The sequence below is a fragment of the Nycticebus coucang genome, chromosome 8, assembly GCF_027406575.1.
Source record: "Nycticebus coucang isolate mNycCou1 chromosome 8, mNycCou1.pri, whole genome shotgun sequence".
Taxonomy (NCBI): Eukaryota; Metazoa; Chordata; class Mammalia; order Primates; family Lorisidae; genus Nycticebus; species Nycticebus coucang.
Window position 1 is genome coordinate 48,738,121 of NC_069787.1, and position 131,617 is coordinate 48,869,737.

The 131,617-nt window shown below is 42.0% G+C and overlaps 1 long non-coding RNA gene across 1 annotated transcript; it reads right to left on the reverse strand.

The window, feature by feature from the left end:
• Positions 1-79,009: 79,009 nt before the first annotated feature.
• LOC128592559 (uncharacterized) lies at positions 79,010-121,473 on the reverse strand. Its single transcript, XR_008381924.1, has 6 exons — positions 121,356-121,473; positions 115,400-115,498; positions 114,672-114,792; positions 82,284-82,428; positions 80,278-80,507; positions 79,010-79,326 (listed from the first exon to the last, which is right to left on the reverse strand). It is a non-coding gene; the product is annotated as an uncharacterized LOC128592559 (long non-coding RNA).
• Between the last annotated feature and the right edge of the window lie 10,144 nt (positions 121,474-131,617).

The following is a 131,617-nucleotide window of genomic DNA, read 5'->3' on the forward strand; positions in this document are numbered from 1 at the left end:
TGCAAATCAAAACTACTTTGAGATATCATCTAACTCCAGTGAGACTAGCCTATATCACAAAATCTCAAGAACAGAAATGTTGGCATGGATGTGGAGAAAAGGGAACACTTTTGCACAGCTGGTGGGAATGCAAATTAATACATTCCTTTTGGAAAGAGATATGGAGAACACTTAGAGATCTAAAAATAGATCTGCCATTCAATCCTGTAATTCCTCTACTGGGCATTTACCCAGAAGACCAAAAATCACGTCATAACAAAGATATTTGCACCAGAATGTTTATTGCAGCCCAATTCATAATTGCTAAGTCATGGAAGAAGCCCAGGTTCTTCCATCGATTCACGAATGGATTAATAAATTGTGGTATATCTACACCATGGAATATTATGCAGCCTTAAAGAAAGATGGAGACTTTACCTCTTTCATGTTTACATGGATGGAGCTGGAACATATTCTTCTTAGTAAAGTATCTCAAGAATGCAAGAGAATGTGCCCAATGTACTCAGCCCTACTATGAGACTAATTTAGGGTTTTCACATGAAAGCTATAACCCAGTTACAACCTAAGAATAGGGGGAAGGGGGAAAGGGATGGGAGGGAGGGGGGAGATGGGTAAAGGGAAGGGGATTGGTGGGATTACACCAGCGGTGCATCTTACAAGAGTATATGTGAAACATGGTAAACGGTCTGTGAAGCTAGTGAATGATGCCCCATGATCATATCAATGTACACAGCTATGATTCAATAAAAAAAAAAAGAAAGAAATATAAATTCGGTGATTTGTTTTCTTCTTTTTACCACTTTGTATTCTCCAATTTTAAAAATCATTAAAAAAATTATTACTTTCATGATAATAAAAAGCCATAAAGTCATTAAAAGAATGAATCCGTTTTATTCCATTGAGCCTCTAGAGCTAGGACAATGGAAGTGGTGTCAGAAACCAGATTTGTGCAAGTGTGAGGAAGGCTGGGTTGTGCAGGTGTTAGTAGCTGGGAGTGAGTGTTCACATGACCTGCAAGACAGAGGTAAGTAAAAAGGGTTTTCTGTGTTCTGTTGCCAGCCTGCCAGCTTAGTGCATACATTGAAACTTTAAACATACATGCGCGCACGCGCACACACACACACACACACACACAGAATCCCTGAGAGAATGACACAATTAGTATTGAGAGCTGCATGGCTGAGAGGTCGCAACTGAAAAGAAATCCTGGAAGGACAAGGATTTAGACCACCGAGGAGTTTAAAAGATAAGTAAGTCATGTGAGTAGAGTGCAGGCAGGCCTGTCACTAGTGCGTGGGGTTGGAGGAGAGTAGGACACAGACGGGAGCTGTCCCATAGTGGAGTGCTTCAGTCAGATTTCATACACTGCTGCTGAGTGAGCGTATGCTGCCCCCCCGCAAAACCTCTGACTGGTTCCAATTTTTTTTCCTGGATTTCCATGGACTTGGAATGTTGAGGACTCAGCTTTAGTCTGTGGTTTAATCAGCATTGTGCTGTAGCCTAGAATCTGTTACCAACTGATTATATGACCTGTTATATTTACCTTTTTTGACTTTTAGTTGCATCATTTGTTAAATTAGAATATTAGGTTAGGTAACTATTAAAATTATCCCCAACTCTGCAAGTATTCATCAACCCTGCCACAACATCCAGAGATAACTAGTCTGAGTGACACACTACTGAGTGATTCTAGGACGGTCCCAGAGCCTAGCTACCCACCCCAGGTGATCTATTCCCAAATGTGCCCAGGCTCCTGGAGAGCAGGGTCTCAGTTCTAGATGGTGAAGACTGAAGGAGCCTTGAGATGCTGGCTTATTTCATCTTGAATGAAGTTTCCCAGTAAGACTTCATACTCAGACTGTACATTTCATGAGGGCAGGGGCCCTATCTCTTTCAGTATCACTCTATCCCTAGAACGTGGTCATTGGGTAGGACCCAGTAAATATTTGTTAAATAATGAATGAACCGAAGTATAAATGAGATAATACATGTGAAATACTGTGAGACTTGTAAAACTCAGCACAAATTATAGCTATTCACCCCAATATGGATGTAAATTAGGTTTTTTGTTTGTTTCTTTTTGGGACAGTCTCACTTAGTTGCCCTGGGGTTGAGTGCAGTGGCGTTATGGCTCACAGCAACCTCAAACTCTTGGGCTCAAGTGATCATCTTGCCTCAGCCTCCTGAGTAGCTGGGATGATAGGTGCCCTCCACAACACTCGGCTATTTTGTTTTAGAGACAGGGGTCTCACCCTTGCTCAGGCTGGTCTTGAACTCCTGAGCTCAAGTTATCCGCCCACTTTGGCCTCTCAAAGTGCTAGGATTATAGACATGAGTCACCACACCTGGCATGCAAATTCTTTTTGTGTTTTTGCAGTTTACCCAGAAGAGAGACTGATGGCTGTAAAACAGTTATGCATTAGAATTTCATTCTAATGGATGAATGAATTCTAATAGAATTTCATTCTAGGATGGCATCAGGAAACCCAAACACAAATCTCTCTCCCTCCCAAATCTTACTGAGATGACTAAAGAAATATAAAGTTTGGTATTACTTGAAAAGCTCACATGCTACATATCACCATGCCTGAACTAGGTTCATCTGAATTCTGAAGAAGGCAAAAGAGGAGCCATGGGAGACCCAAGGAAGCCCAATTTGTGAAACTTTGTTGCAGACTTCAGTCAGAAGAGACTATCAGTGTTCCAAAATCTGTCACTGAATCTTAGAATCACTTCATCTAGCTCAGTGATTCTCAATCTTCCTAAGGCTGTGGGCCTTTAATACACAGTTCCTGTGGGTCATGACCCACAGGTTGAGAACCACTGATCTAGCTCATTGTCTTAACACTGTAACTTCCCTGTTACCAGTTTAATTTCCCTGTTATCAGTTTAGGCTCTCTGATGGAAAACAGTTGTGTTATGGAAAGTAGTTTAACCAAACTGGTTTAAGGAAATAGACTGATTGTCATGATTGAAAAATTCAGTGGTGGTAATAGTTTCAGGCATAGCTGGAACCAGGGGCTAAAAAACAAACAAAAAAAAAAACACACAAAAAAACACCAGGAATCAATCCTTCCCTTTTGGCTCTTTGTTTTCCCCTGTTTTGATTTTATTTTCAAGTGGGTTCTTTTTCTATTGTGGCTCCTAGTCCCTTAGAAACAACATAAAAGGAGAAAAACATTTCTTTCTCTCTTTTTTTTAGAGACAGGGTCTCTCTTTGTCGCCCTCGGTAGAGTGCCCCGTGGTGTCACACAGCTCACAGCAACCTCTAATTCCTGGGCTTAGGCGATTCTCTTGCCTCAGCCTCCCGAGTAGCTGGGACTATAGGCGCTGCCACAATGCCCGGCTATTTTTTTGTTTCAGTTTGGCGGGGGGCTGGGTTTGAACTCACCACCTCCGGCATATGCGGCCGGCGCCCTACTCCTTTGAGCCAGAGGCGCTGCCCAGGAAAAGCATTTCTTACACTAATAATTTAAGTGAAAGTCTCAGGATTTAATCTGACAGGACCAACTTGGATCACGTGTTTACCCTGGAACCATCTCTGTGGCCACATGGATGAAATGACCTCAACAGCCCCACCTGAATTATCCCTTAATTCCATCTTCCAGGGAGCAGTTCCACCTTAACTTTAAGGACAGAGAGCAGGGGAAGTGTGGTTCCCCGAAAGAAAATAAAGGTGTGTGGCTGGAAAGAGAACAAGTGCTTTGAAGACAAAACCAACCATCTCTAGCTCTCCCAGCCAGGTCTAATACATGGTGTCTCTCCAGCGTCTGAGGCAGTTAGCCCCAGCGAGATCAGCTGGGATTGTTAGAGTTTGCCCTTATGCCAATCCGGTATCTACCTCCTGCTGCGTTGACCTCTGCCACTCTCAGTAATTTCTTCAGTCCATCTGACTAAAAAAGATGCATTTGTCACCTCTTCCTGGAAACTAATAAACTGACAGTGGATTGCTTTCCATCCAACCCACGGAGTGATTACCACTCCTAACGAGTCTTCTCTAGATGTAATGAATCTTCCCCAGTCCTCAACACAGAGAGCCCTGTGCTGAATTGGCCTGAGGCTTTCACCTTGCTGGGGGGGAAATGAGAGGGGAGCCCCTAACAGATGCATAGGGTGGGAATGGGCTGAAGGTTTTGCATCTTGGGAAAGTCAGCAGCCTGGGCTAGGAGTACAGCAGGATCCTGGCTGTTCTGGCCCGGCCCCTGGAGGAAACAGCCTGCCAATACGTGCAGCTGGTGGAGGAGAAGATAAAGAGAATAAAGGGAGCAGCAGCATTGTTTCTCAACCTGGCAAGAAGGGACTTACAGCTAGAATTTAAAACTGATAAAACCTTTCTTGCAGGTGAGTGACATGGATGGGATTCATCACTTCATATTAGGCCATCATAAATCAAAATTATTAGTGTTTACTGAGGTTAAGTTCAGCATTTTATTAATAAGGCTGGTAGACATAGGATGATTTGACTTCTACTCTGTGAGATACCAGGAATTCCTACTAGTTTTAGAAAGGATGCATAGTTATCCACATAGCATCAGTGTGGAAGGGAGTTTTCCATGGTTTTCAACTGCCAATATTCTAGCTTTTTAGTTACAAATTACTGTTAGTTTTGCTTCATCCTTATCAATTTAGTTTGTTATGGTTGGTTCACTTAACCCTGTGGTGTGTGATAATGAATGTTTTCATCAGTAGAGTTTTGCTGTATAATTTCCTGATAGAAAATAGATTTTTAGACATATATAGAAATAGCTTGAATATCAAACATCCATTTCCTATTGCTTATATAATCATCTGTCCCCACTTACCCACATCAGCTTTGAAACTGGTATTTTATTATGAGTAGCAATTTTTTTTTTCTGAAACTTTTTTTTTTAGAAATTTGGAATGAGTGGGGTAGATGGACTAAAGGATCCTCTACTTAGCTAAGTGGGCCTCAAACATATGTTTGGGAATTGCATCTCACCCAGAGAGCATACCATCTCTGTAGTCTGTAAGGCCAATGGCTTCCTCCTGCTTATTCTTTTCTTTGCCTTCTAACCTTACAAGTTCCCCAGAAATAAGAGATAAAATTCTAATTTATCAGTTTCAGTATTAGAACCATATATTTTGCAGATATCACATAAAGATATGAAATAATGCTAAGTTATTTAGATAAACTAAAAAAAGTCCTGATCTTTGATAAGTCAACAGCTAAAATACTAAAAATTATTCTTGATGATAACTTATATAAAATTTAATCTCTACAAGTGACCTGTTTCCTAGCATTCATGTTAAATTTGATTTGGGGGTAATATTTTAAAATTAGTAAAAAAAAAATTACATTTAATACTTAAAAATTCAGAAAATAATGTTATAAATGTCACTGGACCCACCACTCATGATAAATAAATGCTAGCATTTTATAATCCTGTCATTTATATGTTTAAAATGAAAATATTACTAATCCAACTGGAGCCTCTTTGTACCTGGTGCTACGTCCACAAACGTGCTCATGGTTATGGCATGTGTCTAACTTCCAGTATGGATGTCTGTACTTTCACTACTTAAGTATGTCAATCTAAATAAGTGTTGCTCTTTTATATTTTTAAACTTATTTAAATGGCACCATAATGTACACATCATTCTGTAACTTTGTTTTTCATTCAGTATCATTTTCTTGAGATTTATCTTTACATACAGAGGTAGTTCATTCATTATATAATAAAGTTGTATTGGAGTGTTTCCTTTTACACATATACACATTTTATATATCCATTCTTCTATTGATGGATGAATTAAAACATACAGTATCTTGTCATTTTAGTTATCACCTCTTGCTAGGTTTGTCCACCCCTCCCTTCTTCCCACTATTAGAATGTATTACACGCTCTTCCACTTCCCCTGTGGTCACCTGTACCATAGACTCCATCACATATTGCTGAAATATGTCCCACTTTGCCTTAGACTATGGACTCCTCAATATCAGGACCTGTTCATAGTGCTCACAGTATAGTCTCCAGGCCAGTGTTGTTCATGGTACATGGTTGCCACTTTTTAATAAACAGGTAAATAGATGATTCCATGCCACGAGCAACTTATGCCAATGATTTACTTATGTAACTTAAAATCAAAGTCCCCAACTAAACACTCCTTGAGCCACGCTGTCCTCTGGCTGGACCTAATTGTCCCCTCCTGTTGAACAATGACAGTCTTTTATAATTTGAGGTTACAACAAATCAAGCTCATGAATATAATATTCTCAGTATATACATATTTGTAAGTTTCGGATTAAAATGAGGGTGCGTATGATTAGTTTACACAGTTTGCTTTTGTAATGTTAAAGTCTGAATTGTAGTTGTGTCCTTCACCTAGGACAATGCTCCATAGACCTGGGCAATGTACGTGTTGGGTGGGAAATTGCCCCCTTATTCCCTACCCCCACCCCCTACTTGAATTTAATTCAATTTTTCTCTCACGTGAGCACTTAGTTGTTAATCTACTAGTTTCAATTTAATACCAAGTACATGTGATGCTTTTTTTTCCATTATTCTCAATGTATTATTTGTTAAAGCTTTGTCACGTGGTACCACTTGCTTATATTCAAACCTAATATTAAACAGTATCTGCTTTAGTTCAACATTATATATTTATTTCAAATTAAATAAGTCACAATTTTCTGATGTTTCATAATAAGCACCTTGCAGTGCCCAGTGCTGTGGCACTTGAATAAATAGGAGAACCACTGTATCAACTACATAAAAAAAGGAGGCTCTTAAGCTGCCCACCTCTTTCATAAATAATACTTTTTGAAAATGTGTTTCAAAATAGTAAATTTCCAAAGGCTTAAAACTAGTCTTACATGTTACAAAGGGGCATTTCCTTTCTAGAGAGCAAAATCTTATAAAACTGGAAAGAATTATTATTGTACATTCCGGGTGCTTTAGCCCTGACAACCTGGTTGTTGCAAGAGTTCCTTCAGAGGCTTACTGGGAAGGAGGCAGCTATGGGCATAGCCCACAGTCATCCCTCTGTTGCCGTGGAGACTGGCCAAGTCACGATAGTCTTAGAGGTTTCACCCCGTTCTTCATTCCTCCCCTGGGAGCTTGGAAGGCCCAAACTTTAAAACTTCAGGAGTGATACTTCCCCTAGCACAGTGAACATGTTCTGACCCACAACTGTAGGTCTGACCCTTGTTCAGGTTCTGGCCTTCCAGTTACTCCCCTCCAACTTTCCAATCATGTATTGCTCTGTCTCTCATCTTTTCAGGAAGGACTGGGGCAGGAAAGGGGACTGTAAACTCTATGAGGTTGTGGAGGACCTCTCATAGAGGGTGTTGGACTTTATAAAGCACTTGAACAGAGCTTCAAGCCAATTGGCTTTAATCTCATGGGGCAGAGTGACCCCAGATGGCATGTGAGTTACACATACATTAGTTTTTCTACTTGATAGATAGGGAAAGTGAAGTCTGGACAATTGAAGTAATTCGCCCAAATTACAAAGCTAGTTAGGGATGGAGTTGGGATTCAAACTAGGGTTGATTCGAGAGCCCAAATGTTTACCCATGACAGCATACAGACTCTCTATAGGCACACATTTTCATTTTTTAGCAAGATCTTATTTGCACACAAAGTATTCCTACAGTGAATTTGTTAGAGGGTATCAACCCATGTGAAAGAGTTACAGAAAATGTTGTGAGTTTTCCTTCTATGGTTCATCTGTTAATTCATGTTCCAAAATTACTGAACATTGCCCAGTGTCCCAATGTGGTGGTGCATGCCTGTAGTTTCAGCTACTTGGGAAACGGAGGCATGAGGATCACTTGAGCCTTGGAGATCTGGGCTGGAGTGGTCTAGGCCAACTGGGTGTCTGCACTAAGTTCAGCATCAAATGATGACTTTCCAGGAGCCACCAGGTTGCCTAAGGAGGGTCAACCTAGACCAACCTCTGTTGGAAACAGAGCCAGTCAAAACTCCTGTGTTGATCAGTGGTAGTATGATCACACCTGTGAATAGCCACTGTACTCCATCCTGGACAACGTAGTGAGACACTGTCTCTTAAAAAAAATAACATTTAACTTTTTTAAATTATGGAAGTTTTTTTCTAAGCATTGATGAAAAAAAAAAGAAGACATGGTTTCTTGCCACTGAGTTGTTTAAACTCTATGGTCAAATCTTATGATTCAGTCTTATTAGGTCTTATTCAGTCTTATTAGCTCTAGAAAGGGAATGTGAATGTGTATGTGAGTCAGAGGAGTGGATGACAGCTTTGGAGAGTTGTACAAGTCTTCATAGAAGACTTAATCTATGAAATTGTGTAGAATAGAGGAATCAGAGAGACCTGGCTCAGAAATCCTTGTTCTATATCCAGGATGATTTTGGGCAACTATCTTAATATTTCTGAGCCTTAATTTTCTAATGATTGAGCCAAAAACACACTTTTCATGAGGGTTAAGGGAAAGATGAAATAAAATAAACCATGTATAGTCTACACATTGATGAGAGTGATTATTGTTACCATTATCTTTGTTGTAGATGGTAGAGAAGGGTTTCATAAGCTGAGAGGCTCCCATCCCTCGTAGATCACCAATGAGAACCTTAGTGATGCTACATATTTATAACTGGTTGTTGTTTTCAATTGTACTAGATCATAGGATATTGATTTTTTTTTTACTTATATATGCAAATGACTGGCCTCCAAGTTCCTATCCAAAGTTATTCCTAGGTGGATAGCTGGAGAAATTGAATCATGGCCTCTAGTCTGGGGAGTCCTGTGCTGCTTTGGGGACAAGATGAGTGTCAATGACTTAGGGAGGGAGGCAGCAGGTGGAGAACAAAGAGGTGGGATCAACAGACCTGAGACTCCAGGCCTGTATCTCTGTTTTTTCTCCTACCCATCACCACCCATCAGATAACTTCACATAGATCTCCCAGTTTTATTCCTTTGGGTTTTTTCTTGTATCTGACATTATTATTATTATTATTATTTTTACTTTTCTCCTTAACATTTCACATAGCATTTCCCCCAACAATGAAAACTGTTATTAACACAGTGTCTTCTGGCTGCACAATTTTCATGAAAATGCGTGTGTCTATGACTTGCACACAATTTTTCCCTAATCTGTTTCTGACTAGTTGGAACCCAGTAACAGTGCTGCTTCTACGCTGGGCACCATTCTAGTTCTATCAGCCTATTCACTTATTTAATCCCAATGCCCTCCTTGCAAGGTTAGCAGTATCATCACCCCAGCTTTGCTAGTCGGGAAACTAAAGAACAACACAAATTAATGTGTCTGAAGTCCTGCTTATGGTCAGTGGCAGAGCTGAGTTTGGACACTGCAATGTAGCAACAAAGTGTGTGCTCCTAACGCATTCTCAATGCTATCCCGAATAGCATTCTCAATGTTATAGAGAATAGTCAACTGGTACCTGTGTATGTCGTTTAAGGAAAGGAACTAAATTTTATGTTGGCCAAAAAGCAATCTTTTGACCTATGCTATAGAATAAAGGGTTTTAGCTATTTTCTGAATCTGTTAATTGGTGCCCAGAGAATAAAAATAACAAAAAATATTGTAAGTAGGTCAAGATGTGATTGGCTTGTTTTGATTTCTCTGTAGCTCTCAGTTTTCTAAGATGATTCCTTGGCTTCGGCAATTTCCTGCAACGTTGTAAGGCAGTGTGAGGGCATTTACTCCATCCAGCAACTTGAGAGAGAGAGAGAGGCAATGAGAACCTGGAGATGAAAACAAATATCAAATGAAGTGAAAGTTGCAGGAAAAAAGTGATCAGACCTTAAAGTGTGTAATAGAGATAGAATTTATATGCCCTTTGAAATCATGTGTTAGAAATTTAGCAGTAATACAAGTACAGACCTGAAGAAAAACTTAAAAAATGAGTGGTAAGCAGAGTAGGGGAGGTTTCTGATGACTACCATTGCATCAACAATGTTTCTTGAAGTCTCCCATGCCTTGCTTGATCATTTAACTAATATCTTCACATTTCTTTTCCAAATAGCTGCTCTGAACACATTAATACTGATATCAGTCGGGCCTAGCTGATTCAAACTCTATATATTATGGAGCAAGATGTTTCATTAACGTAACCAATAAGAAATCAATTTTTGAAAACTATTTTAGTTACCTGCAAAAATAAGTGATTTTAGGTTTTAGGTATCAGTTTTTAAACATACATGTGTTTTTATGAAATGGAATTTTGTCCTGAGGAATTTTAAAATAAAATCTACAAAGCTAGAATTATCCAATGGCAAGAGAATCCATTAAAGCAGGGAAAGGGAAAAGCAAATCATGTCCTCTCAATATCTGGCCTGTTAGGTTGCCGCTTATTGATTTAGTCTGGGATACAGTAGCATTAAATCTTCCTCATTATACAAGTCCTGTATATCTTTTTAGCTTCTCTATCTATGCTTTAATCTCTGGACCCAAAATGAATCACAACATGCATAAACCATTTTAATATGACCTGCGTCACTGGAGTATTCAGCATATTCATGTATTCAGAAAGTTCTTTCCAGCATTATGAGTTTGTTTGGTTTGGCAGAGTCTTCCTGATAATTAACACACCCACCATTCACCCCACCTGGTGACCTTCATAACCTAAGCTGGCAGCCATTCTAGAGCATGATGGTGGTGCTTGGGATGTTCTCTTTGGAACACTAGCCTTCATCTTTGAAATGCTAACTGTGAATTAGGCATAATAACCCGGATCAGATTGATTCCTTCAAGTTATCTAGGGCCTTGCTACTCAAAAAATGATCCCTGGACCAACAGCATCAGAAATGTAGTATCAGCTGTGCACAGTGGCTCACACCTATAATTCTAGCACCCTGGGAGGCTAAGGCAGGAAGATCCCTTGAGGTCAGGAGTTTGAGACCACTCTGAGCAAGAACCCATCTCTACCAAAAATGGAAAAACTTAGCCATGCAAGGTGGCCTGCACCTATAGTCCCAGCTACTTGGAAGGCTGAGGCATGAGGATTATTTGAGCTCAGGAGTTTGGGGTTAAGGTGAGCTGTGATGACATTACTACCTGGGGAAACCGAGTAAGACTCTGTCTTAAAAAATAAAAAAGAAGGCTTGGTGCCCATAGGTTCAGTGGTTAGGGCACCAGCCACATACACTGGGGCTGGGAGGTTGAACCTGGCCTGCACCTGCTAAAACAACAATGACAACTACAACAAAAAAATAGCCGGGCGTTGTGGTGGGCACCTGTGGTCCCTGCTACTTGGGAGGTTGAGGCAAGAGAATCACTTGAGCCCAAGAGTTTGAGGTTGCTGTGAACCGTGACGCCACGACATACCGAGGGCGACATAGTGAGACTCTGTCTAAATAAATAAATAAATAAGAAAAATAAAAAAATAAATGCCCTATCCTCTGCAGATCTACCTTCCTTTTAACCATCTCCAAGTGACTGGTATGTACATTAAAGTCTGAGAAGTTCTGCTCTAGTAAATGGGTACAGAGGATAAGATCAATAATGCAGAGGTGATGCAACTGGACAGAGAATATGTGTCTTTCTTCACCTTTCTATAAAAGTAAAAGAATTTTTCTTAAGCAATGCTTATGGAAGTCAGCAGTTCGCAAACAAATTGCATTCTTGAGTTGTTATTGTGTTTATTTCTGGACAGAATAGCATGAATAAAGGTGTTACGGGGGATGAAATGATAGTGGGTTAATTTGATTGGAGGAGGTTCAATCTGACCAGGTGTGAGGATAAAATCAAGTCATATCTTTACCACGCTGATTTACTGGCTTTGTTCTTTATCTGTCACTTTTATTCATCATTTTCTTAACTGCCATTGACAACTCACAGATCACCAGAAATGATTAGCTGTTAATTGCTTTGGCAAGACGCTTGATATTACCACTTTGACTGTTAGTAGCATTGATCCAGGAATGATTTTTATTTCTTCTTAAAACATTTCTTTTTCATTTTGTATGCTTTCTTTGTCCAGGTTATCATAATATAGAATAAGGCAAGAGAAAGACATATATGAATAATCTGCTTTTTTGTAAATATGCTATATAGACTATATGCGGGCATTCACTTGAAAATATTTCAGAAAAGTCATTTAAGTTGCTGGATTTATGATCATTAATATTCATAATTCTGGCCATTGGGCTACAAGGATAATATAATTCTAGGGACTATATTTTCTGGACTCCAAATTAGAATAGTATATGACCAAGAGTTAAATATTTAAAATTAGAAGTATTCTGGGAAATTTAATGGGTGGGTAGGTTAATTATTATTCACAAATATAAAGCCTAGTCTATAAAAATTTACAAAAAGGCTCATAGTGGAGTTAAATGAAGCTCATTATTTTGAGGTTAAGGCCCTTTTCTTTCTGAGGACCCTATAATATTTGTTTATGGCTTATATTTTTAAGCCTTTAAATTGCAGTATAATATAAATGTACATAGAGAAAGTTGCAGATTGTCCTCAGAGTATCACTTGGTACATTTTCATAGAACTAACACACTCTTCTAAAACCAGAAGAAAACCAGAGCCAGAGAAGTCCCCCCCACCCATGTAACCACTACCCTGTCTTTTAACAGCATAGTTTAGTTTTGACTATTTTTGTGCTTTTGTATAAGTCAAATCATACAGCATAGCCTCCCTTGTAATCTAGCTTTCCTTTTTCAACCTTGTTTTTGAAATATATATAAATTATTGTGTGTTGTTTTAGTTCATTCATTCTAGTTACTATATAGAATTTCAGTGTGAATATGTCACATTTTATCACTTCTGCTTGTGGCCAAAATAGGGCAGTTGTATCAGTTTGGGGATATCACAATCTGTGCTGTTCTGAACATTCTAGTATGTATTTTTGGGTGAACATAGACAGGAGTTTGTGTTAGGTGTCTCTCTGAGGGTGAAATTCCTGGCTATGTAGCTTTTCTCTTTAGTAGATTCTTCCAACTAAAACAATTGTACCTGTTTGCACATCAGGTAGGAGAAATCAAGTCTTTCTAAATCCTCTTCAGCAGTTGTTATTGTCTGCCTACAAAATTTTTAGCCATTCTGGATATACTATAGTGATGTCACATGTAGATTTTAATTCATATTTTGGTATGGCTTACATTTAACTAAAGTCCAAGGAGAATCGTTTATTGAATTTGTATTGTAAGTAGTCAGACCTCTCTAAGCAATGGTTGAGTAGGGTAAAACTAGGCATAATGTAAGTTTCATTTGTTTTTTGTTTTTTGGGTTTTTTTGCAAGAAAAATGTCAACTCCATGAGGGTTTTTTTTTTTTTGCCGGGGCTGGGTTATGAGCCCACCACCTCCGGCATATGGGGCTGGCACCTTACTCCTTTGAGCCACGGACACCACCCTCCATGAGGTTTTACTTGAAGTTTTCATTATTGGTATTTACCTTTTTAGAGTCTTAATGAACTATGGATGTCTCACCTGAGGTAGAGAATCATGTAGACTGTAAAAATTATGTACGTAATAACTGAATATGTTTAATCTGATTAATGTATGGTCATTATTTGTCACCTCATGGTGGGAGGATCTTTGAAAAATAGAACACATGATTTTATGAAAGAATGTTAGTGAATGGAAGAGGGAGGTTAGGGGAATGAGTGGGCAATGAGGCCGAGGAGTACAGAAGTATCAAGCTCCTGGCACTGAATAAATATGTGGGAACCCCTGGGAGGCCTATGCCCAGGGGACCTCTTATTATGGGGAACAACAAGTAACCCAAGAGGGCATTATTACTTTATGAGTCTAGACTATAAACAAATTAGTTTAGAATTTTACCCACTATTGGCCCTGATTGCAATAGACAGGTACACTTTCTTTTGCATAAAGAGAAAATAGCCTTATACTCCTAGATAGCAAATGTTCATCAACTTCAAATTACACCTCAAATGCTGCTGGTGTCTGGACCATTGATGGATGAGCGAGGTCTTTCCAGGTCTAATGCTGAGTAATGCAAATTAGATTCTCCTGAGTTATGCCTAGTGCAGCTGGAGGGCACAAAATAGTTGTCAGGGACATATCTCCACACCAAATTCTTGCCAATGTTGTTAATAGTATTGTACCCTGTACATGTATAGGCACTCTTAGTTTTATTAATCATGATACTGTGCTTTTGCCCTTTCTTTCGCCTTTTATTTTTTGAATAGGGAATAACTGTGGTTTTATCCTGTGTCAGAAAGCAAATGCTAAACTGAAAGGCATGGATGCAGCCCCATTCTCCTACCAAGCAAGTGGCAAGTGGGATCAGCTCGGGAAAAACTACGCTATTTATTTTGAGTTTCCCAAAGCATGCTATGGGGAATGGATCATGTGAAGAAGAGAGGGAAATTCTTCGATTTTCTAGCAAGAGAAGATGATAGACTTGTGAACAGGAATTCCATTTTTGCATTTCTTAGGATTTATGACTGGCCATCCATCCCATTCTGCTCTTGTGTCCAATTCAGAAACATCTCTGCAACTCCTCTCTGGGGGTCATGTGGAGAGAAGGGATGTCACAAAAGCCATGCTATCACTGGTTATGACTGAGCATATAGTGGAAAGAAGAGAGACAATTTTTCACCCTTCTATAGTAAGAACAAAGAAAAAGAAAGTAAAGATGGCTCTAGATTGAGCTGCTCTCATGCTATGACAATGTTAATTTACAAGCTATGTAGACTCAGTATCAAATTTGCTAGATTTTGAAGCTCTGATAGATTTTTAAAGTGTCCTTATCACGTGCCTCAGAAACTTTTTATTTAACATTAATCTTGTCCAATTAGTCTTTGCCCAAAATATGGGATTACTGGCAAAAAGCTTATTAAAACATGATGATATTACAAAGATGAAACCAATTTGCTTCCCTAAAATTATTGTTCTACGTACATTAATTAGGTTTCTGTTATGGTCTCACGAGGACATTGCCTCATCAAAAAATTTCTCAGCAGGTTGCAATATACACATTGTAAGAAATAGTACTCCAGTAGAAACTCAGTGGAACCTACAGGACCAAGAACCATCTAGGCATGCTACCCACTAGAGGGCGATATTGGCCATACACTTAGGGCTCTAACTCTCCTGAGAAGAGTAGCGCAGCTATGAATGGGTGAATGGATCTCTACACATACAATCAAATAATTTTTGTTGAACACCCAATGTGTACTAGAATATTAGCTTGTGATGTCCATGCACGTGAATAAGATCTCTTGTTTAATTTGAGGAGCATGCCAGAGTTCTGCAGGAAGTATCCAGCCATGTAACACGAAAAGTAGTATTAACAATGAATGGATACTTTCTGGACAGCCCTTGTATATTCAAATAAAGAGATTATAACCACATGTCCATTATGATAAACCATGAAGTGTATTTCAGTTTGTATTTTGATACATAATATACTAATTGATAGATAATAGACTAATTTGATGTTAATAGCATTGAATAGACATATAAATAACTACTAGCACTTAAAAAATACCCAAAGCATAAATGGAATTAATTTAGAAGATTGTTCGGCATAAATGAGTGTTGGAGGACAGACTAAACTATTTTTATTTTGTCTTGACTATATTCTAATATCTTAATTAGATAACATTCTAATCTAAATAAAGACTTCTTGCTAATTTTTTAGTAGGTCAATGATTTCTCATGTAATGTAGATTGACTATCCATTTTCCCTTAGTAGGGCTCTAAATATACCAGTAAAAAGATGACAGTAAATTCTTACTGAATAATTTATTGTTCATCTTTGGCATTAAAAATTATTTTTTAATTCAAATGCAATATGAGCTTAATTGTCTATTTCTTAAGTTTAATGAGCGCTAAAGTCATTTTAGGATAAATCCATAATTTTATTACTTTATTGACTTTTTCCATTAGCATAAAAGATATGTCGGGAATATCAGTTAATATTTATTAAGCACTTTCTAGATACTTTGTAAAATCCCATCAAGCATAAATTCTCATTTTTAACAAATAGCAGACACAATCTTGGTGTACTTAATGCGATGCCAGAAAATCCAACTATTTCAGATTAAGACAACATTTGGTTCTTATGTATCTTAAATATCAAAGATAAAAAGATATAGTACCATTAAAACTGACAGCTTTTCAGCCAACATTGATTAAAGAAAGCTCAGCTTGGAGAATAGGAAATGAAGAAACTAGACTAAAGCAAATAAAAAAGTCTTAATTAACGACATTACAGTTGTGACATGTGGACAGAAGCCAGATTAAGCAGATGCTATCATCAATTCATTTGTTGTCATGTTTGCAGTGTGGCAACTGGCTCCAGAGACAGAAGATATTCCGGAAGTAGTACATCCTGGGATGCTGTTTTTTGTTTACTCCACAAATGATCATCAGTCATAATGATGCAGTGATATGGGTCTTCACATCAGGAACTGTCAAAGCAGAAATCAAGGGAGACCACAGCATTAGTTTCTAGTCCTTTTAAAAAAATCATTAATATTGCTTATCCTTTCTTCAACTTTTTTAGATTTTCACAAGAAGGAAATAAACTCTCCTTTCCCCCCTAAAACATAATCTACAAGCATTTTAAATATATTTGGAAACTTATTTATGACAATACATACCTTAGGTAGCTCAAGAGACCAGAATTCCATCAAGTGAAGAGATAAGCATGAATTACATGGCTGCTTTATTTGATTACGAAGTACAAAAGCCCATCAGCAGAATGGCCTGTTATCCTGGAGAGAGCATGCTGGCCTGCCATGTGGAGGACCTGCAGTTTTTTCTCCTGCTCGGGTTTGCCAAGCTGGCAGGGGTTTGGAGAGCAGTCACTGTGCACACAGTCGACCTCAAGAAGGAAATGTATAATGATGCCGAACTCTGACTACTTCTTTGTCTGTGCATTAGGGTAATATACATAAGAAATTCCTGTGAACTATGGCTATAAAAGGCATTTTTTCAAATGTTTTATTTACAATTTGGATTTGAACAAAATATCTTTGGGGGGAAAAAAGTATGAAGTTTTGATATAAACATGTATTCTAAGTTAGGATTTTGCTATCAGTTGTGTGATGGGGGAGAAATCACTTTAAATCACTTAAAATGTCTGCTTTTCCTATTTGTAACTGGCCGAACCTAGCTGTAGGAAGTTTATATGGATTAGTGAGACTGTATGTGAACAACACCACATGCCTTGGAAAGCAGAGGTCCTTATTCTGGCACCCACAGCTGGTTTTAGGGCCTTCCCTGAAAATAATTCAACACTGGATGCGATTGTCCTTCCATACATTTACTTGGAGAGCTTACATCTACTTCTCAAAAGTCATTTTGATCCCAAAAAAGATTTAAAGAAAAATCACTGCTGTAAAATGTGAAATATGTTATCTTACTTTCATTATTATTCTGTTAAATGATTCATCTTAAATTATTTAAAGTCTGTTGTTATTTCACAGATGTTCACCACTGATAATTTATTTTCCAGCTTACACATATGTATTCCTCTCTATGCAAAGAGAAGACTAATCAATGCTCTTGATGGAAGACTAGCTCTCTTCCCCAAATTGAGAAGTTCTTATATGTAGTGTGAAAAGCTTGTCATACCAAACATCCACTGGATAAGGGACGAAGTGCCTGGGAGTAGGGAGAAGTGTCTAAGAGAGTGGGGACAGGCCTCTCCAAAGAGCATTTCACAAGGACAGAGGAAGGGGATCCCCACTGGCTTTCCGGGCTTTCTTTTATTCTGTAATCCTGTTCCATTTATTTGAAACAAAACTTATTGTTTCTAAATGATAAAATAGCAGCTGTTTGCAGAATTTTCCCAGATAAACAGTAAACTTGCAGAGAGTCAAAAAATCCTTCTTCATCACCCAATCTTCAACTCACCAAATAGTAACTATTATTAAATGCAACACATTTTGTAACATTCTAGAATAATAACCTAGAGTCATTTTGGATAGTATTTGTCAACTATTTATGAAGTAAATAGTATTTATGAAGTGTTAACTCTGCATCTGTTCCTCAGGGATAGAAAAAGTGATTAAGGTGGGTTCAACAACTAAACAATGATGTAGGGGGCATAGAAAAGCAAATCAGCAATGATTATGCTATTAAGGGATATTCAGGAAATTACAGGAGGACCATCTGAGTCAGGGAAGTAAATCCAAGCTGGGACTTAGAGCAAGAGTAAGTTGGCCAATTGTGGAAGGGGGTGCAGTGGTCATGTGTTATTATAGTGCATGTATATAAGTCATTCATTTAATCAATTTTAGCAAATCTTGTTTTGGAGTCTTTCTGTAAACATCTTATCTGCTCTATTCAATCATTGGCTGATACAATGGTTATTTTATAAAATTTTCTCCACTTATACAGAATCCAAATTCTATTTACTTTTACCAGCACTAACCACAGTACCAACTCATCTCTCAAAGCAAGCTCCCTAATCATTAAAACCCACATCCCTATTCACTATGTAAAACAGAATTGAATTAGATATGGTCATAGAATTGTTATTTAAGTGTTTTATGTACACAAGTTTTATTCTTTTCCAGTAGATTTCAGACATATTAGAAATGAGAAATGTGTGTTCTTTTATACCCTCTAGCACAGTATTACTCCAAATTTATACCGGAAACCATAGGAAAAAAAATACACACTACATTACGATCCAGTGTGGACATATATAATACACTTTATATTTTTGATTTCATTCGATTTCATTTTCCTTTTTAAAAATGCTAGTTATAACCCCACCAAATTGATTTTATGAGCCTAAATTGATTTCCTTATGAGTTTTAACCCACAATTTGAAAAAATGCTTTTCTAGAATTTATGGTAAATGTTGGACACAGTTTTAGGGGTCAATTAAAAAATAAAACCAGTTTCTAATTGATCTGTTTAATCAGAATGTTACCTTTAGCCATACAGTCAGGAAGGCCTTTGAACTCACAAGTTACATTGCCTGGTATATTAGGAAGAGAGGAAAATTAAAAGATACAGGAGTATTTTCACCAGTATTACGATTTTTGTCAGTCTAAGATCCAACTCTTTTTATCCCTAATATGGAGTGGGAAACAAAGAGCAACATGAAAAGTGAAACAGTTGTGTATGGTCATGAGTCAAATCTTCAGAGCAACTTTTTTTTGCATTTCTTGAATTGTTTTGGTGAATAACAGAGTCAAACGTAGATAATGTGGGCCTTACCAGTTATTCTGAATTCTGCACATTTTCTCTGTGTTATGAGTTTATAATAATATCTGGAACTTGAAGAACATAAAAAGAAAATGATTAATTCAGCAGGGGATGGGTGTGGGTGCTGAAGAATAAGAGTGGTGGGTGATTGAGAAAGCTTCACGGAATAAATAAGTGAGGAACTTGAGGAATGATTTGAGTGTTGCTGATGAAGCCACTCCCAGGTGCTGCATAGACAACAGCACTAACAAAATCACCCTTTAGGGTGGTACAAGGAGGATAAGATGCAGTGACTGATAGAATAGTAGCCAAAAAAGAGCAGAATCAAAGATAATGTCCCATTCAATTAGGTGACTGGTGATGACAAAAAAAGGAACTCAGAGAAGGCAGGTCTAAGAGGTTTGAGGAAGAAGATAATGTATTTGGCTTTAGACATGGCAGGGTTCATTCAAAGTAAACCATTGTGGGAAAAAATTTTATAAAATCAGTGGAAAATGGAATACAGTGAAAATTATATGATGTTACAAAATTGTGCTACACTAAATTATGTTATATACTATCCTCATGAGATTAACTTATGAAACTGATTCAAGTTGGCTGGAACAAGACTACTGTCACCGCATTAGAGATTGGCTCCAGGAATGTAAGTATCAGTAATGATGAATGGCAATGTATTAGATATAGGGAGTTATCTAAAGGAATAGTTGGTACAAAGGCTAGCCTTGCTTAACAGCATTATTAATGAGCTAGAAGAGGAATTTAACAGATGATACATAAGAAAGATTAGAAGAATAATACAAATGCCTGAGTGGGGATACATTTAAATTGTATTTGGAAGAAGAATATATTTGTGGTAAAAACACAAACATTCAAAAGCTAGGGGGAAAATCTGGAAACTACAAGGACAAGAGAGATATAGGGTGCGAATAGGTGTCGCATTAAATTTATTTTACAATAAGAATTAAAAATCTTAGATTAATATTTTACAAAGAGGTAATTTGTCCAAAACTGTGTCGTAACAGATTTCCCCTGCAGCCCTTGGGAGTCTTATCCTATTTTATGCAGAACATTAGTAATAATTGGGGTAGGATATAAGATAACAGGTGACAAAAAACCTGGGCAACCAGGCTGATTAGTAGATTGTATGTCTTTGAAAACTCATATAAAATGCACTGTTTAACATCATAAATGTAGGTCTAAAAATAAAATAAAATAAAGTGGAATTTTAAGAATTATGGCTCTTACTTTTCCTCCAGCATTTTAGATAGCTGTATGTATCTGCTGAAGTGTTGCTAAAGATGACAGATATTGTGAAAATAAATTTTCCTCTGAACATGTACAAGGGAATTATTTCTAGAAGTACTTTAAAGAAATCTGTTTTGTTTAAAATGAATCTTGTGGTGTAAACTAAATGGATAGCCCTTTTTTCCATCTTTGCTGTATTTTTCTTTTTATGCGTATCTTTTTCTGATTACAAAGTAGTGTTTATTGTAAAAAATGATAACATAAGAAAGCACAAATAAATAATTTAAATTATTCATAATATCCATCATAATATCATTTAGGGCCACCCAGAGTTAACCTTTTAGTGTTTACTCATCCAATCTATTCTCTATACCCATAGAAACAAAATAAAATTGGGAAAACATTTCAAATATTATTTTATAAGATTCTTTTTCATTTGATAATAAATGATGAAAAATGCCTATGCTATTAAATTGTCTTCCATAACATGGTTTTAATGGCTACATAGTGTTTTATCACACAAATTGCCATATTTTATTTAACAGCATTTTATTTTGCATATGAGTTGCTTATGATTTTTAGCTGTGATAAATAACAGTGATGAACATCCTCTCACATAAACCTTTGTTAACCTGATTTATTATAATCTAAAGGACATAATTTGTAGGAGTGGAACTGTTGGATTAAAAAACATTAATGCTTTTTATGGCATTGAATATGTAATTCTAATATTTCTTCCATAAAAGTTGTACCAGGACGTGAAAGGCCTATTTACTCCTCCCTTGTCTGGATGGTTACTCAGCAAGGATGCCTTTACACACAAATAACATAGCAGTACTGTCTTGTATGTGTTCAGTTAGTGTTTACCTTTTTCCAAACTTTCGAAACTCACACAGAGAATATCATACATCATAGCTAATCCTGAAAGGCTAATTAATGTTTTCACAGGGAGTAACAATATTTAAATGAAAGAAATTTCCATATTTGACATACCTAAAAACAATCTATTCATCTGAGCCAAGGACACATATTATTTAATATCAGGGTTACAAATTTAAGATAGAGTGAAGCCCAAGGATACCAAGTCATAATAAGAGAAATCAAGGGTCTGGTCTGAATTGGATTGATGGGTCAGACCATTGGCACAGACCTGGCACAGGTCAAGGTGATGCAGGGAGCTATAACCTAAGCAGTTAAGTAGAAATCAGAATATATATGGGAGGAAATAACCAGAAAGCATAGCATAGAATGACAGAGTGAACTGAACATTTCAGCATCAGATCCTGAAGGAACCAAGAAAAAGATTTCTGGAACTGGAACATGTAGGTTTGAGTCCTTGGTTGGCGCCTTATTTGTTAAGTGACCTTGGATTTCTATAAGCCTAATCTTTCTCATCTGCCAAATGGGCATAATAATAACAATAAGAATATAAACTGCAAATATCACTCAAAGGATTCAGTGAGATAAAGCTTTGGGTGATACTTTGTAAATTCTGAATCACTGTAGAAAGGTTAGTTATTATTGGGGTGAAGGAAAATGCTGTGAGGTGATGAGCAGGTAAAAAAAATCTGGATGTCAGAGAGAAGTTAGAAGATTCACAGGATAGAATATAAGCAACTTCATAGAGTATAAATGTCTGAACACAATAACTAAGAAAATGCAGTGAAGAATATAAGCAACTTCAAAGGCAAGAAATTGTTATGTGATAATTTCTACCTTTTTAAAATTTTAATAGTGGGTCTCTCTGTTGCCCAGGCTAGAGTGCGGTGGTGTCATCATAACTCTCTCCAACCTCTAACTCCTCAGCTCAAACTATCCTCCTGCTTCAGTCTCCTAAGTAGCTGTCAGTACAGGTGAGGCTGGCTAGTCTTTCTATTGCTTTTTCTTTTATTATTATTGTTAAATCATAGCTGTGTACATTAGTGCAATCACCTGTACCCATTCTAAGATGCACCATAGATGTGGCCCCACCCATTACCCTCCCTCCACCATAACCTCTCCCCTCCCTTCCCCTTCCTTGGCCCTTTCCCCATAGTCTTGTGCTATAGTTGGGTTATAGTCTTCATGTGAAAGCTATAATTTAGCTTCATAGCAGGGCTGAGTACATTGGATACTTTTTCTTCCATTCCTGAGATACTTTGCTAAGAAGAATATGTTCCAGCTCCATCCGTGTAAACATGAAAGAGGTAAAGTCTCCATCTTTCTTTAAGGCTGCATAGTATTCCATGGTATACATGTACCACAATTTGCTAGTCCATTCGTGGGTCGATGGGCACTTGGGCTTCTTCCATGACTTAGCAATTATGAATTGGGCTGCGAGAAACATTCTGGTACAGATGTCTTTGTTATATTGTGACTTTTGGTCTTCTGGGTATAAACCTAGTAAAGGAATTATAGGATCGAATGGCAGGTCTATTTTTAGGTCTCTAAGTATTCTCCAAACATCCTTCCAGAAGGAACGTATTAGTGGCATTCCCACCAGCAGTGTACAAGTGTGCCCTTTCCTCCACATCCACACCAACATTTCTGGTTTTGGGATTTTGTTATGTGGGCTACTCTTACTGGGGTTAGGTGATATCTCAGAGTAGTTTTGATTTGCATTTCTCTGATGATTAAGGATGATGAGCTTTTTTTCATGTGTTTGTAGATTGTGCATCGGTCTTCTTTAGAGAAGTTTCTCTTCAAGTCCCTTGCCCACCCTGAGATGGGGTCACGTGTTCTTTTCTTGTTAATACGTTTTTCTCTGTGGATTCTGGTTATTAGATGTTTATCGGAGGTATAACCTGTAAATATTTTCTCCCATTCTGAGGGCTGTCTGCTTGCTTTTCTCACTATGCTCTTGGCTGTGCAGAAGCTTTTTATTTTGATCAGGTCCCAGTAGTGTATTTTTGATACTGCTTCAACAGCCTGGGGAGTCCTCCTCATAAAATATTCACCCAGGCCGATTCTTTCAAGAGTTTTCCCTGCACTTTCTTCAAGTATTTTTATAGTTTCATGTCTTAAGTTTAAATTTTTTATCCAGTGAGAGTCTATCTTAGTTAATGGTGAAAGGTGTGGGTCCAGTTTCAATCTTCTACAGGTTGCCAGCCAGTTTACCCAGCACCATTTGTTAAATAGGGAATCTTTTCCCCACTGAATGTTTTTAATTGGCTTGTCAAAGATCAAATAATGGTAAGTAGCTGGATCCATCTCTTGGTTCTCTATTCTGTCCCAGACATCTACTTCTCTGCTTTTGTGCCAGTACCATGCTGTTTTGATCACTATGGATTTATAGTACAGTCTCAGGTCTGGTAGCGTGATTCCTCCTGCTTTGTTTTTATTGCTCAGTAATGTTTTGGCTATTCGAGGTTTTTTTCTGATTCCATATAAAATGAAGTATTATTTTTTCAAGATCTTAAAAGTATGACAATGGAGCTTTAATAGGAATTGCATTAAAATTATATATTGCTTTGGGCAGTATGGACATTTTAACAATGTTGAGTCTTCCCAGCCATGAGCATGGTATGTTTTTCCATCTGTTGACATCTTCGGCTATTTCTTTTCTTAGAGTTTCATAGTTCTCTTTGTAGAGATATTTCACGTCCTTTGTTAGGTATACTTCCAAATATTTCATCTTCTTTGGCACTACTGTGAAAGGAATAGAGTCCTTGACTGTTTGTTCGGCTTGCTTATTGTTGGTATATATAAAGGCTACAGATTTATGGGTGTTGATTTTGTAGCCTGAGACATTGCTGTATTCCTTGATCACTTCTAAAAGTTTTGTAGTAGAATCCCTAGTGTTTTCCAGATATACGATCATATCATCTGCGAAGAGTGAAAGTTTGATCTCTTCTGACCCTATGTGGATACCCTTGATTGCCTTTTCTTCCCTAATTGCAATGGCTAAAACTTCCATTACAATGTTAAAGAGCAATGGAGACAATGGGCAACCTTGCCTGGTTCCTGATCTAAGTGGAAATGATTTCAATTTAACTCCATTCAATACAATATTGGCTATGGGTTTGCTGTAGATGGCCTCTATTAGTTTAAGAAATGTCCCTTCTATACCAATTTTCTTAAGTGCTCTGATCATGAAGGGATGCTGGATATTACCAAAAGCTTTTTCTGCATCAATTGAAAGAATCATATGGTCTTTATTTTTAAGTTTGTTTATGTGTTGAATTACATTTATAGATTTACGTATATTGAACCAGCCTTGAGACCCTGGGATAAATCTGACTTGGTCATGGTGTATAATTTTTTTGATGTGTTGTTGGATTCTGTTTGTTAGGATCTTATTGAGTATTTTAGCATCTATATTCATTAGTGATATTGGTCTATAATTTTCTTTTCTTGTTGGGTCTTTCCCTGGTTTGGGGATCAAGGTGATGTTTGCTTCGTAGAATGTGCTGGGTAATATTCCTTCTTTTTCTATATTTTGGAAGAGGTTTAGTAGTATAGGTACTAGTTCTTCTTTAAATGTTTGGTAGAATTCTGACGTAAAGCCATCTGGTCCTGGGCTCTTCTTTTTAGGGAGATTTTGTATAGTTGATGCTATTTCAGAATTTGATATAGGCCTGTTCAACATTTCCACTTCATTCTGGCTAAGTCTTGGTAGGTGGCATGCTTCCAGGTATTAGTCAATTTCTTTCAGATTTTCATATTTGTGAGAGTAGAGTTTCTTGTAGTATTCATTAAGGATTTTTTGAATTTCTGAGGGGTCTGTTGTTATTTCATCATTACCATTTCTGATTGATGAAATTAGAGATTTTACTTTTTTTCCTGGTTATGTTTGCCAAAGGTTTATCTATTTTATTGATCTTTTCAAAAAACCAGCTTTTGGATTTATTGATCTGTTGTATAATTCTTTTGTTTTCAATTTCATTTAATTATGCTCTGATTTTGGTTATTTCTTTTATTCTGCTGCATTTGGGGTAGAAGTGTTCTTCTTTCTCCAGTTCCTTGAGATGTTCCATTAAGTTATTGACTTCCTCTCTTTCTGTTTTCTTGAGGAAGGCTTGCAGTGCTACAAATTTCCCTCTTAGGACTGCCTTTGCAGTATCCCAGAGATTCTGGTAAGTCGTGTCTTGATTGTTGTTTTGTTCCAAAAATATGATGATTTCCTTCTTAATCTCGTCTATAACCCGTGTATCCTTCAGCATAAGGTTGTTTAGCTTCCATGTTTTTGTATGGGTATGCAGGTTCCTGTTGTTATTTAGTTCAACTTTTATTCCATGATGGTCTGAGAAGATGCAAGGAATAATTTCTATTTTTTTAAATTTGCTGAGGTTAGATTTGTGGCCTAGGATGTGGTCGATTTTGGAGTATGTTCTGTGGGCTGATGAGAAGAATGTGTATTCAGTTTTTTTGGGATGAAATGTTCTGTAGATGTCTGTTAAGTCCAGATGTTGAATGGTTGAGTTTAAATCTAAAATTTTTTTGCTTAGCTTCTTTTTGGAGAATCTATCCAGGACTGCTAAAGGGGTGTTAAAATCTCCGACTACTATGGAATTGGAGGAAATCAAGTTGCTCATGTCTGTTAGAGTTTCTCTTATAAATTGAGGTGTGTTGTGGTTGGGTCATAAATATTAATAATTGAGATCTCATCATATTAAGTATTACCTTTAACAAATATGAAGTGTCCATCCTTATCCTTAATTATTTTGGTTGGTTTAAAGCCTATTGCGTCTGCAAACAGGATTGCAACACCTATTTTTTTCTGCTTTCCATTTGCCTGGAATATAGATGACCATCCCTTCACCTTGAGTCTATATCTGTCCTTTAATGTAAGATGCGATGCAGCAGATAATCTGGCTTGATTTTTGTATCCAGTCCACCAACCTATGCCTCTTTAGAGGACAATTTAAACCATTCACATTAATTGAGAGTATTGATAAGCCTTTCGAGAGACCGGTGGACATTTTTAATCCTTTTGCGACTGTGGAAGTTGGAATTTGATCAAAAATTTTTGGGGTGGGTTTACTTTTGTGGTGGAGAATTATGGTGGTCTTTATGGAGGATAGGTCTAAGAATGTCCTGGAGAGCTGGTTTAGTTGTGGCAAATTTCTTCAACATGTGAATGTCGTTGAAGTATTTAATTTCTCCATCATAAATGAACCTCAGTTTAGCTGGGTACAGGATCCTGGGTTGAAAAAGTTATTTTGTTTTAGGAGATTAAAACTCGATGACCATCCTCTTCTAGCTTGAAAGGTTTCAGCAGAGAGATCTACAGTTATTATGATATTCTTCTCCTTGTAGGTAATGGTTTTCTTTTGTCTGGCAGTTTTCATAATTTTCTCCTTCATATTAACTTTAGTGAAATTGATTATGATGTGTCTGGGGGATGTCTTATTTGGGTTGAGTCGTGCTGGAGTTCTGAAACTGTCTGCTATCTGAATTTTGGAATCTCTTGGCATGTCTGGAAAGTTCTCCTTCATAATCTCATGGAGAAGAGACTCTGTGCCTTGTGAAGCCACTTCATCACTTTCAGGTATCCCTATAAGACAAATATTAGTTTTCTTCAAATTATCCGAGAGCTCTCTGAGAGAATGGTCTGTTTTTGCTCTCCATTTCTCTTCTTCTTTGAGGGTTTGGGAGCATTGGAAAGCTTTGTCTTCAATGTCAGAAATCCTTTCTTCTGCTTGCTCCATTCTGTTACTGAGGGATTTCTACTGCGTTTCTCAGATCTTTAAGGGATGCAACTTCTTGTCTCAATGTGTCAAAATTTTTGGTCATTTGGTCTTTGAATCCATTGAATTCTTGAGATAACTTTTGGAATTCTAATTCGATCTTATTTGCTATCCAGATCTTGAATTCAATTTCTGACATCTCAGCTATTTGTTTGTGCATGGGGTCTTGTGCTGTTTCTGCCCCATTAATCCTTGGGGGAGTTGATCTACTCTGATTATTCATATTGCCAGAGTTTTTCTGTTGATTTCGCCTCATGATTGTTTTTCACCATTGCCTCTGGCTGTCCTCAGAGTTGGGGAGGTGTCTCTCCAAGATTAGACCTCAGCGGGATCACTCTATTGTTGCTGGATCTTTGTAGGGAATGACCCTGTGTAGTTCCTCTGGGGCTGCTCTAGCTAGGGAGTTCTGGTTGTGGAAGCAGCTCTGGTTTTGTGACACACCCAGACCCAGCAACAGGGCTGGGGGTGGTGTGCACGGTTCTGGGAGTGCCAGGCACCCAGTGACTTTGGTACAGAGAGCCCAAGGCTCCAGCAGTCTCTGGCCAGAAGAAGAGCTCTGCGCAGAGGCAGGTAGGGCTCCAAAGGGCACACAGCTACCAGAGTCCCTATCCAGATGAGCGGGCTAGTGTGGAAGCTGGGAGGACACAGGAAGGAGGACGCAGGGTTGCGTGGCTCCCGCAGTTCCTGATCAGGGAATGTGGAGGCCCCGTGGGTGTGGGTCACTGGTCGGGGGTCGCTGCACAGCTGTTATGGAGGTCTGGGCGGTGCCAAGCCCAGGAGTTTGAGGTTGCTATGAGCTGTGACGTCACGACACTCTACCCAGGGCAACAGCCCAAGGCTCCAGTGTGCCAAAACTGTCTCACTCTGCCCCTAAGGATTAAGGCTGTAAGGCAGCTCAGTCCCCGCCTTTAGGCTGCTCAGTCAGTAGGTTACTTTGACCCGCCCAATGCTTGCTCTGAGACCCTGAAGGCGGACCTTGCTGGGGCAGTTCTTTCACAATGGCTTCTTGCGCCCAGCTCAGTGGCTCAGTCTGGGGCCCCAGACAATGCCCAAAGTTCTCCACACTCCTGCTCAAGCTCTCCCCAAGGCAGTTCAACTGAGTGCCAAGTCCAAGAACACCGAAACAGTTCACAGGTAAGGCCTTTCCGGTTTGCAGTCTCACTGCTGCTTGTACTTACGGTTGCCGGCGTGATTAGGTCGATGGAACACACGCAACCACTTGCCAGTTTTCCACTGTTTTTGTCCTCCTCTTGGGGTCCAGAAGTCCCTTGCTGGCTCCCTGTATCCTCAAAGGGATGATTATAGGCAGATCCCACCAGCCAGAGATACCTGGAGTCTTGTCTCCCCAGACTCGCTGTTCCCAGTTGCAAGGAAGCTGTTACTCCATCTTAATCTCTCCCTTTTCTTTGTTCTTTTTGCTTCCTTTTCAACACAGGGGAGGTGAGAACAGATGAGATGATATTAATATCTGCAAGGAAAAGGGTGGAAATCCAGCATAGCACAAGACTGGCTCCAAGTTGATCACTGAGGAAGCTTCTCAATTTCATTTTTGAGGGGACAGCTCCCGAATACATGTATCCAAGGGGTTCATGCTGAAACAAGGTCATGATTGTCTGGGTCTCCAGGTGAAACATTTACCATGTCTCCATAGTACTCTGTGTCTTTCTCTCACACACACATCCTTATCTGACACTCTGGACTTAATGGGGAACTCAAAGCTGGGCAGCAATGGGGAATCTTCACAAGACTGAAAAAAGCAGGCACCACCAGCCCTCAACAACTGTTCCTGGTAGGATAAGTTGTGAAATTAGGACTTGGCATTGAGCCATAAAGAAACCTGGCAAGAGGTAAAGTGAGAGACCTCCCCGTCTCTCAGCCCTCCACCTGGAGCGACTCTTTCTATTGTTTGTAGAGACAGAATATCACTCTTACTCAGACTAGTCTCAGACTCCTGGCCTAGTGATCTGCTTGCCTTCCCAAAGTGCAAGGATTATAGGCATGAGCCTGTGCCCAGCCTACATTTTATTTATTTTATTTATTTATTTTTTTAATTTCAGGTTAATGTGAATGTATAAACAACAAGATCAAAATATTTGATTTTGTTAGGTAAAGTCCCTCTTGTGGTTATGTCCACTCAAAAGTTGTGCCAAAACACCCGCGCCATGCCCATTCAGTGGAAGCGCCCCCCACTTCTTCTCCCCTCAACTTGAATTGAAATGAGTTTTTCTCCTATGTGGGAATGCATGAGATTGTCTATTGGCTTCATATTAGCATTGAGTACATTGAATAATTGCTTTTCCATTCTTATGATACTTCACTAGGAAGAATGTGTTTCAGCTCCATCCAGGATAATACAAAAGATGTGAAGTCATCTTTTTTATGGCTGAATAGTATTCCGTGGTGTACATGTACCACAATTTGTTCATCTGTTCCTGAGCTGATGGGCATTTAGGTTGTTTCCATATCTTGCAGATTACAAATTGAGCTACAATAAATAATTTAGTACTGATGTCCTTAAGATAAAATTATATTTTTTCCTTCTGGGTAGATGTATGTTTTTATTTTTTAAGTCATGTCTATGACATGTGTAATTTCCTGATTGCATGTCCTGCATGTCCACTATATAACATTTAGGAAATACAGAAAAGCACAAAAAAGAAAAAAAAAACACCTTTACTTTTACCACCCATAGAGAACTGTATTAAATGCTTAGACAAATTCCAATTCTGTCCTTCTCTAACAATAAGACCTTGGGTAAATTACATACTCTTTTTCCTCATATATAGAGGGAGATAATGAAAGTAATAATAGTAAAAATGGCTCACACTTACTGCAGACTATCATTGACAGTTCTCTAATCATGGATTAATTCATTTAATACTTCCATCAGCTCTATGAAGTAGAATCTGTAATTATCCCCATTCTATAGAAGAGAAAGCTGAGGCATAGGAAGGTTCAGTAGTTTCTCCAAAGTTATATAACTAGTAGAATCATCAGCAAATAACATTGGAGCATAATTATTCGACCTTAACAATCGTGTGCAACCGTGGTGCATGGACAGGACATAAATATGAAAATACACATAACCATGGTGTGACCATAGCTAAGAAAACTTTTTGGAAGTGTGAAAACAGTAGACTTCAGAAAATGTGATCTGTAAACAATGCCACAGTCTTTCCTGATGATCTAAAGTGTAGTAAATACATAGTAAGTGTGCAGGGTGTATCTCTGCATACATGGTAAAAATCCCTAATTGAAAGCAACACAGTTTTCCAGGGACTTGTATTAGTCAGGATGCTCCAGGGAAACAAAACCAGTAAGAGACTCCTTATCATATTCTCATTCTCTCGCTCTCTCTCCCTCTCCCTCATGCGATTATGAAGGCCGAGAAGTCCCATGATCTACCTCTGCCAGCTGGAGACCCAGTAAAGACAGTGGTGTAGTTTGAAGTCCTGAGAGCTGGAGAGCAGAGCATATAGGTCCCAGTCTAAATCCGAAGGCCTGAGAGAGCCAGGAGCACCAAGAGCAGGAGCTCAATGCTCCAGCTCACGCAGTTAGGCAGAGAGCCAATGAATCCTCCCTTTCTCCACACTTTTGTCCTATTGAGGTCCTCCAGGGATTAGGTCCGTGATTTTCAAGTGGTGTGCTGTGGAACACTGGTGTGCCTTGAAAATTTTAAGGACCATTAATTAAATTATTTTCAAAAGATGTTCAAAGCACAGTAAGTATATACATATATATATATATATATATATATTTACTATTTTTTTGATCAACATAATTTAAGTGTACTGTGGAAGTTTAACTGTAGGTTCAAGTGTGCCATGAGATTAAAAAAAGGTTGAAAAGCACTGGATTAAGTAATGCCTATGCACTTGAGGGAGGGTAATCAATCTGCTTTATTCATTCTACCAGTTTAAATGTGAACCTATTCTAGAAACGCTCTCACAGACCAAAATTATGTTTAACCAGATATCTGGGCATCTTGTGATCCAGTCAAATTCACAGATAGAATTAACTATCATACCTCCCCAACAGAGTGAGCCACAGGGGCCACTTCTCAAATGATTAGAATTAAAGGATGAGATAAAACTTACTTGCCTTCCTGGTCAAAATACTACGCATTATAACATCTCAACTTATTAGGGTAAGAACTGGCTAATGTTTACTGTGAGGGGCCAGACAATGGGTCTTAATAGGACTTTGTTCTGGTCTCTTCTACTTTACATGTTATAACATGTTCCATCTCTCCCATTAAGCTGATTATTCTGCTGTGTTTCCTAGAGATATTGTTGTGTACTTTTTGTCACATAGATGGTGCCCCTTTCTTTCTCTCTACAGCTGACATATATCAAGGGTGTTTTCCTGTTACCATATTCCTTCAATGACTTCTCTGTGATTCTGGGGAGTAGCAGGGGGTTGAATGCAGTTTAACAGTTGTGCTTAGTCTATTTCTCTGGAATCTGAAGAACGCTTTTAAGCTTGAAGCTGGGTGCACTACTAGCAGAGTCTGTCCAGGAATCCCTGGTATCAGTCTTTCTTCAGCTCCTGCTTAAAAGAAACCACCTGATTTCCCAGTGGGTGGTTAAATTAAGATCAAGGCTAATCTGGACAAAGCACAGGATTAGGAGTTGAGACACAATTTCTAGTCTCAAATCTGTCACCAATTATTTATATGACCTCAGACAAGTCACAATCTCTCTAGGCCAGGTTCCTTATCTATATTAAGGAGTTTGGTCTAGACTGATGGTTTTCAAACATGAGCCTTTATGAGTGTGGGTGCTACTTTTAGACATGGAAATGGGGTAATGCCCTGGCTTTTCCTAATTCTCAAAAAAAAAAAAAATGACATTGAACAGACATCTTTTTCTCAATTTAAGGTTCTTTACCTGTAAAATTTTCTTTAGTCTTTTTTTTTTTTTCATCTTATGGCTATTTGGACTAGGAGAATAAAATCACATATGAAAAATAGTAGGTGATTCTCATTTGAAATATTTGAAAACAATCCATTATTTCAGTTTTGAGAATATGTGTGCTCACAGTAGTGTTTCTATGTTGTACTCATATAGTCATATTATGTTTGAATAAAACTGTTTTCAGTTCACATGGTATTAAAATATATCAATATGTCTGGTATTCTGAAAAGATGCTTCCCATGTGAGCAAGTTTGAGAACCACCGTTGATATGTGTTTGTGGTTTGAACTTCACGTTGCGTACTTAGAATATAGCTATATTTTCTTCTGGCTAAATTGTTCTCAATTCATATGAAATTAGGTATGCCAGCATTTCACAATATATTGTGAGGAATACCATGAATTTCCAGGTGCTTTCCATCTGGGCAAGTTTGAGGATGAAGAGAGGTGTTCTATGAGGTTTCTCTCAGCTTTTATTGAACTTCTTCATTTTTAGAAGTGTCTCCTTAAGTGCTCCTTCAGCTCACCACCCTCCCTGGTCATGTTTTTAAACCAAAACTTCAGCTGCTTTAGTATCCTGCCACTATTTGTTCTCTACACATCCTGCCCAGGAAGGCTGCTTTGCTATGACCACTGCACCGACGGGAAGGGATGGCTGATCTCCAGATCCTCGGTGCTGTTGTGCCTTCTTTCCTTTAGCTCTGGGCTCCGTACTTACAATTTGATTGAAGACCCCAAACAAGGTCAGTCTAACTTTTAAACATACATGTTGACAGTCAATCTATAATACGATTATTTTTCTTTTGAGGTCTAAATGGGAGACAAGGCTGGAGGCCTATCTCTCTCGGCCGTGTGAGCTTTGACAGCACTTAGAGACCACCTTGTGGTGGTGATTTGTACCCTATCAATCTAGCTAGGGTGCAACTATTCCCCCCTGAATCGCCCTGCCTGTGTGTCCTGGGTTAGAGTTGGGGGCAAGAGAAATTTGCAGAAGATTTGGAAGACAGCTGTTACATTCCAAAGGCTAGGCAGGGCACCAGGAGCCACCGCAGTGTGTGTCTGTTGTCGCCGATCCGCTGACTCCCATTTGTCCTCCCAGGTTTCTGTTTGCCTTCCTTCTTCCCTGTGTTACATATGCTATATCTTCCTGACTGCTGGTCCAATTTGAGAACCACTGTTCTGTCTCTGACGTGACTTTGGGCAGATACAGAGGCAAAATCCTTCCAAAATCCTTCATCAGCTCCCAGAATTGTGTAAGGTCTCATTCCTGCAATAAATTCCTCCTTCCACAGTGATTCTGCTCCCTGATGGAATTCTGTGTGGTACACTTACCAACGCACTGGCTGCTTTTTCAACTTTGCTTTACATGAAGAGGTGTGGCATGAAGGAGGCTACACACACATGCCTTTCCTTTCTCCAGAGCAGACCCACAGGGACATGAGTTGAGCCTGCCTCTCTGCAGAACACTGCTGGCTGATCATGACCCAGGGCAGCACTATTTGAAGGAGAAATGGATTGGATGAAATGGATAAGAAGTTGAAAAGAAGACAAGTCCACCTTGGCTCACCTCCATTCACTTTCAAAATGTTGCTTCAGTTGGTTTTATAATTCCTATGGTCATTTGAATCTCAGCAGCTCAGTAGGGTTTTCTTTCTTTCTTTCTTTTTAGAGATGGGGTCTCACTGTTTTGCCTAGGCCGGAGTGCAGTGGCTATTCACAGGTGCAATCCCATTACTGATCAGTACAGGAGCTTTGACCTGCTCCGTTTCTGACCTGGGCCAATTCACCCCTCCTTAGGCAACCTGGTGTTCCCCACCTCCCAGGAGGTCACCATATTAATGTTGAACTTAGTGTGGACACCTGATTGCTATAGCGCATCACAACCCAGAACCCTTGGACTCAAGCGATCCTCCTGTCTCAGCACCCCAAGTAGCTGGAACTATAGGCACACACCACTGCGCCCAGCAGTAGGGTTTTCTATTTCGGGTCTCTCACTTGGCGTGAAGTATGCGAACTCCTATCTAGACTCTGGGCAAAATTTTGCTTTCAAGCTCATTGAAATCTTTGGCAGTACCTACTTCCTTGTGATGAAATCTTTGGCAGTACTTAATTCCTTGTGACTTTAGGACTGAATTCCCTATTTTCTCCTGGCTGTTGGCTGAGAATTGAGCTCAGGCCCTAAAGGCCTCTCCTTCTCTGATCCCCCCTGTCCCCTCCACCTTCAAAGCTAGCAATGGCACGTTGAAGTCTTAGGCTTTGGATTTCTCTGGTATCTTGTTCTGCTACTCATCAGAAAACTCTGCTTTTAAAGGACTCATACTTTATCAAGATTTTTTTTTTTTTGAGGTTCTCACCAAGTATGTTTTATTTTTTTGTTTTCAACTTTTTATTTTTATTTATTTATTTATTTTTTTATTAAGTCATATATACATAGATCATGAATACATTTATGCTTTTGTGGGATTCAATGTGTTGATTGTACAAATTGGAGTGCTTACATCCTACTAATTAACATAGCTTTCATCTCATTTACTTAATCACAGTGTTAAGACATTTGTGTTCTATACTTGATAGATTTGACTTGTACCCATTGATCAAGATTTTTATCTGCAGAATCCTTTTAGATAGTACAATATTAACTGGATTAGTGTTTGAATAACCAGGGACAGGAATCTTGGTGGGCCATCTTTAGAATTCTGCCAACCACAATTGTCCTCCAGAAGCAAGCCTGATTGTACAAATATGAAGACCCTTGAGAAATTTCAGTAGTATTTTGCGTAGAATTAAAGGACTTCAAACTAAAGTCTGTCTTCTAGTAGAAGTTACAGAAAGTCTCCAGATTAAATCACCAGCTATAACCAGAAGAGTTAGTTAAACTTCTATTTATTTTTATTTGAACACAACCTATTTCACAGTAATTCCTAAGTGAATTTCGCTTAGAAATAACAGTTTAACAAAAGTATAGAATGTCTAAACCTGTAAACCAGGGGTTCTCAACCTTCCTAATGCTGAGACCCTTTAATACAGTTCCTGGGGGTCGCAACCCACAGGCTGAGAACCACTACATTGAGATACCCCTGGACACCAATATGGATTTTATTTATTTAATTTTCTTGCTAAATCTTAAACTAGGGATAATTTTCATAATCAAGTTCATTGTCTTACTCTTTTAAAACCAATTTGTTGGTTGAAAATACTGATATCTAAGTTGTGAACCACATACACACGTGTGCATTCATCTGATTCTGTTTAAGAGCTACAATCTTCCCCAGCTGACTCCCACTTTATTATTCAGAACTCAGTCACCGTAGGAACACAGATAAGTTCAAAGATACAACAGGATTCTGAAGCCAAAATACACTCATTTCATCCTACCGAAAGGAGACAGTTGTGTCCCACTGAGATGATGGAGTTCGGGGTGGGAGGAAAGTTCAGGAAGGCGGGCTGTGGCACCTCCCTGCTCTGTAGTGTAGTGTGCAGCTTCTATCTGGCGCTTCTGGGAGCTGGGAATTTACTATAAACACCGCCTTGGGGAACGGGGTTAGCAGCTGAGAAACTGCAGAAACAAGCTGCTTCTCAGCGACTCCCAGATACTATCAGAATGCAAGAAAATAATTAAAATCCTAATTAAGTAGTTTCTCATCTGGCTCATTTGAAGACGCTCCAAAACGGTCAGATTTAAGGCATGGTAAACAGCTGAAGTGTTAAATCTGCTTCGTAGTTAAAACCTTTTTTAGGGGTCAGGTTGACATAAGGAATGTAAAATGGAGAGTTGAGACAATATCTGCACAATTCAAAGGCAAGACAATTTTGCTTGTGTTATTTCCATCTCTGAAGTAAAAACCTGTTTTTTTTTACTCTTTTTGGTGTGCCAAAACTGATTTCTTTTTGTTTTTAGCATAGTATTATGTGATGAATAGTTTTCATATTCAATCAATGACATGGAGAATATGGGAGACAGGTTGAAAAAAATCCTATGAATACACTGATGATTTAAATAATAATTAAATTTGTGAAAATGTTTCTAATTTGGGCATTTTCACTCATAAAATTATTAAGTAATATATGTTTTACTACTTTGTATTAGTTTAATGCTAAATAGCCAAAATACAAAATACATGACATCTATTGACATTTATTAATCAACTCTAATCTCGGCTTTATGATTTTGAGGATGGTTTTCTTCTGGCCACCTTCTCCCAGTTTCACTTTACTTCTTTTCTTGTATGCTCCAATAAGAGTCAAACATTACTGTGTTTTCTGGAGATGTAGTTTTTCAGGAGTCATCTGTTCAAATTATAGGACAAAAAAATCTAAGCATTCTAAGCCATAACCTTTGATCTCTGTGTAGGGATGGGTGTGCAAATACTACGCAGATTACTCAGTAGTGATTTGTCATGTTATTATTTTGAAATTGCTATTTAGAGGTGACATGTCTATACTGCTATTTAAATGTTTAAGTATTACTAATGTCATAATTAATGTTAGCACCCACAAGATTTTTCACGAGGAGTATGTATCTCCTGTGATTCATTTTCAGAATTCAGACCCACCCTTTTGGCTTCTGCAAAACTTTTCCTCTGGGACTCTTTTCATTGCTTCCTTTCCTCCCCTTTTCCTCCCTCTCTTCCTTTCTTTTCCGAAACTTTCCATTGGAGAAAAGTATATGCTCACAATTGTAGACTTTGGGGCAGGCATGGTGCCTCATGCCTATAATCCTCATTCTTTGGGAGGCTGAGGCCGGAGGATCATTTGAACCCTGGAGTTTGAGGCTGTAGGGAGCTATGAAGATGTCACTGCACTCTAGCCCAGAGTGAGATCTCGTCTCAGAAAACAAAAACAAGAACAGTAAACAATAAACAAACAAAAAATGTGTGGACTTAGGAACTGGACTGCCTGGTTTGAATCCCAGCTGTGTCACTTATAGCAATGCTGTATTATATTGGGTTAGTCATTTCTTTTTTTAATTTCAGATTGAGATAAGAGTACAATGTTTAGGTTACATTGTTTTCATTTCTAAGGTAAGGTTAAAATTGTAGTTGAGCTTTTTACCTGGGAGTGTGCTGAACACCCTCACATTGTGCACATTAGGTGAGAACCAACCAATCACCCTCCTTTCCCCCCTCCCCTCTGCCTCCTCCTCCATCCCCCTCGTAAACTATACTTGTGTTTTCTTTTGTGTGGGCTATTAGTTGCTTATGTATTGGTTTCATACTAGTACTAAGTTCATATTAGTATTAAGTACATTGGGTTAGTCATTGAATCTATTGTACCCATGACCTCAACTGGCAAATGGGGATAATATTAGCATTTACTTTATAGGATTATGTGAAGATTGAATGAATTTAGCATATGGGATACACTTTTTAAATGTTAGCTAACATTTTTTTCTATTAGTTTATTATTTCTCAAACTCTAGTTTACATTTTTTTTTTTTTTTGAGACAGTCTACCTCGGTCACCCTTGGTAGAGTGTTGTGGCATCTTAACTCTTAGGTTCAAGCAATCCTCTTGCCTCAGCCTCCCAAGTAGCTGGGACTACATGCACCTGCCATAACACCCGGCTATTTTTTAGAGAAGGGGGTCTCACTCTTGCTCAGGCTGGTCTCAAACTCGTGACCTCTGCCTCCCAAGTACTGGGATTATAGGTGTGAGCCACCACACCAGGCCTACTCAGGTCTACATTAAACATAACCCCCTACATCCTTTGCCTTGCACATCTTTCACCTCCTGGCCCCATCTAAAACTTCGATATTTTTCTAAGGACAACTTAAACAACTCAAGTGATGCTCCAATCTTGCACAATAAGCAAAAATTCCTCCTCTTTCAAAGTTTCAGTCAGTATTTGTTTTCATCTACCTCCCTTCTACTTAGGTTTCCACATTTATTGAGACTTTGACACCTGGTTTGTGGTTTTCTTCTTAGGGTGGCGCCTGTGGCTCAGTCGGTAGGGCGCCGGCCCCATATACTGAGGGTGGTGGGTTCAAACCCGGCCCCGGCTGAACTGCAACCAAAAAATAGCTGGGCGTTGTGGCAAGCGCTTGTAGTCCCAGCTACTCCTGAGGCTGAGGCAAGAGAATCGCTTAAGCCCAGGAGTTGGAGGTTGCTGTGAGCTGCGTGATGCCATGGCACTCTACCCAGGGCCATAAAGTGAGACTCTGTCTCTACAAAAAAAAACAAAAAAACACTCCTTAGTATTTGTTCTTTAAAAAAAAAATAAAAATTTCAACAGGCCAGGCCCTATGGCTCATGCCTGTAATGTCAGCATTTTGGGAGGCCAAGGCAGGAGGATCACTTGAGGCCAGAAGTTCAAGACCAGCCTAGGCAACACAGGGAGATACCATTTTTCATAAAAAAAAATTAAAAATTAGCTGGATGTCCTAGGGTACCACTGTGGTCCCAGCTACTATGGAGGGTGAGGCAGAAGGATCCTGTGAGTCCAGGCATTCAAGGATACAGTAAGCTATGATCATGATACTATACTATATGGGAAACAGAGGGAAACCCTGTCCCTAGAAAATAAAGAAAAATAATCAAAAATAAAAGAAAAAAATCAACCTTTTCAAACTATTTTGTTTTTTTTTTTTTTAGAGACAGAGTCTCACTTTGTCACCTTCGATAGAGCACCGTAGTGTCACAGCTCACAGCAACCTACAGCTCTTGGGCTTAGACGATTCTCTTGCCTCAGCCTCCTGAATAGCTAGGACTACAGGTGCCCGCCACAATGCCAGGCTACTTTTTTATTGCAATTTGGCTGGGGTCGGGTTTGAACCCACCACCCTCGGTATATGGGGCTAGTGTCCTACTAAGTGAGCCATGGATGCTGCCCTTTTCAAACTATTTGTATAGTATTTATTTTTTTCACTTTTTATTTTTTTTTTATTAAATCATAACTGTATACAATGATATGATTATGGGGCATCATACACTCACTTCATAAACCATTTGACACATTTTTATCACAGTGGTTAACATAGCCTTTCCGGCGTTATCTCAGTTACTGTGCCAAAACATTTACATTCTACATTTACCAAGTTTCGCAAATACCCCTATAATATGCACCACAGGTGTGATCCCACCGATTCCCCTCCCTCTACCCACCCACCCCCTTTCCCACTTCCCCCTATTGTTAAGTTGTAGCTGGGTTATAGCTTTCATGTGAGAGTCCCAAATTAGTTTCATAGTAGGGCTGTGTACATTGGGTATTTTTTTCTTCCATTCTTGGGATACTTTACTAAGAAGAATATGTTCCAGCTCCATCCATGTAAACATGAAAGAGGTAAAGTCTCCATCTTTCTTTAAGGCTGCATAGTATTCCATGGTATACATATACCACAATTTATTAATCCATTCGTGGATCGATGGGCACTTGGGCTTTTTCCATGACTTAGCTATTATGAATTGGGCTGCAATAAACATTCTGGTACAAATATCTTTGTTATGTTGTGATTTTTGGTCTTCTAGGTATATGCCCAGCAGAGGAATTACAGGATTGAATGGCAGATGTATTTTTAGATCTCTGAGTGTTCTCCATATATCTTTCCAAAAGGAATGTATTAATTTGCATTCCCACCAGCAGTGCAGAAGTGTTCCCTTTTCTCCGCATCCACGCCAACATCTCTGGTCTTGAGATTTTGTGATATAGGCTAGTCTCATTGGAGTTAGATGATATCTCAAAGTAGTTTTGATTTGCATTTCTCTGATGATTAAAGATGATGAGCATTTTTTCATATGTCTGAAGGCCGTGCGCCTGTCTTCTTCAGAGAAGTTTCTCTTCAAATCCCTTGCCCAGCCTGCGATGGGATCCCTTGTTTTTTTCTTGCTGATGCGTTTGAGTTCTCTGTGGATTCTTGTTATTAAACCTTTGTCAGAGTTATACCCTGCAAATATCTTCTCCCATTCTGAGGGCTGTCTGCTTGCTCTGCTTACTGTGTTCTTAGCTGTGCAGAAGCTTTTTAGTTTGATCAAGTCCCAGTAGTGTATTTTTGAAGCTGCTTCAATTGCCCGGGGGGTTCTCCTCATGAAATACTCACCCAGACCAATTTCTTCAAGGGTTTTCCCTGCATTCTCCTCTAGTATTTTTATAGTTTCATGTCTTAAGTTTAAATCTTTAATCCAATGAGAGTCTATCTTCGTTAATGGTGAAAGGTGTGGGTCCAATTTCAGTCTTCTGCAGGTTGCCAGCCAGTTCACCCAGCACCATTTGTTAAATAGGGAATCTTTTCCCCACTGAATGTTTTTAATTGGCTTGTCAAAAATCAAATAGCGGTAAGTAGCTGGATTCATCTCTTGGTTCTCTATTCTATTCCAGATATCTATTTCTCTGTTTTTGTGCCAATACCATGCTGTTTTGATCACTATCGATTTGTAGTAAAGTCTGAGGTCTGGTAGTGTGATTCCTCCTGTTTTGTTTTTATTTCTGAGTAATGTCTTGGCTATTCGAGGTTTTTTCTGATTCCATATAAAACGAAGTAATGTTTTTTCAAGATCTTTAAAATATGACAGTGGAGCTTTAATAGGGAGTGCGTTGAAATTATATATTGCTTTGGGTAGTATGGACATTTTGATAATGTTGATTCTTCCTAGCCATGAGCATGGTATGTTTTTCCATTTGTTAACATTTTCAGCTATTTCTTTTCTTAGAGTTTCATAGTTCTTTTTATAGAGATCTTTCACGTCTTTTGTTAGGTAAATTCCCAAATATTTCATCTTCTTTGGCACTACTGTGAATGGGATAGAGTCCTTAACTGCTTTTTCAATTTGACTGTTGTTGGTGTATATAAAGGCTACCGATTTATGAATGTTGATTTTGTAACCTGAGATGCTGCTGTATTCCTTGATCACTTCTAGGAGTTTTGTAGTAGAGTCCCTAGTGTTTTCCAGATACACAATCATATCATCTGCGAAGAGCGAGAGTTTGTTCTCTTCTGGCCCTATATGGATACCCTTGATCGCCTTTTCTTCCCTAATTGCGGTGGCTAAAACTTCCATTACAATGTTGAAAAGCAATGGAGACAATGGGCAGCCTTGTCTGGTTCCTGATCTGAGTGGAAATGATTCCAATTTAACTCCATTCAATATGATATTGGCTGTGGGTTTGCTGTAGATAGCCTCTATCAGTTTAAGAAAAGTCCCTTCTAGACCAATTTTCTTGAGTGTTCTGATCATGAAGGGATGCTGGATATTATCAAAAGCTTTTTCTGCATCAATTGAGAGAATCATATGATCTTTGTTTTTTAATTTGTTTATGTGCTGAATTACATTTATAGATTTATGTATATTGAACCAGCCTTGAGACCCTGGGATAAAACCAACTTGGTCATGATGTATAATTTGTTTGATGTGTTGTTGGATTCTGTTTGTTAGGATCTTGTTGAATATTTTTGCATCTATATTCATTAGTGATATTGGTCTATAATTTTCTTTTCTTGTTGGGTCTTTTCCTGGTTTGGGGATCAGGGTGATGTTTGCTTCATAGAACGTGTTGCGTAGTCTTCCTTCTTTTTCTACATTTTGGAACAGGTTGAGTAATATAGGTACTAATTCCTCTTTAAAGGTTTGGTAGAATTCTGACGTGAAACCATCTGGTCCCGGGCTTTTCTTTTTAGGGAGGTTTTGTATAGTTGATGCTATTTCTGAACTTGATATGGGTCTGTTCAACATTTCCACTTGATTCTGGTTAAGTCTTGGAAGGTGGCGTGCTTCCAAGTATCGGTCTATTTCCTTCAGATTTTCATATTTCTGAGAATAAAGTTTCTTGTAATATTCATTAAGGATTTTTTGGATTTCTGATGAGTCTGTGGTTATTTTGTCTTTGTTGTTTCTGATTGATGATATTAGAGATTTTACTCTTTTTTTCCTGATTAGGTTGGCCAGAGGTTTATCTATTTTATTGACCTTTTCAAAAAACCAGCTTTTTGATTTATTGATCTGTTGTATTATTCTTTTGTTTTCAATTTCATTTAATTCTGCTCTAATTTTGGTTATTTCTTTTCTTCTACTGGGTTTGGGGTTGGAATGTTCTTCCTTTTCCAGTTGCGTGAGATGTCCCATTAAGTTGTTAACTTCCTCTCTTTCCGTTCTCTTGAGGAAGGCTTGCAGTGCTATAAATTTCCCTCTTAGAACTGCCTTTGCAGTGTCCCAGAGGTTCTGATAGTTTGTGTCTTCATTGTCGTTTTGTTCCAAAAAATTGGCGATTTCTTTCTTAATCTCATCTCTGACCCAGCTATCATTCAGCATAAGGTTATTTAACTTCCATGTTTTTGTATGGGTATGCAGATTCCTGTTGTTACTCAATTCAAGTTTTATTCCATGATGGTCTGAGAAGATGCATGGAATAATTTCTATTCCTTTAAATTTACTGAGGTTAGACTTGTGACCTAAAATGTGGTCAATTTTGGAGTAAGTTCCGTGGGCTGATGAGAAGTATGTGTATTCAGTTTTGTTGGGATGAAATGTTCTGTAGATGTCTGCTAAATCTAAATATTGGATGGTTAGGTTTAAATCTAAGATTTCTTTGCTCAGCTTCTTTCTGGAGGATCGATCCAACACTGCCAAGGGAGTGTTGAAATCTCTGATGATTATGGAGCTGGAGGAAATTAAGTTACTCATGTCTGTTAGAGCTTCTCTTATAAATTGAGGTGCATTCTGGTTGGGTGCATAGATATTAATAATTGAGATCTCATCATATTGAGTATTACCCTTAACAAATATGAAGTGACCATTCTTGTCCTTCCTTACTTTTGATGGTTTAAAGCCTACTGTATCTGCAAATAAAATTGCAACACCTGCTTTTTTCTGATTACCATTTGCCTGAAATATGGATGACCATCCTTTCACCCTGAGTCTGTATTTGTCTTTTAAGTTGAGATGTGACTCTTGTATGCAACAAATATCTGGCTTGAGTTTTTGTATCCAGTCAGCTAACCTATGCCTCTTTAGAGGACAGTTTAAGCCATTCACATTGATGGAGAGTATTGATAAGTCTGGTGGAATTTTGGGTATCGAGTTTTTCAAAGGTCCAGTGGACATTTTTAATCCTTTCGCCAGTGTGGAAGTTGGAGTTTGATCCGAAGTTTCTGAGTGAGTTTACTTTTGTGGTATAGGATTGGGTTGGTCATTGTGGAGGATAGGTCTGAGAACATCCTGAAGAGCTGGTTTACTTATGGCAAATTTTTTCAACATATGAATGTCATTGAAGTATTTAATTTCTCCATCATAGATGAAACTCAGTTTAGCTGGATACAAGATCCTGGGTTGAAAGTTTTTTTGCTTTAGGAGATTAAAAGTTGATGACCAGCCTCTTCTGGCTTGAAAAGTTTCAGCAGAGAGATCTGCAGTTATTCTAATATTCTTACCTTTGTACGTCATAGTTTTCTTTCGCCGGGCTGCTTTGAGAATCTTCTCTTTCATGTTAACTTTAGTGAAGCTAATTATGATATGTCTGGGAGATGGCTTATTGGGGTTGAATCGTGCTGGGGTTCTGAAGCTGTCTGCTATCTGAATTTCAGATTCTCTAGGCATGTCTGGAAAATTTTCTTTCATAATTTCATGTAGAAGGGCCTCTGTGTCCTTGGCAGCCCCTTCATCATTCTCCGAAATTCCTATAACCCTTATGTTGTTTTTTTTCGAATTATCTGAGAGCTCTCTGAGTGAGTGATCCGTTTTTGCTCTCCATTTCTCTTCCTCTTTGAGAGATTGGGAGCGTTCGAAGACTTTATCTTCAATGTCAGAAATCCTTTCTTCTGCTTGCTCCATTCTGTTACTGAGGGATTCTACTGTATTTTTCATATCTTTGAGGGCTGTAAGTTCTTGTTTCAGTGTGTCTAAGTCTTTGGTGGTTTTGTCTTTAAATTCGTTAAATTCTTGAGACAAGTTTTGAATTTCTCCTCGAATTCCTAATTCCATTTCATTAATCTTGTCTGCAAACCAAATTCTGAATTCGACTTCTGACATCTCAGCCAGTTGTTTATGAATGGGATCTTCAATCACATCTGCCGTATCTTTTCTTGGGGGGGTTGATCTATTCTGGTTATTCATGTTACCAGAGTTTTTCCGCTGATTCCGCCCCATGGTTTACTCCCTTTGGTTTTTCCCCTGGGGTTTTATCGAGGGCCCGTACAGTGTTGTGGCCTGAGAAACTGGGGCCCTGTCTGGTGTGGTGGAGCAAAGTGGTTCTGTCTTGTTTTCAGCTGGTTTCTGTTCGATCCTATTGCAACTTCTACTCTGGCTTGAAGTCTCAGCTGTGTGGAAAAATCAGCAATTAAGTCACCCCGCCTGCCCACCTCTGGCCCCAGTTGGAAAAGGAGAATCAAACCTTCCTACAATCGCACACCCAGGGCGCCGCCTCAAGAGTCCTCAGTCTATTAGCCCAGTTCAAAACGTCCGAATCAACTGTCTCAATCGGCACTTGTCTCGGGTGGAAGGGTTCAAGAGGTCTCTGGGAACTGGATCACAGGGGCCTGGTGACTCCTCTGACACAGCTTACTCCAGTGCAGCGTGGAGTCAGGAGGAGCCACCCAGCAAACAGAGCAGTCTGGGAAGGTTGACGTCTCCTTCCCCACTTTGCCCCTCCGTCGGACCCAGTCACTGGTATCTCTGCAGATGGCTAACCCAGTTGCCTGCAGTGAACAGACACTCCAGGGGTTTGCACCTGCCTGAATCGCAAGGAAGTCTGCCAGGCCCCCGCAGACTGCCGCTATCTAGCAGGAGGAGATGGGGCCTGACATCTTTGAGTGTTTGATGCAGGTGATGGGAAGGAGGTGTTCACTCAGGCTTAGCCCCATCCCTGATGCATGCTGCTAACAGAACAGAACAGAACAGACAACTTTGTGAGGTTCTGTCTCTGTTCCTGTCGTCGCCTACAGGAGACGGGCTGTTTTGAGTTCAAACGTCTTTGCTGCTGGAGAATTGCGTCTGAACACCTCTCTGGGTCGGCCCCGCCCTGGAGGCTTCCGGATTTGTGAGCCCTGTCACCGGTGGCCTCCTCTGGTTGCCCAGGGAGACAGGGGGTGTGGCCTCAGAATATCCAGAAGTGAGCGTTCTGCCGTTAAAGAAAAAACGGCTGTTGATCTACCTCCAGGGAACTGCTGCTCTGGTGTGGGCACTCAGGCGACACTTTTCTCCTCTGTCCCGCGCCCCAGAGTCAGCACTGAGCGGCCGCAGTTTGTGCTGGGTCCACACCCCTTAAGAGATCCCCCAAGAATCAGAACTCTTGGGGGATGGGCCCCCAGACCCCGATTGGGAGTGGTGGGGGGGAAGCTAGAGTTTCATTCAGTTTTACGCAATACTACGGTCCGGGGAGGGCTCCTGCACTGCACCGCAGGGAAGTGCCGCCAAGGCTTGATTTCCCCTCAGCAGAGTGCCCTCTCCTCGCTCACGTATCCCAGAGTCAGCGCTGACCTGACGCAGCTCAGGCACTGTGCACTCCCCTCAGAAATCACCCAAGGAGCCGAACTCCTGGGGGATATGCCCTCAGACCCCGAGTGAGAGTAGGGGTTCTCAGCTCTCAGCGGGGAGGCCAGAGTCTGATTCAGTCTTGGGCTCCCTATGCCCGGGGAGGGTTGCTGCACTGCACCGCAGGGAAGTGCCGCGAGGCGTGACTCCCCCTCAGCCCGGTGCCCTCTCCTCACTCAGCGCGCCTCAGAGTCAATGCTGACCAGTCGCAACTCGGGGACTGTCCACTCCCCTTGAGAAATCACCCAAGGATCCGAAGTCCTGGGGGACAGGCCTCCAGACCTCAGTGGGCGGGAGGGGAGCGCCGGGGATTCAGGGTTGCCGGCAAAGGATTCCCAAAGTTTTATTCAGCCCTATGTCTGGCAGGAGAATGCCACGGCACCCCAGTAGGGGAGGTAGGTCCAGTTTTTAGAAGGTCTCTCCCGTGGAGTGTAGTGGGAGGGCCTTTAATTTCTGCCCGCTTGTTCAATTGTGGGGCTCATGAGCCGGTCTCATGGGGGAGGGGGACTCCCGTCCGCTTGGTGGTGGATTTTGTACCTTTTGTTTGCGTCCTTGTGATCACAACTTGCCTCAGCGGTGTTGATGTGCGTTCTTCAGCCTTCTCTCTTGGTGAGGCTCAAGTCCACCAGGATACTTACTATTCCTGTCCCTTAACTCTCCTTCTGGACGGGAGCCTTTGTTGAAAGCTGGCTTCAGTCCGCCATCTTGTCCATAGTATTTGTTTTAAAACTGTAGATTTTATATGGTATTACTAGAAAGAAAAAAGAAACCCAAAACATTCAATGACACTAATTAAATCTGAATGCATTATAGATTGTTGTGTTTATGTGAATGTTCAGTTATATAGCTGAAGTATAATTGAAAAACATAAATATTAAGAATATTAAGGTAGTAATTTTTACAGGTTCAAGGGAGAATAGAGTTCAATAGAGGATTATATTTTCATATTCTTTGTGGAGAACTTACCATTACTATGTATCTTATCATTCCTGGTCTAGTAAGTAAATCATTATAACAAAATGAGATTCTTGAGGGTATATATAATAATAATTCATTCATCCTTGTATCTCCAGTGCTTACAACATAGTAGATGCTTAAGAAACATTTATGAAATGTCTTCAGTGAATATCAGTTTGACCTTAAATATTCCTTTCTCTCTATTTCTTTCTCTGTAAGAAAATTAGAAGAGATTACAAATAACTAAAATCTATTGAAACTCTATTTTATACCAAGCATCTGACATCTGTGCTATCATTAAATATTGATAAAAATCTGTGAAATCGCTTTCTCTATTCCAATTTTGTACAAGGTGAAACTGATATTCATAGATGGAAAAAAATTATATACACAGACACAAATATAATACTTGATGTAGCTGGAATTTGAACCTAGTTCTATGTGATTCTGAAGCACATGTTTTTTTCCCCACTCATTCATTCATAAATCCAATAAATATTTTGAACATATACTATGTACCAAGCACTGTTCTAGACATCAAAAACAATAGTGAACAACAAAACAGATAGTTTTTGACCTTTTAGAGTTGACATTCTCCTGGGAGTAAAGAGAGAATAAATAAATTCACAGGGCAACATTGGTCCCTATGTAATTAAAAACTAAAATTATTTAAGCATTTCACTGAAATGGAATGAGTCCTTTTTCTAAAATTCAGAAATCAGGAGTGGTAAATGTAGTGTAGGTTAAATGGAGAAAACCAAGGAAGAAATAGTGTAGATGATTTCAGTGAGGAGGAGTCAGATATGGCCTTACTAGATTTACCAGATATGGACTTACATTTTAAGTACTTTCTTGGTCCTTAGGATAAGATGGAGAGCAGAGGAATGATAGGCCCTTGCTCATATTTAAAGATTTTTAAGAAGGGGGCCAGGGAACAAGAAAGAAGAGCACCTGGAGGCCCTTCCATTGTAACGACCCAGCTAAGAGATGATGGTGACTGTGACTAGGGTGGTAGCCGGAATGGTAGTGGGAAATTGTTAGATTCTAAACAAAATTTGCAGATGGATTGATTAGATGTGGGGGGCTTTTGGAGTCTGAGCAGTTTTCTGTATCCTCCAGGATCAGAATCAGGTTATTTTTGCAGTTTCTCCATCTGTAAAAAAAACGATTTTGAGCACCCATCTTGAAAAAATTCTTTAACATCATGCCTAGTACATAGCAAGCATTCAATAAGTATTACTTATTACTAACAATTAGCTAAGTATCGGATAGGGAACAACTGTACATGCAGCCTAGAGTGGTGGACAAGGGCAGCCCACGTTCAGGACTAGCTCAGGAACCTGTGGGCTGAGAGGGCTGGCAAGACCAGAGATGCCAAACTCTGCACCCAGTGCAGATGCTTCAGGCTGTGGGTGGGTTCAGGAGTGAGACGAGGAAGGAAAAGAGAAAGAAAGAGGGAACCTACATGAAAGACAAGATTTCTAAGAAAGGCAAAGGACCCTGGAAAAAAGAATAAGTAGTCTCTGTTCTTGACCTCAAGCACCTCTGCATGGACATGTTTACACATCCAGGAAGGGCTGAGGAAACTCCAAAACATCCCTAATTCACTCCGGGAGGGAGATATTTTCAAATTGGGATGTTTTAGATGACCAACTCATGAGGTGCTGGAAGTGAAATACTAGAGAAAAAAATTACAGAGGTATGTATCCCCTTATAAACTTCATTGTGGATATAGGACACTTTTGTGCGGATGCTTGGCACTGGCTTCATAGAGAGGGAAGTTTTTATTAATGTCTCAGGATTGTTTGGGGTGATATATGTGCTTTCTTATTCACCCTACGTGATTTCTTATTTAATAATAAAGATAATCTTCAACAAGGATTGAAAACACCTGTTGATAGAATTCGTTCTAACTTTGATTTTGATTCTAGGTTAATTACAGAATAAAATTAATTCTGTGTATTTTGTTAGCTAGATTTTTAAAACTTATAGAATATGTACTTGCATGAAAAAGTTCAAAAATTATACAAAGAAATAATGGTAACATGTAAATGTCCCCTTCTCAGTCCTGCAATCCTCGATGTTTTCCTCACCAGAGGTACTGCTACCAATAGTTTCTTTTGTGTCCTACCCCAGAAATTGTCAATATATATATACAAACATATATGTATAATTTTAAAATTTTTACCCAAGCAGAACATAATTTGGCAATCCATTCTATTCACTTAGCAAGGTTATCCAAGGATAACAGGAATTGAAAAAAAAAATTCCCTTAAAACTGAGACCAAATTATAGTTAAAAGTGAGAAAATATGTTTGTTTGGGATGTACTCCTATTTTAAAAATGAAATGAAAATCATGACAACAAATTTTTCATTTTAAACAAAACTTAGATTTTAACTGCAATCAGGTGGCATTTCTTAGAAGGAGAAAAGAAATTAAATGTAGCTGGGTAAGGGCTGGGGTCCTTTCCCAGGCCCCCAAATTGTATGATAGCTCATTATAACACTTTTCCATTCATATTTAATTTTCATAGCCTTATCTTGAGGAGAGTCATTTGTGGAAAACTATTTCTGGGCTGTATCACCTTTCCCAAGGATCTAGTTAAAAATCCTTTGACATTCAAATTATTTTCTTTTGAAGTGCCTATCTTGTCATAATCGTTAATGTTTTTGTCTTCTTTAATTGTTGGTTAAGACTAATAGACAATTGTTACTTTATGATTTGGGTTGTTTTCATCATCTGATGGGCAGAGATCATAGCAAGGAATAGTATTTGAATGGTCAGTTACTTAGCGCATAGTTTCATGATACGATGACTTTTACTTTACTTCCCACTCTGTCACTACAAGAACCCAAATGACAGATATGCAGGTAATTAACGATTAAAGAGAATTCCTTCTAGTTCTGGACATACAGAGCTAACAATCTTTTTAATAGGCTACATAAATTTCCTACTTTCCATTTGAGAGGCGTACAATTGATGGACAGAAGAAGTGTTTATAGCTTTTTGAAAGTATAAATGATGCTAAAATGAACATTCATACAATATATATATTTGTACACAGGGCAAGGAAAATAGATTTTTACAAGTGGAGTTGCCAAGTCAAAGGATACTAGGGTATTTTACATTTTAATACCTTTATAATGACTTTATCAATTTATCCTCCCACCAAAAATATATGAAAGTGAAACCACATATGGTGAAAATACGATGGAGTCTGTCAGGCGAGGGCAGACATGACCCAGACGGTCTGTTCAGTTTACGTTCTGCCTGACCTTAACCCCCTTCTCCCATTTTTACTGTTTTGTAAATTTAGCTCCCACCCTAAAGAGGCCTATCTTGAGTAGTCCAGGTGAATTGATTTAGAATATTAGCTTTTAAATTAAAATATTGTTAATTATTTATGAGTCATGGGTTCTGCCAATTATTGTTTATGATAAAGGTTAACATGGTCTTCACTTTAAACTTGAATATATAAAAGTGTAATGTTAGAAGATCAGAACTGTCTTGCAGAAGCTACTCTCACTGTTCCCCAGAATCCGGGACTCCTTTGGTGGATCTATTCCCAACTCTACACATTGGCTGACAGTGACAGGCAGCCAGACCCTCTTTCTCTGGTAACAAAAAGGCCTATTGATCACCCTCTTTCCAACACTGGGTTTTATTGTAACTTTGTAATTTTTGCCAATCTGATAGTTAAAACAAATTTTATTGTTTTCATTCCCATTTCTTGAATTATAAATAATGTTAAACCTGTTTGTTTTCTATGTTTTTCTTTTTCAACCTTTGTATTTGTTTATCTGCAAACTTTCTATTCATGTTCTTTAGCTGCTTTCAAAATTGAGTTATTCATCATTCAAATTTACTTGTAAGGTAGTTTTGCATATTAAAAATAGCCCTTTGATATATAGGATATATTTTTTTTCTCAGCTGTGTTTTGGATGTTATTACCAAATAAACATTAAATTGGGCCAGGCTCATGCCTGTAATCCTAGCACTCTGGGAGGCTGAGGTGGGTGGACTGCTTGAACTCAAGAGTTCGAGCCCACACTGAGCAAGAGCAAGATCCCGTCTCTAAAAAACAGTCAGGCGTTGTGGCAGGTGCCTATAGTCCCAGCTACTTGGGAGGCTGAGGCAAGGGGATCACTTGAGCCCAAGAATTTGAGGTTGCTGTGAGCTATGACGCCACAGCACTACTGGGAGCAAGAAAGTGAGTCTCAAAAAAATAAATAAATAAACAAACATTAAATTTTTACACAGTCAATTTTAGCAGCCTTTCATCTATGCCCTCTAGATTTTATGTGATGTTTAAGTAAGGCCTTCTCTACTGTAAAATTGTTTTTTACTTCCATTGTGTTTTCTTCTAGAACTTTTATATTTCATTTCTTGAAGCACATTAAATATACTTGGAATGAGCGATCTTCAAAAATAATAGCTTTTTGACATATATCTCATCTTTAAAAAAAAAGATTTTTTTAAAAAAGAAAGGAAAGCAATGGCTTTCATATGGCTTACAGGTTTGGTTATAACCTAAAACTAGGATGAGTCATAACTGTGTCCCCTTCTTCAAAGATAGGTGTAATAAACGATTTGAACATTTTTGATGCACTTTCCTCTGCCAACATGGAGAACATATGTGCCCACTAAACTTGTCTGATTACAAATTATGACTGAAGGAATGAAGGAAGGGGTTTTGTATATACAAGTCACCAGATGTTTTATAATGATTCTGTTAATATGAGCCTCAGGATTAGACTAGAACCAGTGTTACAGGTCAAGACTGAGGCTCATTGACCAAGTTATATGGAGAAGTTTGTGCAACGCCTGCTGGCACAATACATAAATATCCAGATTTATTACTCTCTGTCCCCAGCACCAAATTTGCCCACAGATTTATGAAAGGGAAAACATGAAATTGAGATTTGTAAATATTTGAAGTTTACTTTTGAGATCTAAAAAGGCAGTAGGAAGGCTAGTAATAAATTTAAAATAGAGGTTGGGGAATGCAGTAAGTTGCAATTATAGGAATATAACTTAAGGAAGGAATCACAAACAATAAAATTTAATAATTTCACCCTTGGTTCATAAAACACTGAGCTCCAACTGACATAAATTATTAACCTGAGGAAAAAATGGAGGTAAGTGAGTCTAGATTGTCACAAAGGAAATCGTTGGTAGATTTGGCAACCACAGAATTCCTAATTCTTCTAACAAGATGATTCGCCTTGCAAGTCATCAAAGGCCGAAAGTCTTTAAGAATTTTTACCAATATTTATAATGTTTTGTATCTTTTGCCCTATTTATAACCAATGATATCTCAGAGCTCCCAAAGGTAATCATTATAACAACTGGATCAGTTTTTCATTTTTGTTGGTCAGGAATCTAGTTCCTTCAAAAATCAATTTTACGTAGCTTTTAGGATTATGAATCTGTGTCAGTTTCCATGGCTATTATCAGGCTTTTTTTTTTTTTTTAAGAAAAATAATTAGGCTAGTGATGGGACTCTAGACCTTAGAATCGAAGCTAATTTTAAAATTTTTTGTGGGTTTGCAGCTGTGCAACTTTGACAAATTATTTAATTTCCCGATGCCTTGATTTTTTTATCTTTAAAATGTTGCTATTAATAAATTTCAGTGGCAGACCCCATTGCACACCTATTAAAATGCCAAATCCCATCACTGTCTTCTTCACTAACACACCAGGACCACTCTCAGCTGATTCTGGGATTTCCTGTGATTGACAAAATGCAGCCTCATTTGAGACAAATTGCAAAGCACCACTCCTTTCTGTGGACCCACACAGCCAGGTCACACAGGTTGATGTGTGAGCTGCACAGAATTTGGGCTGGATTCCAGCCTCTGCTGGCACCTTTATGCAGGGAGGGTCTTAGATAGGCCTAGTTTTGTTTACTTCCTGGGCAGAAATTCCTTGATCAGAAAGAAGATGGCTCAGTATCTGGCTGAGGGACAAGCATGGTGGCAACAAGGAGAAATGAGATAAAACGAATTTCAGTTGAAGAGCTTCCTTGATAAGGGAAAGACTCAGGAGGAAAGTCTTGTCCTGGTTCCTACTTTCAAGTGTGGATAGCACAATGCTCTTAGGTACTGTGGTCAATGAATGGAAGACCAAGACCTGACCTAGAGCCCTGACACCACTGAGACACTAAACCAATGCTAGGACTCAACTACCTTTGGACTTTCATAGGAGAAAGATCCCATTTACTTAAGCCACAGTTAGTGGCCAGGCACAGTGGCTCACTCCTGTAACTCTAGCACTCTGGGAAGCCAAGCCTGGTGGATTGCTTGAGTTCAGGGGTTCAAGATCAGCCTGAACAGGAGGAGACCCCATCTCAACTAAAAATAGAAAAACTTGCTGGGCATTGTGGCAGGCGCCTATAGTCCCACGTACAAGGGAGGCTGCAGCAAGGGGATTGCTTAAGCCCAGGAGTTTGAGGTTTCTGTGAGCTATGATGCCATGGCACTCTACCGAGGGTGACAGAATGAGACTCTGCCTTCAATAAATAAATAAATAAATAAAAAGCAATAGTTACCTGGGTTGTATGCTACTCAAAGCTGAAAGCTTTGCTAATTGATAAAAGACCATAAAGACTATTGTAAGAATAAATGAGATAGCATAATTAACCCTCTTCTCAGTCAGGAACACAGCAAGGACTGAGTAATTAATGGCTGCCATGATGACAGGGGTGAAAATAGTAACAATTATGATGATATTAAGCACAATAATGCAAATAGCTTGGGATTGAGATAAAAACCATCCCAGATGGGCGGCGCCTGTGGCTCAGTGAGTAGGGCGCCGGTCCCATATGCCGAGGGTGGCAGTTTCAAACACAGCCCTGACCAAACTGCAACAAAAAATAGCTGGGTGTTGTGGCAGGCACCTGTAGTCCCAGATACTTGGGAGGCTGAGGCAAGAGAATCGCTTAAGCCCAGGAGTTGGAGGTTGCTGTGAGCCGTGTGAGGCCACGGCACTCTACCCGAGGGCAGTACAGTGAGACTCTGTCTCTACAAAAAAAAAAAAAACAAACGAAAAAACACCATCCCAGATTGAGTTTCTAGCTTCATGTCTTGGACTAATTAGCTATCTGAGACCTTAATATATACATTTACAAAAAAACAGTTAAAAATAATACTTGTCTCACAGGGTAATTGTAAGGATCCAAAAGGAAGATATATGGAAAGTATTTTATAAACTATGAAATTAGTTGTTAGTTGTTACTGTTGTCATATTTTAGCCATCATTTCCAAAAACAGGACTGAAAAATGCCCTCAAATTGGAAATAAAAGCACTATTAAATGTGCTTGATTTTTTTTTTTTTTTGTAGAGACAGAGTCTCACTGTACCGCCCTCCCGCCCTCGGGTAGAGTGCTGTGGTGTCACATGGCTCACAGCAACCTCCAGCTCTTGGGCTTACGCGATTCTCTTGCCTCAGCCTCCCGAGCAGCTGGGACTACAGGCGCCCGCCACAACGCCCGGCTATTGTTTTTTTTGTTGTTGTTGTATTTTGGCCGGGGCTGGGTTTGAACCCACCACCCTCGGCATATGGGGCCGGCGCCCTACTCACTGAGCCACATGCACCGCCCAAAATGTGCTTGATTTTAGTAAAAGGTACTAAGTAAGAAGAATTTAAAATAATTGTTAGTCTGTTTTAGCCATAAATTGATCTCATCTTCAAACCATGGAACCCAGAAAAAAAGACAATAAAATCACTTTATCTGGAGTGATAATGATGAGTTAGTTTTCTCCCCTAAAGGTTAAATGCACTATTAAGAATGAGAAATTTTAAATTGGAAGGTGACACAGCAGTGAACAGAGATATAAAGATGAAGGGCAGCTAATTTTTGAGGAGTGAGATGTTTTGTGAATGGGGTCAGCCTCAGAAAGGGGGAATTACTGTTGTTATTTCCTTTTCCGTATTCTCTGGCTCCAGCGTGGTGGGCACTGCCAGTGGAGCAAGTGAGTTTTGTGTCCCAACCAAATAGGACTGAGACTTGCTTAGACCCCAGTTAGGTGATAGGTGCTATTTACTATTTACTCTTAAAATGCCAAATCCCATCACATAGCACCTATCACCTAACTGGGTTGAAAAACATATGCCTCAAACTTTGAAAAGGGCAATTGGGAACCACAGATGAGTAAGGCAAGGAACTGCCCTCAAGGAGTTATGATACCTTAAAAGGAGGGAAGCATGAACAAAAGTGGGAAATGATGAAACAACAAATATACTGTGAAATCAGACTATACTAACATCAAGAGGCAGAAACAAGAGAGGTCAATTCTCCAGCATGGATGACAGAGGAAGGATGGTAAGGTGGTCAGGAAAAGCTTCAAAAGAAGGCAACATGTAAACCATATTAAGGGTGAATAGGGGACTGTCAAGCTGACGGCGATAAGGAAAGCACTCAAGACAGTAAAGGCACAGCCTCATGAAGTATCATTGTGATTTGAAGGCAACTGTATGTAGTTCTTCTAGGCATGAGGGTGAGGCATGAGGGATGAAAGAGGGTGTAAGTAAGACAGGAGAAGTAGACCGAGACTCAATTATGGGAATAATAATTGATTAAGAATCTTGGATAAAACCATCCTGCACCAATCCCCACAACCAACTCAGTTTTCCATTGGATCTCTGACCAGAAAAATTTATATTAAACACCTATTTTATGCAAAGCTCTGTTCTAGCATGGGTGAGACAGTACAAATATGAAGAAGGTAATTTATATCCTCACAGAACTTTATATTCTTGTATGAAGTGGTGACATGTATACCAACTAGAATACAATATAGATCCTAAGCATAACTTAAGGAATGTAAGAGCAAAGTACCATAGTGCCTTAAAAGAAGAACAATTAACTATTATTATTTGGAAAATAATACTTGGGGAAGGCTTCATGAAGGAAATGGCATCTAAAACTTGCCCTTGGAGAGTGGGAAAGGATGGAATGCTGAGGAACGAAGTTGAGGTGGAGGGGCAAGGAATAGCAGAGACACAGAAGCATGGAAATGCAGGGCATGGTGAGAAATGGAAAGAAGCCCAGTGTCGCCACGAGACGGACTGCACCTTGGGCAGGATGTGGGTGATGTGGTCAGAGAAGTAGGCTGTGCTATATACAATGACATACAAATAAGTTTAGAGTTTACTCCGTCAGTAATGGAAACCACCAAGGTATGTGAGCACAGGGATTATCACCAAATTGTGTGCCTGAATCCTGCCACTCACTCCTGTCTTTGGGGATTCTAACTAAAGAAAATTCATACCAAAGAAACAAATATTGATTTTTAATCAATAAATACTCAATATCTCCTTACTCTTGTGTTGGAATTTTCTGCCAGTCCATTTGCTAGAAACCCCATTTTTAAACTTCAATGATTCACTGACTCCACCACAGCCAGATCCATCAAGCAGGTCCAGCTGACTTACCCACTTAGGTTCAGGTGGAGACACAGAAGAGGGAGTGGGCCCGGAGCAGTCACCTCCCTCAAAGAGGCAGACGCTGCCCAGGTGAGCTGACAGATAGAGCATAGGAAACCCAAAAGAGGGCCCATGGTACACAGGATAAGAAAGGGAAGGCTGAATTTAGGCAAGGTCACTTGATCTGTAAGTAAAATGTATGTGCACTTGATCTGTAAGTAAAAAGAATGTCCTCTGACTCATCAAAATAGTGCCTTAAGAGAAGGCACTTAATGGAAGTCATTCCTCCATCAGGTAAGAACTAGGAAAGGCAGTACTAGAGGATTAGATACATCCCCTTTCCTTTGAGCTGAGGCAGAGTAGAAAGAGGATGAAGAAATGGCATAAAAGTCCCCTCCTCCTTCAAGACTGACTGAATTATAGAAAATGCATAGAAGAAGGAAGCATCACTTGGAGGGGAGGCATCCGTGAGATGGTTCCTGGTAGAGCTGATGCATTTGATAATTGGCTGTGGAGAAAAAGGGTAGGAAAGAGATGAAGGCTCTATCCTAGATTACCATAGGGATGGCAGTGCCTATAAACAGAAGAAGCTGGAGGAGAACTATCGAGAGGCAGAGAAATGCCAGTGGAATTCCTCTGGGATGTAAAGATGGCAATGAGTCAGTCATGAAAGTGAAGTGAAGCGAAGAAGTTGTATCAAAAATATTTTTATGCAAGTGAAAGAAACTTAAATTTTATAATTATTTATAGGATCACATAACTGGGAAATTCTAGGAATCTATGGAGATAGAGTCTACTCCAGGGTTCAAACAGTATCACTGGGAATTAGTTACTACACACTCTGACACAGTCTACACAGCATCCAGTGTTAGAGCTGTTACTAAAATTTACATCTCCGAACCGGATGCGGTACCCTAGCACTGTAGGAGGCTGAAATGGGTGGATCGTTTAAGCTCAGGACTTCGAGATCTGCCTGAGCAAGAGGGAGACCCCATCTAATAAAAATAGAAGAATTAGCCTGGCATTGTGGAGGGTGCCTGTAGTCCCAACTATTTGAGCCCAAGAGTTTGAAGTTTCTGTGAGTTATGATACCATGGCACTCTACCAAGGGTGACAAAGTAAGACTTTCTCAAAAAAAAAAAAAAATTCACACATCTCTTGTTTCCTAGGTCAAATTCTGTTTCATTATTCCATCCTACATCAGCCAGATAATTTTTCTAGCAGAAAACTGTCCAACCAGATCATTCTAATATTTGTTAGAAGTATCTACATAGTAGAGGCTAGGTGTGGTTTAAAAGGGGTTAATTATGGATGCCTATGATCACTGCTAGAAACATTTGAAAAAAAATCCAGATTCGTTTAGTTGATTAAACTAAGCCTGTGCTTGATTTTGTTATTGTTGTCATTTACTATTTCATGGATTTCTTTCATTCATCCCAGACTCCCCAAACTCAACCCTTTTCTGCAAATGATCCCACAGGTCAGGAACTGCTGGGATTGAACATCCATAGATGGAAAAACAGTCACTGCCATTGGTAATCAAGAGCCCCTGTTGAAAGAGCTAAATGTCTAACTAGGAAACTGTCACAGTGGTAAAAGGAAAGCAGGGAGAAATTTCATTAGGGGACACGAATCAAATAAAACAGAAGAGTATTTTATTCAGGCCCATTAAAATAGGCAATTAAAAACAATACAGTGGTCCCTGCAGAGAACAACTGAGCAGCTCCTCGCTTAGATAGGCAGAGCACAGTGCACTTGTGTGGCACCTTTCAGACAGGCCCTTCTGAGGCTCTGGCAGCGTGCCACCAGTGTCACCAAGTACATCAGCCCTCATGAGTCAAAGAAGCACTCGGGCTGTGAGTCTCGCCTTATATGATGCTGAGAAAGTAAGTCTGGCAAAAAAGTTTCACATTTAAAAACGAGTGAAGCTGAAGAACCTGAACTATTTGTTTTTGCAGCCTTCATATAATCAATAGGATTTTGAGGGGTACAATCATTAAACAGCTATTACTTGCAAAAATGAAGTAAGACTTGTGGCATGGAAAGATATTGCCAACTAAAAGGCTACCATCACGGCTCTCAGTTAGCATTTAGGAGGGTAAAGACTTATTTACCCCAACTACACTAGTCATTCATTCAGCAAGGCATCATTCAACAAATGATGTTTGGATATTTACTTTGTGCCTGACCTTATTTCAGGCTTGGGATATAGCGGGGCCTAACACATAGGGAAAGTAGTTGGTTCTCCGATATAGCACTGACTCTGCCTGGTCTGAAAGCATTAAGATCCAGCCCCAGGATTAATACCATTCAGGTTCAGGGACGTGCTTTTCCACATCTCTTTCCTTATGTTTTTTAAACAAAAATTGATCGTGTCCAAGTACCATAAAGGTTTGAATGTTGTACCACCGACATCAGAGAGAGATTATGCTTTAGAACCAGGGGAGGATTTGAGAGGTGAAAATGCTTACAGGAAAAGGCAAATTAGTTTAATGGTCAACCTTCTGATATAATACGAATTCAATAGATTGTTGCGCAAGGAAGTATCCTTTCCCATTCACTGGCTTCCCATTGAATTAAATTTCATGGTACTACAGAGTTCTGGAGATAACCACAAATGTAGCACATAGTACTTAGTTGCACACGACAGTTGAAAATTTTGTAAAATTAAATAATTTTCTCTTAATTTGTATACCAAAAGTTTCAGACATTACATGTGTTAAGTGTGATATTTACTACCTTGTGAACTAGATGGACATTGAAAGCTATAAAAGCTAAATTGAAGATAGTTTTCTATTTATAAAAAATTTAATAGGCTGGGTGTAGCAGCTCATTCCAGTAATCCCAGTGCTTTGAGATGCTAAGGTAAGGGGATCACTTGAGGTCAAGAGTTTGAGACCAGGTTGGGCAACCAGCAAGACCCCCATCTCCACAAAAAATTTAAAACAATAGCCAGATGTGGTGGCATGCACCTGTAGTCCTAGCTACTTGGGAAGCTGAGGTGGAAAGATTGCTTGAGCTCAGTAGTACAAGGTTATAGTGAGTTATGATCATACCACTACATTCCAGCCTGGGTGACAAAGTGAGACCATTTTTCTAAAAAACGAAATTAATATATTTGAATAAATGTTTTCTAAAAAATACACTTGAAGTAAATAAAAGTGCTAATTTGAAAATTTTTAAGTTTCTTTTTTGTTTTTTTTTAAGAGACAACATCCCACTGTGTTGTCTAGGGTAGAGTGCAGTGGCATCATCAGAGCTCACCGGAACTTCAAACTCCTGGGCTCAAGCAAGCCTTCTGCCTCAGCCTCCCAGTTAGCAGGGATTTCAGGTATAAGTCACCTTCCTGGCTAATTTTTTTTTTTTTTTTAACAGAGTCTCTCTCTGTCATCCTGAGTACAGTGCCCTGGTGTCAGCCTAGTTCAGGGCAACTTCAAACTTCTGGGCTAAAGCAATTCTACTTCAGCCTCCCAAGCAGCTGGGACTACAGGTACCTGCCACCATGCCCTGCTAATTTTTTTATTTTTTATTTTTAGTAGACATGGGGGTCTTGCTGTTGCTCTGGCTGCTCTTGAACTCCTGAGCTCAAGCAATCTTCCTACTTTAGCCACCGAGAGTGCTGGGATTATAGGCCTGAGACACTGCCCCCAACCTTTTAAAAAGAAGCTGGTTTTGGGCGGCGCCTGTGGCTCAGTGAGTAGGGCGCCGGCCCCATATGCCAAGGGTGGTGGGTTCAAACCCAGCCCCGGCCAAACTGCAACAAAAAAATAGCCGGGCGTTGTGGCGGGCGCCTGTAGTCCCAGCTACTCGGGAGGCTGAGGGAAGAGAATCGCATAAGCCCAAGAGTTAGAGGTTGCTGTGAGCCGTGTGACGCCACGGCACTCTACCGAGGGCGGTACAGTGAGACTCTGTCTCTACAAAAAAAAAAAAAAAAAGAAGAAGCTGGTTTTATTTTATTTTATTTTACTTTATTTTATTTTTACAGATGGGGTCTTGCTATGTTCAAGCTGGTCTTAAAGTCCTGACCTTAAATGATCCTCCTACCTTGACCTCCCAGATTGCTAGGATTACAAACATGAGACACCACACCTGGTCAGGCTTAAAAAAAAAAAAAGAAGAAGAAAATTTAGAGATGTGTTGTGTAGGCTGGTTTTAAATTCTTGACCTTAAGCAATCTTCCCAACTTCTCCCTAAGTATCAGGATTATAGGCATGAGCCACCACATCCAGCCTCATTTATAACTTTAAATGTATACTTTAGACATATAAAAAAAATTTTTTTTAGACATATGATACATGGGTCTCCATTTGTTCTTACTCGAGACCCTGAAAATAACAGAAGTGAGCCTATTTCCCATGAATACAATCTATACACTAGTGAAGCAGGTAAATAATTGATGTTTCAAAAGTGTTAAGTCAGTGTTAAATATGACCAATGGCCAACACAGAGGAAATGTAGATAAGAAAAATAAATCTATTAAAATAGGTAAAAATTTGCTCTTCTGAATCCACTCTGATAGAGCACATTAATTACCAAATACCATGAATTTTTTTTCTTTTTTTTTTTTTCTCTCTCTCTCTTTTTTTTTTTTTATTGTTGGGGATTCATTGAGGGTACAATACAGCGGGGCTGGCTGGACCCTGGGCTCAGATCTCTGCCTGCAAAGCCTGCGCTCTTCCTGTCACAGCGCACAGGGATTTCGATGCTGTAGCCCAGCAGTTCTCAACCTGTGGGTCACGATCCACAGGAAGTGTATTAAATGGCGTGGCATTAAGAAGGTTGAGAACCACTGCTGTAGCCGATGACACCCCCCAGTCCTCAGTGATGATACCTACTCAAGGTCACTGAGACCCCACTGGAGGCCGGGCCCTGGCTGAGCACTTTTCATGGCTTAGCTGGCTAAATCCTAAGCACAACTCTGCAGGATAGGTGCTGTAACAGTCTCCATCCCAGGGGAAACTGAGTCACAGTAAGGCTAAGTGATCTTACCAAGTCTTGCAGCCAGGAAGAGGCAGTGCTGGGGGCTCCCTCTGCAGGCAGTCACACAGAGTCTGGCCTAGTGAGGTCGGCACCAGCATCTACCTATTTCACGGCCCTGGCAAAGGCTCCAGAGTGTGCTTATCAAAACTGCAGGTGTTAAATGGAAATTCAAACCCCAGCACAGGAGACAGTAAGAATGCTTGCCTGCCTGACCCCCTACTAGATGACAAGAACATGAAATATCCCCCTAAGAATTCCTACTACTTATATGGCACAAAAACCTTAAGTCAAAACTAAACTTAACACAGGCCAGGTTTGATACTATGTCCAGCAGATAGAAAAAGCAAATAGAAATTTGTTTTGGAAGAACTAGACTTCAATCTAGACCTTGAAGAATTAGAAAAAATAAAGTTCCAAGTAAAATGGACATCTCAGAGTTAAAAATCACAAAATATATCTGAAACAAAGCACCCAGTTTCAGCCAATGTTTACATCTTTCATAACAAAATAAAAAACATTTCATAAGGCACTGTAGTAGTTGATAATACTCTGGAAGAAAGAACCCAAACCCTCAGTGGGCCATTAATGGAAAATCATGATGCCACCAAAATCAAAAATAAAGACAAACAAACAAAAAACTACAAAATTCTTAGAGATGGCAAAGCACTAACTTAGACATGGATAGATCGAAAAACAATATCAATGTAGGAATGAGCCCAGGCCCAAGATGAAGACGACCCTGGGGGTCCCAGAGGCACACAAGCTGAGACAACCATATTATGTGTTGCCATCCCTCAGTTCTCTTGTCTTTTCTTTTCTTTCTTTCTTTCTTTCTTTTTGAGACAGAGCCTCAAGCTATTGCCCTGGGTACAGTACTGTGGCATCACAGCTCACAGCAATCTCTAACTCCTGGTCTCAAGTGATTCTTCTGCCTCTGCCTCCCAAGTAGCTGGGACTACAGGCACCCGCCACAATGCCTGGCTGTTTTTTGGTTGCAGCCATCATTGTTTGGCAGGCCAGGCTGGATTCGAATCTGCCGGCTTAGGTGCCTGTGGCTTGTTTCACAGGCACTGAGCTCCTCAGTTCTCTTTTCTTCATCCTTTCCCCAAGCAGCATCAAATTATACCTTCCCCAAAGCTCATTCCTATTTCACAAACCTTCAAGCGTTCCCCTGAGCCTCCAGGCCAAGTCTAAAGACTTTCCTCCCTACAAGCTGGTTGTCCTCAACCACCATGAGATTAATTCCTCAATTTACTATACAGAGTCCTTTGGCAGCCAAAATGTCCCTCAGTTTTGCTGTGACAGATCATATTCTCCAAAGATGCAAAAGGGGGCATAGGTCTTTTTGTCTTTGTCTTTGACTTTGGGTAGTTTGAGCATAATGTGCTATGAAGAAGAATTCTGGATTTTTATTGTGTGGGGATTTCCCACCTTCCTGTTTCTGGATGTCTCAGTCTCTTGCTACTCTTTGCAAGTTTTCAGCTATTAGTTTGTAGAATACGTTTTTAACACTTTTTTATTTCCTCTTCACCTAGTGGGACATCAAAGTTTTGATATTTGGTTGCCTTAAGGTATCTCATATATAATGTTGGCTTCGTTCATTTTTTTATTTTTTTCTTTAGTTTTGTCTGACTGAGCTATTTCAAAAGATCTGTCTTCAAACTTCTGAAATTCTTTCTTCTTGATCTAATCTGCTATCAAAGGTTTCAAATGCATTTTTTATTTCTTTTGATGAATTCTTCAGCTCTAGAATGTCTATTTGGTTCTTTTTTCTGTCTATATCTTTGTTAAATTTCTCACACATATCCCAAATTGTTTTTCTGACTTCTTTCAATTGTTTTTCTGTATTCTCTTGTATTTCACTGAATTTCTGCAGTATCATTATCTGAATTCTTTTTCTAGATTTCACAAATTCTTTTTTTTTTAGAGACAGAGTCTCGCTTTTGTTGCCCTCAGAAGAGTGCCATAGTGTCACAGCTCACAGCACCTCCAGCTCTTGGGCTTAGGTGATTCTCTTGCCTCAGCCTCCCAAGCAGGTTGGACTACAGGCGCCTGCCACAATGCCCGGCTATATTTTTTGTTGCAGTTTGGCCAGGGTCAGGATTAAACCCACCACCCTCGGTATATGGAACTGGTGCCCTACTCACTGAGCCATAGGCACCGTCCCACACAAATTCTTTTTTTGATTGAAGTATTGTTGCTGAGTAATTACTGTGTTCCTTTGGAGGTATCATGTTTTCTATGATTTTCATGTTTGTCTTTATGAGATATGTGCACATCTGGTGTAACAGTCATGTCTTTTAATTTTTTAAATTGGCTTTCCTAGGGGAGGAGTTAATCCTGAACAAAATATCTATGGTGTTGGTTACTATATTTTGCCTTGTATAATGTGCTCCTATGTAGAGTGTGAACCCATGTATTAGGCCTGAACTTTCAGGAAAATACCCCTTCAGAAAGTGGCCAGCTCTTGGCTGGGAAAGACATTATCTGGGAAGGGCTGGTACTTCTCTGGTAAACATGCAGATTACACTGTCCTCCCATGGTGTCTGCTCTGTGAAGGCTGGTGCTTCCCTATCTCCCTGGATCCCTATGTCAAGGGCTGTGGACAAGATGGCCATGTATATGGTTCGTGGGACAGGGCTCCAGGTCCCTTCCACACAGCCTGGATCCCTTGGCCCTTGCTCTGCATGGCTGCAGCCCACCTCACCAGTTCCCTATTTGCAGTGCTCTGTAGAGGCTGCTTCAGCATACTTTCCCCAGATCCTGTGTCTTCCAGACTGGAATCCCATGAACCCAGTAGGCCCATATGGAAAGGCATAGCAGTCCTGGAAGGCCCATTGGGCTCCCCAACTCCTGAGCCATACTACCCATGCATAATGCACATCCTTATATTTCCCTCAATTTTAGGCATTATTAGGCAAATTTATGCTTATTATACATGGCAAAGTACTACAGCTTTGATTCTTGGTACATGTAATAATAAAGTCTCCACATGACATTTTCAGTGGGCAGTATGCCTATCCTTGGGACCCAGGGCATCAATGTTAGCAAGTCTGGTCAGGCTGATTCTTGGGCTTCCTGGTAGTTGGTTCAAGAGCTAACAGTGATAGACTGGGCAGGTGGCTGAGTTCTCAGGGCCCTGAGGAGTGAGTGATGGCAATAGCAGAGAGAGGAAAACCCTCTGGCTACCAAGAAGTCTATAATGCTATTGTCAGTGGCCACAATGAGCTGTCAGTCCTGGAGATGGCATGTGTGGGTAGTTGTTAGCTGTAGCGATAATGACAGGCTGGGTAGACAATGCTCAGTTGCCATGAGTAGTGGCCTGGGCTAGGTGGTCTCTAGACACCCAAATAGTGTGTTCAGGGCCTGGGGGTACAGAGCTGGGCCTAGAAGACCCATCCTAGGCACCCAAGTAGTACATGTAGGTGCTGACTGTGTCAGGCATGGGTGAGATGGTTCCAGGTCCTCAGAAGAAGGCCTAGCTGTGGGCAGTGTGGTTGGGCTGAAGCTGTGCTCCTTACAAGCCTGAGGTTGTTTTGATGGAAGCAGCTGCACAGGGTTGGATGGGAGTCTATCCTCTTTTTGTGCTTTAGTCCCAGCAATGAGAGTTCACTGCACTAGATGCACGTGGTGCCTTTGTTGCTGCCAGCAGCAAGGTCATTGCAAATGGCTCTCACTGCAGCCTTGGTGTCAACAACTGGCCTAGGTGGTGGATGTCATTGGGGCTCCAGGATAAGGAGACACAGGGGCTGTTGAGCCCTCAGGCAAGATGGTCTAGCAGGATCTGTGCTTGCAATATGGTGCCTTGATTTAGCTTCCTAGCATACTGGATGGGGGTATGAGACCCAGTATGAACTCCCCCAGGCAGCTCCCTATATTACCCCCATGGCCTGTGAATATCTGAGGGATCTTCCATGGCTAGGACTGCAGGAGTCTGCAGTGGAAATGTGAACCACTGGTGAGCTCCCACTTACCCTTTCCCTGTACTGGGGAGCCTTTCAACCACTCCACCTTTCCTCTTGAAAAAGCTGCCACACACCCCTCATATTGTTTGCTGTAGGGGTTTCCTGTCACTTCTCTGTGGAATTTCAATGTTCTCTTTTAGATGATCTATTCAAAGTGTGATTATCTACCCACCATTTTATCTTCTCTGTGGAGAAACCAAGTAACAGATGCCTCTATCCAGCCAGGTTGAAGCTCCTGTATGCTTCTGATGCCTGTGCTTCTGAATGTTCCCAGGCAATCTTTGCTGAGACTCATAAAACTAAAATTAAAACAACCACATGGTCCAGTAAGCCCACTACAAAGATAAGGAAAGAAGTATATCGAGGAGATATCTGCACCTGGTGTTAACTGCAGTATTATTCACAATAGCTGATATAGGGAGTCAACTAGGCTAAGCATCCACATATGTATACCATGGAATACTATGCAGCCTTAAAGAAAGATGGAGACTTTACCTCTTTCATGTTTACATGGATGGAGCTGGAACATATCCTTCTTAGTAAAGTATCCCAAGAATGGAAGAAAAAATACCCAATGTACACAGCCCTACTATGAAACTAATTTGGGACTCTCACATGAAAGCTATAACCCAGCTACAACTTAACAATAGGGGGAAGTGGGAAAGGGGGGGGTGGGTAGAGGGAGGGGAATTGGTGGGATCACACCTGTGGTGCATATTACAGGGGTATTTGCGAAACTTGGTAAATGTGGAATGTAAATGTTTTGGCACAGTAACTGAGATGGCGCCGGAAAGGCTATGTTAACCACTTTGATAAAAATGTGTCAAATGGTTTATGAAAACAAAAAAACAAAAAAAACAAAAAAAAATGATTGGATAAAGACAATGTGGTATATATGTACACACACACACACACACACACACACACACCCCACAATGAAATTCTATTCAGACATAAAACTAGAATAAAATTCTGTCATTGATAGAAACATGGATGAGCCTCAAGGACATTCTATTTAGTGAAATAAGTCAGGTACTGAAAGATAAATACCAGTTGTTCTCACTCGTATATGGAAGCTAAAATAGTTGAGCTCATGGAAGTAGCAAACAGAATTGTGGTCATTACAGGCTGGGAAGGGAGGGTGAAAGGGGTATAGGAAGTACTTAAGCCACAGATACCAAAATACAGGTAAATATAAGAAATTTGTTCTAATGCTCTATACCACAATAGGGAGACTACAGTTAATAATAATTTATTGTATAATTTCTAATAGTTAGAAGATAAGACTTTAAATTTTAATACCAACACTAAGATAAATATTTGGGGTGACAGATTTGCTAAGTACTCTGATTTGATTATACAGTGTATATATGTGCTGAAATACCAGCCCATATCACATAAAAATGTATAATTTAATAAATAAAGTAGAAAAAAGTGAATAAATAGGCAAATAAGCACTCTAATAAACCTTTAATGAGAGCCCTAGAAAGGAAGGGGGGTGGGGGGAGAGAGAGAAAGCACCAGGAGAAAATAATGGCTAAGCTTTTCCCAAATCCATTAAAATATAGCAACCAAGTATCTGAAGTAACTCTAAAAACACAAAGAAAGCAACACATTGGCATATTACAGTTAAGCCACTGAAAAACAATGAAAAAAAGCTTAAAGAAGCCAAGAAAAAAAAGACACATAACAACACATAAAAAATGGTTATGATAAAAGACATTTTCCTATCAGAAATAATGGAAAACAAAAGAAAATGAAGCACTATCTGAAAAGTTAAAAAGTATTTTTTCTATAAATTTCTGTATCTAGTGAAAATAAACTTAAGATAAACATGTATGAAAGCTGAAAGCATTAACAACAGACACAGAAATAGGTATATATTTATAAGAATAGATGGCTCATGAAAGATAGCAACATGTATGGAAATGGAGGCCATTATCTTAAGAGGAACAACTTAGATACAGAAATAAAATACAGAATATTCTCACTTGTAAATAGGGTTCTCTCTCTGAAGTAGGAAATCAATAACATGGACACATGGAAGCAGAGAACAGAATGATGAACAGTAGGGCCTCAGGGGATGAGGTGGGTGGGAGCTGAGTGGGGAAGTGGCTGATGGGCAGTTGCTTGGTGACCACAATGTGCCTTGCTCCAGTGTTGGGTGCAGTGAAGGCCCTGACTTCATCATGATGCAGCATGTCACTACAGCAAAGTGATACGGGCAAGCCACACATGCAGCAACAATGTACACATCGAGGTGTGCATACAGGGGTTTCCATACACATTCCACTAATTTTCATACTACCATAAACATATATAAATAAAAGATAAGTTAAAATATAGGAACGAAGACCAAAACAATGAAAAAAACCAGTAACAAATATAGTAGATATTAAGTTTATAATAAGCACCTTATACATCAGTGTTCTAATTACACCATTAAAACTCTGATACTGCCACAGGGGAGCAACAAACACAATCTAATCATATGTTGTTTGCAATAAACACACGTCAAATATAATGATACACAGATTAAAAACAAAGGGACAGAGAAAGGAACACCATGGTAACACTGACCAAAAGAGAGGGAGTGGCTATACTAATTCCAGACAAAGCAGGTTTCAGAGCAAGGAAAATTATCAGGGATAAAGAAGGGCATCAATCACATGAGAAGAAGGTCAACTCACCAAGAACACACAATCATCTATAATGGTTATGTGTCTAGCAACAGAGCATCAATATTCACAAGAGAAAACTGATAGAACTGCAGTGAGGAAGAGATGACTCCATAATTACAGCTGGAGATTTCAACACCCTTCAGTCAGGAATGAATAGGCCTAGTGGGCTGAAAATAAGCTAGGACATAGTGGAACTCACCAGCACTGTCCATCAGCTGGATCTAATTGACATGTATGGACTATTTTATCTCGAGCAATGGGAAAAATACAATTCTTCTCCAGGTGAGGAGGAACATTCACAAAGACAGACCACATTCTGGGTTACTAAACGCACCTTAATGCAATTCTTAACAAAAGAAATAATATATTGTGGGCTCCAAAACTGCAATAGAATTAAACATCAATAATAGAAGAATAGTGAGAAAATTATCAAATACTTAAGAGGTTAAACAACCTACTTCTGAATGATATGTGAGTTAAGAAGGAATTACAAGAAATGTAAAAACATTTTGTATTAAAAGAGAATGGGAAACCAACTTACCAAATTTTGTGGTATGCAGTGAAATCAGTGTCTTCAGGGAAATTTAGGGCATTAAATGCAAATATTAGAAAAGAAGACAGGTCTAGAAATCAATCATCTAAGCTTCAGACGCAAGGCACTGTGGTCACTTTAGGAAATTAGAAACCAAAGAGCAAATTAAATTCAAAGTAAGCAGAGGAAAAGAAATGGTAAATTTAGAGCACAAATATGAAAATACAAACAGAATATCAATAGAGAAAATCAATGAAACCAAAATCTGGTTCTTTCAAAAGAGGTCAACAAATTGATAAATCTTTCACCAGAAATAAAAGAAGCATTATCAGTACTAATGCCATGAACATCAAAGAGACAATAATGGAACTATGAACAGCTGTAAGCCCATCACTTTGATAACTTAGGGGAAAATGACTAACTCCTAGAAAGACACAAACTGCCAGAACTCACACAAGGAGACAGAGAGAAGCACAACGGACCAATATCTATTAAAGCAGCAGAATTAACAATTCATGGTGTCCCATGAAAATAAACCACCAGGCTCATAGGGTTCCTCTGGTGAATTCTACCAGTTAAGGAAGAAATTACACCAAATTCTTTAAAATATTCCAGAAGACAGAAACAGAGGGAAGACTTTCTTTCTGCTTTCTCATTGTATGAGGCAGAATCACTCTAAGACATTACAAGAAAGGAATATTACAGAACCTATCTCAAAAACATAGACGCAAAATCCTCAACAAAACATAGTAGATAGGGGCGGCTCTTGTGGCTCAATGGAGTAGGGCGCTGGCCCCATATGCCAGAGGTGGTGCGTTCAAACCCAGCCCTGGCCAAAAACTGAAAAAAAAAAAAATGTATATATATAGTAGATAGTAGTCCCTTCTTACCCATAGTTTTTCTTTCCTGGTTTGGAGAGAGGGAGAGAGGGGTTGATGTGGTGGGGGTGGGGAAAGAGAGAGAGAGAACAAATGAAGGCACAGCGGGCATCCACATGAGTTTTATTCCAATATACTGTTATAATTGCTCTATTTTCTTATTAGTGATTATTGTAACCTTATGCAGTCTGATTGTCTGACTTACATTTAACATTTAATATAGGTATGCATGTAAGGGGAAAACAATAGTATATATAAAGTTTGGTACTGTCTGTAGTTTCAGGCATGCACTAGGAGTCTAGGAATATATCCCCTACAGATAAAAGGGACCTATGCATTAAAAATTAAATCCTATAATGCATAAAAATGACTCCTAGACAATAAACAATTGAGATTCATTCATTCCAAGTGTGTAAGGCTTATTCAACATTTCCCAATCAATTAATACAATCCATCATATCAATAGGCTAAAGGGGAAAATTCACATGATATAGAAATAGGTACAGAAAAGCACTGACAGCAGCCAACATTTACAATAAAATGTTTCTATAAAACAAGCAATAGAGGGGTATTTCCTCAATCTCATAAAGAGAACAACTACAAAATATATGTACTGCTAATATCATACCTACTTAATAGTACAAAACCAAATGTCTTTCCCCTAAGATCAGGAAGAGGTAAGATGTTTATTCTTATAACTCCTATTCAGTATTTTACAAGAAATACTAACCAATGCAATGATATACAATGGAGGGCGAAAAAAAAATTATATGTATACAAATTGGAGTGGGAAAAAATAAAACTGTCTTTATTTGCAAATTACATGATTGTTTATAAAGAAAATAAATAATTAACAAAAAAACTCCTGTATGTAAAAACCAATTAAGGACCTGAGAAGGGCTGGTAATGCTTATAGCCCAGTGACACCGGTTCACTCAAAGACTGAGGCCTAATTATAGATTAGGATTAGGATTAGGCCTAATTATAGATTAGATTAAGATTATAGATGGTTATATTCGCCCCACACCTTTCTACCACATACTAAAGGCCTATATACTACAATTTCTTTACCTGGTCTGCTGACCATGTCTGCTTTTCAACAACAAAAATCCACAAAGCATTCTAATAGGTAAAATGCTAAACAAAGCGAAAGAAAAAAACAGGGTCTGAAAATACAGAGCAAGGACCAGAACCAGACCTAGACATGGTAGTAATGTTGTAATTATTAGACCAGAAACTTAAGTTAACAATGGTTAGTTTGCTAAGGGGTCTAATGGAAAAAAATAGACAACAAGAAAACACAGATAAGCAGAAAAATTGAAATTCTAAGAAATAATAAAATAAAATGCTAGAAATTTAAAGCTGTTATAGAAATAAAGAATACCTTTGATGAGTTCATTGTTCGATTGGACCAGCTAAGGAAGAATCAGTGACCTTGAGGATATGTCAATGTAAACTCTCTGAGGTGAAAAGCAGAGAGAAATCATACTAGATAAAAAAGCAACAGGATTTGCCAGAATTATAACTGTGACATAACTACAAAAGGTTTTTTGTATATAATGGGAATTCCAGGAGAAGAATAGAGAAATGAACCATAGGATATATGAAGCAATAGTGACTTGAATTTTCCAAAATAATGTCAGACTCAAAACCAAGATCAAGGAAGCACAGATAAGACCAAACAGAATAAATGAGAAAATGCTTATAATATTCCAACTGTAGAATATCAATAATAAATAAAAATTATTAAATAAGTTTTAGAAAATAAACACTGTATCTATGGAAGAATAAGAAAATAACTGCCTCAGAAAATTCCCTTTTGTGCTTGCAATCTTCCTCTGCAGACTCTCTGACTCGCTGGTATAGACTGGCTGATTCCTGGACCTGCTACATACCTATCACTGGGGATTCTTCTAGATTTGGTCTGCTTTCCTTGGATACTGTGTATTCTCTTTTTTGGATTCATGTTCTGTTTGGCATGTATATTTGAAGAAATTTTCCCTGAGATGGCCTATTGATTGGTTTCTGAGTCTGTGTCTCAGAAAATGTTTATTTTGTTTTCACACTTGATTGATAGTTTGGCTGGGTATGAGATTCCAAGTTAAAATCAATTTCCTCAGAACATGGAAGGGTTTGCTCCATTTTCTCTCTATCATCTAGTGCTGCTAATGCTAGTTTGAGTCTTCTTTCTTTAAGGAAGTCAATCTCTTAGGAGGTAACTTTGTTACTGACCAGGGTATTTCAGAATCTGCGGTGGAATATAATAATGACCCATCTACTACGTTCTGCTCCAATCACTTCACCAAAAAGAGAAAGTTGGAAGTCCTTACACAACTAGTTTCAAGCCCTATAAAGTAAAAGTAATCAAATCAAGTGTTTATGGCATTAAAAAAGACACACAAATAAAAGAGAGGCTAGAAGTGGACTCACATGTAGATGGACAATTAATTTTTACAAAGATGCAAGGCAACTCAATACAGGAAAGGATAGTGCTTCAAGAAATGTTGCTGGAACACCTGGAGATCTATATGCAACATAATATACCTCCACCCATATCTCATAGTAGCTACAAAATTTAATTAGACTGAGTCATAGACCTAAATGTCATAACTAAATAGAGAAAACTTCTAGAAAAAAGATTCTTAATATTCTTCAGCTTGGAAAAGATTTCTTTAATATGAAACTAAAAACATGAATTCTAAACAACAAATCTACAAACTGAATTCATCACAGTAAAAATGTATTCTTCCAGAGATGCTGTTAAGAAAACAAAAAGGCTAATCATAATCTAGGAGGAAATATTTGAAAACTATATATATGACAAAGGACTTACATGTAGAACATATAAGAAACTTTTGACTCAATGAAAACCAGATAACGCAATTCAAAATAGGCAAAACTTTAGAACAGACATTTCACCCAAGAAGATGTATTAATACAAATGCTGAATAAGCACAGAGAAAGAAGTTCAAGATTATTAGTTGCTAGGGAAATGCAAATTACAAACATAGTAATTTACATACAACATCAAAAGAATAAGCAACAAGAGAAAAACTGGAGAGATAAATGGGACACCATCAAAATTAAAAACTTTCATCCTTTGAAGGATTTCAGTTAAGAAAGTGAAGAGACAACCCACAGAATAGGACATGTTTTTGCTAACCATATATCTATTAGATGCTTATATCCAGACTACATATTGAACTTCTATAACTCAATAATAAATGAGCCATCAGAGCAATGCAAATCAGAGCCATTAGATATCACTAACACCCATTAGGTTGGCTGGAATAAAAATTATGGACACTCACAGGTGCTAGGGAGGATGTAGAAAAATTGGAAACTTTACATACTGCTACTGGGAATGTAAAATGGTGCAGCTGCTTTGGAAAACAGTCTGGCTGTTCCTCAAACATTTAAATATTTAAACCATATGATCCAGCAATTCCACTTCTACACAAGAGAATTGAGAAACACTATGAATTTTGAAAGCATTATGCTAAATGGAAGAGGCCAGTCACAAAGGTCCACACATTATGATTCATTTTCTATGAAATGTTCATCCAGAATAAGCAAACACATTGCCTATTCTGGGGGGAGGTAGTGCGGTTGGAGGGTGAACATTTCTTAAGGGGTAATGAAAATGGGTCTCAAGTTCTCTCTGGCTACGGTTGTGCATGTCTGTGAATATTCTAAACATCACTGAGCCAGACACTTTAAAAGGGTGGGTTGTTGGCACATTGACTACATCTCAAGAAATCAGTTAAATGGAAAAACACAGCAATGAGATAGGACTGCACACCAACTAGAGTGGCTTAAATTAAGGATGTTGACCATTCTTCTTCCAGGGCGCCTGTAATGGCTCACCCTGCAGTAGAATGACAGGTGGGTGGGTAACTGGCTTCTCAAAGCTCAGCATCAAGACTTCCCTATAAACACCAGTGCCCAGGAAAGCCTTTCTGGCTCTCCCCTGAGTGTCCCTCTACAACTTCCCTCCAAGAACCACACATCATTGAGTTCTTGCTGAATGAATAACTGTGTGAACCAGTGCAAGGGAAACAATTGAGACACGACTCTCAGTCCCCAAGACTGAACTGATCCGTAGGACAGAGGTTGCAAAATGGGGGAGCTGGCTATCCCAGCCCAAGATGGGCAGTGCTTCACAACAGTAAGTGCCAGGTGCCAACACTTTAAGGGCAGGAAATTTTATACAAAGAATATAGATTTGGGGCTCCTCTTGGACAGGCCCTGCCTTGCTGCAATTGTCCCCAGATGAGTGGTGGCCACCCGTTCATGCCTTCCTTTCACAGATTTTCAGCATACAGCTGAACAGCATACAGTCAGGAACCCCTGACGCTGGGATCTCCAGAGCAACTCCAGCACTCATTCAGTCAACCATTCCTTTATGCTGTGGGGGTTGAGACCAAGGTGCAGAACCTGTCCAATGTCTCTTCTGCCAGCTTCAGGGTCTGACACACTAACTTCATATGTGATGAAGTTGGGCAGCCCAAAGGAGTCTCCTCTCAAAGGCCTGCATGACATGGGACCTGCATTTCACCTGGGAGAGAGACCAGGGCTTTGGGTAGGATGCTATGCAGACAGTGGAGGGAGTAGGCCATGTAGACAGTTGGGGAGAGAAGACCATAGACCAGTGGTTCTCAACCTGTGGGTCGCAACCCCTTTCTCACGATGGAAATGCATTACATCATTAGGAAGGTTGAGAACCACTGATATAGACAGTGGGGGGAGCAGGCTATGTAGACAGTGGGGGGACCATGAGTGGGGCTGAGCAACTCACAGGGGTGTACCACTCAGTGCACCCCATCTCTGGTAGCACCCTTATTTCAGCCCAAGACAATGGCTGTCTCTCCCAGGACCCAAAGGGTATGGGTGGTCACCACTTCTTGAGTCATACCTAGGCAGATGGTGACACCTGGGCACTGCTTACGGACAGCGTACAGTCAGGAAGGAATGTCTATAAAGAAAGGACAATTCTACTCCACTGAATTCTCCTTGCTTAATAAATGCTAAACTAACATGAAGTATCACCAAGTGCCAGCTCTCTGAGATGCAGCCCGGACCTCTGTTCCCAGGCCCACCTCCAGCAGTCCTCAGGGCAACTGGCCATCCTCCCTTATCCACAACACACGTACTCTCAGGCTCTCTCAAAGACCAGTGAGCCAGATCTGTGGCAAGAAAAGAGGAGGAGCAGGCAGAAAGACAACAGACTCCTTCATCCCATCGCCCTAGAACTCCTTCTAGGCTTATCAGGATCCAGGCCTTAGAGATCAACCTTGCCCAACCCAATGGGGGAGTGAGGTCTGGGGAAAGGGGACTTGTCCTGAGCAGAGTGTCCCTCCCTCAATCCAGACACTGGATGTTCCCCACGCCCCCTGAACACACACACCATCTTCCCAGTGCCACCCTCACATGCTTAACTTGTAGCTGGGGAATTGCCTGATAGATCAGATAGGCAATGATGTTAAGTCGAAAGAGAAAAGGAAAGAGAATATCATTTAAAAAAATTCTAATTGTCATTTTTTTTTTTTTAGTAAAAGATTCATATGGTCTAAAGAGAATCTGGAGTTGCTATTATTCTTAATTTTAAAGAGAGGTGGCCCAGGACATCCCCTTCATGTCCTCTCTTCCCTCCTGGCCCTTCCTGCTGCTCTGACTCATGCACATGAATGTTACTCACCTCCAAGTTCTCCAGAACCTCCAGGTCACTGAAGACCTTGACCTCAGAGCTGGTCTAGTGGTTGCACAAAAGGTCTAGCTGGCATAGAGACTGGAGCTGAAGGGCACCTCAGCCCTGACCTGTGCTCTGGAGAATTGACTGCTGGGGAGGGAGGCTGTGCCCACCAGAGCTGCCTTCCTCGTGCTCATGTACTTCAGATGCTTGTCCATCAGCCCGTGAATGTTGACCAAGAGAGGTGCTTCCCTAATTCCCCAAGGCATTCCACCTTGTCCCCTCTCTCAGCCATGCACTGCTATTATTATTCTTATAGCTTGAGAATTCCGATACATCCAGGGACCCTGGCCTAGCCAGGACACCCTCTCTGTGACCAGCAGTCTTCCTCAGTGTCCTAGAATCATCTAATCACCAGATCCTCCTCTGAGTGGCACTCCTAGGGCAGGACAAAGCATGATGCCAGAGCCAGCTCTGCATCTCAGGACCAGCCTGGCCTAGAACGACGGAGAATAGATGGCAGATAGCACCACCTGACACTGGGCTGCAGGTTGAGAAAGGGTGGACTCAGGATGGCCTACAACCCCAAGTGCAGCAGGAGGCTCCAGGAAGTCATGATCTATAACTATTTGGGTTCCTGTTCTGGCCTCCATGACTGGTCTGGAGTTGGACAGGCACTGCCAAGCAGGGCCTTGGGGGCTCTATACACTGGAACCTGGATGCTTGGATGTTTCCCTTCCATGGCCACACCAGCAAGTCAGCCTTCTTGCTGCTCCTTGGTTTCCCTTGTCTAGAGGGACAACCTGCAGCCCTCCTGGGGTAGCATTAGAGACTAACTAGGGCAGTGGGACTGTGCCAGGTCCTGGGCTCAGGGCACACTGAGTGTGCACAGGATACCTCTCCTGCTGCTACCTCAGCTCCACCCCACTGGTGTCCCAGCTGTGCAGCAGTTATGCATTGGCCTGTGGTACAGCCAATCTTTGATTAATTATTAAAGATACTCCTGGTCTGTAGTAGATTGATAACCATACCTGTAAGAACAGTCACTGGTTCTTGAGGGAAACGCTGGGAGCAGGACAATCTCCTGGCCAGAAGCTGGTTTGCGGCCTGGAGACAAGCCCTCAAGCAATCGAGTGGTCTAACATGATAAGATCGGTTGCTCGTTAGTAAGCAGGTATTGGGCCTTGAAAATTCGTGGTGCAGGTGTGAGAGTAAAGCTTGGGGAAAAGAGAACATAGCAATCCTTAAGCACGTAGTCCTTGTACCAGGCCTTCCTACACCTGTTGTATAGTGTTTTAATAACTGCTGCAGAGGTAGCTGGAGCATTCCTGCAGCCACGAGGGAGGTTACTCGGTAGGTCGGCTCTCCTGAACTTCTGGGGGGCCTCACCTCTTGCAAGCTTGTACATTCATCAGTCCGTGTTCCGGCTGTTTCCTGCACAAGGTGTTGGCGTGATACAGCGGCACCGACACTGGCCACTTTTCACTTGCTGCGTGCAGGCAGGAGGCCCATCATCCCCATTTCAGGGGGGAGGAGGCTTAGAGGGAACAGCTTCAACACTCACAGGCAGAATGGCAGAAACAGTAGAAGAGGACTCTGATCCAGGGATTTCCCCTCTGAACTCCTTTCTGCTCAGTGTAGATGGTTGCTGAGGCCATGACCCAGCTCAGGATGCCAGCCCCTCCTCGCGGCCATTTGGAGCTACAGAGGCCAGGGCCCTGGTGTTAATTAAACCTTGGGCTGGGCTCTTAACAACCCCTGCTCATCCAGACAGACGGCCGCTGTGAGCTGAATGTGCAGCAGACCCAACACATCCACATGGCAGACTCTCTGCAAGTCCATTTTCACACTCAAAATACTTGTAAATCTACCCAGAGCAGTGTCAAAGCCTGGTTTGGTGGCAAAAACCTCACATCCTGGAAAGTCGGAGATGGCTAGCTTGAACTGCAGCCAGCAGCTGATGAAGAACTTTAGGTGGAAGGTCTCAATGACTTCTATCTGGGCTGGACAGCACTCACCTAGAGATGGGGAGGAAGTGAAGGTGTGGCCAGACATGCTGGCCACCATACCCAGGCACAGGAGACCCCAAATCACAGAAATAGGCCCCAGGAAGCCAAGAATGGCAGCTTCATCCACATGCTTTCCATGCAGGGCCATAGGGCTGCCTAGAGCTCAAAGATGGAGCCACATTTGATAAAAGCCAAGGATAAACTATATGGGATGGGGGGCATTCAGAATCACAGAGAGTGTCATATTAGAATTTCACATTTGATCTACAGCATGCATCTGGGGACATGGTAGACAGGCCAGGCCCACTAATGCATATCTCCTTTCCCTGTCAGTAGGGGACAGATGCAACTGCCTTCTGCACAGTAGGAGGACACTGGTCCTGCACTAATACAATGAGTATCATTTCAGCAACACCAGAGTGCTGTCCACTTGCACTGAAGCAGGAAAGTAGGTACCATGATACATTAAGCCTGCTCCATTCATCAGAATGAGAATGGTGGGATTTAATTCTACCAGGTAAGTGGCTTAAAAAAACAAACAACAACAACAAAAACAGCCTATACAGGCAGTCTCTGCATTACAAACATCTGACTTACATACCATTCGTACTTATGAACAGAGGATAGTAGAGTAAGTCAGTGAGTTATAAACATTTGACTGACACATGACTTGCACTTATGAATGGAGGCTATTACCGATCATAGGTAAATGCATCACCTGGTTACAAGTTACATACAAATTCAACTTAAGAACAGACTTATACAACCAATATTTTTCTTAACCTGGGAACCATCTGTATTGCCTTATTTATTTCCAGCAGCTGCTGCTGTCCAGGGCTGTCCTAAGCATGGGATGCGGTTAAATGCCCTGCTATGCACAACTTGGTAATTATAAAATTCAAAATCAGTGACTAGTCCTGCTACTTAAGTTATTAGTTCTGGGATTAATGATGGTAACCTGTGGTTTTCTTTTGCTTTAGTGTGTGAGAAACAGGTAATTTGGGGAGGTGGGCTCTTTTATGACACAATCCTTTCACTGGCTTGACTTGCAGAGGACTCAGATTTCTTTTTTTTTTTTTTTTTGTAGAGACAGAGTCTCACTGTACCGCCCTCGGGTAGAGTGCCGTGGCGTCACACGGCTCACAGCAACCTCTAACTCCTGGGCTTCCGCGATTCTCTTGCCTCAGCCTCCCTAGTAGCTGGGACTACAGGCGCCCGCCACAATGCCCGGCTATTTTTTTTTGTTGTTGCAGTTTGACCGGGGCTGGGTTTGAACCCGCCACCCTCGGCATGTGGGGCCAGCGCCCTACTCGCTGAGCCACAGGCGCCGCCCGAGGACTCAGATTTCTGAAAGGCTGAATGGCATGTTAGGAAGGTGTTAAATGCTCTCTCTGGAGCTGGTATGAGTTTAAACCAAAAAAGCTGATAAAACCCTCTTAGATGGGCATGAAAATGCGAGGAACACTGGCTAGAGCCAGTAACTCAGCACTTTGGGAGGCCAAGATTGGAGGATCACTTGATGCCAGAAGTTTGAAACCAGAAGGGCACAACAAGCCAGCTCCCTCCTCCCTGGAGCCACACACAGTCCTTTAAAGACCAACAAGCTTATGTACCCCACAGCATCAACGACTCTGAAGCCAGCTTCCAACATACCTGCCCAGCAGTGCCCACCAAGCTTTGCCTGGAGGGGCTGCAGCTGCCTCCGACTCCCCAGGCCCAGACTCCTGACCTTCTTTCCCTGTATGTCCACCCGGCTCTGTGCTCCCCTCAGTAGCTAAGATCCATTATTGACCCTCTCTCCCCTCCAGCCCCATTTCCAGATGGTCCTCCACATACACAACAGTACTAGTGAGGGTCGTCCACAGCCTGCTGCTGGTCCCTCTGCAACCACTCCCTTTCTCTCTCATTCCACCAGGTAAGCTTTCTGAACACAGCCATCACCTGTCACTCTTTGCTTAGAAACAACATCCAAAAGTGATGGATCCAAAAGTCCTCACCCATTTTACCTGGAAATAGCCACAGGAAAAAATAATGTTGACTGAGTATTTGGTATGTGCAAAGACCGCTCCAAGTCCTTCACACTCATTAACTCATTTAATCTTCACAACACTATTATCTCCAACTCACAGGCAAGGAAATAAGCAGAGAGGCTCACTAACTTGCCCAAGGTCACACAGCCTTCTGGTGGTTGAGCTGGGATTTGACCCAGCCTGCCTGGCTCTAAAGCCCCTATTATTACCCTGCACCAAACTGCCCCAAATCCAATGCATTGGATCATCTGATTCCAAAGCAGGGCCCTGCTTCCCCCACATCCTCCCTTCCAGCCTCCCAGGCTCTACCCTTGAACCCCGCATTAGCTCATGATATCCTTCTCCCCAACCACTCTCAGAGGCTCTTCCTGGGATAGCTCAGCTTTATTGTCACAATCACAGGGTGCATCTGTCTGGCTCACACTGCAGACCTGCCACTAAATATGCAAACTGTCAAGTTAAACTGCCGGATTCTATCAGCGACCAGCACCAAGCATCTCCTTGAGATTTCCTGCTCATCTATGCAAGTGCCGATCTCTCCACAGGTTTCCCTTGGCCAGGGTCTCTCTTACCTTCTAGGCTGACCAAAATGGTGACCAGAAAGAGGAAATCCCCCACCATCCAGACTCCACATGGCTCTGGAGAGATGGCCAGAAGGACCAGCAGTGGGATGAAGTTGGAGAGGCCCAGGTGCTCCATGTTCCACACTTGAGCAGCGTCAGGCCCACACTGATCATGCAGACGACACAAGTTTTGTTGGGGCTCTTCTCAATGTGCACAAAGTTGTCTCTAGGCACAGGACAAAGAAGAAGCTCTCAGTCTTCAGAAAGCAGCCCTAATTCCAGGGAGAGAAATGCAGGGTAGGTCCTCTGCTGAGTGAAGCTTTTCACTAGCTGAGGCCCCAGACACTGCTCCAACTTGAGTTTACCAAGCAGCTTCCCCAGAGGAGGGATCCCAGCAGGTGGATCAAGCTGCACCTTCTTGCTCATCTGCTCAGATGGAGCCTACAGCCCTCAGCTGGGAACTGCCACCATTGTCACCCCCATACTCCAGAAGGGAAAGCGAGCCCCAGGGCGGAACCCGATCCACAGAGAGCTCCCTGACCTCCTTCTACCGGACATGCCAGGACAGCACAGGCTGTGCCTGGCTATGTAACTACAACAAGCAACACAGCCCTGCCATTTCCTCCACTGTAGGGTAGGAGCATGGCGCCCAGCCCATAGGCCTGCAGTGAGTAGGAGTGAAGTCAGCAGAGGGGAAGCACCTGGGAGGGCACCTGTCACACAGCATGTACTCAGTGCGGGAGCTCAGACTGGCTGCTTTCCTCACCGCCAATGGCCTTCTGACCCTAAGCCCTGCCAGGTCTCTCGGGGGCTATCCTACCACCAGAGGGGAGAGACTGCTATGGGGCATGGAGAGACCTGCCCCTGCCTCAGGCTGGCAGGGGCCAATATCGCAAATATGGAGCTCTACACATGCCTCCTCACCAGCCCCTCAGTTGTAGGCCCTGGGGACTAGGAAACATTCCCCCAAATGACAAGTATGCAACCATGCTTGGGAAGTGACCTGCTCTGCCCAGAAAGGGCAGAGCCGCGGCTAGCAGCAGGCCAACTCCAAACCTCAGCTCTTCTCATAAGCAATGCCTCTGACACCTGGTCCAAGGGAAACCCAGGTGAGAAGGGTCACTGACACCGGGCACAATCTACTGGCACTTGGGGAGCATTCCAACCTGACACCTACTTCCCCCTGGGACCATGCTGATGTGTCTTCTCTGAGTTAGGCTCCAGCTCCCTGTGGCAATGGTGCTTCCCCTCTGTGGCCCTGCACCGTATGGTGTGGCCGGCCCCTTCTCTTGGAAACCAAGGCGATGACCATCTTCCTCTGATGGCACCAGTCTCTCTGTGCTGCCTCTATCAATTAGCTCCAGACAGGTAGGCTTTGCAGGAGAAATGAGCAACATCCACAAGGACCTGTTAGAGGCAAAGTGGAGGACCAAGTTATGAGCATAGGAGATGTCTCCAGAGTCACTTTGGAAGTGTACAGTGAAGATCACAGTCACCCCCAAAAGCAGGGCTGCCACGGCATCCTTGCTCTGTGTATGTAACCAGCTCCATAAAGAAGAAAATATTAAAAACAATTTTCTTGTAGTTCGCTTCTGTTTCCAGTTCCCCGGCCAGTAAGATTTACTGACCAGAACTTTGGAACTTTCTGCAGCACTGATGTATTCCTTTTTGAGTTTCTTTTCCAGGAATGGCAGAACGTTCTTGAAGCTACAAGATAAATACAGGTGGCAGCAATGGTTATTAATTGCCTTCCAAGTTTCCATACTCCCCTCCTCTTCCTTAAGGAAGAAACCCCATTTTTTTAGGGTAGTAAATTGTCCAGGGAAAGCAATTCCAGATTCTCTTGCCTTTGGTGTGGCTAATGGGCAAAATTTTGATCAGTGAGATGTAGATAGAAATTGTTCTAAATATCTGAAAAGGCTAATTAAAAAAACTCTTTCCCCTTTAGCATATGAGGAATGCAAATATGACAGCTGGAGCTCCGGCAACTATTTTGGACCCTGAGACACCCTAAAGGATGTAAGCTACATAATAGCATGACAACGTAGAAAAACAGAAGCCTGGAACCCTTATGAATATAGAGCAATGAAACTAACCCTATGTGAAACCTTATGTGATAGAGAAATAAACTTCTCTGCTGTTTAAGGCCCTGACATTTTGCTATAAGTGCAAAACAGAAAAAGAAAAGAGATACATGTCTTTTTATAAAATTTGTTCACTCAGAAAGCCACAATGCTAAGGGACACATCTACCTTTTCTTCACGCTTAAATCCCAGATTGCAAGAGTGAGCTCAAGTTTGGGGTCTGCTACCTCAGCCAAGCAGCCAGGAAGGAGCCTGAAGATCCTCCTCCCTAGATTCCTGCTGAAAAGCTCCATCTTTCTGCAGGTGTGGCCGGGTTTTCCCAAGAATACATGCTGTCCTTGTTGAGATTTCTATCACCTCCACTCTAGCCTCAGCCCTACTCTAGTATTGTGCACAGGAAGGAGAACTTGACCTCCTCCTGTTAAACTGGTGGCCCATCACCCATTCATAGTTTTCTTTGTTTGTGGCAAGCAGAGACAAAATATGTTACTTCTTTGCATATTTTCAGGCCTACCTTTCCCCCGCCTTGAGTGTCATATCATGGGACAAAGGTTGCTGTGTGTTTTCTGCTTTGGGGCATCTTTTGGCTCAGAGCAGAGATGGGCACGGGGATGGGGGGAATCTCACAGACACCTGCAGCATAACTGGATGGCTGGGCAGGAGGAGCAGGGTGGGTCTCTGCTCACAGCAGACACCTGCAAGGGGCTGTTGAGTTTGCTCTGGGGGTCTTAAGTGGACCAGTTTGTTCTGAAAGGGACTGGAGTGAACCAGAGGTGCCCCTCTGACCTGACCCTGGTTGGAAACATTTCCAAGCCTTTGGAGCTCACATTACTGCCTTGGTCAGCGCTCTGCCAAATCTACCAAGCACCATCCCAAGTGAACACATGGATATCAGCACCCACTGTCCCCTGTGGGGAAGGCTCTGCTTCTCTGCATCAGTTCCTGCTTCCAGCCAGAAAGTCACAGGTAAAAGGAGGCATGCCAAAAGCTGTTCTAAACAATTGGGGTTTTCTTACAAATTCATCAAAGCAAATGAATAATTTTGCACCAGGGAAGGAGTGGGCAGGGTGGGTAGGGGAGAGGCAGAGTCCTGGCTCACCTTGAAGGGCAGGTAGGCAGCGATGGTGATCCCAGCACTCAGACGGACATGGCTGTGTTGTAGCCCACCAGGAGTTTACGATAGCCCTTGGCCTCAGTTCTCACCCTGAAGTTGCTGCAGTGCTTAGAGCCCAGTGGCAGCCTCCCTGCACCGAGGGGAGAACCACATGGTCATCGTGAACTTGCCCATGGTGAACAAGGCATGACGGGCTGAGGGTCCCTCTTCATCCTAGGATTGATAAGCCGTCTGAAGTTTTTTTTTTTTTTTTGTAGAGACAGAGTCTCACTATACTGCCCTCGGGTAGAGTGCCGTGGCGTCACACGGCTCACAGCAACCTCTAACTCTTGGGCTTACGGGATTCTCTTGCCTCAGCCTCCCAAGCAGCTGGGACTACAGGCGCCTGCCACAACACCCGGCTATTTTTTTTTTTTTTTTTTTTTGTTGCAGTTTGGCCGGGGCTGGGTTTGAACCCGCCACCCTCGGCATATGGGGCCGGTGCCCTACTCACTGAGCCACAGGCGCCGCCCCGTCTGAAGTTTTTACTTAAAATTTTTTAAGTAAAATTCACTTGAATACATAATTTATAATAACTTTCCCTCACATATTGAACATATCCGGTACCCAGATCAATTTTAGTGTTATAAACAGGAGTTAATATAAGCACCCCCAAAATCTCCTGCAGCCTCATCCAATGTCCACCCCATACCTGAAGAAAACCCCTACTCTTACTTCTACCAGCACAAGTAATTTTCTTTGATATGTAATTTATATGCAGGGAATCACTGTGCATAAACTCTTATATATCTGGCTTCCTCAGGACATATAAGATTCCTCATTTGTCACTTATTGCACACCCTCATCCATATTTCTGTATATTATTCCATTGCATGGATATAGACCAACAGACTGACTCATGCTATTATGCACAATTCCATTCCTTCCAGTTTGGGGCTACGATCCACAGTACTACTAAGAACATCTGGGCACCTCCCTTTTTGAAGGCACACTTAGGCATTTCTGTTAGGTGTGACCCCAAAAGTGAGACTCCTAGGCCATGGGGCATGTGTTGTAAAGGCCAATTATCTTTCTCAAAGTGGATCCATCAATTGGAAGTTCTAACAGTTGCCCTACATCCCTACCTTTATTTTCCATTAATTTTTTAATTAAAATTATAACACCTTACTTAAACATAACAAAATAATCCCACCTTTGCACCTTTCATGTGTATAGTGCAGTGGCAGGTAGCACATTCACACTGTGGTGCAACTGTCACCACCATTTACCTACACAACTCATAAAACTCCAACTCAGTACCCAACAAACAGTAAGTCCCTACTTCCCACCCCTTTTCCTCATAACCACCCTTCTACATCCTGACTCCATGAACTGGATGACTCTGGGTACATCACATTAATGCAATTAGATAGTATTTACCTTTTGTGACTGGTTAGCAAAGTGTCCCCCTAAGGTTCGTCCAGGTGGTGGTATACATCAGAATCTCCTTCCATTTTATGCTTGAAAATGTACATACAGACCACATCTGGTTTATCCACACATCACTGATGAACACTTGTGTTGCTTCCACTTTTTGGCTATTATGAACAATGCTATGAATGTGGGTGGACTAATATCTCTTTGAGATTATGGTTTCACATGGTTACCCTGTTTCACTCTTTGAGGAACCACCATACTGTTTTCAAGAGTAGAGACACCATTATACATTCCCTCCACCAGTGTACAAAGGTTCCAGTTTCTCCAAATCTTCACCAACACTTATTGTTTTGTTGTTTGGATAGTAGCCATCCTAAGGAGTGTAACATGGTTTTTGATTGTGGTTTTGCTTTTCAGTACTCTAATCATTAGTGCTCTTGAGCATCTTTTCATGAGTGTGTGTTGGCCATTTGTATATCACCTGTGGAGAAATATCTATTCAAGTCCTTTGGCCATTGCTTAATTAGACTGTTTTATTGTTGTAAACATTGGAGTTCTCTAAATATCCTAGATGTGAGCCCATTATCAGGTATATGATGTGCAGGTATTTTCTCCCATTCCATAGGTTGCCTTTGACCCTGCTGTGTCCATTGGTACACAGAGATTTTAGATTTTGATGTGGTCGAGTTTATCTATTTTTAATTTGTAGAGTGTGCTTTTAGTGTTATAGCAAAAAAAAATCAATGCCAAATTCACTGTCCTGAAGCTTCCTCCTATGGTTTCTTCTAGTTTTATAGTTTCAGCCCTTAAGTCTTCAATACATTGTGAGTTTTGTGTATGGTCTCATGTTACAATCCAACTTCATTCTCCTGCATGTAGATATCCAGTTGTCCCAAAACCATTTGTTGAAGAGACTGTCCTTTCCCCACTGCATGCTCATGGCACCCTTGTAAAATCACTTAACCATCCAGGAGCAGGTTTATTTCTGGGCTCAGGGTTCTCTTCCATTGCTAAGTCTGTTCATGGCAGTGCCACCCTGTTTTGAACACAGGGGCTTCTAATGAGTTTGAAAACAGAAGTATAAGAACTCCAAGTTTGCACTTCAAGATTGTTTTATTAGGGGTCCCTTGAAAGTCTATATACCTGAACCTTTGCTAAATTTGCTTTAGTTCTTAGAGTTCTTTTGCGGTATATGAGATCACATCATTTGCAACTGGTAACTTACACCCTTTTCAATTTGAGTGCCTTTATTTCTTTCCTTGCCTAATTGCTCTTTCAGTTATTGGTGTCACCAGATTACATGGGTATTTATTGTGTGTCTCAAAACATCAACTAATAACAGCCTTTTCTGATACATTAGTCTCTTAAATCATGTACAAAACAAAAATAGTACTAGATGTTGTAAAAGTCCATGTTTACCTTTACCAGACATCTTTATTTCTTAATCAAGGTTTGAGTTCCTATCTAGTGTCCTTTCTTTTCAACCAGAAGGACTCCTTTGGTTGTAGGGTAGGACTAGTGGTACTCAGTTTTTGCTTATCCGGCAATAGCTTGATTTCTTCCTCAGTTTTGAAGCACAATTTGTTGGATATGTTGGATATTGGACTCCTGGTTGACAGGCCTTTTTTTTTCTTTGTTTCCTAACAACTTTGAATATTTCAACCCACTGACTTCGGGCCTCCAAAGTTTTTGATGACAAATCTTATGTCAATTGTGTGGGAAAATCAGCTCTCTAGATGTATCGCACACAACAGAACACTTTTGTATAGTATCATGATGGAGCTATTTGTAGCATCATTCTGATACAAATCAGAATTTAAAGAAAAAGAAATTGGACATTTCACGTAAAGATGTGATGAGGTCTTTAAAAGGCTAAAGGTATTACAAATTTTCAAACTATAAGTGAAAAGGCTATTTCACTACAAGTGAAATATTGTATAGTTTTAAATTTCTTTTTTTTTTTTTTGAGGGGGCAGCATGGGGACCATTTTGGCCCTCTAGTTTTAAATTTCTAATAAACTAAATATTAATCTCTGTAACCCATGTAAACTAGTAGCATCTTCTTCTCTTTAAAGAGGAAAATGTTTTTGTACCCATAAAAAAAAAAAAAAAATTAAAAGCCACTGTGTATTTATCCACATCCCTGATTGGTCTATTTCTTGCTCTGACCTCATGTTAAAAAAAAAAACATTGAGGTTAAAACCTATATAAAGCCCCTGTCTGGGCCTTGCTTGGTCTTTGGTCCTTGTAGCCCAAAAAAAAAGCCATTGAGTTTAAAACCTATATAATGTCCCTGTCTATGCCTTGCTCAGTCTTTGGTCCTTATAGCCCAAAAAAAAAAGCCACTAAGGTTAAAACCTATATAATGTCCATGTCTGGGCCTTGCTCAGTCTTTGGACCTTGTAGCCCCCCCCAAAAAGCCATTGAGGTTAAAACCTATATAAAGCCCCTGTCTGGGCCTTGCTCAGTATTTGGTCCTTATAGCCCCCCCAAAAAAGCCATTGACGTTAAAACCTACATAAAGTCCATGTCTGGGCTTTGCTTGGTCTTTGGTCTGTGTAGCCCCCCAAAAAAGCCATGGATGTTAAAACCTACATAAAGTCCATGTCTGGGCTTTGCTCGGTCTTTAGTCTGTGTAGCCCCAAAAAATCTATTGAGGTTAAAACCTACATAAGGCCGCTGTATGGGGCTTTGGTCCTTGTAGCCCAACAAGCTGCTTTTGGTGGTTGTGGACTTTGACCTTAGCTAGACCGATACCACACCTGAAATTCCCAGTCCCAGTTGTGCCCCTGAGCCTAGCCTCGTGTCCTACTCCCTCCCCCAGTACAAGGAGACTTAGGGGAGGGCAAGGAGGAGACAACGAGCTCAAGGAAGGCCTAGAAAAGGCCACTCCTGCCTGACTGGACAGGCAGAGGAGCATGTGATTCCTTTATCGTGGTTATCACAGTTAGTAGTGTTAGCATAGTGTAGATAGTGTTCTTCGTGTAGTCTTATTTTGTTAGATTTCACATAGTATTTTTATCCTTGTTACTTTTACAAGTAGTATTAGCCTAGTTAGTGCCCCAGTTAGTTAGCTTCGTTACTGTTTTCAGTGTAGTGAGTATAGTTGTGGTTGATTAGCTATTTAGTGTAGTTTTCCTAGTGTAGTGGTAGAGTAGTTAGACTCCCCGTGATGCCTGGTGTGGCCTCCATGTCTATTGGCAAGGATGTCCTCCAAGACTATGAACTGTTAGAGATCATTGGCCAAGGCAGCTTCACCAGGCTGATGCTGGCTCGGCACCTTCGAACAGAAACTGAGGTAGCAGTCAAGATACTATCCAAACACAGCACTTCTGGCCTCATGTCTGTCTCTTCAGACAGTGAGATAGTGAAGAGCCTGGACCATCCAAAAATCATCCAGCTGCTGGATGTTATAGAGGGTAAGGAAAATTTATACCTAGTCATGGAGTATGCAGGTGGCAGAGACCTTGCTCAGAGAATACTGAGACTTGGCCAGATGGAGGAGAGGGAGGCCCAAGCCATATTCCTCCAGATAGTAAAAGCTGTCCAGTACCTTCATAAAGAGGGCATAGTTCACGGGGATCTGAAGCTCCACAACATTTTATTAGATGCACAAAACAATGTGAAAGTAGCCAACTTTGGCCTCGCCACAACCTTCACTGAAGGTAAGAGGTTAAATACATTTTGTGGGACCCTCTATTATTTGGTTCCAGAAATCTTCCTAACACCAAGGATACCCAGGACCTGAGACAGACATCGGAAGCCTTGGGGTTATCCTACATACAATGACGTCTGGGACTCTACCATTTCATAGACAGATCATGAACCAACTACAAAGCAAGGTCATAAATGACACCTATGCAGCACCACTTTTCTATTCCAAAAAACTGAAAACCTTTATCAAAAAGATCCTGACCCCTCACCCCTGACCCCAGGGAGAGGCCCACCCTTTCCCAGATAATGGAAGACCCATTAGTGGATAAACTCTGGGCAAAACAGCATGAGGCCACACACGCCAGAGAAGACCGACACCACACCAGAAATTCCCAGTCCCAGTTGTGCCCCTGAGCCAGGCTCCGTGTCCTCCCCACTCCCTCAGCACCAGGAGCCTTAGGGGAGGCCCAGGAGGAGACACCGAGCTCAAGGGAGTCCCAGAAAAGGCCACTCCCTCCTGGCTGGACAGGCAGAGGATAAGACCTCCACTGAAGAAACTCCTCACTCCACAAAGCTGGGTCCTATTTTGCTGTTTTGCATCCTCCCTGAACAGCTGGGGGTGTGCACACCCTGGTTTAGGCAACAGGAGCAACTTAGTACTTGGAGTTCATCAGAAACACTCAGTGGAAAGGAGCTTTCATGGAACTACCGAGGTCACCCCAATAACAGAACAGGAGGCTCTGGCCATGTACAGGGCAGAGATAGAAACACCGTGCATGCCCTCACCATACTGATGTTACCTGGTTAACATCTTCAGAAGGACCAAGAGGAACTTTAGGTCCTGCTGGCCTGTGTTGACTATTCCAAGTAAGATAACAAAGTCCTATAAATCAGACTGTGTTGCAAATCAGAGAGGGACTTGATTGTGGTCCCCAAAAAGGCCACTCATGCCTGGCTGGACAGGCAGAGGAGCATGTGATTCCTTTATCATAGTTCTCACAGTTAGTAGTGTTAGCATAGTGTAGATAGTATTCTTAGTGTAGTCTTATTTTGTTAGCAGACTTCACATAGTATTTTTATCCTTACTTTTACAAGTAGTAGTAGCCTAGTTAGTGCCCCAGTTAGTTAGTTTGTTAGTGTTTTCAGTGTAATGAGTATAGTTGTCGTTGATTAGCTATTTAGTGTAGTTTTCCTAGTGTAGTGGTAGAGTAGTTAGACTCCCCGTGATGCCTGCTGTGGCCTCCATGTCTATTGGCAAGGATGTCCTCCAAGACTATGAACTGCTAGAGATCATTGGCCAGGGCAGCTTCACCAGGCTGATGCTGGCTCAGCACCTTCGAACAGAAACTGAGGTAGCAGTCAAGATAGTATCCAAACACAGCACTTCTGGCCTCATGTCTTTCTCTTCAGACAGTGAGATAATGAAGAGCCTGGACCATCCAAAAATCATCCAGCTGCTGGATGTTATAGAGGGTAAGGAAAATTTATACCTAGTCATGGAGTATGCAGGTGGCAGAGACCTTGCTCAGAGAATACTGAGACTTGGCCAGATGGAGGAGAGGGAGGTCCAAGCCATATTCCTCCAGATAGTAAAAGCTGTCCAGTACCTTCATAAAGAGGGCATAGTTCACGGGGATCTGAAGCTCCACAACATTTTACTGGATGCACAGAACAATGTGAAAGTAGCCAACTTTGGCCTCGCCACAACCTTCACCAAAGGTAAGAGGTTAAACACATTTTGTGGGACACTCTATTATTTGGCTCCAGAAATCTTCCTGCGGCAGACATCTGGAGCCTTGGGGTTATCGTACATACAATGATGTCTAAGACTGTACCATTTCATAGACAGATCTTGAACCAACTACAAAGCAAGGTCATAAATGCCACCTATGTAGCACCACTTTTCTGTTCCAAAAAACTGAAAACCTTTATCAAAAAGATCCTGACCCCTGACCCCAGGGAGAGGCCCACCCTTTCCCAGATAATGGAATACCCGTGGATGAAGTCTGGGCAAAACAGCATGAGGCCACACATGCCAGAGAAGACCGACACCACACCAGAAATTCTCAGTCTCAGTTGTCTGAGTTGCCTGGCCCCGTGTCCTCCCCTCTCCCCCAGCACCAGGAGCCCAGGGGAGGGCCAGGAGGAGACACCGAGCTCAAGAAAGTCCAAGACAAGACCACTCCCTCTTGGCTGGACAGGCAGAGGAGAAGACGTCCACTGAAGAAGCTCCTCACTCCATAAAGTTGGGTCCTATTTTGCTGTTTTGCACCTTCCCTGAACAGCTGGGGCTGCACACACCCTGGTTTAGGCAGCAGGAGCAACTTAGTACTTGGAGTTCATCAGAAACACTCAGTGGAAATGAGCTTTCATGGAACTACCAAGGTCACCCCAATAACAGCACAGGAGGCTCTGGGCCATGTACAGGGCAGAGATACAAACACCGTGCATGCCTTCACCATACTGATGTTACCTGGTTAACATCTTCTGAAGGACCAAGAGGGACTTTAGGTCCTGCTGGCCTGTGTTGACTATCCCAAGTAAGATAACAAAGTCATATAAATCAGACTGTGTTGCAAGTCAGAGAGTGATTTGACTGTGGTACCCAAAAAGGCCACTCCTGCCTGGCTGGACAGGCAGAGGAGCATGTGATTCCTTTATCGTAGTTCTCACAGTTAGTAGTGTTAGCATAGTGTAGATAGTATTCTTAGTGCAGTCTTATTTTGTTAGCAGAGTTCACATAGCATTTTTATCCTTGTTACTTTTACAAGTAGTATTAGCCTAGTTAGTGCCCCAGTTAGTTAGCTTTCTAGTGTTTTTAGTGTAGAGAGTATAGTTGTTGTTGATTACCTATTTAGTGTAGTTTGCCTAGTGCAGTGGTAGAGTAGTTAGACTCCCCGTGATGCCTGGTGTGGCCTCCATGTCTATTGGCAAGGAGGTCCTCCAAGACTATGAAGTGTTAGAGATCATTGGCCAGGGCAGCTTCACCAGGCTGATGCTGGCTCGGCACCTTCGAACAAAGGTGGAGGAACCAAATACAGTAATTCTGGCCTCATGTCTGTCTCTTCAGACAGTGAGATAATGAAGAGCCTGGACCATCCAAAAATCATCCAGCTGCTGGATGTTATAGAGGGTAAGGAAAATTTATACCTAGTCATGGAGTATGCAGGTGGCAGAGACCTTGCTCAGAGAATACTGAGACTTGGCCAGATGGAGGAGAGGGAGGCCCAAGCCATATTCCTCCAGATAGTAAAAGCTGTCCAGTACCTTCATAAAGAGGGCATAGTTCACGGGGATCTGAAGCTCCACAACATTTTATTAGATGCACAAAACAATGTGAAAGTAGCCAACTTTGGCCTCGCCACAACCTTCACTGAAGGTAAGAGGTTAAACACATTTTGTGGGACCCTCTATTATTTGGTTCCAGAAATCTTCCTAACACCAAGGATACCCAGGACCTGAGACAGACATCGGAAGCCTTGGGGTTATCCTACATACAATGACGTCTGGGACTGTACCATTTCATAGACAGATCATGAACCAACTACAAAGCAAGGTCATAAATGCCACCTATGCAGCACCACTTTTCTATTCCAAAAAACTGAAAACCTTTATCAAAAAGATCCTGACCCCTCACCCCTGACCCCAGGGAGAGGCCCACCCTTTCCCAGATAATGGAAGACCCATTAGTGGATAAACTCTGGGCAAAACAGCATGAGGCCACACACGCCAGAGAAGACCGACACCACACCGGAAATTCCCAGTCCCAGTTGTGCCCCTGAGCCAGGCTCCGTGTCCTCCCCACTCCCTCAGCACCAGGAGCCTTAGGGGAGGCCCAGGAGGAGACACCGAGCTCAAGGGAGTCCCAGAAAAGGCCACTCCCTCCTGGCTGGACAGGCAGAGGATAAGACCTGCACTGAAGAAACTCCTCATTCCACAAAGCTGGGTCCTATTTTGCTGTTTTGCATCCTCCCTGAACAGCTGGGGGTGGGCACACCCTGGTTTAGGCAACAGGAGCAACTTAGTACTTGGAGTTCATCAGAAACACTCAGTGGAAAGGAGCTTTCATGGAACTACCAAGGTCACCCCAATAACAGAACAGGAGGCTCTGGCCATGTACAGGGCAGAGATACAAACACCGTGCATGCCCTCACCATACTGATGTTACCTGGTTAACATCTTCAGAAGGACCAAGAGGAACTTTAGGTCCTGCTGGCCTGTGTTGACTATTCCAAGTAAGATAACAAAGTCCTATAAATGAGACTGTGTTGTTAATCAGAGAGGGACTTGATTGTGTTCCCCAAAAAGGCCACTCATGCCTGGCTGGACAGGCAGAGGAGCATGTGATTCCTTTATCATAGTTCTCACAGTTAGTAGTGTTAGCATAGTGTAGATAGTATTCTTAGTGTAGTCTTATTTTGTTAGCAGACTTCACATAGTATTTTTATCCTTACTTTTACAAGTAGTAGTAGCCTAGTTAGTGCCCCAGTTAGTTAGTTTGTTAGTGTTTTCAGTGTAGTGAGTATAGTTGTCGTTGATTAGCTATTTAGTGTAGTTTTCCTAGTGTAGTGGTAGAGTAGTTACACTCCCCGTGATGCCTGGTGTGTGCCTCTATTGGCAAGGAGGTCCTCCAAGACTATGAACTGTTAGAGATCATTGGCCAGGGCAGCTTCACCAGGCTGATGCTGGCTCGGCACCTTCGAACAAAGGTGGAGGAACCAAATACAGCAATTCTGGCCTCATGTCTGTCTCTTCAGACAGTGAGATAATGAAGAGCCTGGACCATCCAAAAATCATCCAGCTGCTGGATGTTATAGAGGGTAAGGAAAATTTATACCTAGTCGTGGAGTATGCAGGTGGCAGAGACCTTGCTCAGAGAATACTGAGACTTGGCCAGATGGAGGAGAGGGAGGTCCAAGCCATATTCCTCCAGATAGTAAAAGCTGTCCAGTACCTTCATAAAGAGGGCATAGTTCACGGGGATCTGAAGCTCCACAACATTTTACTGGATGCACAGAACAATGTGAAAGTAGCCAACTTTGGCCTCGCCACAACCTTCACCAAAGGTAAGAGGTTAAACACATTTTGTGGGACACTCTATTATTTGGCTCCAGAAATCTTCCTGCGGCAGACATCTGGAGCCTTGGGGTTATCGTACATACAATGATGTCTAAGACTGTACCATTTCATAGACAGATCTTGAACCAACTACAAAGCAAGGTCATAAATGCCACCTATGTAGCACCACTTTTCTGTTCCAAAAAACTGAAAACCTTTATCAAAAAGATCCTGACCCCTGACCCCAGGGAGAGGCCCACCCTTTCCCAGATAATGGAATACCCGTGGATGAAGTCTGGGCAAAACAGCATGAGGCCACACATGCCAGAGAAGACCGACACCACACCAGAAATTCTCAGTCTCAGTTGTCTGAGTTGCCTGGCCCCGTGTCCTCCCCTCTCCCCCAGCACCAGGAGCCCAGGGGAGGGCCAGGAGGAGACACCGAGCTCAAGAAAGTCCAAGACAAGACCACTCCCTCTTGGCTGGACAGGCAGAGGAGAAGACGTCCACTGAAGAAGCTCCTCACTCCATAAAGTTGGGTCCTATTTTGCTGTTTTGCACCTTCCCTGAACAGCTGGGGCTGCACACACCCTGGTTTAGGCAGCAGGAGCAACTTAGTACTTGGAGTTCATCAGAAACACTCAGTGGAAATGAGCTTTCATGGAACTACCAAGGTCACCCCAATAACAGCACAGGAGGCTCTGGGCCATGTACAGGGCAGAGATACAAACACCGTGCATGCCTTCACCATACTGATGTTACCTGGTTAACATCTTCTGAAGGACCAAGAGGGACTTTAGGTCCTGCTGGCCTGTGTTGACTATCCCAAGTAAGATAACAAAGTCATATAAATCAGACTGTGTTGCAAGTCAGAGAGTGATTTGACTGTGGTACCCAAAAAGGCCACTCCTGCCTGGCTGGACAGGCAGAGGAGCATGTGATTCCTTTATCGTAGTTCTCACAGTTAGTAGTGTTAGCATAGTGTAGATAGTATTCTTAGTGCAGTCTTATTTTGTTAGCAGAGTTCACATAGCATTTTTATCCTTGTTACTTTTACAAGTAGTATTAGCCTAGTTAGTGCCCCAGTTAGTTAGCTTTCTAGTGTTTTTAGTGTAGAGAGTATAGTTGTTGTTGATTACCTATTTAGTGTAGTTTGCCTAGTGCAGTGGTAGAGTAGTTAGACTCCCCGTGATGCCTGGTGTGGCCTCCATGTCTATTGGCAAGGAGGTCCTCCAAGACTATGAAGTGTTAGAGATCATTGGCCAGGGCAGCTTCACCAGGCTGATGCTGGCTCGGCACCTTCGAACAAAGGTGGAGGAACCAAATACAGTAATTCTGGCCTCATGTCTGTCTCTTCAGACAGTGAGATAATGAAGAGCCTGGACCATCCAAAAATCATCCAGCTGCTGGATGTTATAGAGGGTAAGGAAAATTTATACCTAGTCATGGAGTATGCAGGTGGCAGAGACCTTGCTCAGAGAATACTGAGACTTGGCCAGATGGAGGAGAGGGAGGCCCAAGCCATATTCCTCCAGATAGTAAAAGCTGTCCAGTACCTTCATAAAGAGGGCATAGTTCACGGGGATCTGAAGCTCCACAACATTTTATTAGATGCACAAAACAATGTGAAAGTAGCCAACTTTGGCCTCGCCACAACCTTCACTGAAGGTAAGAGGTTAAACACATTTTGTGGGACCCTCTATTATTTGGTTCCAGAAATCTTCCTAACACCAAGGATACCCAGGACCTGAGACAGACATCGGAAGCCTTGGGGTTATCCTACATACAATGACGTCTGGGACTGTACCATTTCATAGACAGATCATGAACCAACTACAAAGCAAGGTCATAAATGCCACCTATGCAGCACCACTTTTCTATTCCAAAAAACTGAAAACCTTTATCAAAAAGATCCTGACCCCTCACCCCTGACCCCAGGGAGAGGCCCACCCTTTCCCAGATAATGGAAGACCCATTAGTGGATAAACTCTGGGCAAAACAGCATGAGGCCACACACGCCAGAGAAGACCGACACCACACCGGAAATTCCCAGTCCCAGTTGTGCCCCTGAGCCAGGCTCCGTGTCCTCCCCACTCCCTCAGCACCAGGAGCCTTAGGGGAGGCCCAGGAGGAGACACCGAGCTCAAGGGAGTCCCAGAAAAGGCCACTCCCTCCTGGCTGGACAGGCAGAGGATAAGACCTGCACTGAAGAAACTCCTCATTCCACAAAGCTGGGTCCTATTTTGCTGTTTTGCATCCTCCCTGAACAGCTGGGGGTGGGCACACCCTGGTTTAGGCAACAGGAGCAACTTAGTACTTGGAGTTCATCAGAAACACTCAGTGGAAAGGAGCTTTCATGGAACTACCAAGGTCACCCCAATAACAGAACAGGAGGCTCTGGCCATGTACAGGGCAGAGATACAAACACCATGCATGCCCTCACCATACTGATGTTACCTGGTTAACATCTTCAGAAGGACCAAGAGGAACTTTAGGTCCTGCTGGCCTGTGTTGACTATTCCAAGTAAGATAACAAAGTCCTATAAATGAGACTGTGTTGTTAATCAGAGAGGGACTTGATTGTGTTCCCCAAAAAGGCCACTCATGCCTGGCTGGACAGGCAGAGGAGCATGTGATTCCTTTATCATAGTTCTCACAGTTAGTAGTGTTAGCATAGTGTAGATAGTATTCTTAGTGTAGTCTTATTTTGTTAGCAGACTTCACATAGTATTTTTATCCTTACTTTTACAAGTAGTAGTAGCCTAGTTAGTGCCCCAGTTAGTTAGTTTGTTAGTGTTTTCAGTGTAGTGAGTATAGTTGTCGTTGATTAGCTATTTAGTGTAGTTTTCCTAGTGTAGTGGTAGAGTAGTTACACTCCCCGTGATGCCTGGTGTGTGCCTCTATTGGCAAGGAGGTCCTCCAAGACTATGAACTGTTAGAGATCATTGGCCAGGGCAGCTTCACCAGGCTGATGCTGGCTCGGCACCTTCGAACAAAGGTGGAGGAACCAAATACAGCAATTCTGGCCTCATGTCTGTCTCTTCAGACAGTGAGATAATGAAGAGCCTGGACCATCCAAAAATCATCCAGCTGCTGGATGTTATAGAGGGTAAGGAAAATTTATACCTAGTCGTGGAGTATGCAGGTGGCAGAGACCTTGCTCAGAGAATACTGAGACTTGGCCAGATGGAGGAGAGGGAGGTCCAAGCCATATTCCTCCAGATAGTAAAAGCTGTCCAGTACCTTCATAAAGAGGGCATAGTTCACGGGGATCTGAAGCTCCACAACATTTTACTGGATGCACAGAACAATGTGAAAGTAGCCAACTTTGGCCTCGCCACAACCTTCACCAAAGGTAAGAGGTTAAACACATTTTGTGGGACACTCTATTATTTGGCTCCAGAAATCTTCCTGCGGCAGACATCTGGAGCCTTGGGGTTATCGTACATACAATGATGTCTAAGACTGTACCATTTCATAGACAGATCTTGAACCAACTACAAAGCAAGGTCATAAATGCCACCTATGTAGCACCACTTTTCTGTTCCAAAAAACTGAAAACCTTTATCAAAAAGATCCTGACCCCTGACCCCAGGGAGAGGCCCACCCTTTCCCAGATAATGGAATACCCGTGGATGAAGTCTGGGCAAAACAGCATGAGGCCACACATGCCAGAGAAGACCGACACCACACCAGAAATTCTCAGTCTCAGTTGTCTGAGTTGCCTGGCCCCGTGTCCTCCCCTCTCCCCCAGCACCAGGAGCCCAGGGGAGGGCCAGGAGGAGACACCGAGCTCAAGAAAGTCCAAGACAAGACCACTCCCTCTTGGCTGGACAGGCAGAGGAGAAGACGTCCACTGAAGAAGCTCCTCACTCCATAAAGTTGGGTCCTATTTTGCTGTTTTGCACCTTCCCTGAACAGCTGGGGCTGCACACACCCTGGTTTAGGCAGCAGGAGCAACTTAGTACTTGGAGTTCATCAGAAACACTCAGTGGAAATGAGCTTTCATGGAACTACCAAGGTCACCCCAATAACAGCACAGGAGGCTCTGGGCCATGTACAGGGCAGAGATACAAACACCGTGCATGCCTTCACCATACTGATGTTACCTGGTTAACATCTTCTGAAGGACCAAGAGGGACTTTAGGTCCTGCTGGCCTGTGTTGACTATCCCAAGTAAGATAACAAAGTCATATAAATCAGACTGTGTTGCAAGTCAGAGAGTGATTTGACTGTGGTACCCAAAAAGGCCACTCCTGCCTGGCTGGACAGGCAGAGGAGCATGTGATTCCTTTATCGTAGTTCTCACAGTTAGTAGTGTTAGCATAGTGTAGATAGTATTCTTAGTGCAGTCTTATTTTGTTAGCAGAGTTCACATAGCATTTTTATCCTTGTTACTTTTACAAGTAGTATTAGCCTAGTTAGTGCCCCAGTTAGTTAGCTTTCTAGTGTTTTTAGTGTAGAGAGTATAGTTGTTGTTGATTACCTATTTAGTGTAGTTTGCCTAGTGCAGTGGTAGAGTAGTTAGACTCCCCGTGATGCCTGGTGTGGCCTCCATGTCTATTGGCAAGGAGGTCCTCCAAGACTATGAAGTGTTAGAGATCATTGGCCAGGGCAGCTTCACCAGGCTGATGCTGGCTCGGCACCTTCGAACAAAGGTGGAGGAACCAAATACAGTAATTCTGGCCTCATGTCTGTCTCTTCAGACAGTGAGATAATGAAGAGCCTGGACCATCCAAAAATCATCCAGCTGCTGGATGTTATAGAGGGTAAGGAAAATTTATACCTAGTCATGGAGTATGCAGGTGGCAGAGACCTTGCTCAGAGAATACTGAGACTTGGCCAGATGGAGGAGAGGGAGGCCCAAGCCATATTCCTCCAGATAGTAAAAGCTGTCCAGTACCTTCATAAAGAGGGCATAGTTCACGGGGATCTGAAGCTCCACAACATTTTATTAGATGCACAAAACAATGTGAAAGTAGCCAACTTTGGCCTCGCCACAACCTTCACTGAAGGTAAGAGGTTAAACACATTTTGTGGGACCCTCTATTATTTGGTTCCAGAAATCTTCCTAACACCAAGGATACCCAGGACCTGAGACAGACATCGGAAGCCTTGGGGTTATCCTACATACAATGACGTCTGGGACTGTACCATTTCATAGACAGATCATGAACCAACTACAAAGCAAGGTCATAAATGCCACCTATGCAGCACCACTTTTCTATTCCAAAAAACTGAAAACCTTTATCAAAAAGATCCTGACCCCTCACCCCTGACCCCAGGGAGAGGCCCACCCTTTCCCAGATAATGGAAGACCCATTAGTGGATAAACTCTGGGCAAAACAGCATGAGGCCACACACGCCAGAGAAGACCGACACCACACCGGAAATTCCCAGTCCCAGTTGTGCCCCTGAGCCAGGCTCCGTGTCCTCCCCACTCCCTCAGCACCAGGAGCCTTAGGGGAGGCCCAGGAGGAGACACCGAGCTCAAGGGAGTCCCAGAAAAGGCCACTCCCTCCTGGCTGGACAGGCAGAGGATAAGACCTGCACTGAAGAAACTCCTCATTCCACAAAGCTGGGTCCTATTTTGCTGTTTTGCATCCTCCCTGAACAGCTGGGGGTGGGCACACCCTGGTTTAGGCAACAGGAGCAACTTAGTACTTGGAGTTCATCAGAAACACTCAGTGGAAAGGAGCTTTCATGGAACTACCAAGGTCACCCCAATAACAGAACAGGAGGCTCTGGCCATGTACAGGGCAGAGATACAAACACCGTGCATGCCCTCACCATACTGATGTTACCTGGTTAACATCTTCAGAAGGACCAAGAGGAACTTTAGGTCCTGCTGGCCTGTGTTGACTATTCCAAGTAAGATAACAAAGTCCTATAAATGAGACTGTGTTGTTAATCAGAGAGGGACTTGATTGTGTTCCCCAAAAAGGCCACTCATGCCTGGCTGGACAGGCAGAGGAGCATGTGATTCCTTTATCATAGTTCTCACAGTTAGTAGTGTTAGCATAGTGTAGATAGTATTCTTAGTGTAGTCTTATTTTGTTAGCAGACTTCACATAGTATTTTTATCCTTACTTTTACAAGTAGTAGTAGCCTAGTTAGTGCCCCAGTTAGTTAGTTTGTTAGTGTTTTCAGTGTAGTGAGTATAGTTGTCGTTGATTAGCTATTTAGTGTAGTTTTCCTAGTGTAGTGGTAGAGTAGTTACACTCCCCGTGATGCCTGGTGTGTGCCTCTATTGGCAAGGAGGTCCTCCAAGACTATGAACTGTTAGAGATCATTGGCCAGGGCAGCTTCACCAGGCTGATGCTGGCTCGGCACCTTCGAACAAAGGTGGAGGAACCAAATACAGCAATTCTGGCCTCATGTCTGTCTCTTCAGACAGTGAGATAATGAAGAGCCTGGACCATCCAAAAATCATCCAGCTGCTGGATGTTATAGAGGGTAAGGAAAATTTATACCTAGTCGTGGAGTATGCAGGTGGCAGAGACCTTGCTCAGAGAATACTGAGACTTGGCCAGATGGAGGAGAGGGAGGTCCAAGCCATATTCCTCCAGATAGTAAAAGCTGTCCAGTACCTTCATAAAGAGGGCATAGTTCACGGGGATCTGAAGCTCCACAACATTTTACTGGATGCACAGAACAATGTGAAAGTAGCCAACTTTGGCCTCGCCACAACCTTCACCAAAGGTAAGAGGTTAAACACATTTTGTGGGACACTCTATTATTTGGCTCCAGAAATCTTCCTGCGGCAGACATCTGGAGCCTTGGGGTTATCGTACATACAATGATGTCTAAGACTGTACCATTTCATAGACAGATCTTGAACCAACTACAAAGCAAGGTCATAAATGCCACCTATGTAGCACCACTTTTCTGTTCCAAAAAACTGAAAACCTTTATCAAAAAGATCCTGACCCCTGACCCCAGGGAGAGGCCCACCCTTTCCCAGATAATGGAATACCCGTGGATGAAGTCTGGGCAAAACAGCATGAGGCCACACATGCCAGAGAAGACCGACACCACACCAGAAATTCTCAGTCTCAGTTGTCTGAGTTGCCTGGCCCCGTGTCCTCCCCTCTCCCCCAGCACCAGGAGCCCAGGGGAGGGCCAGGAGGAGACACCGAGCTCAAGAAAGTCCAAGACAAGACCACTCCCTCTTGGCTGGACAGGCAGAGGAGAAGACGTCCACTGAAGAAGCTCCTCACTCCATAAAGTTGGGTCCTATTTTGCTGTTTTGCACCTTCCCTGAACAGCTGGGGCTGCACACACCCTGGTTTAGGCAGCAGGAGCAACTTAGTACTTGGAGTTCATCAGAAACACTCAGTGGAAATGAGCTTTCATGGAACTACCAAGGTCACCCCAATAACAGCACAGGAGGCTCTGGGCCATGTACAGGGCAGAGATACAAACACCGTGCATGCCTTCACCATACTGATGTTACCTGGTTAACATCTTCTGAAGGACCAAGAGGGACTTTAGGTCCTGCTGGCCTGTGTTGACTATCCCAAGTAAGATAACAAAGTCATATAAATCAGACTGTGTTGCAAGTCAGAGAGTGATTTGACTGTGGTACCCAAAAAGGCCACTCCTGCCTGGCTGGACAGGCAGAGGAGCATGTGATTCCTTTATCGTAGTTCTCACAGTTAGTAGTGTTAGCATAGTGTAGATAGTATTCTTAGTGCAGTCTTATTTTGTTAGCAGAGTTCACATAGCATTTTTATCCTTGTTACTTTTACAAGTAGTATTAGCCTAGTTAGTGCCCCAGTTAGTTAGCTTTCTAGTGTTTTTAGTGTAGAGAGTATAGTTGTTGTTGATTACCTATTTAGTGTAGTTTGCCTAGTGCAGTGGTAGAGTAGTTAGACTCCCCGTGATGCCTGGTGTGGCCTCCATGTCTATTGGCAAGGAGGTCCTCCAAGACTATGAAGTGTTAGAGATCATTGGCCAGGGCAGCTTCACCAGGCTGATGCTGGCTCGGCACCTTCGAACAAAGGTGGAGGAACCAAATACAGTAATTCTGGCCTCATGTCTGTCTCTTCAGACAGTGAGATAATGAAGAGCCTGGACCATCCAAAAATCATCCAGCTGCTGGATGTTATAGAGGGTAAGGAAAATTTATACCTAGTCATGGAGTATGCAGGTGGCAGAGACCTTGCTCAGAGAATACTGAGACTTGGCCAGATGGAGGAGAGGGAGGCCCAAGCCATATTCCTCCAGATAGTAAAAGCTGTCCAGTACCTTCATAAAGAGGGCATAGTTCACGGGGATCTGAAGCTCCACAACATTTTATTAGATGCACAAAACAATGTGAAAGTAGCCAACTTTGGCCTCGCCACAACCTTCACTGAAGGTAAGAGGTTAAACACATTTTGTGGGACCCTCTATTATTTGGTTCCAGAAATCTTCCTAACACCAAGGATACCCAGGACCTGAGACAGACATCGGAAGCCTTGGGGTTATCCTACATACAATGACGTCTGGGACTGTACCATTTCATAGACAGATCATGAACCAACTACAAAGCAAGGTCATAAATGCCACCTATGCAGCACCACTTTTCTATTCCAAAAAACTGAAAACCTTTATCAAAAAGATCCTGACCCCTCACCCCTGACCCCAGGGAGAGGCCCACCCTTTCCCAGATAATGGAAGACCCATTAGTGGATAAACTCTGGGCAAAACAGCATGAGGCCACACACGCCAGAGAAGACCGACACCACACCGGAAATTCCCAGTCCCAGTTGTGCCCCTGAGCCAGGCTCCGTGTCCTCCCCACTCCCTCAGCACCAGGAGCCTTAGGGGAGGCCCAGGAGGAGACACCGAGCTCAAGGGAGTCCCAGAAAAGGCCACTCCCTCCTGGCTGGACAGGCAGAGGATAAGACCTGCACTGAAGAAACTCCTCATTCCACAAAGCTGGGTCCTATTTTGCTGTTTTGCATCCTCCCTGAACAGCTGGGGGTGGGCACACCCTGGTTTAGGCAACAGGAGCAACTTAGTACTTGGAGTTCATCAGAAACACTCAGTGGAAAGGAGCTTTCATGGAACTACCAAGGTCACCCCAATAACAGAACAGGAGGCTCTGGCCATGTACAGGGCAGAGATACAAACACCGTGCATGCCCTCACCATACTGATGTTACCTGGTTAACATCTTCAGAAGGACCAAGAGGAACTTTAGGTCCTGCTGGCCTGTGTTGACTATTCCAAGTAAGATAACAAAGTCCTATAAATGAGACTGTGTTGTTAATCAGAGAGGGACTTGATTGTGTTCCCCAAAAAGGCCACTCATGCCTGGCTGGACAGGCAGAGGAGCATGTGATTCCTTTATCATAGTTCTCACAGTTAGTAGTGTTAGCATAGTGTAGATAGTATTCTTAGTGTAGTCTTATTTTGTTAGCAGACTTCACATAGTATTTTTATCCTTACTTTTACAAGTAGTAGTAGCCTAGTTAGTGCCCCAGTTAGTTAGTTTGTTAGTGTTTTCAGTGTAGTGAGTATAGTTGTCGTTGATTAGCTATTTAGTGTAGTTTTCCTAGTGTAGTGGTAGAGTAGTTACACTCCCCGTGATGCCTGGTGTGTGCCTCTATTGGCAAGGAGGTCCTCCAAGACTATGAACTGTTAGAGATCATTGGCCAGGGCAGCTTCACCAGGCTGATGCTGGCTCGGCACCTTCGAACAAAGGTGGAGGAACCAAATACAGCAATTCTGGCCTCATGTCTGTCTCTTCAGACAGTGAGATAATGAAGAGCCTGGACCATCCAAAAATCATCCAGCTGCTGGATGTTATAGAGGGTAAGGAAAATTTATACCTAGTCGTGGAGTATGCAGGTGGCAGAGACCTTGCTCAGAGAATACTGAGACTTGGCCAGATGGAGGAGAGGGAGGTCCAAGCCATATTCCTCCAGATAGTAAAAGCTGTCCAGTACCTTCATAAAGAGGGCATAGTTCACGGGGATCTGAAGCTCCACAACATTTTACTGGATGCACAGAACAATGTGAAAGTAGCCAACTTTGGCCTCGCCACAACCTTCACCAAAGGTAAGAGGTTAAACACATTTTGTGGGACACTCTATTATTTGGCTCCAGAAATCTTCCTGCGGCAGACATCTGGAGCCTTGGGGTTATCGTACATACAATGATGTCTAAGACTGTACCATTTCATAGACAGATCTTGAACCAACTACAAAGCAAGGTCATAAATGCCACCTATGTAGCACCACTTTTCTGTTCCAAAAAACTGAAAACCTTTATCAAAAAGATCCTGACCCCTGACCCCAGGGAGAGGCCCACCCTTTCCCAGATAATGGAATACCCGTGGATGAAGTCTGGGCAAAACAGCATGAGGCCACACATGCCAGAGAAGACCGACACCACACCAGAAATTCTCAGTCTCAGTTGTCTGAGTTGCCTGGCCCCGTGTCCTCCCCTCTCCCCCAGCACCAGGAGCCCAGGGGAGGGCCAGGAGGAGACACCGAGCTCAAGAAAGTCCAAGACAAGACCACTCCCTCTTGGCTGGACAGGCAGAGGAGAAGACGTCCACTGAAGAAGCTCCTCACTCCATAAAGTTGGGTCCTATTTTGCTGTTTTGCACCTTCCCTGAACAGCTGGGGCTGCACACACCCTGGTTTAGGCAGCAGGAGCAACTTAGTACTTGGAGTTCATCAGAAACACTCAGTGGAAATGAGCTTTCATGGAACTACCAAGGTCACCCCAATAACAGCACAGGAGGCTCTGGGCCATGTACAGGGCAGAGATACAAACACCGTGCATGCCTTCACCATACTGATGTTACCTGGTTAACATCTTCTGAAGGACCAAGAGGGACTTTAGGTCCTGCTGGCCTGTGTTGACTATCCCAAGTAAGATAACAAAGTCATATAAATCAGACTGTGTTGCAAGTCAGAGAGTGATTTGACTGTGGTACCCAAAAAGGCCACTCCTGCCTGGCTGGACAGGCAGAGGAGCATGTGATTCCTTTATCGTAGTTCTCACAGTTAGTAGTGTTAGCATAGTGTAGATAGTATTCTTAGTGCAGTCTTATTTTGTTAGCAGAGTTCACATAGCATTTTTATCCTTGTTACTTTTACAAGTAGTATTAGCCTAGTTAGTGCCCCAGTTAGTTAGCTTTCTAGTGTTTTTAGTGTAGAGAGTATAGTTGTTGTTGATTACCTATTTAGTGTAGTTTGCCTAGTGCAGTGGTAGAGTAGTTAGACTCCCCGTGATGCCTGGTGTGGCCTCCATGTCTATTGGCAAGGAGGTCCTCCAAGACTATGAAGTGTTAGAGATCATTGGCCAGGGCAGCTTCACCAGGCTGATGCTGGCTCGGCACCTTCGAACAAAGGTGGAGGAACCAAATACAGTAATTCTGGCCTCATGTCTGTCTCTTCAGACAGTGAGATAATGAAGAGCCTGGACCATCCAAAAATCATCCAGCTGCTGGATGTTATAGAGGGTAAGGAAAATTTATACCTAGTCATGGAGTATGCAGGTGGCAGAGACCTTGCTCAGAGAATACTGAGACTTGGCCAGATGGAGGAGAGGGAGGCCCAAGCCATATTCCTCCAGATAGTAAAAGCTGTCCAGTACCTTCATAAAGAGGGCATAGTTCACGGGGATCTGAAGCTCCACAACATTTTATTAGATGCACAAAACAATGTGAAAGTAGCCAACTTTGGCCTCGCCACAACCTTCACTGAAGGTAAGAGGTTAAACACATTTTGTGGGACCCTCTATTATTTGGTTCCAGAAATCTTCCTAACACCAAGGATACCCAGGACCTGAGACAGACATCGGAAGCCTTGGGGTTATCCTACATACAATGACGTCTGGGACTGTACCATTTCATAGACAGATCATGAACCAACTACAAAGCAAGGTCATAAATGCCACCTATGCAGCACCACTTTTCTATTCCAAAAAACTGAAAACCTTTATCAAAAAGATCCTGACCCCTCACCCCTGACCCCAGGGAGAGGCCCACCCTTTCCCAGATAATGGAAGACCCATTAGTGGATAAACTCTGGGCAAAACAGCATGAGGCCACACACGCCAGAGAAGACCGACACCACACCGGAAATTCCCAGTCCCAGTTGTGCCCCTGAGCCAGGCTCCGTGTCCTCCCCACTCCCTCAGCACCAGGAGCCTTAGGGGAGGCCCAGGAGGAGACACCGAGCTCAAGGGAGTCCCAGAAAAGGCCACTCCCTCCTGGCTGGACAGGCAGAGGATAAGACCTGCACTGAAGAAACTCCTCATTCCACAAAGCTGGGTCCTATTTTGCTGTTTTGCATCCTCCCTGAACAGCTGGGGGTGGGCACACCCTGGTTTAGGCAACAGGAGCAACTTAGTACTTGGAGTTCATCAGAAACACTCAGTGGAAAGGAGCTTTCATGGAACTACCAAGGTCACCCCAATAACAGAACAGGAGGCTCTGGCCATGTACAGGGCAGAGATACAAACACCGTGCATGCCCTCACCATACTGATGTTACCTGGTTAACATCTTCAGAAGGACCAAGAGGAACTTTAGGTCCTGCTGGCCTGTGTTGACTATTCCAAGTAAGATAACAAAGTCCTATAAATGAGACTGTGTTGTTAATCAGAGAGGGACTTGATTGTGTTCCCCAAAAAGGCCACTCATGCCTGGCTGGACAGGCAGAGGAGCATGTGATTCCTTTATCATAGTTCTCACAGTTAGTAGTGTTAGCATAGTGTAGATAGTATTCTTAGTGTAGTCTTATTTTGTTAGCAGACTTCACATAGTATTTTTATCCTTACTTTTACAAGTAGTAGTAGCCTAGTTAGTGCCCCAGTTAGTTAGTTTGTTAGTGTTTTCAGTGTAGTGAGTATAGTTGTCGTTGATTAGCTATTTAGTGTAGTTTTCCTAGTGTAGTGGTAGAGTAGTTACACTCCCCGTGATGCCTGGTGTGTGCCTCTATTGGCAAGGAGGTCCTCCAAGACTATGAACTGTTAGAGATCATTGGCCAGGGCAGCTTCACCAGGCTGATGCTGGCTCGGCACCTTCGAACAAAGGTGGAGGAACCAAATACAGCAATTCTGGCCTCATGTCTGTCTCTTCAGACAGTGAGATAATGAAGAGCCTGGACCATCCAAAAATCATCCAGCTGCTGGATGTTATAGAGGGTAAGGAAAATTTATACCTAGTCGTGGAGTATGCAGGTGGCAGAGACCTTGCTCAGAGAATACTGAGACTTGGCCAGATGGAGGAGAGGGAGGTCCAAGCCATATTCCTCCAGATAGTAAAAGCTGTCCAGTACCTTCATAAAGAGGGCATAGTTCACGGGGATCTGAAGCTCCACAACATTTTACTGGATGCACAGAACAATGTGAAAGTAGCCAACTTTGGCCTCGCCACAACCTTCACCAAAGGTAAGAGGTTAAACACATTTTGTGGGACACTCTATTATTTGGCTCCAGAAATCTTCCTGCGGCAGACATCTGGAGCCTTGGGGTTATCGTACATACAATGATGTCTAAGACTGTACCATTTCATAGACAGATCTTGAACCAACTACAAAGCAAGGTCATAAATGCCACCTATGTAGCACCACTTTTCTGTTCCAAAAAACTGAAAACCTTTATCAAAAAGATCCTGACCCCTGACCCCAGGGAGAGGCCCACCCTTTCCCAGATAATGGAATACCCGTGGATGAAGTCTGGGCAAAACAGCATGAGGCCACACATGCCAGAGAAGACCGACACCACACCAGAAATTCTCAGTCTCAGTTGTCTGAGTTGCCTGGCCCCGTGTCCTCCCCTCTCCCCCAGCACCAGGAGCCCAGGGGAGGGCCAGGAGGAGACACCGAGCTCAAGAAAGTCCAAGACAAGACCACTCCCTCTTGGCTGGACAGGCAGAGGAGAAGACGTCCACTGAAGAAGCTCCTCACTCCATAAAGTTGGGTCCTATTTTGCTGTTTTGCACCTTCCCTGAACAGCTGGGGCTGCACACACCCTGGTTTAGGCAGCAGGAGCAACTTAGTACTTGGAGTTCATCAGAAACACTCAGTGGAAATGAGCTTTCATGGAACTACCAAGGTCACCCCAATAACAGCACAGGAGGCTCTGGGCCATGTACAGGGCAGAGATACAAACACCGTGCATGCCTTCACCATACTGATGTTACCTGGTTAACATCTTCTGAAGGACCAAGAGGGACTTTAGGTCCTGCTGGCCTGTGTTGACTATCCCAAGTAAGATAACAAAGTCATATAAATCAGACTGTGTTGCAAGTCAGAGAGTGATTTGACTGTGGTACCCAAAAAGGCCACTCCTGCCTGGCTGGACAGGCAGAGGAGCATGTGATTCCTTTATCGTAGTTCTCACAGTTAGTAGTGTTAGCATAGTGTAGATAGTATTCTTAGTGCAGTCTTATTTTGTTAGCAGAGTTCACATAGCATTTTTATCCTTGTTACTTTTACAAGTAGTATTAGCCTAGTTAGTGCCCCAGTTAGTTAGCTTTCTAGTGTTTTTAGTGTAGAGAGTATAGTTGTTGTTGATTACCTATTTAGTGTAGTTTGCCTAGTGCAGTGGTAGAGTAGTTAGACTCCCCGTGATGCCTGGTGTGGCCTCCATGTCTATTGGCAAGGAGGTCCTCCAAGACTATGAAGTGTTAGAGATCATTGGCCAGGGCAGCTTCACCAGGCTGATGCTGGCTCGGCACCTTCGAACAAAGGTGGAGGAACCAAATACAGTAATTCTGGCCTCATGTCTGTCTCTTCAGACAGTGAGATAATGAAGAGCCTGGACCATCCAAAAATCATCCAGCTGCTGGATGTTATAGAGGGTAAGGAAAATTTATACCTAGTCATGGAGTATGCAGGTGGCAGAGACCTTGCTCAGAGAATACTGAGACTTGGCCAGATGGAGGAGAGGGAGGCCCAAGCCATATTCCTCCAGATAGTAAAAGCTGTCCAGTACCTTCATAAAGAGGGCATAGTTCACGGGGATCTGAAGCTCCACAACATTTTATTAGATGCACAAAACAATGTGAAAGTAGCCAACTTTGGCCTCGCCACAACCTTCACTGAAGGTAAGAGGTTAAACACATTTTGTGGGACCCTCTATTATTTGGTTCCAGAAATCTTCCTAACACCAAGGATACCCAGGACCTGAGACAGACATCGGAAGCCTTGGGGTTATCCTACATACAATGACGTCTGGGACTGTACCATTTCATAGACAGATCATGAACCAACTACAAAGCAAGGTCATAAATGCCACCTATGCAGCACCACTTTTCTATTCCAAAAAACTGAAAACCTTTATCAAAAAGATCCTGACCCCTCACCCCTGACCCCAGGGAGAGGCCCACCCTTTCCCAGATAATGGAAGACCCATTAGTGGATAAACTCTGGGCAAAACAGCATGAGGCCACACACGCCAGAGAAGACCGACACCACACCGGAAATTCCCAGTCCCAGTTGTGCCCCTGAGCCAGGCTCCGTGTCCTCCCCACTCCCTCAGCACCAGGAGCCTTAGGGGAGGCCCAGGAGGAGACACCGAGCTCAAGGGAGTCCCAGAAAAGGCCACTCCCTCCTGGCTGGACAGGCAGAGGATAAGACCTGCACTGAAGAAACTCCTCATTCCACAAAGCTGGGTCCTATTTTGCTGTTTTGCATCCTCCCTGAACAGCTGGGGGTGGGCACACCCTGGTTTAGGCAACAGGAGCAACTTAGTACTTGGAGTTCATCAGAAACACTCAGTGGAAAGGAGCTTTCATGGAACTACCAAGGTCACCCCAATAACAGAACAGGAGGCTCTGGCCATGTACAGGGCAGAGATACAAACACCGTGCATGCCCTCACCATACTGATGTTACCTGGTTAACATCTTCAGAAGGACCAAGAGGAACTTTAGGTCCTGCTGGCCTGTGTTGACTATTCCAAGTAAGATAACAAAGTCCTATAAATGAGACTGTGTTGTTAATCAGAGAGGGACTTGATTGTGTTCCCCAAAAAGGCCACTCATGCCTGGCTGGACAGGCAGAGGAGCATGTGATTCCTTTATCATAGTTCTCACAGTTAGTAGTGTTAGCATAGTGTAGATAGTATTCTTAGTGTAGTCTTATTTTGTTAGCAGACTTCACATAGTATTTTTATCCTTACTTTTACAAGTAGTAGTAGCCTAGTTAGTGCCCCAGTTAGTTAGTTTGTTAGTGTTTTCAGTGTAGTGAGTATAGTTGTCGTTGATTAGCTATTTAGTGTAGTTTTCCTAGTGTAGTGGTAGAGTAGTTACACTCCCCGTGATGCCTGGTGTGTGCCTCTATTGGCAAGGAGGTCCTCCAAGACTATGAACTGTTAGAGATCATTGGCCAGGGCAGCTTCACCAGGCTGATGCTGGCTCGGCACCTTCGAACAAAGGTGGAGGAACCAAATACAGCAATTCTGGCCTCATGTCTGTCTCTTCAGACAGTGAGATAATGAAGAGCCTGGACCATCCAAAAATCATCCAGCTGCTGGATGTTATAGAGGGTAAGGAAAATTTATACCTAGTCATGGAGTATGCAGGTGGCAGAGTTCTTGCTCAGAGAATACTGAGACTAGGCCAGATGGAGGAGAGGGAGGCCCAAGCCATATTCCTCTAGATAGTAAAAGCTGTCCAGTACCTTCATAAAGAGGGCATAGTTCACGGGGATCTGAAGCTCCACAACATTTTACTGGATGCACAGAACAATGTGAAAGTAGCCAACTTTGGCCTCGCCACAACCTTCACCAAAGGTAAGAGGTTAAACACATTTTGTGGGACACTCTATTATTTGGCTCCAGAAATCTTCCTGCGGCAGACATCTGGAGCCTTGGGGTTATCGTACATACAATGATGTCTAAGACTGTACCATTTCATAGACAGATCTTGAACCAACTACAAAGCAAGGTCATAAATGCCACCTATGTAGCACCACTTTTCTGTTCCAAAAAACTGAAAACCTTTATCAAAAAGATCCTGACCCCTGACCCCAGGGAGAGGCCCACCCTTTCCCAGATAATGGAATACCCGTGGATGAAGTCTAGGCAAAACAGCATGAGGCCACACATGCCAGAGAAGACCGACACCACACCAGAAATTCTCAGTCTCAGTTGTCTGAGTTGCCTGGCCCCGTGTCCTCCCCTCTCCCCCAGCACCAGGAGCCCAGGGTAGGGCCAGGAGGAGACACCGACCTCAAGAAAGTCCAAGACAAGACCACTCCCTCTTGGCTGGACAGGCAGAGGAGAAGACGTCCACTGAAGAAGCTCCTCACTCCATAAAGTTGGGTCCTATTTTGCTGTTTTGCACCTTCCCTGAACAGCTGGGGCTGCACACACCCTGGTTTAGGCAGCAGGAGCAACTTAGTACTTGGAGTTCATCAGAAACACTCAGTGGAAATGAGCTTTCATGGAACTACCAAGGTCACCCCAATAACAGCACAGGAGGCTCTGGGCCATGTACAGGGCAGAGATACAAACACCGTGCATGCCTTCACCATACTGATGTTACCTGGTTAACATCTTCTGAAGGACCAAGAGGGACTTTAGGTCCTGCTGGCCTGTGTTGACTATCCCAAGTAAGATAACAAAGTCATATAAATCAGACTGTGTTGCAAGTCAGAGAGTGATTTGACTGTGGTACCCAAAAAGGCCACTCCTGCCTGGCTGGACAGGCAGAGGAGCATGTGATTCCTTTATCATAGTTCTCACAGTTAGTAGTGTTAGCATAGTGTAGATAGTATTCTTAGTGTAGTCTTATTTTGCTAGCAGAGTTCACATAGCATTTTTATCCTTGTTACTTTTACAAGTAGTATTAGCCTAGTTAGTGCCCCAGTTAGTTAGCTTTCTAGTGTTTTTAGTGTAGAGAGTATAGTTGTTGTTGATTACCTATTTAGTGTAGTTTGCCTAGTGCAGTGGTAGAGTAGTTAGACTCCCCGTGATGCCTGGTGTGGCCTCCATGTCTATTGGCAAGGAGGTCCTCCAAGACTATGAACTGTTAGAGATCATTGGCCAGGGCAGCTTCACCAGGCTGATGCTGGCTCGGCACCTTCGAACAAAGGTGGAGGAACCAAGTACAGTAATTCTGGCCTCATGTCTGTCTCTTCAGACGGTGAGATAATGAAGAGCCTGGACCATCCAAAAATCATCCAGCTGCTGGATGTTATAGAGGGTAAGGAAAATTTATACCTAGTCATGGAGTATGCAGGTGGCAGAGACCTTGCTCAGAGAATACTGAGACTTGGCCAGATGGAGGAGAGGGAGGCCCAAGCCATATTCCTCCAGATAGTAAAAGCTGTCCAGTACCTTCATAAAGAGGGCATAGTTCACGGGGATCTGAAGCTCCACAACATTTTATTAGATGCACAAAACAATGTGAAAGTAGCCAACTTTGGCCTCGCCACAACCTTCACTGAAGGTAAGAGGTTAAACACATTTTGTGGGACCCTCTATTATTTGGTTCCAGAAATCTTCCTAACACCAAGGATACCCAGGACCTGAGACAGACATCGGAAGCCTTGGGGTTATCCTACATACAATGACGTCTGGGACTGTACCATTTCATAGACAGATCATGAACCAACTACAAAGCAAGGTCATAAATGCCACCTATGCAGCACCACTTTTCTATTCCAAAAAACTGAAAACCTTTATCAAAAAGATCCTGACCCCTCACCCCTGACCCCAGGGAGAGGCCCACCCTTTCCCAGATAATAGAAGACCCATTAGTGGATAAACTCTGGGCAAAACAGCATGAGGCCACACACGCCAGAGAAGACCGACACCACACCAGAAATTCCCAGTCCCAGTTGTGCCCCTGAGCCAGGCTCCGTGTCCTCCCCACTCCCTCAGCACCAGGAGCCTTAGGGGAGGCCCAGGAGGAGACACCGAGCTCAAGGGAGTCCCAGAAAAGGCCACTCCCTCCTGGCTGGACAGGCAGAGGATAAGACCTCCACTGAAGAAACTCCTCACTCCACAAAGCTGGGTCCTATTTTGCTGTTTTGCATCCTCCCTGAGCAGCTGGGGGTGTGCACACCCTGGTTTAGGCAACAGGAGCAACTTAGTACTTGGAGTTCATCAGAAACACTCAGTGGAAAGGAGCTTTCATGGAACTACCGAGGTCACCCCGATAATAGCACAGGAGGCTCTGGGCCATGTACAGGGCAGAGATACAAACACCGTGCATACCCTTACCATACTGATGTTACCTGGTTAACATCTTCAGAAGGACCAAGAGGGACTTTAGGTCCTGCTGGCCTGTGTTGACTATCCCAAGTAAGATAACAAAGTCTTATAAATCAGACTGTGTTCAAGTCAGAGAGTGACTTGACTATGGTCCCCAAAAAGGCCACTCCTTCCTGGCTGCACAGGCAGAGGAGCATGTGATTCCTTTATCATTGTTATGACAGTAGTGTTAGCATAGTGTACATACTATTCTTAGTGTAGTCTTATTTTGTTAGCAGAGTTCACATAGTATTTTTCTCCTCTTTACTTTTACAAGTAGTATTAACCTAGTTAGTGGCCCAGTTAGTTAGCTTTGTTACTGTTTTTAGTGAGTGAGTATAGCTGTTGTTGATTAGCTATTTAGTGTACTTTTCCTAGTGTAGTGGTAGAGTAGTTAGACTCCCCGTGATGCCTGATGTGGCCTCCATGTCTATTGGCAAGGAGGTCCTCCAAGACTATGAACTGTTAGAGATCATTGGCCAGGGCAGCTTTACCAGGCTGATGCTGGCTCGGCACCTTCGAACAGAAACTGAGGTAGCAGTCAAGATACTATCCAAACACAGCACTTCTGGCCTCATGTCTGTCTCTTCAGACAGTGAGATAATGAAGAGCCTGGACCATCCAAAAATCATCAAGCTGTAGGATGTTATAGAGGGTAAGGAAAATTTATACCTAGTAATGGAGTATGCAGGTGGCAGAGACCTTGCTCAGAGAATACTGAGACTTGGCCAGATGGAGGAGAGGGAGGCCCAAGCCATATTCCTCCAGATATTAAAAGCTGTCCAGTACCTTCATAAAGAGGGCATAGTTCATGGGGATCTGAAGCTCCACAACATTTTACTGGATGCACAGAACAATGTGAAAGTAGCCAACTTTGGCATCGCCACAACCTTCACGGAAGGTAAGAGGTTAAACACATGTTGTGGGACCCTCTATTATTTGGCTCCAGAAATCTTCCTAACACCAAGGATACCCAGGATCTGAAGCAGACATCTGGAGCCTTGGGGTTATCCTACATACAATGACGTCTGGGACTGTCCCATTTCATAGACAGATCTTTAACCAACTACAAAGCAAGGTCATAAATGCCACCTATGCAGCACCACTTTTCTATTCCAAAAAACTGAAAACCTTTATCAAAAAGATCCTGACCCCTCACCCCTGACCCCAGGGAGAGGCCCACCCTTTCCCAGATAATGGAAGACCCATGGATGAAGTCTGGGCAAAACAGCATGAGGCCACACACGCCAGAGAAGACCGACACCACACCAGGAATTCCCAGTCCCAGTTGTGCCCCTGAGCCAGGCCCCGTGTCCTCCCCACTCCCTCAGCACCAGGAGCCTTAGGGGAGGCCCAGCAGGAGACAATGAGCTCAAGAAAGTCCCATAAAAGGCCACTTCCTCCTGGCTGGACAGGCAGAGGAGAAGACCTCCACTGAAGAAACTCCTCACTCCATAAAACTGGGTCATATTTTGCTGTTTTGCATCCTCCCTGAATAGCTGGGGCTGTGCACACCCTCGTTTAGGCAACAGGAGCAACTTAGTACTTGGAGTTCATCAGAAACACTCAGTGGAAAGGAGCTTTCATGGAACTACCGAGGTCACCCCAATAACAGCACAGGAGGCTCTGGCCATGTACAGGGCAGAGATACAAACACCGTGCATGCCTTCACCATACGGACATTACCTGGTTAACATCTTCAGAAGGAAAAAGAGGGACTTTAGGTCCTTCTGGCATGGGTTGACTATCCCAAGTAGGATAACAAAGTCCTATAAATCAGACTGCGTTGCAAGTCAGAGAGTGACTTGACTGTGGTTCAAAAAGTGCCTTACAGGCCCCTTGTCCTGCTGTGGTCTCTGACTGAATAGTGTAGTACTTGAACTTTCACTCTGTGATCTTTTCTCGTTTTTATGGTGTGGGCCCGAAAGTGCCCCTTTAAGAGGCCTGAGCAAGGTGTGGGACTTCAGCCAGTCGGAGATGAAGGGCTAATTCTGGGCCAGCCAGATTTCCTGGCGGTCAGAGGCAGGATGGATCCTGAGAGACCACAGCCTAGAGGAATGGAGGGTGGTGAGAATGGCAGCTTTCATAAAACAAGTTCCAGCTTCCCAGGGCCCTGGTATTTCCATAGTAGGCATGGATCTGTGGTTTCAGACACCCATGAAGGAGCTGCCTCAAGGGATCCTAAGAAACCTAAGGAATGTCCAGGAAGGCCCCAGCCCTGGTGCATGGACGGGCCACATGGAAGGCATAGTCTTTAACTTGCAATAGCCCTGACCACTATAATAGTGAGGGAGATGACTCTCCTGCACCACAAAAGTGCAGGACCAGGGAAAGCAAATACGGGGTGGGGACAGGGTGGGAATCTTGTGGGTCTCCTTTGTCCCCTGGAGTGGAATTTGTGTCTCACAGACCAATTAGTGGTCAGCCAGTGCTGCCATCCTTAAATTCACCGCTGGCTCTCAACCCTAAGGGACAAGTCCCAGTTTCTCACTCAGCTTTCAAGTCCCTGTGTGTTCCATCCTTCTGCTTATTTTTCGCCCTCCCGGGTCCACCCTTCCCACTACACACACTGAATTGTCCAGTTTGCCACAGATGCCATCACACCTGCCTCTGTACCTATGATTTCCTGTCTGGGCAACCCACATGCCAGCTACCTGGCCAAGGGCCACTGGGCTCCCGGAGATGGATCTGTCACAGATGTCCACACTATGAAGACATTGCTGCCCAGCTGGGAAGATGAGACAGGGACCTAACTAGCTACAGCACAGCTACCTGTTCACAGGTACAAAGAACAGACATGTGGCCCATGCCCACCTGTTGCTGAGGGATCAGGGCAGCTTCTGAAGGAGGTGGGTCTGGGGGTACTCTGCCTGGGTGTGACCACAGAAGATGTCCAGGAGGCATTCCAGGAAGAAGGAAGCCTGGATGACAATGACATCCTGGGCAGAGGTGGCAATAAGACTACGGGTTAGATGGGCCCATCATTGCTGCGACAATCCCCCAGGGGTACATTATGCTTTAGGCCTGCACACTTACCCATTCCTCCTCTCGGCTCCAATGACTGGACATTCTACTGACGAGCCCTTCTCTCCGCTGGTGCTTCAGGCCTGGGCTGGCTGCACCAGTGGCTGCCTTTTATGTCCCTCATTAGTCCAAGCTCAGGTTCATGGAGAATAAAAGGTTGCAATTAGCTTTGTTAATTTATTAGGTAACCTGGCTTCCTGGAACTCGTGAATGCAAATGCCTACATAAATTCCCCTTCTGAGGCAATCTGTGGGGACACTTGAAGGGTCACCACCTGAGTAAATTCCAAGGATTGATGTCAAAAGGAAGAGATTATGGAATGCTGGCATCAGCAAATATATCAGAGGCATCAGACCTCAAGTGTTCCCAAGGACAACCAAATAAATATGGTTCCACTCGGCAGAGTGGTGACTGTCTGGTCTGCAAATAAAGTGTGGGCTGAACAGGCTGTAAGAAGGGCATCATCCTCTCTAGAACCTGCTTTGCCTGCCCCTACTCCTGGGAGCCCTGGCTCTGCCATTCAGTCACAACTGTGCCTGGTAAGGAATATTTTCTTCATAAACACTAGTTGTCATTTGTTCTCCTTCCATGTAGGCAAAGACCTAACCAGTTTTTGCCTCTTCCCAGATCTTTCCTAGTGCCTCCCTTTTCTACCCTATCTTGGCCATGTTGGTCAGACATAATGATTTTCTCGTTCCCCTCCAATGTTGTCATGAGAGACAAAGAGGAATTGTACATACTGATCATAGGGTCTTTACTCCAAGAAAACAGGATAATTCCTTGTTGTGTGGGCACCCAACAATGGAGCATCAAAATACGTGAGGCATAAACTGATAGAGCTGCAAGGAAAGATAAGTGAATATGGCATTAAGTTGGAGATTTCAATAGCATTCCATTAGAAATGTACAGATCTAGCAGGCAGAAAGTCAGTAAGGATATAAATGAGCTCAACAGCACCACAGCTGTAGACTATTACATCCAACAATAGCATTTACACACTCTTCAAGTTAACATGGAACATTTAGCAACACAGACCATATTCTGGACCATTCACCACATCTTAACAAATTTAAAGAATAGAAATCATACAATATCTGCTCTCAATTAATAAAAAATTAAACTGGAAAAATAGCTGGAAAATAACAAAATTAGTGGAGATTAAATCATACAATGCTAAATAATACACAGGTTACAGAATACATATAAAAAAATACAATCCCATAGTAGGGAGTAAAATAGTGGTTACTACAACCTGGGAGGCTGGGAGAATTAACAACAACAAAAACCCTGCAAGTAATTAATACACACATAAATGTATTAATAAGGAGGGAAGGTAGAAAGGCTGGATGGAGAGAGATTGGTCAACCAATTTACAGTTAGGTAAGAAGAATAAATTCTGGTATTGTTATTGGCTATAGTTAACAATATGGTATTGGATCTTTCAGAAAACTTGAAGATAGGATTTTGAATGCCATTACCACAAGGAAATAAGTATATATGCAATGGATATACCAAACACCCATATTTTATTACTACACAATGTTTACATGTATTGAAACATCACAAAAATCACTTTATACCCCATAAATATGTACCATGATTATGTGTTAATTAAAAATGAAAAGGAGAATTATTAAGATAAATTTAAAAACATTGGGCGGCGCCTGTGGCTCAAGGAGTAGGGTGCCGGTCCCATATGCCGGAGGTGGCGGGTTCAAACCTAGCCCCGGCCAAAAACCACAAAAACACACACACACACACAAAAAAAAAGAAAAAAAAAATTTGAACCAAATGAAGTTAAAACACAATCTATTAAAAGGATAATAAAGAAATATTATAAACTGGTCTATGACCACAAATTTGATAACCTAAATGAAGGGCACTGATTCCTAAAACTCACATAAGGAAAATATACCAAATCTCACATAAGAAAAATAATATCGGGCGCCACCTGTGGCTCAGTAAGTGGGGCGCCAGCCCCATATGCCGAGGGTGGCAGGTTCAAACACAGCCCCGGCCAAACTGCAACAAAAAAATAGCTGGGCATTGTGGCGGGCACCTGCAGTTCCAGTTGCTCAGGAGGCTGAGGCAGGAGAATCGTGTAAGCCCAAGAGTTAGAGATTGCTGTGAGCCGTGTGACGCCACAGCACTCTACCCAAGGGCGGTACAGTGAGACTCTGTCTCTACAAAAAAAAAAAAAGAAAAATAATCTCAGTAAGTTTTTATCCATTGAAGAAATTAAATTGATAATTAAAAAAATATTGAATTACCTACTTAAACAGAAAGCACCTGGCCAAGACAGGTTTACTGATGAATTCTATCATGTTATAAAAGAAAAATTTGTACTAATTATCAACAATCTCTTTCAGAAGATAGAAACAAAAAGAATACTTCCAATGACAAAGACATTACAAGACAACCAAAGACCAATATTTTTCATGAAGGCAGAAGCAAAAATATTCAAAAAAAACTAGCAAATCAGATTGAATAATGCATAAAAAGAATTATATACCAAGGCTCAATAGTGTTTATCCCAGACAGGCAAGGCTATGTAATCAAACACATCAACAGGCTGAAGAACAAAAATCACAAGATCTTACAGATCGATGAAGGAAAAGCTTTTGACAAAGTACAATACCCATTCATGATAAACATTCTCAGTAAACTAGTAATACGGACTAGCATTAAATAGATAAACAACATCTACAAAAATCCTATAGTTAACATCACAATTAATGGTGAGAAATTAGAAGATTTTCTGCAATATTATGATTATGGAAAGAATGTCCCCTCTTACCCCTGCTTTTCAATATCACACTGGAAGTCCTAGATAATCCATGAGACAAGAAAAGGAACTTAAAGGTACACATATTTGGGAATGATGAAAAAAGACTGTCTTTATTCACAGATGACATGACTGTCTATGTAGAAAATCTAAAAGAATCAGCAACAACAAAAACCCTGCAACTAAGTAATATACATATAAAAAAATCGCTTTCCTACTTACTAGGAACAAACAAGTATAATTTCACGTTAAAAACATATTAATAGGGCGGCACCTGTAGCTCAGTGGGTAGGGCACTGGCCACATCCATGGAGGCCGGCAGGTTTGAGCCCAGCCCGGACCTGCCAAATAACAATGACAAATGCAACAAAAAAATAGCTGGGCATTGTGGCGGGTGCCTGTAGTCCCAGCTACTTAGGAGGTTGAGGCAGGAGAATCGCTTAGGCCCGAGAGTTTGAGGTTGCTGTGAGCTGTAATGCCACAGCACCCTACCAAGGGCGACAATGTGAGACAAAGTATCTCAAAACAAACAAACAAAAAAAAAAAAACAAAACACATTAACATTTGTAGTAGCACTCCCTAAAATAAAATGGGTATGAGTCTAACAAAATATGTATACAAATTATGTGAGGAAAACTACAAAACTTTGATCAAAGATATCAAAGAATGAAATAAATGAAAAGATATTCTTTCTTCATGAATAGGAAGATGTAATATTTTTAATATTAATTATTTCCAAAGTGATCTATAGATTCACTGCAATATCCCATTTAAAATCCCAGAAAGCTATTTTTCAAGTATCAATAAATTGATTCTAAAGTGTATATAAAGAGATAAAAGACCAAGAATAGCTATATCAATGTTGAAGCAGAATAAAGTCAGAGAATGGTGACTACCTGACTTCAAGATTATTGTAAATAAACATTAATCAAGACAGTACGATTTTGGTAAAGAATAGACAGATGAACAGAATAGAACATTAAGTCTAGAAATAGATCTATATAAATACAGTCAACTGATCTTTTTAAAGAAACAAAAGCAATACAATGGAGCAAAGATCATCTTTTCAACAAACAGTGTTTGAACAATTGTACATCACAGGCCAAAAAAAAAAAAGAAAGAAAGAAAAAATGAATCTATACGCAGACCTTAAACCCTCACAAACAGTAACTCACAGGAGATAACAGAACTAAATGTAGATTGTGGACATGGTGGTACAACTACTCAGAAGGCTGAGGCAGGAGGATCATTTAAGCCCAGGAGGTCAAGGTCAGCCAATCCATCAAAACCCCATCTCACAAATAATAATAATAATAATAATAATAATAATAATAATAATAAATAAAAAGAAAAAAGATCTAGATGTATGTAAAATACAATATTCCAAAACTCCCACAAGATCAAATAGGAGAAAACCTAGATGATCTTGGGCATAACTGGGTAAAATAGAATTCATTAAAATTAAAATCTTCCCTATGAAGACAAATCACAGACCAGAAGAAAATATTTGCAAAAGATATATCTGATAAAATCCCATTATCCAAAATATATAAAGAACTCATAAAACTCAACAATATGAAAATGAACAATGTAATTAATAAATGGACAAAGGACTTGATTAGACACCCAAAGAAGGTACACGTATGGCAAGTAAGCATATGTGAACATATTCAACATAACATGTCCCCAGGGAAATGTAAATTAAAACAACATACAAAAAAAGGTCAATGAAATACCACTACACACTTCTTAGAATGCAAAAACACCAAACACAGCATCAAATGACAGAGCAAATAAAAAGCAACAAGATTCCCATTCACTGCTGGTGGGGAATTAAAATGGTATAGCCACATTAGAAAATAGTTTAGCAGTTTCTTAGAAAATTAAACAGTTTTGCTACATGTAATTTAGCACTTGTGCTCACTGATATTTACCCAAATGAATTAAAAACAAACCAATGTTTAAAACTGCTTTATTCATTTTATAGTGGTTTTATTCATGATTGCCAAAACTTGGAAGCAACCAAAATGCTCAACAGTAGGTGTATGGGTAAATAAACTGTAGAACATACAAGTAATAGAATATTATTTGGTGCTAAAGAGAAATGAGCCATTATTCCATGAAAAGACAGGAGAAACATTAATCATATTACTAAGGGAAAGAAGCCAATCTGAAAAGGCTACAGACTGTATGATTTCTATTATATTTCACAAATGAAAAAACTATGAATACAGTAAAAAAAAGTCAGTGGTCTTCTAGGGGATGAGGGAGGCAGGAGTAAAGAGGTGGATCATAGAGGATTTTTAGGATAATGAAACTATTCTATATATTACAATAGCAGATACACAACATTATACATTTGTCAAAACCCACACAACTACAACAGCAAGAGTGAACCCTAATGTAAACTATGGACCTTTGGTAATAATGATGTATCAATATAGGTTCTTGGATTGTAACAAGTGTACCACTCTGAGGCAGGATACACCACTCTGCAGTAATATGCCAAAGGCAGAGGGCTTGTGAATGTGTTGTGATGTACGGCATATGGGAACTCTCTGTGATTTCCATTCGATTATGTTGTGAATGTCAGAACTGCCCTAAACAAATAGAACTTACTATTTTTTTAAATGTCAAACAGTATTCACTACATAAATAGAAGCAAAAACAAAGACCATATGATCCTTTCAATAGATACAGAAAAAAAAACATTCAACAAAATTCAGCATCCTTTTCTAATAAGAATGCTAAAGAAAATAGGCAAAGATGGCTCATTTCTTAAACAAATTGAAGCTATCTGTGACAGACCCACAGCCAATATCATATATCACACTGAATGAAGTAAAATGGAAAACTTTTCCACTTATGCAACCAGACAAGGGTGTCCACCATCACCACTATTGAACATAGTGCTGGAAGTTCCAGCCAATGCAATCAGGCAAGAGAAGGATATTAAGGGCATCCAAATAGGGGCAGAGGAGGCCAAACTCTCTCTCCTTGCTGACGATATGATCTTATACTTAGAAAACTTCAGAGACTCCTGTTAGTGACTAAGAAATACAGTAACAGCTCAGGGTATAAAATTAATGTCCACAAATGTAGCCTTTGTATATCCCAGTAACAGGCAAGTTAAGGAGCAAATCAGGGACATAATACCCTTTATAGTAGCTTCAAAGAAAATAAAATACTTGGGAATATACCTAACAAAGGGGGTAAGGATCTATACAAAGAGAATTATGAAATCCTAAAAAAAGAAATAGCAGAAGATGTTAACAAATGGAAAAATATATACCATGCTCTTGGCTGGAAAGAATCAACATTGTTAAAATGTCTATTCTACCCGAAACAACCTACAGATTTAATGCAATCCTCATTAAAATACCAACATCATACTTCGAAGTACTGAAAAAAAAATAGTTCTTAGTTTTGTATGGACCCAGAAAAAAAGCCGTATAGCCAAGCCAATTCTTAGTAATAAAACAAAGCCAAAGAGATCACTCTACCAGACCTCAGGTTATAAGTCCACAGTGATCAAAACAGTATGCCATTGGCACAAAAATAGAGACATGGACATACGAACCAGAATAGAAAACCTAGAGATTAAACCAGCCTCATATTGCCATTTGATATTCAATAAACGAAACGAAAATATTACATTGGGGAAAAGACTCCTTATTCTGCATATATAAGACTACATGGTAAAACTGTCAAAGTACAGATTTCCTACCTCATCTATCCCCCAAGCCTTTAATTCAAAGGTTGCCTGTGAATTGCACACTAGCCTGGGAGGCAGGCGTCACTTTCTTCACCTCAAACGTTAAAACACTGAAGCTCAGCGAGGCTGCCCTGGCAGGACACAGACCGGCCCGCTGACTCCTCCTGCCCGGCCCAGGGCCCTGCCACCTGCTCACCGTAAATAAGCCGAAGTTCCAACTTTGGGGTTCTGCTCAGGCTTCACCTGCGCCAGTGCCTCACATCACCTCTCTGGACCTGCAAATGTGGCATCTGCCACATGAAGCACCGGGAAACGCCCTGTGAATAAACACAAGCAACACTTATCTCCTGAAGAGCAAAATGTCCACACTGATTTTCCCCAAAACACTCCCCACTGGACCCCCTCCCACCAACCCCTACACCCTGAACTGAACTTGGCGACCCTAAGGGAAGACTGACCATCCCATCCCACTGGAGGGTCTGAGAAGTCCACCCAGGCGTGGGGGCCTAAGAAAGGCGGCGCCACCAGCCTCCTCTGCCTCCCTCCACTGCCCTAACTCGGTAAAGGGAGAAACTGAGGCGCCAGTGGAAAAGACGCTCCTCTGAGGTTACATCTGCACTGGACCCAGGAGTCCTGCTTTCCAGTTGAGTCTGAAACAGAGGATAGTAAAATATTTCCAGCCACACCACACCTCTATCAACTCCAACTCCCACAGCCTCCAGCCGCCGACCGTTCTGCCTCCTCTCGCCGGTTGGGCTCCACCGCCGAGCTCTGCCGGGCGCGCTCCCGCTCCAACGGCTCGCCCCGCCCACCGGCCCCGGATCGGCTCCGTCCGGCCCCGCCTCCACTCTGTTCGGTTCCACTCGGCCCCTTTGGGCTCCAAGTTATGGCTGCGTCCACCCCGCCCACGTGCAGGAGTCCGCTGTCTTCAGCGCGTGGAAAAAGGCGGGTCACCAGTTCCCCCAGCGGGGCGGGATCCAGTAGTTTGCTCCATCTGGCTCAGCCCTCTTGGACCCACTTTGACCCACATCAGCTCGGTTAGGAACAGCTCCGCTCCACCAGGCCTCTTTGAACTCCTAGGAAACCACCTAGTGCGTGTGTCGCCCCTCTCTCCCCTGGGCCGCTCTGGGGGAGCTCAGAACCAAACCACCATGGCCAGACCTCGGGAAATGTCGGTCACCGCGGACACGCGCAAGCTGAGGGACGTGCCTGAGTTCTGGAGTATGGCGGACGGCATCGCTGCCGCCCCTGTACTCGCAACTGGACGACCTCAGACCCCTCTTCTCACTGGGGAATCTTCAGCTGCCTCTGCGGAAGAAAATCTTGTAATTTCTTACAAGGTAGGTAGACGAACCTGTCGACATAATGTTAAATGAAACAATCCAGGCACATACAAAAACAAATACCACATGATCTCACCACACACAAAATCTAAAAACATTGATCTCTTGGAAGCAGAGAGTAGAGCGATAGTTACCAGGAGCTAGGCTGGTTGTGGGGGAAAGGAGGAAGGATAGGGAAGATGTTGATCAAGGGACAGGAGGTTTCAGATAAGAGGAACAAGTTTGGGAGATAAGTTGTATAATAGAGTGACTGTAGTTAACAAAACTTATTCTTAAAAGTGTCAAAAAGGGGCAGCGCCTGTGGCTCAGTCGGTAAGGCACCGGCCCCGTATACCGAGGATGGCAGGTGCCACCGCTAAACTGCAACCAAAAAATAGCCGGGCGTTGTGGCGGGCGCCTGTAGTCCCAGCTGCTCGGGAGGCTGAGGCAAGAGAATCGCTTGAGCCCAGGAGTTGGAGGTTGCTGTGAGCCGTGTGACGCCACGGCACTCTACCAAGTGCAGTAAAGTGAGACTCTGTCTCTACAAAAAAAAAAAAAAAAAAAAAAAAAGTGTCAAAAAGAATGGGTGTAAAGTATTCACTTCACAAAAGTGACTGCAGAAGGAACAGCTAGAAGGAGGCCATATGTTAATTAGGTAGATGTCCTCATTCCACAGCATATGTATTCTTTAAAACATCATGTTGTACACAATAAATATAATTTTATGTGTCAATTTTAAAAATATTTTAAATTAATTTTTAAAAGACCAAGAAAACTTCATTCTCATATTATTAATATGCTGGGCAATTAAGATTGAATATTGATCAATCCAGAACAAAAAGACTGCTTAGATTTAAACCAATTCTAACATAAGATTTCAACAGGTTTTGTTTTCTTCATTTTTAATCTTTGATTTCATTAAAAAATGATCAACCACTGAATCACTAAGCTTCAAATATTTAAATTATTTGCCTGGCATTTTTCTTTTGGGCCTTTAGCCTTCTGCTTATGTTCCTTTGTCCTGCACAGAATGTTCTGGTTCCTTTGCCTGGGGAGCAGCATCCTTGGTTACCAGCTCCAGTGCCAGTCACTGCCCTGCAGAGACTTGTGCTGTGCCCACCCCCCTCAGACAGAGCCTGCCTTTACCTCACTCCCCAGAGCTCCCTGATGTATCTCTATTGGAGCACTTGGCACTTGATTTTCCAATTGTTGATTTATTTTCCTGAGTCCCTCACATGATGGCGAATGAATTGGGGATTATGAATTCTCCATCACTGATGATTATGTTGGGAACATAGTAGGCCCTTGAGAAATACCTAAGCAAGGCAAGAAGGCAGAGAGGGAAAGAAAGAAATTTAATTTCTGTACATTTTAGAACCAAGAGAACCAAAATACAAGAATATAGATTTGTAATGTTAAATACTCCTGTTTGTCTGAACATTGTTTTCCTAATATTTATAAAAAACACACTTTGAAATAGGAAGAAAAACAGCGTGTTATCAACACAATACTTTTATTAGTTTATCTCGGGCAAGCTGATAAACATTTTATGATTTTATGAAAAGTGATTTCACATAAATTATTTCCTGGGATTTGTAGTATATAATTGTCTTTGTGACAATTAAAGAGGCCAATCTTTTCTGTAAACTTACATATTAAGGCAAATAAAATCTCAGTACTGTTGCCTGCTCTGTCCAGAAGACAGGTTAATAGCTAAAAGTAAAATGATTTAGGCATTTTTTTCACCAACATCAATGCTTAACTTTTTCTCCTATGTGGATTCCTCTTACCCTCTGACCTACCTGCACAGTCTTGGCCATCAGCACCCTTGAGTTACAGAGTTGGGAGGGTTCTTGGTGGGGATAATTTTAGCTGTTCCCCGACTAATATTTCCAAACAGGATAAAATATGACTCACTCAAGGTACAGTCACCAGTTTATGAATAAACTGCTGTCATTTCATTGTTGGGAGACACATTAACTTTTTTAAGTAGAACTATCACTGAACACAGTCCTGTCCACCGCCCACAAAAGCCTGTTTACCTCATAACAGGTCATTAGTGCAGCATTTAATGGTAACCAAGAACCCAATCTTAAGATGAAAAAAGATTCACTCACGAAGCCTTTATAGAGTCCTGGCTTTGCTTGTGGAAAATAGATCTTCCTCCACCAGACTGGCAACTTGAAGGACCCTGTGACTTCCACACACGGTGTGCCATCCCTCCTAGTGTGGGTTAGGAGACCCAGTAAGACAAGAGGAGAGAAGTAGTAGAGAAGATCTAGGTTGCAGGAGTTAAAGAGCTGTAAGGGAAGAGGCTTCTTTCAATAAAACCACTTTATCAAGTAATCACCTTTCACCCCTGTATCAATTTTCCACTCTTCTAAGAAAATTTCTTGACTTATCTCTATTACTTGGCCTCTCTTTTAAAAACTTTAAAAACTCATCAGGTATCACTCTACTATTGGCTTTTCATGTTCCAGGCCAAGAGAACTTCATTCCCCTCCGTCCACCTCACTGCAGGGCCTTTGCACATGCTGCTACTACATCCTCCTGAAACTTTGTTTTGCCCTTACTCATCTGTTCTTGGACCTTCACCTAGTTAATTGTTATTCATTGTAATTAGGTAAACCTCCCCTCTTACATTCTGCCCTTGCTCCAATAGCTTTCTTCCTTAGGACTTATCACAGCTAGAGTTGTTTTTCATTTATTTGTTTTATTATTCAATTAATTCCTATAATTTCCAATAAAGTACAAGTTCATTGAGCAGAGGAGTCATATTGCTTTGGATTCATCAGTGTATGCCTAGTACATTGCCTGGTATAAGGGAAACGGTCAGGGTGTCTATGAAACACACACACAGTAATGAAAGCTGATTATCCAAAAAAAGATTCATGCATACATTTTATGATATCCAATACCACAAATAAGCAAAAGACATTCTCACAAAATCAGCATGTGGCCCGTAGGCCTGCAGGTTGGACAGGAATTTATTTTGAGGCAAATCAGTAATATATAATAAATATTGAGTAAAATAAATACAAATTAATTACCAAAGGCAGAGTTAATTAATGAGTTAATGATCAATACTTGCATCTTTTCTTAAAGACTTCTTTCCACAGTACTCAGTTTAAAGCTTTGTTGCACTCTTTATGCCTGTAAACCAGTAGATAGTTTTTCTCAGGTTATTACAGAACAGAAAATAATGAGCTGCCACCTATTTTCATCAATCCAGTGGAATGAAGGGGGCAAGAACTGGCAGGCCTGACTCTGCCTCCTGCTGACCTGCAGATTCCTTCTTAACAGGGCTCTGCAGGCAAAAGCTACTAACTGACTTTATTGGCATCATGAGATGAAGTGGACTTTCAGTCCCTCAAAGAGATTAAGAAAAATCTCTTTTCTGTTTTCAGCAATTCAAACTTCTGGTGAACAACAAGGAGAACTTATTTTCTAATCACCTGTGTTGCTTTGGTTTCAATTAAGAATAGCTTACATTAAGAGTAGCTTTAATGGGCAGTGTCCATGGCTCAGTGAGTAGGGTGCCAGCCCCATATAGGAGGTGGCGGGTTCAAACCCAGCCCTGGCCAAACTGTAACAAAAAATAGCCGGGTGTGTGACGGGCGCCTGTAGTCCCAGCTACTCAGGAGGCTGAGGCAAGAGAATTGCCTAAGCCCAAGAGCTGGAGGTGTGATGCCATGGCACTCTACCGAGGGTGACAAAGTGAGACTCTGTCTCTAAAAAAAAAAAAGAATAGGTTTAAATTTTTCCATAGCCTTGTTCTAAACATGTTCCACAAAAATATGTTTAATTTCATCTCTTTCTTCTAATAATGAGTATCAGATACAGTCTCAGTTACCACAATTCTCTTAAACAGGAATCCTTGTATGAAGGCTCTGTCATTTTGACAAGGGAACATCTTAGAACAACGTGGCAGGCAGAATAATGGCCCTGCAATGTGTCTATACTCTAATCCTCAGAACCTGTGAATATGTTACCTCACATGACAAAAGGGACTTTAAAGATGTGATTAAATTATGGATCTTGCTGCAGGGAAAGTATCTTGGATAATCTAGGTAGGCCCAATGTACTCACAAGGATCATCAAAGGTGGAAATGAGACAGTTGCCGATTTATTGTGGTTCAAGAAAAGTCAGAGTGAAGTGCAGTGAAAAAGAGCAGTTGGCCATTGAAGATGGAGAAGGGGCCGCAATCTAAAGAAGGTGGTCAGCCTGAAAAGGGAAGAAAACAGTTTTTTCTCTAAAGCCTCCAGAAGGAATGCAGCCTTGCTCAAACCTTGGTTTTGACTGATCCATGTAGTGTTTAGGTAAGCCACTATGTTTGTGCCATAGCAGTAACAGAAAGCAAATACAGCAAGTTCAAGGAACTTGCCGCATTCATAGTGAATGGAAAATCAGAAATAAAAGCCAGGCAGTCTGACCAAAAACAAACAAAGAAAAAAAAAAAAAACACTTTTACTTAACTCTCAATGTAAAAGCAACTCAAAAATTTAAATGCACACAAAGATGTACATGTAAATGTAGCATGACAATACATCCCCATGTAATTAAGTGTATATGCGTGCATGTATGTAATATGTTAGTGTATTTAATACGTAGCATGAATATGCATATAATTATGTGTGCACGCATACATATATGTAACGTGTATACATGAATATGTCATTACTAACGCTGTACTGCCTCATTCATTCGATTATTTGAAAATAGCACGTCTTTGTGGTGATGAACCAGCAGAGATATACTTGGCATCAAAGTGGTACTAAATACTGTTCATATAGCCCGTTCCTGAAGATGCAGAGATGTGTGGCCTACAGTAACACTTAAAAGACATAATGGTTCTACCGGTATTATTCTCAGTTGCCGATTTATTGTGGTTCATGGATTTCTTTTACTTTGTGTGTGTAGCAGTCTTCTTTTATAATAGTTTTTAATACCGATTGCTGTTAAGTTCTTTACAACTTAGATATGGGAACTCTGGAAATCAAAACTAATAGCAATAGATAAGAAAAGTGACAACCAGGGACTTAGAATGGAGTGAAGAACAAGAGGAGGGTGCTTGGGTAGCAGGTATGGCTGGGGACACGGGGAAAGTCCTGCAGAAAACCAGGCTTTCAAGTAACTTGAAAGAAATTTTTAGAATGATTGGAGAGAACTGGACTGAACAGCAACTTCCTAGAGCCAGGAAGAAGACATCAATTCATAACCCCATCATTTTCCAGCTGGTCACCAGCACTGAAATAGACATTCTACCTCTCTGAGCCTGACTCTTAACTCTTAAAAAGGCAGTGATATCTACCACATGAGGCTGTGGTGATGATTAAATGTGCTTCCTTTCTTCCTCCCTATGTCTCCATTAGTACCTTGCTGCATGCTTTAGGGCGATATCTCCCAGAAGTTCTGCTATCAAAAGATATGCAACATAGTGTATCCACTTTTTAAATAAACTGGGTTAAATGCATTCAAACATTTTGCTTTATTATAGAACTTCTCAGAGTCCTCAGCATTGCACTGTGTATTGTGACTCTCTGAGGGACATATATATTATGAATCATTTCTCAAAGTTGTTTGGCAGCAGAATTCATTTTCAAAGGGAATGACAGAAGGGATTATATGAGACAAGTCAACACCATGTACTATAGGAAGTGCACATACAGAGTAAAACCTGGGAACCAAACATCAGCACATAGGAGTCACAGGGTATATTTGCTGTTTAGTGGTTGTGTTGCATTCAAAACAAGTATGTGATATTTAAATCCTTTGCACTCCAATTTTTCTGCTATCTGCATACTCTCTAGCTCTTTATTTTGGGTGGGAAAGAGGTTGCTGGATTACTTGTAATTATACGTGAGGTTAAAAGAAAAAAACATACCTATGACCTCACCTGAGGATTTTATTATGTATTTTAGGTTACATAATTAGTATTTTTGTTTCTCTTCTGTTTATAATTTTTTAAAGTGTAATATTTCTTTCTTTTTTTTTTTTTTTTTGTAGAGACAGAGTCTTACTTTACCGCCTTCAGTAGAGTGCCATGATGTCACAGGACTCACAGCAACCTCTAGCTATTGGGCTTCCACAATTCTCCTGCCTCAGCCTCCCAAGCAGCTGGGATTACAGGCGCCTGCCACAACACCCAGCTATTTTTTGGTTACAGTTCAGCCAGGGCTGGGTTTGAACCGGCCACCCTCGGTATATGGGGCCGGCGCCCCACTCACTGAGCCACAGGCGCCACCCTACAGTGTAATATTTCTTGAAGGTGGTAACTGCTTAGGTCTTTGTCTAGGTGGAAGGGGGATGAGTGACAAGTAGTGTTTATGGAGAAAATACTGGGTAGCCAGCACTGTTGTGACTGACTTAAGCCAAGTTACCTAATAAATTAATGATTTAATTTAGGGCCAGATTGCCACCATTTACTCTCCATAAACCCAAGCGTGGAAATAATGAGGGACATGAGAGGTTGCCACTGGAGCACCCAGCCCAGCCTGAAGCAGCAGCAGAGAGAAGGTCTCATCAGCAGAATGTCCAGTCATCAGGACCCTCCTGGGGGATGGATAAAGTGTGTAGGCCCGGAACAAAATGCACCCATGCGGGGGTTGTCTCAGTAATGAGGGGAGGTGGTCTAAAGTCTGGGATTGTTGCCACCTGTGCCGTGGGGGTCCTAATCATCCTGGCTTCCTTCTGCCCAGAATACCTCCTGGACAGTTCCTGAGGAGGAGCCCCCAGACCCACCTCCTTCAGAAGCTGCCCTGATCCCTCAACAGCAGGTGACCATGGGTGGGGCTGTGCACATCCATTTTTTATACCTGTGAACAGGTGGCTGTATGTAGCTAGTTAGGTCCCTGTCTCATCTTCCCAGCTGGGCAGCAAGGTCTTCACAGTGTGGGCATCTGTGTCTGATCCATCTCTGGCAGCACAGTGGGCGTTGGCCAGATGGCCAGCATGTGGGCTGAACAGCAAGGAACCCACAGGGGCAGAGGCAGGAGTTGTGATGACTTCTGTGGCAAACTGGAAGACTCAGTGCGTGTAGGAAAGGGTGGGCTGGGGAGGGAGAAAAGTCAACAGGGGCTAGAACACGGAGCGACCTCAAAGTCGACTGAGGAACTGGGACTTGCCCTGAGGGGTGAGAGCCAGGGGGGGATTTAAGGGCAACAACACTGGGTGACCACTAATTGGGCTGTGAGGCACAAGGAATTCCACTCTGGGGGACAAAGTGGACCCACAAGACTCCCACCATGTCCTCAGATCCTTTTGCTTCAATTACAATCGCAGCCCAAGACAATTATGAGCAGCTCTTGAGACAGCTGTAACAGGGAACAACAATGACCTGCAGGTGTAGAGGGCGTGGACCCTGGGACCTGGGCAGAGGGAAGCCAGGGAAGGCTGAGGGGGTTCCTCCAGGACAGGCGACTCTCAAACCAGGCCACCTTTTCCCGTTTGTTGAAGGAGGCTGAACAGCCTGGTCTTTATGGCATCCTGATTCCTGTTTCCCTGTGTGGCATCCCTAAACTGGCAGAACCTCTGTCTCTCTCCTCCCTCCCCTCCCCCTGCCAGGAGGAAGGTAAATGACAAGCTCCACAGCTTCTCTGCTTAAGTTCTGCTCGCTGTTTGTCTGGTGCTTCCCAGCTGCCCTACCCCCGAACTAGAAATCTGTCCTCTGGATATTGCAACATTTGTATCACTGTGTTGGGTCTTTCCTGGGCAAGCCTCTGCGTTTGTTTTCTGGCCACACTAATTCTGACTTGGCTGGGTTTGACCTTTAGTGCTTTGCTAACTGAGAGCGGGAAGGGAAGATGGAAACATAGAAGTTCTCTGCTAGGTTTCAGGGCTTCCCTACCCCAATGTCTGACAAAATGTCAGTTCAGGATGGGGTACGGGGGACTCCCCACTAGACTGCCTCCTGAGCAACTGGAATGCCTCGGAAGGGTTGGCAAGAAAATGGCTCATTGTTATGTCTCCTGACTGGAAGTTGGGGTAGAACCCTGGATGTGTCTCGGTTTGATCCGTGATAAGTAGGACAATTTCTGCTATCATTGGTTGGGTGGGAGCAGCCAGGTCATCTGAGTTGTATGTATTGATGAAGGTGCTCGTGTGTCTAATTGTGTAGGTCTTCCTAGTGTGAATGCCTGATTTCTTAGGTCACAGGTTAATAAATTGGATAAATATAAATAAAACAGAGACAATGTCTTCAGATTTTTCTATACTCTGCTAGTGAGGGCCATATTGTATGCTATTCGAGGAAAATACAGAGGTGGCCCTTCTCCTCACTATCTCTCTAGCCACTCTGAATTATCTTCTCTTGCATGAAGACACCAAATTCTCAAAACATTCTCTTTTCAACTTCTATATCACTTAATAAGTTGTAACAAAAAATTTGTGTAATTATTCATTGAATGCCCCTGTTTAAAAGTAAACAGAAAGCCTTAGGAAGACCATGTCTGTTTCATTCACTGCCACATTCCTAGGATTCCACATTTCTGAGTCCAAGTACATAATAGGTGCTCAATAAATATTTGTTCAACAAATGGATTTATCAACCACGGGTTACAGGAATGTACACATAGCTTGAGTCCACAGATAACCCCAAATAATTTCAAGTTTATGCATTTCCCTCAGCAGTTTGTTTGATAGGTAGGTCCTCTGTGAGTAACATCCAAACCTTGCCCTCACTCATCTGCCTTATTTGTGCTTAGTCAGCATATTAGGTTCAAACAGCTCAATGGTAGACAGAAGTGATTAGCGTTACCTTCATTTGCAAAGTGTCAGGAAAAACAGAAAGCAAAGGGTCACACATAAGCTTCCAGCTGCATCCTTGATTTCTATTAGCAAATGTGTTTTTCTGGAGGCTAATACCTCCTGGGCCTAGGCTAATTTCTTAAGCTTTTTTTATTACAAGTCCATGCTAATTCACATACCTATTTCTGTAAAGGAGAATTGAGAATGTCCTTTCTTAGGGTCTTCCCTGTACTTCAATGTTACTGGTGAGGGAAAGTCTGGGAGTCTGGATGCACGTGGTTTGGCATATGGGGTGAACCAAGGAGGAGGAAGTGTTATGAAAAAGGCAATAAACGTGCCCCTAGTGAGGAAATATATGTATACTACCATCTAAGTTAGAGGTTGTTTCAA